Raw genomic sequence first — 144179 nt, 5'->3', positions numbered from 1 at the left:
TATGAGAAAGAACCCGAATCATTCTTCAGGAATCCGAAAATAAGCTCTATTTTATGAGTTATGCACGAATTCGGATTCTCCTATAAAACGAATTCCTTAACTCAAACCAAGTTAAGACTGCTTTGTCCTTCATATTTATTCATGTCTAATCAAGTTTCAACGATAAACAACGTTGTACTTTGTAGAATGAGAAAGAACTTCTTCAGCAATAAGCATCTCTCGACATATGACGAAGTACAGATTTTGCTATAAAATTAATACCTTCTATCAGCCTGACTTAAAACTGTTTGTCCTCCTTATTTATCCACTTCAAATCAAGTTTCAACAAATAAAAAAATGTTGTAGTTTGAGAAAGTACAACTTAATCTTCAGCAATCAGTATAAAAAGAGGTGCAAATGCCAACCATACATACCTAAAAGGTGGAGCGGAAGTATTCAGCTGCAAGTAGGTGTGAATGTTCGACTATAATTTGTAAAAAGCGGGTAAGAAAAGGTTCGAATGCCCAACTATATATTAACAAAAGCGGGAGGAGAGGTCTTCGGATGAGAGTGGGTGAGAATTTCCAACCATAATCTATAAAATACGGTGAAAAAAAATATGTGAATGCCTCATAGAACACTAAAAGCGGAAGTGTTCGGCTGCAAGAAGGTGTGAATGTCCGACTATATTTGGTGAAAAGCAGGTGAAGCAAGGTCTGAATGCCCAACCTTACATCATCAAAAGCGAGATCAGAGGTGTTTGGCTGCAAGAAGGCCATAGTTTTCCAAAAGCGGGTAAGGTGCGAATGTCCGACTAAATATCAACAAAATTTGGGGCGGAGGTCTTCGGATGCAAGAAGGTGTGAATGTCCACCCATAATTCATGAAAAATGGGTAAAAAAAGGTGCGAATGCCTAACAATACATTATCAAAAGAAGGTGTGAATGTCAGATCATAATTTGTAAAAAGCTGATGAGAAAGGGTGAGAATGCCCGACTATACACCATCAAATGCGGGAGCGGAGGTGTTCGGCTCTGAGTAGGTGTGAATGTCCGACCATAATTGCTGAAGAATGTGTTAGAAAAGGTAAGAATGCTGGACCATACATCATCAAAAGCGGGAGAGGTGGTGTTCGGCTGAAAAAAGGTGTGACTGTTCGACTAAAGTTTGTAAAAAGTGGGTAAGACAAGGTGCGAATGCCTGACAATGTATGATCAAAAGCGGGAGCGGAGGTGTTCAGCTGCAAGAAGGTCTACATGTCCATCAATAATTGCTAGAAAACATGAAAGAAACTTTTCGAAAATCAAACCGCACATGATCATTAGTGGGATAGGAGGTGTTCAGCTGCAAGGTGTGAATGTCCACCCATAATTCCTGAAAAATGGGCAAAAAAAAGGTGTGAATGCCCAACGATACATCATCAAAATCAGGAGTGGAAGTGTTCGGCTACAAGAAGGTGTGAACGTCCAACCAAAATATGTAAAAAGAAGTTAAGAAAAGGTTCGAATATCCAACCAAACATAATCAAAAGCGGGAGCAGAGCTGTTCGACTGCAAGTAGGTGTGAATGTCAGATCATAATTTGCAAAAAGCTGATGAAAAAGGGTGAGAATGCCCGACTATACACCATCAAATGCGGGAGCGGAGTTGTTCGGCTGTGAGTAGGTGTGAATCTCCGACCATAATTGCTGAAAAATGTGTTAGAAAAGGTAAGAATGCCGGTCCATACATCATCAAAATCGAGAGAGGTTGTGTTCGGCTGCAAGTAGGTGTGAATGTCCAGCCATAATTACTCACAAACGGGTAAGAAAAGGTAGTATTGCCAGACCATATATGATCAAAACAGGGAGCGGAGGTGGTTCAGCTGCAAGAAGGTTTGAATGTCCGACTAAAGTTCAAATATATTAACAAAAGCGGGAGGAGAGGTCTTCCGATGAGAGTGGTTGAAAATTTCCGACCATAATGTATAAAATGCGGTGAAAAAAAGGTGTGATAGAATACTAAAAGGTGGAGCGGAAGTGTTCGGCTGCAAGAAGGTGTGAATGTCCGACTATATTTGGTGAAAAGCAGGTGAAGCAAGGTCTGAATGCCCAACCTTACATCATCAAAAGCGAGATCAGAGGTGTTTGGCTGCAAGAAGGCCATAGTTTGCCAAAAGCGTGTAAGAAAAGGTTTGAATGCCCGAACATACACCATCAAAAGAGGGAGCGGAGGTGTTCCGCTGTACGAAGGTGTGAATGTCCGACCATACTTGGTAAAAAGCGGGTAAGAAAAGGTTAAAATACCCGACTGTACACAATCAATAGCGGGAGCGGATGTGTTCGGCTACAAGAAGATGTGAAAGTCCGACCATGGTTTGTAAAAAGCGGGTAAGAAAAGGTGCGAATGTCCGACAATGTATGATCAAAAGAGAGAGCGGAGGTTTTCGGATACAAGAAGGTTTGAATGTCCCACCATAGTTTGTAAAAAGCGGGTAAGAAAAGGTTCGAATGCCCAACTATACACCATAAAAAGCGGGAGCAGAGGTGTTCCGCTGTAAGACGGTGTGAATGTCCAACCATAGTTGGTAAAAAGCGGGTAAGAAAAGGTTAAAATACCCGACTGTACACAATCAATAGCGGGAGCGGAGTTATTCGGCTACAAGAAGGTGTGAAAGTCCGACCATGGTTTGTAAAAACCGGGAAGAAAAGGCTCGAGAGCCCGACTATACACCATCAAAAAGATGGTTTGAATGTCCATCAATAATTGCTTTAAAACAAGAAAGTAAATTTTCGAATATCAAACCGCACATGATCATAAGCGGGAGAGGAGGTGTTCGGCTGCAAGAAGGTGTGAATGTCCACCCATAATTCATGAAAAATGGGTAAAAAAAAAGGTGCGAATGCCTAACAATACATTATCAAAAGCAGGTGTGAATGTCAGATCATAATTTGTAAAAAGCTGATGAGAAAGGGTGAGAATGCCCGACTATACACCATCAAATGCGGGAGCGGAGGTGTTCGGCTCTGAGTAGGTGTGAATGTCCGACCATAATTGCTGAAGAATGTGTTAGAAAAGGTAAGAATGCTGGACCATACATCATCAAAAGCGGGAGAGGTGGTGTTCGGCTGCAAAAAGGTGTGACTGTTCGACTAAAGTTTGTAAAAAGTGGGTAAGACAACGTGCGAATGCCTGACAATGTATGATCAAAAGCGGGAGCGGAGGTGTTCAGCTGCAAGAAGGTCTACATGTCCATCAATAATTGCTAGAAAACATGAAAGAAACTTTTCGAAAATCAAACCGCACATGATCATAAGTGGGATAGGAGGTGTTCAGCTGCAAGGTGTGAATGTCCACCCATAATTCCTGAAAAATGGGCAAAAAAAAGGTGTGAATGCCCAACCATACATCATCAAAAGCAGGAGTGGAAGTGTTCGGCTACAAGAAGGTGTGAACGTCCAACCAAAATATGTAAAAAGAAGTTAAGAAAAGGTTTGAATATCCAACCAAACATAATCAAAAGCGGGAGCAGAGCTGTTCGACTGCAAGTAGGTGTGAATGTCAGATCATAATTTGCAAAAAGCTGATGAGAAAGGGTGAGAATGCCCGACTATACATCATCAAATGCGGGAGCGGAGTTGTTCGGCTGTGAGTAGGTGTGAATCTCCGACCATAATTGCTGAAAAATGTGTTAGAAAAGGTAAAAATGCCGGTCCATACATCATCAAAAGCGAGAGAGGTTGTGTTCGACTGCAAGTAGGTGTGAATGTCCAGCCATAATTACTCACAAACGGGTAAGAAAAGGTAGTAGCCAGACCATATATGATCAAAACAGGGAGCGGAGGTGGTTCAGCTGCAAGAAGGTTTGAATGTCAAACTAAAGTTCAAATATATTAACAAAAGCGGGAGGAGAGGTCTTCGGATGAGAGTGGTTGAAAATTTCCAACCATAATGTATAAAATGCGGTGAAAAAAAAGGTGTGATAGAACACTAAAAGGTGGAGCGGAAGTGTTCGGCTGCAAGAAGGTGTGAATGTCCGACTATATTTGGTGAAAAGCAGGTGAAGCAAGGTCTGAATGCCCAACCTTACATCATCAAAAGCAAGATCAGAGTTGTTTGGCTGCAAGAAGGCCATAGTTTGCCAAAAGCGGGTAAGGTGCGAATGTCCGACTAAATATCAACAAAATTTGGGGCGGAGGTCTTCGGATGCAAGTGGGTGTGAATATCCCACCATACAAGTATGGTGGAGAGGAAGCTGTGAATAGCCGACTATAGTTTGGAAAAAGCGGGTAAGAAAAGGTTTGAATGCCCGAACATACACCATCAAAAGAGGGAGCGGAGGTGTTCCGCTGTACGAAGGTGTGAATGTCCGACCATACATGGTAAAAAGCGGGTAAGAAAAGGTTAAAATACCCGACTGTACACAATCAATAGCGGGAGCGGATGTGTTCGGCTACAAGAAGATGTAAAAGTCCGACCATGGTTTGTAAAAAGCGGGTAAGAAAAGGTGCGAATGTCCGACAATGTATGATCAAAAGAGAGAGCAGAGGTTTTCGGATATACGAAAGTTTGAATATCCTACCATAGTTTGTAAATAGCGGGTAAGAAATGGTTCGAATGCCCAACTATACACCATAAAAAGCGGGAGCGGAGGTGTTCCGCTGTAAGACGGTGTGAATGTCCGACCATAGTTGGTAAAAAGCGGGTAAGAAAAGGTTAAAATACCCGACTGTACACAATCAATAGCGGGAGCGGAGTTGTTCGGCTACAAGAAGGTGTGAAAGTCCGACCATGGTTTGTAAAAAGCAGTTAAGAAAAGGTTCGAATGCCCAACCAAACATAATCAAAAGCGGGAGCAGAGCTGTTCGACTGCAAGTAGGTGTGAATGTCCAGCCATAATTACTCACAAACGGGGGAAGAAAAGGTAGTATTGCCAGACCATACATGATCAAAACAGGGAGCGGAGGTTCAGCTGCAAGGTGTGAATGTCTGACTATAGTTTGTAAAAAGCGGGTAAGAAAAGGTGCCAATGCCCGACAATGTATGATCAAAAGAGAGAGCGGAAGTGTTCGGCTGCAAGGTCTGAATGTCCAACCATAATTTGTAAAAATCGGGTAAGAAAAGGCTCGAAAGCCCGACTATACATCATCAAAAGCGGGAGCGGAGGTGTTCAGCTGCAAGAAGGTGTGAATGTTCGACTAAAGTTTGTAAAAAGCTGGTAAGACAAGGAGCGATGTCCCGGACATTGTATGATCAAAAGCGGGAGCGGAGGTGTCCAGCTGTGAGTAGGTGTGAATGTCCGACCATAATTGCTGAAAAATGTGTTAGAAAAGGTAAGAATACTGGACCATACATCATCAAAAGCGGGAGAGGTGGTGTGTGGCTGCAAGAAGGTGTGAAAGTCCGACAATGGTTTGTAAAAAGCGGGTAATAAAAGGTTCGAATGCCCGAATATACATCATCAAAAGCGGAAGCGGAGGTGTTCGGATGCAAGAAGGTGTGAACGTCCGACCAAAGTTTGTAAAAAGCAGTGAAAAGCGAGAAAAAGCTTTTCGTGAGTTCTGCATGATTTGGGATTTTGCTTATAAAATGCATTACTTCACTCAAACTATGTTAAAACTGATTTGTCCTTCATATTTACCATGTCTAGAAAGATTTAAACAAAAAAACAACGTTGTACTTTGCAGTAAAAGAAAGAGCAAATCTAAAGTTTCAGGAATCCGAGTATAAGCTTTCACGAGTTCTGCACGATTTCGGATTTTGCTATAAAATTAATTGCTTTGCTCAAACCAAGTTAAAACTGCTTTGTCCTTCCATATTCATCAATGTCTAGATCGACTTCAACAAAGAAAAACATTGGACTTTGCAGTAGAAGAAGTTGAAATCCATCTACACATTGATAAATATGAAGGACAAAGCAGTTCCCACTTGCCCATAAGAAAATAAGCTTATTCTCGGATTCCTGATCCTTCAGTTTTGCTCTTTCTTCTACTGCAAAATACAATGTTGTTCTTTGTTGAAGTTGATCTAGACATTGATAAATATGAATGAAAAAGCAGTTTTAACTTGGTTTGAGTGAATGAATTCATTTTATACATAAAATCCGAAATCGTGCAGAACTCATGAAAATAAGCTTATTCTCGGATTCCTAAAACTTTTGATTGGCTCTTTCTTTTACTGCAAAGTACAACGTTGTTTTTTTTGTTTAAATCTATCGAGACATTGATAAATATGAAGGTAAAAGCCGTTTTAACATAGTTTGAGTGAAGGAATTGATTTTATAGATAAAATCCCAAATCATGCAGAACTCCTCAAAAGGGGCGTGTGGCTCTTTCTCATTCAGGGTAGTATGAGGAAGTTTATGCTTGAAATATATGTAGAAATGGGTACATATGAAGGACAAAGCAGTGTTAACTTGGTTTGCGTGAAGGAATTCATTTTATACATAAAATCCGAAATAGTGCAGAACTCATGAAAATAAGCTTATTCTCGGATTCCTAAAACTTTTGATTTGCACTTTCTTTTACTGCAAAGTACAACGTTGTTTTTTGTTGAAATCTATCTAGACATTGATAAATACCAGCCGAAACTCTGCTGCCGCTTTTGATAATTTATGGTTGGGCATTCTTACCTTTTCTTACCCGCTTTTTACAAATTATGATCTTACATTCACACCTACTTGCAGTCGAACACCTTCTCATCCACTTATGATCATGTGCGGTTGGGCTTTCGCACCTTTTCTTACCCGTTTGTGAGTAATTATGGCTGGACATTCACACCTACTTGCAGCCAAACACAACCTCTCCCGCTTTTGATGATATATGGTCCGGCATTCTTACCTTTTCTAACACATTTTTCAGCAATTATGGTCGGACATTCACACCTACTCACAGACGAACACCTCCACATTTGATAGTGTATAGTCGGGCATTCTCACCCTTTCTCAACAGCTTTTTGCAAATTATGATCTGATATTCACACCTACTTGCAGTCGAACAGCTCTGCTCCCGCTTTTGATTATGTTTGGTTGGATATTCGAACATTTTCTTAACTGCTTTTTACAAACTTTGGTCGGACGTTCACACCGTCTTGCAGCCGAACACCTCCGCTTCCGCTTTTGATGGTATATAGTCGGGCATTCGAGCCTTTTCTTACCCGTCTATTACTTACTATGGTTGGACATTCAAACCTTCTTGTAGCCGAACACACCCGCTCCTGCTTTTGATGATGTATGATTTGGCATTCGCACCTTTTCTTACCCATTTTTCAGTAATTTTTGGTCGGACATTCAGACCTTCTTGCACCTGAACACCTCTGCTCCCGCTTTTGATGGTGTATAGTCGAGCTTTCGAGCCTTTTCTTCCCCGATTTTTACAAATTGTCGTTGGACATTCAGACCTTGCAGCCGAAAACCTCCGCTCCCTCTTTTGATCTTACATTGTCGGGCATTCGCCCCTTGTCTTACACGGTTTTTACAAACTTTAGTCAGACATTCACACCTTGCAGCTGAACCACCTCCATTCCCTGTTTTGATCATGTGTGGTCTGGAAATACTATCTTTTCTTCCCCCGTTTGTGAGTAATTATGGCTGGACATTCACACCTACTTGCAGCCGAAAAACCACCTCTCCCGCTTTTGATGATGTATGGACCGGCATTTTTACCTTTTCTAACACATTTTTCAACAATTATGGTTGGAGATTCACACCTACTCACAGCCGAACACCTCCGCTCCCGCATTTGATGGTGTATATTCGGGCATACGAAACCTTTTCTTACCCGCTTTTTACAAACCATGGTCGGACTTTCACACCTTCTTGTAGCTGAACAACTCCGCTCCCTCTTTTGATTGTGTACAGTCGGTTATACAAACCTGTTCTTACCCGCTTTTTACAAACTATGGTCGGACATTCAAACCTTCTTGTAGCCAAACACATCCACTCCTGCTTTTGATGATGTATGGTTGGGCATTCGCACCTTTTCTTACCCATTTTTCAGTAATTATGGGTGGATATTCACACCTTCTTGCAGCCAAACACCTCCGCTCCCTGTTTTGATCATGTATGTTTTGACATTCGCACCTTTTCTCACCTGCTTTTTACTATTGTCGGCCAATCACAGCTTCCTCTCCACCATACTTGTATGGTAGGAAATTCTCATCCGAAGACCTCTCCTCCCGCTTTTGTTAATATTTAGTCGGGCATTCGAACCTTTTCTTACCCACTTTTTACAAATTATGGTCGAACATTCACACCTACTTGCAGCTGAATACTTCCGCTCCACCTTTTAGTGATGTATTGTTGGCATTTGCACCTTTTGTTACCCTCTTTTTATACTGATTGCTGAAGATTAAGTTGTTCTTTCTCAAACTACAATTTTTTTTTAATTGTTGAAACTTGATTTGAAGTGGATAAATAAGGAGGACAAACAGTTTTAAGTCACGCTGATAGAAGAAATTAATTTTATAGCAAAATCTGTATTTCGTCATATGTCGAGAGATGCTTATTGCTGAAGAAGTTCTTTCTCATTCTACAAAGTACAACGTTGTTTATCGTTGAAACTTGATTAGACATGAATAAATATGAAGGACAAAGCAGTCTTAACTTGGTTTGAGTTAATTTATTCGTTTTATAGGAGAATCCGAATTCGTGCTTATTTTCGGATTCCTGAAGAATGAGTCTGGTTCTTTCTCATAATACAAAGTTTGTTGTTTATTGTTGAAACTTCATCAGAAGTGAAGAAATAAATGAATGCCTATCAACAAATGTGGGATCTAAACTCTACTGTTTCCTCTAAAATAATTTCTTTTCTCAATTCAGAAATGTGTGTGTGTAAGTCACAACACCCGTGACACCAAAACGGCTTTCTTTTCTCTCTTTTCTCTACACTCTGCACTATGAGCACACACACCAAATCAGAAAGGCTTTTTTCTCTCTTTTCTACATTATGGACTGTGGGGACACAAAACCGCTCTCTCTTTTTTTTTTTGATTGTGTGCCAGGGCGTTGTCTCACGTATTAGATTATGCTTAAGATACGAATGGGTTTATCAGTCACATCAGAATCCATACATACTGATCCTCCCGTAATAAAATGGTCGGATCTTATCAAACACACTTTGTTTCTTGTGACAATCAAGTCAGCGAAACAGCGTATACATGTCAAGACACTGAATCAAGTTTGCCACAAGAACTCATAAGTTTGGCAGTATTGCTCTGCCGTCAGCAATCATACAACTATTTTATTTTCGTGAGACGTGCAGGCACCTGTTCATCTACTGTTCTATCACTATGAATTAGTTTATCTATTATCAATAAGGATACTTCTACAACTACTATCAAAGTATGTCCAGACTTCTTATGTTGTCAGTTGCTATATATGAATAAGTGGGTAGCTACTGACAAGCATTAAGCATGTCACACAGCCCAAACATATAACATTTCAGGACACACCACACAGTTAACAACCACAGTGAAGTGTCAAAGCCCAAACATTCAACAGGACACTTACACATCACATTCAAATCAAACAGTCAGACAACATACAAGAACATATACCCCAGCCGGCATTGCTCCCTGCCTATTTTCGTACAGCTCACTATGTGTGCGCACACCTTTATTCACAAACTCTTCAACTTATACTCTTTTACCGAAGCTGCTACAGCTCGATTGGCCGAATACCCTTAGATCCTATTTCGGTGAATTTGACATCTGCCTTACATGTAACAGATTAGCGGTTTAGCAGTTTTAATTTAGTTTGAGTGAAGGAATTCATTTTATAGCAAAATCCGAAATCGTGAAGCACTCATGAAAGTAAGCTTATTCTCGGATTCCTGAAACTTTAGATTTGCTCTTTCTTTTACTGCAAAGTACAAAGTTGTTTTTTTTGTTTAAATCTTTCTAGACATGGTAAATATGAACGACAAAGCAGTTTTCACATAGTTTGAGTGAAGGAATTAATTTTATAGATAAAATCCCAAGAGTCTGCAGAGAAAAGAGAGTGAATGCGAAGTAGACTTTAACACGGCTATGGGAGCGAGCCGAGTGTCGGCTAACCGGGAGAATTGCTTGAAAGAAACGCGACACCGAATGAGAGGTCAGAACAAAGCCTCAATACGGGATTCTCGTGAAGTTTTTGTTGCTGCCTTGTCTTTTGCATAGAGTAAAAGACAAGGCAGCCATCGAATAGGGCCCGATTGTTCCTACTTGGTCAGCCGAGGAGCAAGGGGGGGGGGGGGCAAGCGTCTCAACCAAGCAAAGCTCACCATGGGGAAGGTGGCTATACCAACTAGCCTGATGCCCTGCTCCCGCAGTGACGGATAATCGTACTCTGGTTTCTCTTCATAACATACAAGTCTTTCGCCTTTTACTAAAGACTTCCGTGGAGAGCAGAACTAATGAGTTGTTTCTATTATTGGCAGGCTTTACCTTTGCGGGTGAAGCCCTTTCTGTCTGTGCAAAAGAAATCTTGCTACTTTGCAGAGTGACTTCTCTGAGTAGAGTCGCCTTACTTGTTGCGACTGTGCCGATGTTCGAAGCTGGAGTGCAAAGTTGTTGCTTGAATGGTGCTTGCTGGAGCATGCGGGAGTGCAAAGTTATACCATTTAAAAGGGCTGAAGAGTGCTCAGTGCAGCGGGTGGGCGGAGGTGCAACGTGACACTCTGGCCACCTATGGCCATAAAAAGAACACTGCTACAAGTGCGCATTGTGCCAGCAAGGGCCCTCGGACCTGAAACAGTGGACAGTTATCGCTTCTCGGCCTTTTGGCTAAGATCAAGTGTAGTATCCGTTCTTATCAGTTTAATATGTCCTCTATACGAGGACAACATATTAAATGGATTTTTAAGAATAGGAGTTGAAAAAGAAGCTTGCTCCGTTCACTCCAAGCCTCGACCCGGTACTGCAGTGCCGCTGGGAACGGTGCGCTCTCCTCTGCTCTTGTGAAAAAGCAAACAGCGGTGCAGGATGGAAGTTTCAGGGAGCCCAAGATGAAACTTTCTTTTAATCTGCTGAGAAAAGAGAGTGAATGCGAAGTGGACTTTAACACGGCTCTGGGAGCGAGCCGAGTGCGGGCTAACCGGGAGAATTGCTTGAAAGAAACGCGACACCGAATGAGTGGTCAGAACAAAGCCTCAATACGGTGTTCCCGTGGTGTTTGTGGCTGCCTTGTCTTTTGCACAGAGTAAAAGACAAGGCAGCCATCGAATAGATTGTTTCTACTTGGCAAAGCTCACCAAGTAGGAACAATCGGGCCCTTTTCGATGGCTGCAACACCTGAAAGAGATATTGATGCGAGACCCGATCAAATGCTTTTTCAAAGTCTAAATTTAAGATGACAAGCCGGGTGTTTCTGTCTCTAGCGTAATCAATGATGTCTCGAATCAGTACGAGGCTGTCGGTGAGTTGTCTCCCTGAGATGGCACAAGCTTGGTCTGGGTGAATTACCTCCTCTAAAACAGAGGACATCCGTGTCGCTAAAACCTTGCTAAAAAGTTTACAGTCAAAGTTTAAAAGTGTGATGGGCCTCCAATTCTTTAGGTCAGTCTTATCATTTTTTTTATAAAGTAGAGTCACTATTCCCACTCTAAAACTGTCAGGCAGTCGGTCGAGTTTTTCAAAATCTTTAAAAACATCTAAAATGTCTGATGATAAAAGGTCCCAATAGGTCAGATAGAATTCTGCAGGAAGCCCGTCTAAACCCGGAGCTCGACTTCTCTTAAAACCTGTTAGGCATTTTTTTTAACTCTAAAGCAGTAAAATTCTGTGTCAAGTGTGCATTCTCTTTTACGGTTTTGTCAACGAATTTTAAGATTTCTGCCGATGTTTCCAAGTGCACTGGTTTCTCTTTGTACATGTTACTATAAAAGGTATGTACAGTTTCAATCATCTCTTGTGTGGATTTTGTTAAAAACCCATCTTCTCTTTTTAGATTTTGAATACACTCCTTTTTATTTATAACTTTCTTTCTTTTTCACCTTCCTCAATTTCCTGCTCCCTGCTTCTTACAAAAATTCCTTTACTCTTTATTTCTGCTAAAACTGACATTTCCTTTTTGACATCTTTGATTTCTTCTTTAAAGTCTATGCCACACTGATTTAGTTTAAAGTAGCGCTGTAAGCGTTTATGTAGTCCCATCATACATCTATTCTCTTTCCTTTTTTTACGTTTACCTTGCTGTTTAAAAAAAGTCTGGGTCGTTTCCTTCACCATTTCCCACCATTGTGCATGTGTTTCGTAGAGGTCTTGAAGGGTCTGCCACTCTTTATAACATTCCCTGTACTGACTGACTATGATTTCATCCTCCAACAGGGAACAGTTGAGTTTCCACAGACCACTTCCTACCGTCACACCAGAAGGGGGTGAAAGGGTGCAGGAGAGCATAAGGTGGTCTGAAAAGAAAACAGGGGTTAATCTAACATCAGTGGGTGGGCAATCTCTAGTAAAGAAATAATCAATGCGAGAGGCTCTGGTGCCATCATGACTAAACCAGGTGAAGCCCTCCTCTCTGGGATGCATGGTTTTAAAACAGTCAGTAAGCTTAAAATCCCTGCATATGCCCTGAAGTAAAATCGAAGTCTTATCCCCTTTAAAATCTACCCCTGCTCTTTTTCTATCTTTCCTGCTCAAGATACAGTTAAAATCCCCTCCTACAACTAAAGGTACTTGCCCTAGCATGTAAAGCTGTATATCTTCTAAAAGGTCATACCTTTCATTTTTTCCATTGAAACCATAAATATTTAAGAGGTTAAAGTCTTGCCCCATAAAATTCAAGTGTGCTAAAAGTGCCCGTCCGTCTCTCACCACTGTGCTACCTTTCACCAGAACATGCGGATTTTTAATTAGAATGGCCACACCATCATTTTTATTTTGATTTGAGCCACTCCATATCGATAAATGGGGCCACATTTCCTCCCATTGTCTATGGTTTTTTAAAAAAGGTAGTCCACATTCTTGTATTAAAAACACATCTGATTTAATGGAGTCTAAGAAGGATAAAATACTCTGGGCTCTTGTCTTTGATTTCACACTTCTCACATTTAGTGTTGAGAAGGTGAGAACCATTAAAAGCATAAAGGAAAGTAGGTATGTCATTTTCGTTTTTCTAAGTTATCAAAACAAATTACACACAGGTTATTTCTTGGGAAACTAGCTCTTCCTTCATTTCTTTAGGTGAAAAGTGAGTAGGGTGATCTATATTTCCTTTTCGGACTCTCGGTGTTGGCCTCTGACGCAATGTTGCATTTAACTTTGAGTCCCTGGGGGTTGATTGCAGAGCTGAAGTTAAAAAGGAGACCTCATTTGGTGAGTCGGAGGGGAAGACTCTAGGTTCTTCCACTGAAGAACTGTCTGAAAGGGACCTAACCCTTCCCCTCTTCTCTGATACCACTGGGGAATCAGAGGCTCAGATGCCGTCCTCTTCGGCTGTTGACCTTCGGGGAGGTGAGTATCTTCACTAGACTCACCTGTCTGCTCTTCCTCCTCATTTAGCGTAGCTCCACCCTCTGCCTGTGAATTCTCACAGACTTCAACACTGAGTGGTGAGGCCTCTACAGGCCCCTCCCCTTTTTGCTCCTCACTTCCAATCCAAGCTTTTGGCGGGAAGTTTGAATTTATTGGGTCAACCTCTTCACTTTGTTCACCAACTGCCACCTTTGGTCCTTCTCTTTGTTGGCTTGACTGTGGCTTTACCGTCTTTAATTTGTTGGCAAAAGATTTAGGGCAATCTCTGAAGAGGTGATTTAATTCTCCACAGAGATTACATTTCCTGCCATTTGGACACTCTCCAAAAGTTTGCCCAATTTCTCTGCTCTTCCCACATAACACCTTGGTACAAGCCTCAACCAGGTGCCCATGCTCACCACACTTGCGGCAGAACTTGGGCTGCCCCTGGTAGTGGATGTAACCTCGGTTTTCAAGGTGGCCAGAGTGTCGCCCACCCGCTGCACTGAGCACTCTTCAGCCCTTTTAAATGGTATAACTTTGCACTCCCGCACGCTCCAGCAAGCACCATTCAAGCAACAACTTTGCACTCCAGCTTCGAACATCGGCACAGTCGCAACAAGTAAGGCGACTCTACTCAGAGAAGTCACTCTGCACAGTAAGAAGATTTCTTTTGCACAGACAGAAAGGGCTTCACCCGCAAAGGTAAAGCCTGCCAAAAATAGAAACAACTCATTAGTGCTGCTCTCCACAGAAATCTTTAGTAAAAGGCGAAAGACTTGTACGTTATGAAGAGAAACCAGAGTACGATTATCCGTCACTGCGGGAGCAGGGCATCAGGCTTGTTGGCATAGCCACCTTCCCCATGGTGAGCTTTGCTTGGTTGAGACGCTTGCCCCCCCCCCCCTTGCTCCTCGGCTGACCAACTAGGAACAATCGGGCCCTATTCGATGGCTGCCTTGTCTTTTACTCTGTGCAAAAGACAAGGCAGCAACAAAAACACCACGAGAATCCCGTATTGAGGCTTTGTTCTGATCGCTCATTCGGTGTCGCGTTTCTTTCAAGCAATTCTCCCGGTTAGCCCACACTCGGCTCGCTCCCATAGCCGTGTTAAAGTCTACTTCGCATTCACTCTCTTTTCTCAGCAGACTCTTGGGATTTTATCCATAAAATTAATTCCTTCACTCAAACTATGTGAAAACTGCTTTGTCCTTAATATTTACCATGTCTAGAAAGATTTAAACAAAAAAAACAACGTTGTACTTTGCAGTAAAAGAAAGAGCAAATCTAAAGTTTCAGGAATCCGAGAATAAGCTTACTTTCATGAGTTCTTCACGATTTCGGATTTTGCTATAAAATGAATTCCTTCACTCATACTAAATTAAAACTGCTAAACCGCTAATCTGTTATATGTAAGGCAGATGTCAAATTCACCGAAATAGGATCAAAGGGTATTCGGCCAATCGAGCTGTAGCAGCTTCGGTAAAAGAGTATAAGTTGAAGAGTTTGTGAATAAAGGTGTGCGCACACATAGTGTGCTGTACGAAAATAGGCAGGGAGCAATGCCGGCTGGGGTATATGTTCTTGTATGTTGTCTGACTGTTTGATTTGAATGTGTTGTGTAAGTGTCCTGTTGAATGTTACATGTTTGGGCTTTGACACGCTTCACTGTGGTTGTTAACTGTGTGGTGTGTCCTGAAATGTTATATGTTTGGGCTGTGTGACATGCTTAATGCTTGTCAGTAGCTACCCACTTATTCATATATAGCAACTGACAACATAAGAAGTCCGGACATACTTTGATAGTAGTTGTAGAAGTATCCTTATTGATAATAGATCACTAATTCATATTGATAGAACAGTAGATGAACAGGTGCTTGCACATGTCTCACGAAAATAAAATGGGTGTATGATTGCTGACGGCAGAGCAATACTGCCAAACTTATGAGTTCTTGTGGCAAACTTGATTCAGTGTCTTGACGTGTATACGCTGTTTCGCTGACTTGATTGTCACAAGAAACAAAGTGTGTTTGATAAGATCCGACCATTTTATTACGGGAGGATCGGTATGTATGGATTCTGATGTGACTGATAAACCCAGTCGTATCTTAAGCATAATCTAATACGTGAGACAACGCCCTGGCACACGATAAAAAAAAAAAAAGAGAGAGAGCGGTTTTGTGTCCCCACAGTCCATAATGTAGAAAAGAGAGAAAAAAGCCTTTCTGATTTGGTGTGTGTGCTCATAGTGCAGATTGTAGAGAAAAGAAAGCCGTTTTGGTGTCACGGGTGTTGTGACTTACACACACACATTTCTAAATTGAGAAAGGAAATTATTTTAGAGGAAGCACTAGAGTTTAGATCCCACATTTGTTGATAGGCATTCATTTATTTCTTCACTTCTGATGAAGTTTCAACAATAAACAACAAACTTTGTATTATGAGAAAGAACCAGACTCATTCTTCAGGAATCCGAAAATAAGCTCTATTTTATGAGTTATGCACGAATTCGGATTCTCCTATAAAACGAATTCATTAACTCAAACCAAGTTAAGACTGCTTTGTCCTTCATATTTATTCATGTCTAATCAAGTTTCAACGATAAACAACGTTGTACTTTGTAGAATGAGAAAGAACTTCTTCAGCAATAAGCATCTCTCGACATATGACAAAATACAGATTTTGCTATAAAATTAATTCCTTCTATCAGCCTGACTTAAAACTGTTTGTCCTCCTTATTTATCCACTTCAAATCAAGTTTCAACAATTAAAAAAAATTTGTAGTTTGAGAAAGAACAACTTAATCTTCAGCAATCAGTATAAAAAGAGGTGCAAATGCCAACCAAACATACCTAAAAGGTGGAGCGGAAGTATTCAGCTGCAAGTAGGTGTGAATGTTCGACCATAATTTGTAAAAAGCAGGTAAGAAAAAGTTCGAATGCCCGACTATATATTAACAAAAGCGGGAGGAGAGGTCTTCGGATGAGAGTGGGTGAGAATTTCCAACCATAATCTATAAAATACGGTGAAAAAAAATATGTGAATGCCTCATAGAACACTAAAAGCGGAAGTGTTCGGCTGCAAGAAGGTGTGAATGTCCGACTATATTTGGTGAAAAGCAGGTGAAGCAAGGTCTGAATGCCCAACCTTACATCATCAAAAGCGAGATCAGAGGTGTTTGGCTGCAAGAAGGCCATAGTTTGCCAAAAGCGGGTAAGGTGCGAATGACCGACTAAATATCAACAAAAGTGGGGGCGGAGGTCTTCGGATGCAAGTGGGTGTGAATATCCCACCATACAAGTATGGTGGAGAGAAAGCTGTGAATGGCCGACCATAGTAAAAGGCGGGTGAGAGAAGGTGCGAATGTCAAACCATACATAATCAAAACAGGGAGCGGAGGTGTTCTGCTGTAAGTAGGTGTGAATGTCCAACAATAGTTGGTAAAAAGCGGGTAAGAAAAGGTTAAAATACCCGACTGTACACAATCAATAGCGGGAGCGGAGTTGTTCGGCTACAAGAAGGTGTGAAAGTCCGACCATGGTTTGTAAAAAGCGGGTAAGAAAAGGTGCGAATGCCCGACAATGTATGATCAAAAGAGGGAGTGGAGGTTTTCGGCTGCAAGAAGGTCTGAATGTCCAACCATAATTTGTAAAAACCGGGGAAGAAAAGGCTCGAAAGCCCGACTATACACCATCAAAAGTGGGAGCGGAGGTGTTCAGCTTCAAGACGGTCTGAATGTCCATCAATAATTGCTAGAAAACATGAAAGAAAATTTTCGAATATCAAACTGCACATGATCATAAGCAGGAGAGGAGGTGTTCAGCTGCAAGAAGGTGTGAATGTCTACCCATAATTACTGAAAAATGGGTATGAAAAGGTGCGAATGCCTAACCATACATGATCAAAAGAGGGAGCGGAGGTGTTCCGCTGTAAGACGGTGTGAATGTCCGACCATAGATGGTAAAAAGAGGGTAAGAAAAGGTTAAATTACCCGACTGTACACAATCAAAAGAGGGAGCGGAGTTGTTCAGCTAAGAGAAGGTGTGAAAGTCCGACCTTGGTTTGTAAAAAGCGGGTAAGAAAAGGTTCGTATGCCCGAATATACACCATCAAAAGCGGAAGCGGAGGTGTTCGGCTGCAAGATATTGTGAACGTCCGACCAAAGTTTGTAAAAAGCAGTTAAGAAAAGGTTCGAATATCTAACCAAACATAAGAATGAGTCTTTTCCGCTGTAGAATGCCCGACTATAGACCATCAAATGCGGGAGTGGAGGTGTTCGGCTCTGAGTAGGTGTGAATGTCCGACCATAATTGCTGAAGAATGTGTTAGAAAAGGTAAGAATGCTGGACCATACATCATCAAAAGCGGTAGAGGTGGTGTTCGGCTGCAAAAAGGTGTGACTGTTCGACTAAAGTTTGTAAAAAGTGGGTAAGACAAGGTGCGAATGCCTGACAATGTATGATCAAAAGCGGGAGCGGAGGTGTTCAGTTGCAAGAAGGTCTACATGTCCATCAATAATTGCTAGAAAACATGAAAGAAACTTTTCGAAAATCAAACCGCACATGATCATAAGTGGGATAGGAGGTGTTCAGCTGCAAGGTGTGAATGTCCACCCATAATTCCTGAAAAATGGGCAAAAAAAAGGTGTGAATGCCCAACCATACATCATCAAAAGCAGGAGTGGAAGTGTTCGGCTACAAGAAGGTGTGAACGTCCAACCAAAATATGTAAAAAGAAGTTAAGAAAAGGTTCGAATATCCAACCAAACATAATCAAAAGCGGGAGCAGAGCTGTTCGACTGCAAGTAGGTGTGAATGTCAGATCATAATTTGCAAAAAGCTGATGAGAAAAGGTTCGAATGCCCGACTATACACCATCAAAAGCGGGAGCAGAGGTGTTCCGCTGTAAGACGGTGTGAATGTCCGACCATAGTTGGTAAAAAGCGGGTAAGAAAAGGTTAAAATAGCCGACTGTACACAATCAATAGCGGGAGCGAAGTTGTTCGGCTACAAGAAGGTGTGAACGTCCGACCATAATTTGTAAAAACCGGGTAAGAAAAGGCTCGAAAGCCCGACTATACATCATCAAAAGCGGGAGCGGAGGTGTTCAGCTGCAAGAAGGTGTGAATGTTCGACTAAAGTTTGTAAAAAGCTGGTAAGACAAGGAGCGATGTCCCGACATTGTATGATCAAAAGCGGGAGCGGAGGTGTCCAGCTGTGAGTAGGTGTGAATGTCCGACCATAATTGCTGAAAAATGTGTTAGAAAAGGTAAGAATACTGGACCATACATCATCAAAAGCGGGAGAGGTGGTGTTCGGCTGCAAGAAGGTGTGAAAGTCCGACAATGGTTTGTAAAAAGCGGGTAAAAAAAGGTTCGAATGCCCGAATATACATCATCAAAAGCGGAAGCGGAGGTGTTCGGATGCAAGAAGGTGTGAACGTCCAACCAAAGTTTGTAAAAAGCAGTGAAAAGAGAGAAAAAGCATTTCGTGAGTTCTGCATGATTTGGGATTTTGCTTATAAAATGCATTACTTCACTCAAACTATGTTAAAACTGATTTGTCCTTCATATTTACCATGTCTAGAAATATTTAAACAAAAAAACAACGTTGTACTTTGCCGTAAAAGAAAGAGCAAATCTAAAGTTTCAGGAATCCGAGTATAAGCCTGCTTTCCTGAGTTCTGCACGATTTCGGATTTTGCTATAAAATGAATTGCTTTGCTCAAACCAAGTTAAAACTGCTTTGTCCTTCCATATTCATCAATGTCTAGATCGACTTCAACAAAGACTTTGCAGTAGAAGAAGTTGAAATCCATCTACACATTGATAAATATGAAGGACAAAGCAGTTCCCACTTGCCCATAAGAAAATAAGCTTATTCTCGGATTCCTGATCCTTCAGTGTTGCTCTTTCTTCTACTGCAAAATACAATGTTGTTCTTTGTTGAAGTCGATCTAGACATTGATAAATATGAAGGAAAAAGCAGTTTTAACTTGGTTTGAGTGAATGAATTAATTTTATACATAAAATCCGAAATCGTGCAGAACTCATGAAAATAAGCTTATTCTCGGATTCCTAAAACTTTTGATTTGCTCTTTCTTTTATTGCAAAGTACAACGTTGTTTTTTTGTTTAAATCTATCGAGACATTGATAAATATGAAGGTAAAAGCCGTTTTAACATAGTTTGAGTGAAGGAATTAATTTTATAGATAAAATCCCAAATCATGCAGAACTCCTCAAAAGGGAGGTATGGCTTAATCACAAGTGTGGCTCTTTCTCATTCAGGGTAATATGAGGAAGTTTATGCTTGAAATATATGTAGAAATGGGTACATATGAAGGACAAAGCAGTGTTAACTTAGTTTGCGTGAAGAAATTCATTTTATACATAAAATCCGAAATCGTGCAGAACTCATGAAAATAAGCTTATTCTCGGATTCCTAAAACTTTTGATTTGCACTTTCTTTTACTGCAAAGTACAACGTTGTTTTTTGTTGAAATCTATCTAGACATTGATAAATACCAGCCGAAACTCTGCTGCCGCTTTTGATAATTTATGGTTGGGCATTCTTACCTTTTCTTACCCGCTTTTTACAAATTATGATCTTACATTCACACCTACTTGCAGTCGAACACCTTCTCATCCACTTATGATCATGTGCGGTTGGGCTTTCGCACCTTTTCTTACCCATTTTTCAGTAATTATGGGTGGACATTCAGACCTTCTTGCAGCCGAAAACCTCCGCTCCTCTTTTGATCATACATTGTCGGGCATTCACACCTTGTCTTACCCGCTTTTTACAAACTTTAGTCGGACATTCAAACCTTCTTGCAGCTGAACCACCTCCGCTCCCTGTTTTGATCATATATGGTCTGGCAATAGTACCTTTTCTTACCCGTTTGTGAGTAATTATGGCTGGACATTCACACCTTCTTGCAGCCGAACACAACCTCTCCCGCTTTTGATGATATATGGTCCGGCATTCTTACCTTTTCTAACACATTTTTCAGCAATTATGGTCGGACATTCACACCTACTCACAGACGAACACCTCCGCTCCCACATTTGATGGTGTATAGTCGGGATTTCTCACCCTTTCTCATCAGCTTTTTGCAAATTATGATCTGATATTCACACCTACTTGCAGTCGAACAGCTCTGCTCCCGCTTTTGATTATGTTTGGTTGGATATTCGAACATTTTCTTAAAGCTTTTTACAAACTTTGGTCGGACGTTCACACCGTCTTGCAGCCGAACACCTCCGCTTCCGCTTTTGATGGTGTATAGTCGGGCATTCGAGCCTTTTCTTACCCACCTATTACTTACTATGGTTGGACATTCAAACCTTCTTGTAGCCGAACACATCCGCTCCTGCTTTTGATGATGTATGATTTGGCATTCGCACCTTTTCTTACCCATTTTTCAGTAATTTTTGGTCGGACATTCACACCTTCTTGCACCTGAACACCTCTGCTCCCGCTTTTGATGGTGTATAGTCGGGCTTTCGAGCCTTTTCTTCCCCGATTTTTACAAATTATGGTTGGACATTCAGACCTTGCAGCCGAAAACCTCCGCTCCCTCTTTTGATCATACATTGTCGGGCATTCGCCCCTTGTCTTACACGGTTTTTACAAACTTTAGTCAGACATTCACACCTTGCAGCTGAACCACCTCCATTCCCTGTTTTGATCATGTGTGGTCTGGAAATGCTACCTTTTCTTCCCCCGTTTGTGAGTAATTATGGCTGGACATTCACACCTACTTGCAGCCGAAAAACCACCTCTCCCGCTTTTGATGATGTATTGTCCGGCATTCTAGTCTTTTCTATCACATTTTTCAACAATTATGATCTGACGTTCACACCTTCTTGCAGCCGAACACCCCCGCTTCCGCTTTTGATGGTATATATTCGGGTATTCGAACCTTCTCTTACCCGCTTTTTACAAACCATGGTTGGACTTTCATACCTTCTTGTTGCTGAACAACTCCACTCCTGCTTTTGATGATTTATGGTTGGACATTCGCATCTTTTCCTACCCATTTTTCAGTAATTATGGGTGGATATTCACATCTTCTTGCAGCTGAACACCTCCTCTCCCGCTAATGATCATGTAAGGTTTGATATTCGAAAATTTTCTTTCATGTTTTAAAGCAATTATTAATGGACATTCACACCTACTTGCAGCCGAACACCACCTCTCCCGCTTTTGATGATGTATGGACCGGCATTCTTACCTTTTCTAACACATTTTTCAGCAATTATGGTTGGAGAATCACACCTACTCACAGCCGAACAACTCCGCTACCGCATTTGATGGTGTATAGTCGGGATTTCTCACCCTTTCTCATCAGCTTTTTGCAAATTATTCTCTGACATTCACACCTACTTGCAGTCGAACAGCTCTGCTCCCGCTTTTGATTATGTTTGGTTAGATATTCGAACCTTTTCTTAACTGCTTTTTACAAACTTTGGTTGGACGTTCACACCTTCTTGTAGCCGAACACATGCACTCCTGCTTTTGATGATGTATGGTTGGGCATTCGCACCTTTTTTTTTACCCATTTTTCAGGTATTATGGGTGGACATTCACACCTTCTTGCAGCTGAACACCTCCTCTCCCACTTATGATCATTTGTGGTTTGATTTTCGAAAATTTTCTTTCATGTTTTCTAGCAATTATTGATGGACATTTAGACCTTCTTGCAGCTGAACACCACCTCTCCCGATTTTGATGATGTATGGACCGGCATTTTTACCTTTTCTAACACATTTTTCAGCAATTATGGTTGGAGATTCACACCTACTCACAGCCGAATAACTCCGCTACCGGATTTGATGGTGTATAGTCGGCATTCTCACCCTTTCTCATCAGCTTTTTGCAAATTATGATCTGACATTCACACCTACTTCCAGTCGAACAGCTCTGCTCCCGCTTTTGATTATGTTTGGTTAGATATTCGAACCTTTTCTTAACTGCTTTTTACAAACTTTGGTCGGACGTTCACAATATCTTGCAGCCGAACACCTCCGCTTCCGCTTTTGATGGTGTATATTCGGGCATACGAACCTTTTCTTACCCGCTTTTTACAAACCAAGGTCGGACTTTCACACCTTCTCTTAGCTGAACAACTCCGCTCCCTCTTTTGATTGTGTACAGTCGGGTAATTTAACCTTTTCTTACCCGCTTTTTACCATCTATGGTCGGACACTCACACCGTCTTACAGCGGAACACCTCCGCTCCCTCTTATGATCATGTGCAGTTTGATATTCGAAAATTTTCTTTCATGTTTTCTAGCAATTATTGATGGACATTCAGACCGTCTTGCAGCTGAACACCTCCGCTCCCACTTTTGATGGTGTATAGTCGGGCATTCGAGCCTTTTCTTCCCCGGTTTTTACAAATTATGGTTGGACATTCAGACCTTCTTGCAGCCGAAAACCTCCACTCCCTCTTTTGATCATACATTGTCGGGCATTCGCACCTTTTCTTACCCGCTTTTTACAAACCATGGTCAGACTTTCACACCTTTTAGTAGCCGAACAACTCCGCTCCCGCTATTGATTGTGTACAGTCGGGTATTTTAACCTTTTCTTACCCGCTTTTTACCAACTATGGTTGGACATTCACACCTTCTTACAGCAGAAACACCTCCGCTCCCTGTTTTGATTATGTATGGTTTGACATTCGCACCTTCTCTCACCCGCCTTTTACTATGGTCGGCCATTCACAGCTTCCTCTCCACCATACTTGTATGGTGGGATATTCACACCCACCTGCATCCGAAGACCTCCGCCCCCACTTTTGTTGATATTTAGTCGGTCATTCGCACCTTACCCGCTTTTGGCAAACTATGGCCTTCTTGCAGCCAAACACCTCTGATCTCGCTTTTGATGATGTAAGGTTGGGCATTCAGACCTTGCTTCACCTGCTTTTCAAAAAATATAGTCGGACATTCACACCCACTTGCATCCGAAGACCTCCGCCCCAAATTTTGTTGATATTTAGTCGGACATTCGCACCTTACCCGCTTTTGGCAAACTATGGCCTTCTTGCAGCCAAACACCTCTGATCTCGCTTTTGATGATGTAAGGTTGGGCATTCAGACCTTGCTTCACCTACTTTTCACCAAATATAGTCGGACATTCACACCTTCTTGCAGCCGAACACTTCCGCTCCACCTTTTAGTGTTCTATCACACCTTTTTTTCACCGCATTTTATACATTATGGTTGGAAATTTTCAACCACTCTCATCCGAAGACCTCTCCTCCCGCTTTTGTTAATATATCTGAACTTTATTCGGACATTCGCACCTTCTTGCAGCTGAACACCTCCTCTCCCACATATGATCATGTGTGGTTTGATTTTCGAAAATTTTCTTTCATGTTTTCTAGCAATTATTGATGGACATTTAGAGCTTCTTGCAGCTGAACACCACCTCTCCCGATTTTGATGATGTATGGACCGGCATTTTTACCTTTTCTAACACATTTTTCAGCAATTATGGTTGGAGATTCATACCTACTCACAGCCGAACAACTCCGCTATCGCATTTGATGGTGTATAGTCGGGCATTCTCACCCTTTCTCAACAGCTTTTTGCAAATTATGATCTGATATTCACACCTACTTGCAGTCGAACAGCTCTGCTCCCGCTTTTGATTATGTTTGGTTGGATATTCGAACATTTTCTTAACTGCTTTTTACAAACTTTGGTCGGACGTTCACACCGTCTTGCAGCCGAACACCTCCGCTTCCGCTTTTGATGGTATATAGTCGGGCATTCGAGCCTTTTCTTACCCGCCTATTACTTACTATGGTTGGACATTCAAACCTTCTTGTAGCCGAACACATCCGCTCCTGCTTTTGATGATGTATGATTTGGCATTCGCACCTTTTCTTACCCATTTTTCAGTAATTTTTGGTCGGACATTCAGACCTTCTTGCACCTGAACACCTCTGCTCCCGCTTTTGATGGTGTATAGTCGGGCTTTCGAGCCTTTTCTTCCCCGATTTTTACAAATTGTGGTTGGACATTCAGACCTTGCAGCCGAAAACCTCCGCTCCCTCTTTTGATCATACATTGTCGGGCATTCGCCCCTTGTCTTACACGGTTTTTACAAACTTTAGTCAGACATTCACACCTTGCAGCTGAACCACCTCCATTCCCTGTTTTGATCATGTGTTGTCTGGAAATGCTACCTTTTCTTCCCCCGTTTGTGAGTAATAATGGCTGGACATTCACACCTACTTGCAGCCGAAAAACCACCTCTCCCGCTTTTGATGATGTATTGTCCGGCATTCTAGTCTTTTCTATCACATTTTTCAGCAATTATGATCTGACATTCACACCTACTTGCAGTCGAACAGCTCTGCTCCCGCTTTTGATTATGTTCGGTTGGATATTCAAACCTTTTCTTAACTGCTTTTTACAAACTTTGGTCGGACGTTCACACCTTCTTGCAGCCAAACACCTCCGCTTCCGCTTTTGATGGTATATATTCGGGTATTCGAACCTTCTCTTACCCGCTTTTTACAAACCATGGTTGGACTTTCATACCTTCTTGTAGCTGAACAACTCCACTCCTGCTTTTGATGATTTATGGTTGGACATTCGCATCTTTTCCTACCCATTTTTCAGTAATTATGGGTGGATATTCACACCTTCTTGCAGCTGAACACCTCCTCTCCCGCTAATGATCATGTAAGGTTTGATATTCGAAAATTTTCTTTCATATTTTAAAGCAATTATTAATGGACATTCACACCTACTTGCAGCCGAACACCACCTCTCCCGCTTTTGATGATGTATGGACCGGCATTCTTACCTTTTCTAACACATTTTTCAGCAATTATGGTTGGAGAATCACACCTACTCACAGCCGAACAACTCCGCTACCGCATTTGATGGTGTATAGTCGGGATTTCTCACCCTTTCTCATCAGCTTTTTGCTAATTATTCTCTGACATTCACACCTACTTGCAGTCGAACAGCTCTGCTCCCGCTTTTGATTATGTGTGGTTAGATATTCGAACCTTTTCTTAACTGCTTTTTCACAAACTTTGGTCGGACGTTCACACCTTCTTGCAGCCGAACACCTACGCTTCCGGTTTTGATAGTGTATATTCGGGCATACGAACCTTTTCTTACCCGCTTTTTACAAACCATGGTCGGACTTTCACACCTTCTCTTAGCTGAACAACTCCGCTCCCTCTTTTGATTGTGTACAGTCGGGTATTTTAACCTTTTCTTACCCGCTTTTTACAGACTATGGTCGGACATTCACACCGTCTTACAGCGGAACACCTCTGCTCCCGCTTTTGATGGTGTATAGTCGGGCATTCGAACCTTTTCTTACCCGCTTTTTACAAACTATGGTGGGACATTCAAACCTTCTTGTATCCGAAAACCTCCACTCTCTCTTTTGATCATACATTGTCGGACATTCGCACCTTTTCTTACCCGCTTTTTACAAACCATGGTCGGACTTTCACACCTTTTAGTAGCGGAACAACTCTAATCCCGCTATTGATTGTGTACAATCGGGTATTTTAACCTTTTCTTACCTGCTTTTTGCCAACTATGGTCGGACATTCACACCTTCGTACAGCGGAACACCTCCGCTCCCTCTTTTGATGGTGTATGTTCGGGCATTCGAACCTTTTCTTACCCGCTTTTTAAAACCAGGGTCGGACTTTCACACCTTTTAGTAGCCGAACAACTCCGCTCCCGCTATTGATTGTGTACAGTCGGGTATTTTAACCTTTTCTTACCCGCTTTTTACCAACTATGGTCGGACATTCACACCTTCTTACAGCGGAACACCTCCGCTCCCTCTTTTGATGGTGTATGTTTGGGCATTCGAACCTTTTCTTACCCGCTTTTTACAAACTATGGTCGGACATTCAAACCTTCTTGTAGCCGAACACATCCACTCGTGCATTTGATTATGTATGGTTGGGAATTCGCACCTTTTCTTACCCATTTTTCAGTAATTATGGGTGGACATTCACACCTTCTTGCAGCTGAACACCTCCTCTCCCGCTTATTATCATGTGCGGTTTGATATTCGAAAATTCTCTTTCATATTTTCTAGCAATTATTGATGGACATTCATACCTTCTTGAAGCCGAACACATCCACTCCAGCTTTTGATGCTGTATAGTCGGGCTTTCGAGCCTTTTCTTCCCCGGTTTTTACAAATTATGGTTGGACATTCAGACCTTCTTTCAGCCGAAAACCTCCGCTCCCTCTTTTGATCATACATTGTCGGGCATTCGCACCTTTTCTTACCCGCTTTTTACTAACTTTAGTCGGACATTAACACCTTCTTGCAGCTTAACCACCTCCGCTCCCTGTTTTGATCATGTATGGTCTGGCAATACTACCTTTTCTTACCCATTTGTGAGTAATTATGGCTGGACATTCACACCTACTTGCAGCCGAACACCACCTCTCCCACTTTTGATGATGTATGGACCGGCATTCTTACCTTTTCTAACACATTATTCAGCAATTATGGTTGGAGATTCACACCTACTCACAGCCGAACACCTCCGCTCCCGCATTTGATGGTGTATATTCGGGCATATGAACCTGTTCTTACCCGCTTTTTACAAACCATGGTCGGACTTTCACACCTTCTTGTAGCTGAACACATCCACTCCTGCTTTTGATGATGTATGGTTGGGCATTCGCACCTTTTCTTACCCATTTTTCAGTAATTATGGGTGGATATTCACACCTTCTTGCAGCGGAACACCTCCTCTCCCGCTTATGATTATGTGCGGTTTGATATTCGAAAATTTTCTTTCATGTTTTATAGCAATTATTGATGGACATTCATACCTTCTTGAAGCCGAACACATCCACTCCTGCTTTTGATGATGTATGGTTGGGCATTCGAACCTACTTGTTGCCCGTTTTTCATTAATTATGGGTGGACATTCACACCTTGTCGCAGCCAAACACCTCCGCTCCCTGTTTTGATCATACATTGTCGGGCATTCGCACCTTTTCTTACCCGCTTTTTATTAACTTTAGCCGGACATTAACACCTTCTTGCAGCTTAACCACCTCCGCTCCCTGTTTTGATCATGTATGGTCTGGCAATACTACCTTTTCTTACCCATTTGTGAGTAATTATGGCTGGACATTCACACCTACTTGCAGCCGAACACCACCTCTCCCGTTTTTGATGATGTATGGACCGGCATTCTTACCTTTTCTAACACATTTTTCAGCAATTATGGTTGGAGATTCACACCTACTCACAGCCGAACACCTCCGCTCCCGCATTTGATGGTGTATATTCGGGCATACGAACCTGTTCTTACCCGCTTTTTACAAACCATGGTCGGACTTTCACACCTTCTTGTAGCTGAACAACTCCGCTCCCTCTTTTGATTGTGTACAGTCGGGCATACAAATCTGTTCTTACCCGCTTTTTACAAACTATGGTCGGACATTCAAACCTTCTTGTAGCCGAACACATCCACTCCTGCTTTTGATGATGTATGGTTGGGCATTCGCACCTTTTCTTACCCATTTTTCAGTAATTATGGGTGGATATTCACACCTTCTTGCAGCGGAACACCTCCTCTCCCGCTTATGATTATGTGCGGTTTGATATTCGAAAATTTTCTTTCATGTTTTATAGCAATTATTGATGGACATTCATACCTTCTTGAAGCCGAACACATCCACTCCTGCTTTTGATGATGTATGGTTGGGCATTCGAACCTACTTGTTGCCCGTTTTTCATTAATTATGGGTGGACATTCACACCTTGTCGCAGCCAAACACCTCCGCTCCCTGTTTTGATCATGTATGTTTTGACATTCGCACCTTTTCTCACCTGCTTTTTACTATTGTCGGCCAATCACAGCTTCCTCTCCACCATACTTGTATGGTAGGAAATTCTCACCCACTCTCATCCGAAGACCTCTCCTCCCGCTTTTGTTAATATTTAGTCGGGCATTCGAACCTTTTCTTACCCACTTTTTACAAATTATGGTCGAACATTCCCACCTACTTGCAGCTGAATACTTCCGCTCCACCTTTTAGTGATGTATGGTTGGCATTTGCACCTTTTGTTACCCTCTTTTTATACTGATTGCTGAAGATTAAGTTGTTCTTTCTCAAACTACAATTTTTTTTTAATTGTTGAAACTTGATTTGAAGTGGATAAATAAGGAGGACAAACAGTTTTAAGTCACGCTGATAGAAGAAATTAATTTTATAGCAAAATCTGTATTTCGTCATATGTCGAGAGATGCTTATTGCTGAAGAAGTTCTTTCTCATTCTACAAAGTACAACGTTGTTTATCGTTGAAACTTGATTAGACATGAATAAATATGAAGGACAAAGCAGTCTTAACTTGGTTTGAGTTAATTAATTCGTTTTATAGGAGAATCCGAATTCGTGCTTATTTTCGGATTCCTGAAGAATGAGTCTGGTTCTTTCTCATAATACAAAGTTTGTTGTTTATTGTTGAAACTTCATCAGAAGTGAAGAAATAAATGAATGCCTATCAACAAATGTGGGATCTAAACTCTACTGCTTCCTCTAAAATAATTTATTTTCTCAATTCAGAAATGTGTGTGTGTAAGTCACAACACCCGTGACACCAAAACGGCTTTCTTTTTTCTCTTTTCTCTACACTCTGCACTATGAGCACACACACCAAATCAGAAAGGCTTTTTTCTCTCTTTTCTACATTATGGACTGTGGGGACACAAAACCGCTCTCTCTTTTTTTTTTGATTGTATGCCAGGGCGTTGTCTCACGTATTAGATTATGCTTAAGATACGAATGGGTTTATCAATCACATCAGAATCCATACATACTGGTCCTCCCGTAATAAAATGGTCGGATCTTATCAAACACACTTTGTTTCTTGTGACAATCAAGTCAGCGAAACAGCGTATACACGTCAAGACACTGAATCAAGTTTGCCACAAGAACTCATAAGTTTGGCAGTATTGCTCTGCCGTCAGCAATCATACACCCATTTTATTTTCGTGAGACATGTGCAAGCACCTGTTCATCTACTGTTCTATCACTATGAATTAGTGATCTATTATCAATAAGGATACTTCTACAACTACTATCAAAGTATGTCCGGACTTCTTATGTTGTCAGTTGCTATATATGAATAAGTGGGTAGCTACTGACAAGCATTAAGCATGTCACACAGCCCAAACATATAACATTTCAGGACACACCACACAGTTAACAACCACAGTGAAGTGTCAAAGCCCAAACATTCAACAGGACACTTACACAACACATTCAAATCAAACAGTCAGACAACATACAAGAACATATACCCCAGCCGGCATTGCTCCCTGCCTATTTTCCTACAGCTCACTATGTGTGCGCACACCTTTATTCACAAACTCTTCAACTTATACTCTTTTACCGAAGCTGCTACAGCTCGATTGGCCGAATACCCTTAGATCCTATTTCGGTGAATTTGACATCTGCCTTACATGTAACAGATTAGCGGTTTAGCAGTTTTAATTTAGTTTGAGTGAAGGAATTCATTTTATAGCAAAATCCGAAATCGTGAAGCACTCATGAAAGTAAGCTTATTCTCGGATTCCTGAAACTTTAGATTTGCTCTTTCTTTTACTGCAAAGTACAACGTTGTTTTTTTTGTTTAAATCTTTCTAGACATGGTAAATATGAACGACAAAGCAGTTTTAACATAGTTTGAGTGAAGGAATTCATTTTATAGATAAAATCCCAAGAGTCTGCAGAGAAAAGAGAGTGAATGCGAAGTAGACTTTAACACGGCTATGGGAGCGAGCCGAGTGTCGGCTAACCGGGAGAATTGCTTGAAAGAAACGCGACACAGAATGAGCGGTCAGAACAAAGCCTCAATACGGGATTCTCGTGGTGTTTTTGTTGCTGCCTTGTCTTTTGCATAGAGTAAAAGACAAGGCAGCCATCGAATAGGGCCCGATTGTTCCTACTTGGTCAGCCGAGGAGCAAGGGGGGGGGGGGGGCAAGCGTCTCAACCAAGCAAAGCTCACCATGGGGAAGGTGGCTATACCAACTAGCCTGATGCCCTGCTCCCGCAGTGACGGATAATCGTACTCTGGTTTCTCTTCATAACATACAAGTCTTTCGCCTTTTACTAAAGACTTCCGTGGAGAGCAGCACTAATGAGTTGTTTCTATTATTGTCAGGCTTTACCTTTGCGGGTGAAGCCCTTTCTGTCTGTGCAAAAGAAATCTTGCTACTTTGCAGAGTGACTTCTCTGAGTAGAGTCGCCTTACTTGTTGCGACTGTGCCGATGTTCGAAGCTGGAGTGCAAAGTTGTTGCTTGAATGGTGCTTGCTGGAGCATGCGGGAGTGCAAAGTTATACCATTTAAAAGGGCTGAAGAGTGAGTGCTCAGTGCAGCGGGTGGGCGGAGGTGCAACGTGACACTCTGGCCACCTATGGCCATAAAAAGAACACTGCTACAAGTGCGCATTGTGCCAGCAAGGGCCCTCGGACCTGAAACAGTGGACAGTTATCGCTTCTCGGCCTTTTGGCTAAGATCAAGTGTAGTATCTGTTCTTATCAGTTTAATATGTCCTCTATACGAGGACAACATATAAAATGGATTTTTAAGAATAGGAGTTGAAAAAGAAGCTTGCTCCGTTCACTCCAAGCCTCGACCCGGTACTGCAGTGCCGCTGGGAACGGTGCGCTCTCCTCTGCTCTTGTGAAAAAGCAAACAGCGGTGCAGGATGGAAGTTTCAGGGAGCCCAAGATGAAACTTTCTTTTAATCTGCTGAGAAAAGAGAGTGAATGCGAAGTGGACTTTAACACGGCTCTGGGAGCGAGCCGAGTGCGGGCTAACCGGGAGAATTGCTTGAAAGAAACGCGACACCGAATGAGTGGTCAGAACAAAGCCTCAAGACGGTGTTCCCGTGGTGTTTGTGGCTGCCTTGTCTTTTGCACAGAGTAAAAGACAAGGCAGCCATCGAATAGATTGTTTCTACTTGGTCAGCCGAGGAGCAGGGGGGGGGGGGCAAGCGTCTCAACCAAGCAAAGCTCACCAAGTAGGAACAATCGGGCCCTTTTCGATGGCTGCAACACCTGAAAGAGATATTGATGCGAGACCCGATCAAATGCTTTTTCAAAGTCTAAATTTAAGATGACAAGCCGGGTGTTTCTGTCTCTAGCGTAATCAATGATGTCTCGAATCAGTACGAGGCTGTCGGTGAGTTGTCTCCCTGAGATGGCACAAGCTTGGTCTGGGTGAATTACCTCCTCTAAAACAGAGGACATCCGTGTCGCTAAAACCTTGCTAAAAAGTTTACAGTCAAAGTTTAAAAGTGTGATGGGCCTCCAATTCTTTAGGTCAGTCTTATCATTTTTTTTATAAAGTAGAGTCACTATTCCCACTCTAAAACTGTCAGGCAGTCGGTCGAGTTTTTCAAAATCTTTAAAAACATCTAAAATGTCTGATGATAAAAGGTCCCAATAGGTCAGATAGAATTCTGCAGGAAGCCCGTCTAAACCCGGAGCTCGACTTCTCTTAAAACCTGTTAGGCATTTTTTTAACTCTAAAGCAGTAAAATTCTGTGTCAAGTGTGCATTCTCTTTTACGGTTTTGTCAACGAATTTTAAGATTTCTGCCGATGTTTCCAAGTGCACTGGTTTCTCTTTGTACATGTTACTATAAAAGGTATGTACAGTTTCAATCATCTCTTGTGTGGATTTTGTTAAAAACCCATCTTCTCTTTTTAGATTTTGAATACACTCCTTTTTATTTATAACTTTCTTTCTTTTTCCTGCTCCCTGCTTCTTACAAAAATTCCTTTACTCTTTATTTCTGCTAAAACTGACATTTCCTTTTTGACATCTTTGATTTCTTCTTTAAAGTCTATGCCACACTGATTTAGTTTAAAGTAGCTCTGTAAGCGTTTATGTAGTCCCATCATACATCTATTCTCTTTCCTTTTTTTACGTTTACCTTGCTGTTTAAAAAAAGTCTGGGTCGTTTCCTTCACCATTTCCCACCATTGTGCATGTGTTTCGTAGAGGTCTTGAAGGGTCTGCCACTCTTTATAACATTCCCTGTACTGACTGACTATGATTTCATCCTCCAACAGGGAACAGTTGAGTTTCCACAGACCACTTCCTACCGTCACACCAGAAGGGGGTGAAAGGGTGCAGGAGAGCATAAGGTGGTCTGAAATGAAAACAGGGGTTATTCTAACATCAGTGGGTGGGCAATCTCTAGTAAAGAAATAATCAATGCGAGAGGCTCTGGTGCCATCATGACTAAACTAGGTGAAGCCCTCCTCTCTGGGATGCATGGTTTTAAAACAGTCAGTAAGCTTAAAATCCCTGCATATGCCCTGAAGTAAAATCGAAGTCTTATCCACTTTAAAATCTACCCCTGCTCTTTTTCTATCTTTCCTGCTCAAGATACAGTTAAAATCCCCTCCTACAACTAAAGGTACTTGCCCTAGCATGTAAAGCTGTATATCTTCTAAAAGGTCATACCTTTCATTTTTTCCATTGAAACCATAAATATTTAAGAGGTCTTGCCCCAGAGGTCTTGCCCCATAAAATTCAAGTGTGCTAAAAGTGCCCGTCCGTCTCTCACCACTGTGCTACCTTTCACCAGAACATGCAGATTTTTAATTAGAATGACCACACCATCATTTTTATTTTGATTTGAGCCACTCCATATCGATAAATGGGGCTACGTTTCCTCCCATTGTCTATGGTTTTTTAAAAAAGGTAGTCCACATTCTTGTATTAAAAACACATCTGATTTTATGGAGTCTAAGAAGGATAAAATACTCTGGGCTCTTGTCTTTGATTTCACACTTCTCACATTTAGTGTTGAGAAGGTGAGAACCATTAAAAGCATAAAGGAAAGTAGGTATGTCATTTTCGTTTTTCTAAGTTATCAAAACAAATTACACACAGGTTATTTCTTGGGAAACTAGCTCTTCCTTCATTTCTTTAGGTGAAAAGTGAGTAGGGTGATCTATATTTCCTTTTCGGACTCTCGGTGTTGGCCTCTGACGCAATGTTGCATTTAACTTTGAGTCCCTGGGGGTTGATTGCAGAGCTGAAGTTAAAAAGGAGACCTCATTTCGTGAGTCGGAGGGGAAGACTCTAGGTTCTTCCACTGAAGAACTGTCTGAAAGGGACCTAACCCTTCCCCTCTTCTCTGATACCACTGGGGAATCAGAGGCTCAGATGCCGTCCTCTTCGGCTGTTGACCTTCGGGGAGGTGAGTATCTTTACTAGACTCACCTGTCTGCTCTTCCTCCTCATTTAGCGTAGCTCCACCCTCTGCCTGTGAATTCTCACAGACTTCAACACTGAGTGGTGAGGCCTCTACAGGCCCCTCCCCTTTTTGCTCCTCACTTCCAATCCAAGCTTTTGGCGGGAAGTTTGAATTTATTGGGTCAACCTCTTCACTTTGTTCACCAACTGCCACCTTTGGTCCTTCTCTTTGTTGGCTTGACTGTGGCTTTACCGTCTTTAATTTGTTGGCAAAAGATTTAGGGCAATCTCTGAAGAGGTGATTTAATTCTCCACAGAGATTACATTTCTTGCCATTTGGACACTCTCCAAAAGTTTGCCCAATTTCTCTGCTCTTCCCACATAACACCTTGGTACAAGCCTCAACCAGGTGCCCATGCTCACCACACTTGCGGCAGAACTTGGGCTGCCCCTGGTAGTGGATGTAACCTCGGTTTTCAAGGTGGCCAGAGTGTCGCCCACCCGCTGCACTGAGCACTCTTCAGCCCTTTTAAATGGTATAACTTTGCACTCCCGCACGCTCCAGCAAGCACCATTCAAGCAACAACTTTGCACTCCAGCTTCGAACATCGGCACAGTCGCAACAAGTAAGGCGACTCTACTCAGAGAAGTCACTCTGCACAGTAAGAAGATTTCTTTTGCACAGACAGAAAGGGCTTCACCTGCAAAGGTAAAGCCTGCCAAAAATAGAAACAACTCATTAGTGCTGCTCTCCACAGAAATCTTTAGTAAAAGGCGAAAGACTTGTACGTTATGAAGAGAAACCAGAGTACGATTATCCGTCACTGCGGGAGCAGGGCATCAGGCTAGTTGGCATAGCCACCTTCCCCATGGGGAGCTTTGCTTGGTTGAGACGCTTGCCCCCCCCCCCCTGCTCCTCGGCTGACCAACTAGGAACAATCGGGCCCTATTCGATGGCTGCCTTGTCTTTTACTCTGTGCAAAAGACAAGGCAGCAACAAAAACACCACGAGAATCCCGTATTGAGGCTTTGTTCTGATCGCTCATTCGGTGTCGCGTTTCTTTCAAGCAATTCTCCCGGTTAGCCCACACTCGGCTCGCTCCCATAGCCGTGTTAAAGTCTACTTCGCATTCACTCTCTTTTCTCAGCAGACTCTTGGGATTTTATCTATAAAATGAATTCCTTCACTCAAACTATGTGAAAACTGCTTTGTCCTTAATATTTACCATGTCTAGAAAGATTTAAACAAAAAAAACAACGTTGTACTTTGCAGTAAAAGAAAGAGCAAATCTAAAGTTTCAGGAATCCGAGAATAAGCTTACTTTCATGAGTGCTTCACGATTTCGGATTTTGCTATAAAATGAATTCCTTCACTCAAACTAAATTAAAACTGCTAAACCGCTAATCTGTTATATGTAAGGCAGATGTCAAATTCACCGAAATAGGATCAAAGGGTATTCGGCCAATCGAGCTGTAGCAGCTTCGGTAAAAGAGTATAAGTTGAAGAGTTTGTGAATAAAGGTGTGCGCACACATAGTGTGCTGTACGAAAATAGGCAGGGAGCAATGCCGGCTGGGGTATATGTTCTTGTATGTTGTCTGACTGTTTGATTTGAATGTGTTGTGTAAGTGTCCTGTTGAATGTTACATGTTTGGGCTTTGACACGCTTCACTGTGGTTGTTAACTGTGTGGTGTGTCCTGAAATGTTATATGTTTGGGCTGTGTGACATGCTTAATGCTTGTCAGTAGCTACCCACTTATTCATATATAGCAACTGACAACATAAGAAGTCCGGACATACTTTGATAGTAGTTGTAGAAGTATCCTTATTGATAATAGATCACTAATTCATAGTGATAGAACAGTAGATGAACAGGTGCTTGCACATGTCTCACGAAAATAAAATGGGTGTATGATTGCTGACGGCAGAGCAATACTGCCAAACTTATGAGTTCTTGTGGCAAACTTGATTCAGTGTCTTGACGTGTATACGCTGTTTCGCTGACTTGATTGTCACAAGAAACAAAGTGTGTTTGATAAGATCCGACCATTTTATTACGGGAGGATCAGTATGTATGGATTCTGATGTGACTGATAAACCCATTCGTATCTTAAGCATAATCTAATACGTGAGACAACGCCCTGGCACACGATAAAAAAAAAAAAAGAGAGAGAGCGGTTTTGTGTCCCCACAGTCCATAATGTAGAAAAGAGAGAAAAAAGCCTTTCTGATTTGGTGTGTGTGCTCATAGTGCAGAGTGTAGAGAAAAGAAAGCCGTTTTGGTGTCACGGGTGTTGTGACTTACACACACACATTTCTAAATTGAGAAAGGAAATTATTTTAGAGGAAGCACTAGAGTTTAGATCCCACATTTGTTGATAGGCATTCATTTATTTCTTCACTTCTGATGAAGTTTCAACAATAAACAACAAACTTTGTATTATGAGAAAGAACCAGACTCATTCTTCAGGGATCCGAAAATAAGGTCTATTTTATGAGTTATGCACGAATTCGGATTCTCCTATAAAACGAATTCATTAACTCAAACCAAGTTAAGACTGCTTTGTCCTTCATATTTATTCATGTCTAATCAAGTTTCAACGATAAACAACGTTGTACTTTGTAGAATGAGAAAGAACTTCTTCAGCAATAAGCATCTCTCGACATATGACGAAATACAGATTTTGCTATAAAATGAATTCCTTCTATCAGCCTGACTTAAAACTGTTTGTCCTCCTTATTTATCCACTTCAATTAACAACAATTAAAAAAAATTTGTAGTTTGAGAAAGAACAACTTAATCTTCAGCAATCAGTATAAAAAGAGGTGCAAATGCCAACCATACATACCTAAAAGGTGGAGCGGAAGTATTCAGCTGCAAGTAGGTGTGAATGTTCGACCATAATTTGTAAAAAGCGGGTAAGAAAAGGTTCGAATGCCCGACTATATATTAACAAAAGCGGGAGGAGAGGTCTTCGGATGAGAGTGGGTGAGAATTTCCAACCATAATCTATAAAATACGGTGAAAAAAAATATGTGAATGCCTCATAGAACACTAAAAGCGGAAGTGTTCGGCTGCAAGAAGGTGTGAATGTCCGACTATATTTGGTGAAAAGCAGGTGAAGCAAGGTCTGAATGCCCAACCTTACATCATCAAAAGCGAGATCAGAGGTGTTTGGCTGCAAGAAGGCCATAGTTTGCCAAAAGCGGGTAAGGTGCGAATGACCGACTAAATATCAACAAAAGTGGGGGCGGAGGTCTTCGGATGCAAGTGGGTGTGAATATCCAACCATACAAGTATGGTGGAGAGGAAGCTGTGAATGGCCGACCATAGTAAAAGGCGGGTGAGAGAAGGTGCAAATGTCAAACCATACATAATCAAAACAGGGAGCGGAGGTGTTCTGCTGTAAGAAGGTGTGAATGTCCAACCATAGTTGGTAAAAAGCGGGTAAGAAAAGGTTAAAATACCCGACTGTACACAATCAATAGCGGGAGCGGAGTTGTTCGGCTACTAAAAGGTGTGAAAGTCCGACCATGGTTTGTAAAAAGCGGGTAAGAAAAGTTGCGAATGCCCGACAATGTATGATCAAAAGAGGGAGTGGAGGTTTTCGGCTGCAAGAAGGTCTGAATGTCCAACCATAATTGGTAAAAACCGGGGAAGAAAAGGCTCGAATGCCCGACTATACACCATCAAAAGTGGGAGCGGAGGTGTTCAGCTGCAAGACGGTCTGAATGTCCATCAAAAATTGCTAGAAAACATGAAAGAAAATTTTCGAATATCAAACTGCACATGATCATAAGCGGGAGAGGAGGTGTTCAGCTGCAAGAAGGTGTGAATGTCTACCCATAATTACTGAAAAATGGGTAAGAAAAGGTGCGAATGCCTAACCATACATCATCAAAAGAGGGAGCGGAGGTGTTCCGCTGTAAGACGGTGTGAATGTCCGACCATAGATGGTAAAAAGCGGGTAAGAAAAGGTTAAATTACCCGACTGTACACAATCAAAAGAGGGAGCGGAGTTGTTCAGCTAAGAGAAGGTGTGAAAGTCCGACCTTGGTTTGTAAAAAGCGGGTAAGAAAAGGTTCGTATGCCCGAATATACACCATCAAAAGCGGAAGCGGAGGTGTTCGGCTGCAAGATATTGTGAACGTCCGACCAAAGTTTGTAAAAAGCAGTTAAGAAAAGGTTCGAATATCTAACCAAACATAATCAAAAGCGGGAGCAGAGCTGTTCGACTGGAAGTAGGTGTGAATGTCAGATCATAATTTGCAAAAAGCTGATGAGAAAGGGTGAGAATGCCCGACTATACACCATCAGATGCGGTAGCGGAGTTGTTCGGCTGTGAGTAGGTGTGAATCTCCAACCATACTTGCTGAAAAATGTGTTAGAAAAGGTAAAAATGCCGGTCCATACATCATCAAAATCGGGAGAGGTGGTGTTCAGCTGCAAGAAGGTCTAAATGTCCATCAATAATTGCTAGAAAACATGAAAGAAAATTTTCGAAAATCAAACCACACATGATCATAAGTGGGAGAGGAGGTGTTCAGCTGCAAGAAGGTGTGAATGTCCACCCATAATACCTGAAAAATGGGTAAAAAAAAGGTGCGAATGCCCAACCATACATCATCAAAAGCAGGAGTGCATGTGTTCGGCTACAAGAAGGTGTGAACGTCCAACCAAAGTTTGTAAAAAGCAGTTAAGAAAAGGTTCGAATATCCAACCATACATAATCAAAAGCGGGAGCAGAGCTGTTCGACTGCAAGTAGGTGTGAATGTCAGATCATAATTTGCAAAAAGCTGATGAGAAAGGGTGAGAATGCCCGACTATACACCATCAAATGCGGTAGCGGAGTTGTTCGGCTGTGAGTAGGTGTGAATCTCCAACCATAATTGCTGAAAAATGTGTTAGAAAAGGTAAAAATGCCGGTCCATACATAATCAAAATCGGGAGAGGTGGTGTTCAACTGCAAGAAGGTCTAAATGTCCATCAATAATTGCTAGAAAACATGAAAGAAAATTTCTGAAAATCAAACCACACATGATCATAAGTGGGAGAGGAGGTGTTCAGCTGCAAGAAGGTGTGAATGTCCACCCATAATACCAGAAAAATGGGTAAAAAAAAGGTGCGAATGCCCAACCATACATCATCAAAAGCAGGAGTGCATGTGTTCGGCTACAAGAAGGTGTGAACGTCCAACCAAAGTTTGTAAAAAGCAGTTAAGAAAAGGTTCGAATATCCAACCATACATAATCAAAAGCGGGAGCAGAGCTGTTCGACTGCAAGTAGGTGTGAATGTCAGATCATAATTTGCAAAAAGCTGATGAGAAAGGGTGAGAATGCCCGACAATACACCATCAAATGCGGGAGCGGAGTTGTTCGGCTGTGACTAGGTGTGAATCTCCGACCATAATTGCTGAAAAATGTGTTAGAAAAGGTAAGAATGCCGGTCCATACATCATCAAAAGCGAGAGAGGTTGTGTTTGGCTGCAAGTAGGTGTGAATGTCCAGCCATAATTACTCACAAACGGGTAAGAAAAGGTAGTATTGCCAGACCATATATGATCAAAACAGAGAGCGGAGGTGTTCAGCTGCAAGAAGGTTTGAATGTCCGACTAAAGTTCAAATATATTAACAAAAGCGGGAGGAGAGGTCTTCGGATGAGAGTGGTTGAAAATTTCCAACCATAATGTATATGTATATTGTACATACATATGGCCTTCTTGCAGCCAAACACCTCTGATCTCGCTTTTGATGATGTAAGGTTGGGCATTCAGACCTTGCTTCACCTGCTTTTCACCAAATATAGTCGGACATTCACACCTTCTTGCAGCCGAACACTTCCGCTTTTAGTGTTCTATGAGGCATTCACATATTTTTTTTCACCGTATTTTATAGATTATGGTTGGAAATTCTCACCCACTCTCATCCGAAGACCTCTCCTCCCGCTTTTGTTAATATATAGTCGGGCATTCGAACCTTTTCTTACCCGCTTTTTACAAATTATAGTCGAACATTCACACCTACTTGCAGCTGAATACTTCCGCTCCACCTTTTAGGTATGTATGGTTGGCATTTGCACCTCTTTTTATACTGATTGCTGAAGATTAAGTTGTACTTTCTCAAACTACAACATTTTTTTATTTGTTGAAACTTGATTTGAAGTGGATAAATAAGGAGGACAAACAGTTTTAAGTTAGGCTGATAGAAGGAATTAATTTTATAGCAAAATCTGTACTTCGTCATATGTCGAGAGATGCTTATTGCTGAAGAAGTTCTTTCTCATTCTACAAAGTACAACGTTGTTTATCGTTGAAACTTGATTAGACATGAATAAATATGAAGGACAAAGCAGTCTTAACTTGGTTTGAGTTAAGGAATTCGTTTTATAGGAGAATCCGAATTCGTGCATAACTCATAAAATAGAGCTTATTTTCGGATTCCTGAAGAATGATTCTGGTTCTATCTCATAATACAAAGTTTGTTGTTTATTGTTGAAACTTCATCAGAAGTGAAGAAATAAATGAATGCCTATCAACAAATGTGGGATCTAAACTCTAGTGCTTCCTCTAAAATAATTTCCTTTCTCAATTTAGAAATGTGTGTGTGTAAGTCACAACACCCGTGACACCAAAACGGCTTTCTTTTCTCTACACTCTGCACTATGAGCACACACACCAAATCAGAAAGGCTTTTTTCTCTCTTTTCTACATTATGGACTGTGGGGACACAAAACCGCTCTCTCTCTTTTTTTTTTTTATCGTGTGCCAGGGCGTTGTCTCATGTATTAGATTATGCTTAAGATACGAATGGGTTTATCAGTCACATCAGAATCCATACATACTGATCCTCCCGTAATAAAATGGTCGGATCTTATCAAACACACTTTGTTTCTTGTGACAATCAAGTCAGCGAAACAGCGTATACACGTCAAGACACTGAATCAAGTTTGCCACAAGAACTCATAAGTTTGGCAGTATTGCTCTGCCATCAGCAATGATACACCCATTTTATTTTCGTGAGACATGTGCAAGCACCTGTTCATCTACTGTTCTATCACTATGAATTAGTGATCTATTATCAATAAGGATACTTCTACAACTACTATCAAAGTATGTCCGGACTTCTTATGTTGTCAGTTGCTATATATGAATAAGTGGGTAGCTACTGACAAGCATTAAGCATGTCACACAGCCCAAACATATAACATTTCAGGACACACCACACAGTTAACAACCACAGTGAAGCGTGTCAAAGCCCAAACATGTAACATTCAACAGGACACTTACACAACACATTCAAATCAAACAGTCAGACAACATACAAGAACATATACCCCAGCCGGCATTGCTCCCTGCCTATTTTCGTACAGCACACTATGTGTGCGCACACCTTTATTCACAAACTCTTCAACTTATACTCTTTTACCGAAGCTGCTACAGCTCGATTACCACCTTTTAGGTATGTATGGTTGGCATTTGCACCTCTTTTTATACTGATTGCTGAAGATTAAGTTGTACTTTCTCAAACTACAACATTTTTTTATTTGTTGAAACTTGATTTGAAGTGGATAAATAAGGAGGACAAACAGTTTTAAGTCAGGCTGATAGAAGGAATTCATTTTATAGCAAAATCTGTACTTCGTCATATGTCGAGAGATGCTTATTGCTGAAGAAGTTCTTTCTCATTCTACAAAGTACAACGTTGTTTATCGTTGAAACTTGATTAGACATGAATAAATATGAAGGACAAAGCAGTCTTAACTTGGTTTGAGTTAAGGAATTCGTTTTATAGGAGAATCCGAATTCGTGCATAACTCATAAAATAGAGCTTATTTTCGGATTCCTGAAGAATGATTCTGGTTCTAGCCTTTTGGCTAAGATCAAGTGTAGTATCTGTACTTATCAGTTTAATATGTGATATGTCTATGCAAGGACTACATATTAAATGGATTTTTATCAATAGGAGTTGAAAAAGGAGCTTGCTCCGTTCACTCCAAGCATCGACCCAGTACTGCAGTGCCGCTGGGAACGGTGCGCTCTTCTCTGCTCTTGTGAAAAAGCAAACAGCGGTGCAGGATGGAAGTTTCAGGGAGCCCAAGATGAAACTTTCTTTTAATCTGCTGAGAAAAGAGAGTGAATGCGAAGTAGACTTTAACACAGCTCTGGGAGCGAGCCGAGTGTGGGCTAACCGGAAGAATTGCTTGAAAGAAACGCGACACCGAATGAGTGGTCAGATCAAAGCCTCAATACGGTGTTCCCGTGGTGTTTGTGGCTGCCTTGTCTTTTGCACAGAGTAAAAGACAAGGCAGCCATCGAATAGGGCCCGATTGTTCCTACTTGGTCAGCCGAGGAGCAAGGGGGGGGAGCAAGCGTCTCAACCAAGCAAATCTCACCAAGTAGGAACAATCGGGCCCTATTCGATGGCTGCAACACCTGAAAGAGATATTGATGCGAGACCCGATCAAAAGCTTTTTCAAAGTCTAAATTTAAGATGACAAGCCGGGTGTTTCTGTCTCTAGCGTAATCAATGATGTCTCGAATCAGTACGAGGCTGTCGGTGAGTTGTCTCTCTGAGATGGCACAAGCCTGGTCTGGGTGAATTACCTCCTCTAAAACAGAGGACATCCGTGTCTTAAAAACCTTGCTAAAAAGTTTACAGTCAAAGTTTAAAAGTGTGATGGGCCTCCAATTCTTTAGGTCAGTCTTATCATTTTTATCAGAAGTGAAGAAATAAATGAATGCCTATCAACAAATGTGGGATCTAAACTCTAGTGCTTCCTCTAAAATAATTTCCTTTCACAATTTAGAAATGTGTGTGTGTAAGTCACAACACCCGTGACACCAAAACGGCTTTCTTTTCTCTACACTCTGCACTATGAGCACACATACCAAATCAGAAAGGCTTTTTTCTCTCTTTTCTACATTATGGACTGTGGGGACACAAAACCGCTCTCTCTTTTTTTTTTATCGTGTGTCAGGGCGTTGTCTCACGTATTAGATTGTGCTTAAGATACGAATGGGTTTATCAGTCACATCAGAATTCATACATACTGATCCTCCCGTAATAAAATGGTCGGATCTTATCAAACACACTTTGTTTCTTGTGACAATCAAGTCAGCGAAACAGCGTATACACGTCAAGACACTGAATCAAGTTTGCCACAAGAACTCATAAGTTTGGCAGTATTGCTCTGCCATCAGCAATGATACACCCATTTTATTTTCGTGAGACATGTGCAGGCACCTGTTCATCTACTGTTCTATCACTATGAATTAGTTTATCTATTATCAATAAGGATACTTCTACAACTACTCTATCAAAGTATGTCCGGACTTCTTACGTTGTCAGTTGCTATATATGAATAAGTGGGTAGCTACTGACAAGCATTAAGCATGTCACACAGCCCAAACATATAACATTTCAGGACACACCACACAGTTAACAACCACAATGAAGCGTGTCAAAGCCCAAACATGTAACATTCAACAGGACACTTACACAACACATTCAAATCAAACAGTCAGACAACATACAAGAACATATACCCCAGCCGGCATTGCTCCCTGCCTATTTTCCTACAGCTCACTATGTGTGCGCACACCTTTATTCACAAACTCTTCAACTTATACTCTTTTACCGAAGCTGCTACAGCTCGATTGGCCGAATACCGAATAATCCTAATTCGGTGAATTTGACATCTGCCTTACATGTAACAGATTAGCGGTTTAGCAGTTTTAATTTAGTTGAGTGAAGGAATTCATTTTATAGCAAAATCCGAAATCGTGAAGAACTCATGAAAGTAAGCTTATTCTCGGATTCCTGAAACTTTAGATTTGCTATTTCTTTTACTGCAAAGTACAACGTTGGTTTTTTTGTTTAAATCTTTCAAGACATGGTAAATATGAAGGACAAAGCAGTTTTAACATAGTTTGAGTGAAGGAATTCATTTTATTGATAAAATCCCAAGAGTCTGCTGAGAAAAGAGAGTGAATGCGAAGTAGACTTTAACACGGCTCTGGGAGCGAGCCGAGTGCGGGCTAACCGGGAGAATTGCTTGAAAGAAACGCGACACCCGAATGAGCGGTCAGAACAAAGCCTCAATACGTTTTCCCGTGGTGTTTTTGTTGCTGCCGCTGTTTGCTTTTTAACAAGAGCGCACCTGTTGAGGGGGGGCCTGGGGGGGCCTGGGTGATGTGGGTCTCAGGCCCGGGCTGCTGCGACTGGTGTGACCGGGTGGTTTGTTTGTTTGTTTTTTGTTGTTGTTTGTTTGTTTTTTGTAGAGGTCCTCCGGAGTGGGTTGGGTTGAGTGGGGTGGGGCGGGATGGGTACCTTCTGGGGGTACAGTAGCTCCCAGAATATGGTCGCTGCAGGCCCCGAGCCTGGTGGACATCAGGCCCTCCTGTCCTGTGTTGGCTCCCTTTTAAAAAGTACAGAACTTAGAACAGGTCTAGTCCCTGGCTTTCGGCAGAACTGTCTTCTTTACTTTTTTTTTTTTTCCCCTTATCGTGTTCAGTCATTATGGCAGCAGAATTGTAGTCTGAATACCTTTGATGCCAAACAGATTTGCTTTGCCAAGGGAAGTTTTATAAATGTAAAGCTCCCCTTGATGCCCATTTATTTATTTCTGTTTACAATATATGACATGTAATAGAACTGAACCGGACCGGGGGACAAGGAAAGAAGAAGAGGAAAGAAGAGAAAAAACAGAACATACATCGCATACAACACAGCTGGGGATATAGATGACCTGAGACGACATGATAATACATCAACTGCTTAGCGACCATGCTACTGGACTAATGAATGTGGTTGTGTGTGTGTGAGAACATGCAACACCCATGGCACAGGACCTACATGATAACCGTGCTTAGTTATGAGTGTATAAGCGTACAGGGCCACAATCCACAGCCCCCCCAAGCAATCAGAAGCAGGCAGAGAGGGCCACAATACCCAGGCCACCAGCAGCCCCCACAGAGCACAGAACCCAGGAAGCCCACCGCAGGGGGCAACCACGCATCCACCCAGAAGACTGCAGAGGAAGCCCCCGGAAAGAGCCCCCATAAGCATAGGGCAGAGGCCCTCCGGGAGCCAGGGGCAACAGCCCACCGACGTCGCCAGGCCCCAGCCGCCCAGACATGGGCCGTGCACTGGATCCGGGCCCCAGGAGCCCGAGCGCCCCCAAACCCCCCGGCAGAGGCCCCACCCAATACCCAGGAGGGCCAAGCGCCCCAGACAGCCACACAGTGGGTCAGCGCCTGCCCCAGCACCCCTGGCCAAGTGCCCTGGGAGTCAAGACGTGCCCACAGGTGGGTGAAGTCGCGAGCAGCGGAGAGAGGCCACGCCGCCCCCCCCCATCAGGAGAAGCACAGGCAGGCCAGGCGACAGCAAGTCCAAGATCCAGGCCCAATCATTACCACACACACTTTCATGTCCCATACATCCACACGTCCTCCCTCCCTCGACTCCGCTGGGGTGTAGTGCAGCGGGCACACCAGGGGTCCAGCAGCCCCCCAGCCACCACAGACCCCAAACCAGCAGAACAATTAATTAATCCTCCTGGCCCCTCCCGCCCCGAGCAGCAACCAGGAAGCAGGGGTGTGCGAAGAAGACCCCTCCCCTCACCCTTCTGGCTCTTCAATATTTTCTAATAGTGAGCAATTAAAATTGAGGGGCAGCCAAACTTGTAGAACTGGGAGCGTGGCCCTCTGGGCAGCCTACATACCCAAAGAGCCCCGCCCACCAGATGCCACTCAGTGTAACCACCCCCCAAGACCTAATGTGTGTGTGTGAGTGTGTTTGATAAGTAGTAATGTCTAAGGTGTAATTAAAACAGGGGTGGAACTGCAGAGTGCAACTACTGCAGAGTCCACTACACCCCACCGAACACACACGCCCCCAAAAACCTTCATGTGTGAGTGTGTGCTGTGTACAGGAGCCAGAAGGGAGAGGGGTATGGGGATATACACTGGGGGCAGCCAGGGACTGGCTGCAATAGGCATCCCCGCTACCAGGGAGCCAACACAGGACAGGAGGGCCTGATGTCCACCAGGCTCGGGGCCTGCAGCGACCATATTCTGGGAGCTACTGTACCCCCAGAAGGTACCCATCCCGCCCCACCCCACTCAACCCAACCCCACTCCGGAGGACCTCTACAAAAAACAAACAAACAACAACAAAAAACAAGCAAACAAACCACCCCGGTCACACCAGTCGCAGCAGCCCGGGCCTGAGACCCACCATCACCCAGGCCCCCCCAGGCCCCCCCTCAACAGGTGCGCTCTTGTGAAAAAGCAAACAGTGGCAGCAACAAAAACACAACGGGAACACCGTATTGAGGCTTTGTTCTGACCGCTCATTTGGTATGCCGTTTCTTTCAAGCAATTCTCCCGGTTAGCCCGCACTCGGCTCGCTCCCAGAGCCGTGTTAAAGTCTACTTCGCATTCACTCTCTTTTCTCAGCAGACTAAAAGAAAGTTTCATCTTGGGCTCCCTGAAACTTGCATCCTGCACCGCTGTTTGCTTTTTCACAAGAGTAGAGAAGAGCGCACCGTTCCCAGCGGCACTGCAGTACGGGGTCAATGCTTGGAGTGAACGGAGCAAGCTACTTTTTCAACTCCTATTGCTAAAAATCCATTTAATATGTAGTCCTCGTATAGAGGACATATCAGATATTAAACTGATAAGAACAGATACTACACTTGATCTTAGCCAAAAGGCCGAGAAGCGACAACTGTCCACTGGTTCACGTCCGAGGGCCCTTCCTGGCACAATGCGCACTTGTCCGCTAACACCCCTGTTCTTTTTATGGCCATAGGTGGCCAGAGTGTCACTTTGCACCTCCGCCCACCTGCTGCACTGAGCACTCTTCAGCCCTTTTAAATGGTATAACTTTGCACTCCCGCACGCTCCAGCAAGCACCATTCAAGCAACAACTTTGCACTCCAGCTTCGAACATCGGCACAGTCGCAACAAGTAAGGCGACTCTACTCAGAGAAGTCACTCTGCACAGTAACAAGATTTCTTTTGCACAGACAGAAAGGGCTTCACCCGCAAAGGTAAAGCCTGCCAAAAATAGAAACAACTCATTAGTGCTGCTCTCCACAGAAGTCTTTAGTAAAAGGCGAAAGACTTGTACGTTATGAAGAGAAACCAGAGTACGAGTATCCGTCACTGCGGGAGCAGGGCATCAGGCTAGTTGGCATAGCCACCTTCCCCATGGTGAGCTTTGCTTGGTTGAGACGCTTGCTCCCCCCCCCCCCCCCCCCCCCCCTTGCTCCTCGGCTGACCAAGTAGGAACAATCGGGCCCTATTCGATGGCTGCCTTGTCTTTTACTCTGTGCAAAAGACAAGGCAGCAACAAAAACACCACGGGAAAACCGTATTGAGGCTTTGTTCTGACCGCTCATTCGGTGTTAAGTTTCTTTCAAGCAATTCTCCCGGTTAGCCCGCACTCGGCTCGCTCCCAGAGCCGTGTTTGATAAGATCCGACCATTTTATTACGGGAGGATCAGTATGTATGGATTCTGATGTGACTGATAAACCCATTCGTATCTTAAGCATAATCTAATACATGAGACAACGCCCTGGCACACGATAAATAAAAAAAAGAGAGAGAGCGGTTTTGTGTCCCCACAGTCCATAATGTAGAAAAGAGAGAAAAAAGCCTTTCTGATTTGGTGTGTGTGCTCATAGTGCAGAGTGTAGAGAAAAGAAAGCCGTTTTGGTGTCACGGGTGTTGTGACTTACACACAAACATTTCTAAATTGAGAAAGGAAATTATTTTAGAGGAAGCACTAGAGTTTAGATCCCACATTTGTTGATAGGCATTCATTTATTTCTTCACTTCTGATAAAAATGATAAGACTGACCTAAAGAATTGGAGGCCCATCACACTTTTAAACTTTGACTGTAAACTTTTTAGCAAGGTTTTAACGACACGGATGTCCTCTGTTTTAGAGGAGGCAATTCACCCAGACCAGGCTTGTGCCATCTCAGAGAGACAACTCACCGACAGCCTCGTACTGATTCGAGACATCATTGATTACGCTAGAGACAGAAACACCCGGCTTGTCATCTTAAATTTAGACTTTGAAAAAGCTTTTGATCGGGTCTCGCATCAATATCTCTTTCAGGTGTTGCAGCCATCGAATAGGGCCCGATTGTTCCTACTTGGTGAGATTTGCTTGGTTGAGACGCTTGCTCCCCCCCCTTGCTCCTCGGCTGACCAAGTAGGAACAATCGGGCCCTATTCGATGGCTGCCTTGTCTTTTACTCTGTGCAAAAGACAAGGCAGCCACAAACACCACGGGAACACCGTATTGAGGCTTTGTTCTGACCACTCATTCGGTGTCGCGTTTCTTTCAAGCAATTCTTCCGGTTAGCCCACACTCGGCTCGCTCCCAGAGCAGAGTGTAGAGAAAAGAGAGAAAAGAAAGCCGTTTTGGTGTCACGGGTGTTGTGACTTACACACACACATTTCTGAATTGAGAAAGGAAATTATTTTAGAGGAAGCACTAGAGTTTAGATCCCACATTTGTTGATAGGCATTCATTTATTTCTTCACTTCTGATGAAGTTTCAACAATAAACAACAAACTTTGTATTATGAGAAAGAACCAGACTCATTCTTCAGGAATCCGAAAATAAGCTCTATTTTACGAGTTATGCACGAATTCGGATTCTCCTATAAAACGAATTCCTTAACTCTAACCAAGTTAAGACTGCTTTGTCCTTCATATTTATTCATGTCTAATCAAGTTTCAACGATAAACAACGTTGTACTTTGTACTTCTTCAGCAATAAGCATCTCTCGACATATGACGAAATACAGATTTTGCTATAAAATTAATTCCTTCTATCAGCCTGACTTAAAACTGTTTGTCCTCCTTATTTATCCACTTCAAATCAAGTTTCAACAAATAAAAAAATGTTGTAGTTTGAGAAAAAAACAACTTAATCTTAAGCAATCAGTAGGGTAAGAAAGGGTAAGAAAAGGTGCAAATGCCAACCATACATCACTAAAGGTGGAGCGGAAGTATTCGGCTGCAAGTAGGTGCGAATGCCTGACAATGTATGATCAAAAGAGGGAGCGGAGGTTTTCGGCTGCAAGGTCTGAATGTCCAACCATAATTTGTAAAAACCGGGGAAGAAAAGGTTTGAATGCCCGACTATACACCATCAAAAGCGGGAGCGGAGGTGTTCGGCTGCAAGTAGGTGTGAATGTTCGACCATAATTTGTAAAAAGCGGGTAAGAAAAGGTTCGAATGCCCGACTATATATTAACCAAAGCAGGAGGAGAGGTCTTCGGATAAGAGTGGGTGAGAATTTACAACCATAATCTATAAAATGCGGTGAAAAAAAAGGTGTGAATACCCCATAGAACACTAAAAGGTAGAGCGGAAGTGTTCGGCTGCAAGAAGGTGTGAATGTCTGACCATAGTTTGTAAAAAGCGGGTAAGAAAAGGTTCGAATGCCCGAACATACACCATCAAAGGAGGGAGCGGAGGTGTTCCGCTGTAAGAAGGTGTGAATGTCCGACCATAGTCTGCAAAAAGCAGGTAAGAAAAGGTTAAAATACCCGATTGTACACAATCAATAGCGGGAGCAGAGTTGTTCCGCTACTAAAAGGTGTGAAAGTCCGACCATGGTTTGTAAAAAGCGGGTAAGAAAAGGTGCGAATGCCCGACAATGTATGATCAAAAGAGGGAGCGGAGGTTTTCGGCTGCAAGAAGGTCTGAATGTCCAACAATAATTTTGTAAAAACCGGGGAAGAAAAGGCTCGAAAGCCCGACTATACATCATCAAAAGCGGGAGCGGAGGTGTTCAGCTGCAAGAAGGTCTGAATGTCCATCAATAATTGCTAGAAAACATGAAAGAAAATTTTCGAATATCAAACCACACATCATCATAAGCGGGTGAGGAGGTGTTCAGCTGCAAGAAGGTGTGAATGTCCAACCATAGTTTGTAAAAAATGGGTAAGAAAAGGTGCGAATGCTCAACCATACATCATCAACAGCAGGAGTGGATGTGTTCGGCTAAAAGAAGGTTTGAATGTCCGACCATAGTTCGTAAAATGCGGGTAAGAAAAGGTTCAAATGCCCGAACATACACCATCAAAAGAGGGAGCGGAGGTGTTCTGCTGTAAGACGGTGTGAATGTCCAACAATAGTTGGTAAAAAGCGGGTAAGAAAAGGTTAAAATACCCGACTGTACACAATCAATAGCGGGAGCGGAGTTGTTCGGCTACAAGAAGGTGTGAAAGTCCGACCATGGTTTGTAAAAAGCGGGTAACAAAAGGTTCGAATGCCCGAATATATACCATCAAAAGCGGAAGCGGAGGTGTTCGGCTGCAAGATGGTGTGAACGTCCGACCAAAGTTTGTAAAAAGCAGTGAAGAAAAGTTTCGAATATCCAACCAAACATAATCAAAAGCGGGAGCAGAGCTGTTCGACTGCAAGTAGGTGTGAATGTCCAGCCATAATTACTCACAAACGGGGGAAGAAAAGGTAGTATTGCCAGACCATACATGATCAAAACAGGGAGCGGAGGTTCAGCTGCAAGGTGTGAATGTCTGACTATAGTTTGTAAAAAGCGGGTAAGACAAGGTGCGAATGCCCAACAATGTATGATCAAAAGAGAGAGCGGAGGTGTTCGGCTGCAAGGTCTGAATGTGCAACCATAATTTGTAAAAACCGGGTAAGAAAAGGCTCGAAAGCCCGACTATACATCATCAAAAGCGGGAGCGGAGGTGTCCAGCTGTGAGTAGGTGTGAATGTCCGACCATAATTGCTGAAAAATTTGTTAGAAAAGGTAAGAATACTGGACCATACATCATCAAAAGCGGGAGAGATGGTGTTCGGCTGCAAGAATGTGTGAAAGTCCGACAATGGTTTGTAAAAAGCGGGTAAAAAAAGGTTCGAATGCCCGAATATACATCATCAAAAGCGGAAGCGGAGGTGTTCGGATGCAAGAAGGTGTGAACGTCCGACCAAAGTTTGTAAAAAGCAGTGAAAAGCGAGAAAAAGCATTTCGTGAGTTCTTCATGATTTGGGATTTTGCTTATAAAATGCATTACTTCACTCAAACTATGTTAAAACTGATTTGTCCTTCATATTTACCATGTCTAGAAATATTTAAACAAGAAAATAACGTTGTACTTTGCAGTAAAATAAAGAGCAAATCTAAAGTTTCAGGAATCCGAGTATAAGCCTGCTTTCATGAGTTCTGCACGATTTCGGATTTTGCTATAAAATGAATTGCTTTGCTCAAACCAAGTTAAAACTGCTTTGTCCTTCCATATTCATCAATGTCTAGATCGACTTCAACAAAGAAAAACATTGGACTTTGCAGTAGAAGAAGTTGAAATCCATCTACACATTGATAAATATGAAGGACAAAGCAGTTCCCACTTGCCCATAAGAAAATAAGCTTATTCTCGAATTCCTGATCCTTCAGTGTTGCTCTTTCTTCTACTGCAAAATACAATGTTGTTCTTTGTTGAAGTCGATCTAGACATTGATAAATATGAAGGAAAAAGCAGTTTTAACTTGGTTTGAGTGAATGAATTCATTTTATACATAAAATCCGAAATCGTGCAGAACTCATGAAAATAAGCTTATTCTCGGATTCCTAAAACTTTTGATTGGCTCTTTCTTTTACTGCAAAGTACAACGTTGTTTTTTTGTTTAAATCTATCGAGACATTGATAAATATGAAGGTAAAAGCCGTTTTAACATAGTTTGAGTGGAGGAATTGATTTTATAGATAAAATCCCAAATCATGCAGAACTCCTCAAAAGGGGCGTATGGCTTAATCACAAGTGTGGTTCTTTCTCATTCAGGGTAGTATGAGGAAGTTTATGCTTGAGATATATGTAGAAATGGGTACATATGAAGGACAAAGCAGTGTTAACTTAGTTTGAGTGAAGGAATTCATTTTATACATAAAATCCCAAATCATGCAGAACGTATGAAAATAAGCTTATTCTCGGATTCCTGATCCTTCAGTTTTGCTCTTTCTTCTACTGCAAAATACAATGTTGTTCTTTGTTGAAGTCGATCTAGACATTGATAAATATGAAGGAAAAAGCAGTTTTAACTTGGTTTGAGTGAATGAATTCATTGTATACATAAAATCCGAAATCGTGCAGAACTCATGAAAATAAGCTTATTCTCGGATTCCTAAAACTTTTGATTTGCTCTTTCTTTTATTGCAAAGTACAACGTTGTTTTTTTGTTTAAATCTATCGAGACATTGATAAATATGAAGGTAAAAGCCGTTTTAACATAGTTTGAGTGAAGGAATTAATTTTATAGATAAAATCCCAAATCATGCAGAACTCCTCAAAAGGGAGGTATGGCTTAATCACAAGTGTGGCTCTTTCTCATTCAGGGTAATATGAGGAAGTTTATGCTTGAAATATATGTAGAAATGGGTACATATGAAGGACAAAGCAGTGTTAACTTGGTTTGCGTAAAGAAATTCATTTTATACATAAAACCCGAAATCGTGCAGAACTCATGAAAATAAGCTTATTCTCGGATTCCTAAAACTTTTGATTTGCACTTTCTTTTACTGCAAAGTACAACGTTGTTTTTTGTTGAAATCTATCTAGACATTGATAAATACCAGCCGAAACTCTGCTGCCGCTTTTGATAATTTATGGTTGGGCATTCTTACCTTTTCTTACCCGCTTTTTACAAATTATGATCTTACATTCACACCTACTTGCAGTCGAACACCTTCTCATCCACTTATGATCATGTGCGGTTGGGCTTTCGCACCTTTTCTTACCCATTTTTCAGTAATTATGGGTGGACATTCAGACCTTCTTGCAGCCGAAAACCTCCACTCCTCTTTTGATCATACATTGTCGGGCATTCACACCTTGTCTTACGCGCTTTTTACAAACTTTAGTCGGACATTCAAACCTTCTTGCAGCTGAACCACCTCCGCTCCCTGTTTTGATCATATATGGTCTGGCAATAGTACCTTTTCTTACCCGTTTGTGAGTAATTATGGCTGGACATTCACACCTTCTTGCAGCCGAACACAACCTCTCCCGCTTTTGATGATATATGGTCCGGCATTCTTACCTTTTCTAACACATTTTTCAGCAATTATGGTCGGAGATTCACACCTACTCACAGACGAACACCTCCGCTCCCACATTTGATAGTGTATAGTCGGGCATTCTCACCCTTTCTCATCAGCTTTTTGCAAATTATGATCTGACATTCACACCTACTTGCAGTCGAACAGCTCTGCTCCCGCTTTTGATTATGTTTGGTTGGATATTCGAACATTTTCTTAATGCTTTTTACAAACTTTGGTCGGACGTTCACACCATCTTGCAGCCGAACACCTCCGCTTCCGCTTTTGATGGTGTATAGTTGGGCATTCGCACCTTTTTTTTTACCCATTTTTCAGGTATTATGGGTGGACATTCACACCTTCTTGCAGCTGAACACCTCCTCTCCCACTTATGATCATGTGTGGTTTGATTTTCGAAAATTTTCTTTCATGTTTTCTAGCAATTATTGATGGACATTTAGACCTTCTTGCAGCTGAACACCACCTCTCCCGATTTTGATGATGTATGGACCGGCATTTTTACCTTTTCTAACACATTTTTCAGCAATTATGGTTGGAGATTCACACCTACTCACAGCCGAATAACTCCGCTACCGCATTTGATGGTGTATAGTTGGGCATTCTCACCCTTTCTCATCAGCTTTTTGCAAATTATGATCTGACATTCACACCTACTTCCAGTTGAACAGCTCTGCTCCCGCTTTTGATTATGTTTGGTTAGATATTCGAACCTTATCTTAACTGCTTTTTACAAACTTTGGTCGGACGTTCACAATATCTTGCAGCCGAACACCTCCGCTTCCGCTTTTGATGGTGTATATTCGGGCATACGAACCTTTTCTTACCCGCTTTTTACAAACCAAGGTCGGACTTTCACACCTTCTCTTAGCTGAACAACTCCGCTCCCTCTTTTGATTGTGTACAGTCGGGTAATTTAACCTTTTCTTACCCGCTTTTTACCATCTATGGTCGGACATTCACACCGTCTTACAGCGGAACACCTCCACTCCCTCTTTTGATGATGTATGGTTAGGCATTCGCACCTTTTCTTACCCATTTTTCAGTAATTATGTGTAGACATTCACACCTTCTTGCAGCTGAACACCTCCTCTCCCGCTTATGATCATGTGCAGTTTGATATTCGAAAATTTTCTTTCATGTTTTCTAGCAATTATTGATGGACATTCAGACCGTCTTGCAGCTGAACACCTCCGCTCCCACTTTTGATCATACATTGTCGGGCATTCGCACCTTTTCTTACCCGCTTTTTACAAACCATGGTCGGACTTTCACAACTTTTAGTAGCCGAACAACTCCGCTCCCGCTATTGATTGTGTACAGTCGGGTATTTTAACCTTTTATTACCCGCTTTTTACCAACTATGGTTGGACATTCACACCTTCTTACAGCAGAACACCTCCGCTCCCTGTTTTGATTATGTATGGTTTGACATTCGCATCTTCTCTCACCCGCCTTTTACTATGGTCGGCCATTCACAGCTTCCTCTCCACCATACTTGTATGGTGGGATATTCACACCCACCTGCATCCGAAGACCTCCGCCCCCACTTTTGTTGATATTTAGTCGGTCATTCGCACCTTACCCGCTTTTGGCAAACTATGGCCTTCTTGCAGCCCAACACCTCTTATCTCGCTTTTGATGATGTAAGGTTAGGCATTCAGACCTTGCTTCACCTGCTTTTCACCAAATATAGTCGGACATTCACACCCACTTGCATCCGAAGACCTCCGCCCCAAATTTTGTTGATATTTAGTCGGACATTCGCACCTTACCCGCTTTTGTCAAACTATGGCCTTCTTGCAGCCAAACACCTCTGATCTCGCTTTTGATGATGTAAGGTTGGGCATTCAGACCTTGCTTCACCTGCTTTTCACCAAATATAGTCGGACATTCACACCTTCTTGCAGCCGAACACTTCCGCTCCACCTTTTAGTGTTCTATCACACCTTTTTTTCACCGCATTTTATACATTATGGTTGGAAATTTTCAACCACTCTCATCCGAAGACCTCTCCTCCCGCTTTTGTTAATATATTTGAACTTTAGTCGGACATTCAAACCTTCTTGCAGCTGAACCACCTCCGCTCCCTGTTTTGATCATATATGGTCAGGCAATACTACCTTTTCTTACCCGTTTGTGAGTAATTATGGCTGGACATTCACACCTACTTGCAGCCGAACACAACCTCTCTCGCTTTTGATGATGTATGGACCGGCATTCTTACCTTTTCTAACACATTTTTCAGCAATTATGGTCGGAGATTCACACCTACTCACAGCTGAACAACTCCGCTCCCGCATTTGATGGTGTATAGTCGGGCATTCTCACCCTTTCTCATCAGCTTTTTGCAAATTATGATCTGACATTCACACCTACTTGCAGTTGAACAGCTCTGCTCCCGCTTTTGATTATGTATGGTTGGATATTCGAACCTTTTCTTAACTGCTTTTTACAAACTTTGGTTGGACGTTCACACCTTCTTGTAGCCGAACACATGCACTCCTGCTTTTCATGATGTATGGTTGGGCATTCGCACCTTTTTTTTTACCCATTTTTCAGGTATTATGGGTGGACATTCACACCTTCTTGCAGCTGAACACCTCCTCTCATACTTATGATCATGTGTGGTTTGATTTTCGAAAATTTTCTTTCATGTTTTCTAGCAATTATTGATGGACATGTAGACCTTCTTGCAGCTGAACACCACCTCTCCCGATTTTGATTATGTATGGACCGGCATTTTTACCTTTTCTAACACATTTTTCAGCAATTATGGTTGGAGATTCACACCTACTCACAGCCGAACAACTCCGCTACCGCATTTGATGGTGTATAGTCGGGCATTCTCACCCTTTCTCATCAGCTTTTTGCAAATTATGATCTGACATTCACACCTACTTGCAGTCGAACAGCTCTGCTCCCGCTCTTGATTATGTTTGGTTGGATATTCGAACCTTTTCTTAACTGCTTTTTACAAACTTTGGTCGGACGTTCACAATATCTTGCAGCCGAACACCTCCGCTTCCGCTTTTGATGGTGTATATTCGGGCATACGAACCTTTTCTTACCCGCTTTTTACAAACCAAGGTCGGACTTTCACACCTTCTCTTAGCTGAACAACTCCGCTCCCTCTTTTGATTGTGTACAGTCGGGTAATTTAACCTTTTCTTACCCACTTTTTACCATCTACGGTCGGACATTCACACCGTCTTACAACGGAACACCTCCGCTCCCTCTTTTGATGATGTATGGTTAGGCATTCGCACCTTTTCTTACCCATTTTTCAGTAATTATGGGTAGACATTCACACCTTCTTGCAGGTGAACACCTCCTCTCCCGCTTATGATCATGTGCAGTTTGATATTCGAAAATTTTCTTTCATGTTTTCTAGCAATTATTGATGGACATTCAGACCGTCTTGCAGCTGAACACCTCCGCTCCCACTTTTGATGGTGTATAGTCGGGCTTTCGAGCCTTTTCTTCCCCGGTTTTTACAAATTATGGTTGGACATTCAGACCTTCTTGCAGCCGAAAACCTCCACTCCCTCTTTTGATCATACATTGTCGGGCATTTGCACCTTTTCTTACCCGCTTTTTACAAACCATGGTCGGACTTTCACACCTTTTAGTAGCCGAACAACTCCGCTCCCGCTATTGATTGTGTACAGTCGGGTATTTTAACCTTTTCTTACCCGCTTTTTACCAACTATGGTTGGACATTCACACCTTCTTACAGCAGAACACCTCCGCTCCCTGTTTTGATTATGTATGGTTTGACATTCGCACCTTCTCTCACCCGCCTTTTACTATGGTCGGCCATTCACAGCTTCCTCTCCACCATACTTGTATGGTGGGATATTCACACCCACCTGCATCCGAAGACCTCCGCCCCCACTTCTGTTGATATTTAGTTGGTCATTCGCACCTTACCCGCTTTTGGCAAACTATGGCCTTCTTGCAGCCCAACACCTCTGATCTCGCTTTTGATGATTTAAGGTTGGGCATTCAGACCTTGCTTCACCTGCTTTTCACCAAATATAGTCGGACATTCACACCCACTTGCATCCGAAAACCTCCGCCCCCACTTTTGTTGATATTTAGTCGGACATTCGCACCTTACCCGCTTTTGGCAAACTATGGCCTTCTTGCAGCCAAACAACTCTGATCTCGCTTTTGATGATGTAAGGTTGGGCATTCAGACCTTGCTTCACCTGCTTTTCACCGAATATAGTCGGACATTCACACCTTCTTGCAGCCGAACACTTCTGCTCCACCTTTTAGTGTTCTATCACACCTTTTTTTTCACCGCATTTTATACATTATGGTTGGAAATTTTCAACCACTTTCATCCGAAGACCTCTCCTCCCGCTTTTGTTAATATATTTGAACTTTAGTTTGACATTCAAACCTTCTTGCAGCTGAACCACCTCCGCTCCCTGTTTTGATCATATATGGTCTGGCAATACTACCTTTTCTTACCCGTTTGTGAGTAATTATGGCTGGACATTCACACCTACTTGCAGCCGAACACAACCTCTCTCGCTTTTGATGATGTATGGACCGGCATTTTTACCTTTTCTAACACATTTTTCAGCAATTATGGTCGGAGATTCACACCTACTCACAGCCGAACAACTCCGCTCCCGCATTTGATGATGTATAGTCGGGCATTCTCACCCTTTCTCATCAGCTTTTTGCAAATTATGATCTGACATTCACACCTTCTTGCAGCCGAACACTTCCGCTCCACCTTTTAGTGTTCTATCACACCTTTTTTTTCACCGCATTTTATACATTATGGTTGGAAATTTTCAACCACTTTCATCCGAAGACCTCTCCTCCCGCTTTTGTTAATATATTTGAACTTTAGTTTGACATTCAAACCTTCTTGCAGCTGAACCACCTCCGCTCCCTGTTTTGATCATATATGGTCTGGCAATACTACCTTTTCTTACCCGTTTGTGAGTAATTATGGCTGGACATTCAAACCTACTTACAGCCGAACACAACCTCTCTCGCTTTTGATGATGTATGGACCGGCATTTTTACCTTTTCTAACACATTTTTCAGCAATTATGGTCGGAGATTCACACCTACTCACAGCCGAACAACTCCGCTCCCGCATTTGATGATGTATAGTCGGGCATTCTCACCCTTTCTCATCAGCTTTTTGCAAATTATGATCTGACATTCACACCTACTTGCAGTCGAACAGCTCTGCTCCCGCTCTTGATTATGTTTGGTTGGATATTCGAACCTTTTCTTAACTGCTTTTTACAAACTTTGGTTGGACGTTCACACCTTCTTGTAGCCGAACACATGCACTCCTGCTTTTGATGATGTATGGTTGGGCATTCGCACCTTTTTTTTTACCCATTTTTCAGGTATTTTGGTTGGACGTTCACACCTTCTTGTAGCCGAACACTTCCACTCCTGCTTTTGATGATGTATGGTTGGGCATTCACACCTTTTTTTTGCCCATTTTTCAGGAATTATGGGTGGACATTCACACCTTGCAGCTGAACACCTCCTATCCCACTTATGATCATGTGCGGTTTGATTTTCGAAAAGTTTCTTTCATGTTTTCTAGCAATTATTGATGGACATGTAGACCTTCTTGCAGCTGAACACCTCCGCTCCCGCTTTTGATCATACATTGTCAGGCATTCGCACCTTGTCTTACCCACTTTTTACAAACTTTAGTCGAACAGTCACACCTTTTTGCAGCCGAACACCACCTCTACCGCTTTTGATGATGTATGGTCCAGCATTCTTACCTTTTCTAACACATTCAACAGCAATTATGGTCGGACATTCACACCTACTCAGAGCCGAACACCTCCGCTCCCGCATTTGATGGTCTATAGTCGGGCATTCTACAGCGGAAAAGACTCATTCTTATGTTTGGTTAGATATTCGAACCTTTTCTTAACTGCTTTTTACAAACTTTGGTCGGACGTTCACAATATCTTGCAGCCGAACACCTCCGCTTCCGCTTTTGATGGTGTATATTCGGGCATACGAACCTTTTCTCACCCGCTTTTTACAAACCAAGGTCGGACTTTCACACCTTCTCTTAGCTGAACAACTCCGCTCCCTCTTTTGATTGTGTACAGTCGGGTAATTTAACCTTTTCTTACCCGCTTTTTACCATCTATGGTCGGACATTCACACCGTCTTACAGCGGAACACCTCCACTCCCTCTTTTGATGATGTATGGTTAGGCATTCGCACCTTTTCTTACCCATTTTTCAGTAATTATGGGTAGACATTCACACCTTCTTGCAGGTGAACACCTCCTCTCCCGCTTATGATGATGTGTGGTTTGATATTCGAAAATTTTCTTTCATGTTTTCTAGCAATTATTGATGGACATTCAGACCTTCTTGCAGCTGAACACCTCCGCTCCAGCTGTTGATGGTGTATAGTCGGGCTTTCGAGCCTTTTCTTCCCAGATTTTTACAAAATATGGATGGACATTCAGACCTTGTTTCAGCCGAAAACCTCCGCTCCCTCTTTTGATCATACATTGTCGGGCATTCGCACCTTTTCTTACCCGCTTTTTACAAACCATGGTCGGACTTTCACACCTTTTAGTAGCGGAACAACTCTGCTCCCGCTATTGATTGTGTACAATCGGGTATTTTAACCTTTTCTTACCTGCTTTTTGCCAACTATGGTCGGACATTCACACCTTCTTACAGCGGAACACCTCCGCTCCCTCCTTTGATGGTGTATGTTCGGGCATTCGAACCTTTTCTTACCCGCTTTTTACAAACTATGGTCAGACATTCACACCTTCTTGCAGCCGAACACTTCCGCTCTACCTTTTAGTATTCTATGGGGTATTCACACCTTTTTTTTCACCGCATTTTATAGATTATCCGAAGACCTCTCCTCCTGCTTTGGTTAATATATAGTCGAGCATTCGAACCTTTTCTTACCCGCTTTTTACAAATTATGGTCGAACATTCACACCTACTTGCAGCCGAACACCTCCGCTCCCGCTTTTGATGGTGTATAGTCGGGCTTTCGAGCCTTTTCTTCCCCGGTTTTTACAAATTATGGTTGGACATTCAGACCTTGCAGCCGAAGACCTCCGCTCCCTCTTTTGATCATACATTGTCAGGCATTCGCACCTACTTGCAGCCGAATACTTCCGCTCCACCTTTTAGTGATGTATGGTTGGCATTTGCACCTTTTCTTACCCTTTCTTACCCTACTGATTGCTTAAGATTAATTTGTTTTTTTTCAAACTACAACATTTTTTTAATTGTTGAAACTTGATTTGAAGTGGATAAATAAGGAGGACAAACAGTTTTAAGTCAGGCTGATAGAAGGAATTAATTTTATAGCAAAATCTGTATTTCGTCATATGTCGAGAGATGCTTATTGCTGAAGAAGTACAAAGTACAACGTTGTTTATCGTTGAAACTTGATTAGACATGAATAAATATGAAGGACAAAGCAGTCTTAACTTGGTTAGAGTTAAGGAATTCGTTTTATAGGAGAATCCGAATTCGTGCATAACTCGTAAAATAGAGCTTATTTTCGGATTCCTGAAGAATGAGTCTGGTTCTTTCTCATAATACAAAGTTTGTTGTTTATTGTTGAAACTTCATCAGAAGTGAAGAAATAAATGAATGCCTATCAACAAATGTGGGATCTAAACTCTACTGTTTCCTCTAAAATAATTTCCTTTCTCAATTCAGAAATGTGTGTGTGTAAGTCACAACACCCGTGACACCAAAACGGCTTTCTTTTCTCTCTTTTCTCTACACTCTGCACTGTGAGCACACACACCAAATCAGAAAGGCTTTATTCTCTCTTTTCTACATTATGGACTGTGGGGACACAAAACCGCTCTCTCTTTTTTTTTTTTATTGTGTGCCAGGGCGTTGTCTCATGTATTAGATTATGCTTAAGATACGAATGGGTTTATCAGTCACATCAGAATCCATACATACTGATCCTCCCGTAATAAAATGGTCGGATCTTATCAACCACGGCTCTGGGAGCGAGCCGAGTGCGGGCTAACCGGGAGAATTGCTTGAAAGAAACGGCATACCAAATGAGCGGTCAGAACAAAGCCTCAATACGGTGTTCCCGTTGTGTTTTTGTTACTGCCACTGTTTGCTTTTTCACAAGAGCGCACCTGTTGAGGGGGGGCCTGGGGGGGCCTGGAGCGGAGGTTTTCGGCTGCAAGGTCTGAATGTCCAACCATAATTTGTAAAAACCGGGGAAGAAAAGGCTCGAAAGCCCGACTATACACCATCAAAAGCGGGAGCGGAGGTGTTCGGCTGCAAGTAGGTGTGAATGTTCGACCATAATTTGTAAAAAGCGGGTAAAAAAAGGTTCGAATGCCCGACTATATATTAACCAAAGCAGGAGGAGAGGTCTTCGGATAAGAGTGGGTGAGAATTTACAACCATAATCTATAAAATGCGGTGAAAAAAAAGGTGTGAATACCCCATAGAACACTAAAAGGTAGAGCGGAAGTGTTCGGCTGCAAGAAGGTGTGAATGTCTGACCATAGTTTGTAAAAAGCGGGTAAGAAAGGGTTTGAATGCCCGAACATACACCATCAAAGGAGGGAGCGGAGGTGTTCCGCTGTAAGAAGGTGTGAATGTCCGACCATAGTCTGCAAAAAGCAGGTAAGAAAAGGTTAAAATACCCGATTGTACACAATCAATAGCGGGAGCGGAGTTGTTCCGCTACTAAAAGGTGTGAAAGTCCGACCATGGTTTGTAAAAAGCGGGTAAGAAAAGGTGCGAATGCCCGACAATGTATGATCAAAAGAGGGAGCGGAGGTTTTCGGCTGAAACAAGGTCTGAATGTCCATCCATATTTTGTAAAAATCTGGGAAGAAAAGGCTCGAAAGCTCCAGCTGTTGATGGTGTATAGTCGGACACCATCAACAGCTGGAGCGGAGGTGTTCAGCTGCAAGAAGGTCTGAATGTCCATCAATAATTGCTAGAAAACATGGAAGAGAATTTTGGAATATCAAACCGCACATGATCATAAGCGGGAGAGGAGGTGTTCAAATGCAAGAAGGTGTGAATGTCCATCCATAATTACTGCAAAATGGGTAAGAAAAGGTACGAATGCCCAACCATACATGATCCTAACAGGGAGCGGAGGTGTTTGGCTGCGACAAGGTGTGTATGTCCACCCATAATTAATGAAAAGCGGGCAACAAGTAGGTTTGAATACCCATCATCAAAAGCAGGAGTGGATGTGTTCGGCTAAAAGAAGGTTTGAATGTCTGACCATAGTTTGTAAAAAGCGGGTAAGAAAAGGTTCGAGTGCCCGAACATACACCATCAAAGGAGGGAGCGGAGGTGTTCAGCTGCAAGAAGGTCTGAATGTCCATCAATAATTGCTAGAAAACATGGAAGAGAATTTTCGAATATCAAACCGCACATGATCATAAGTGGGAGAGGAGGTGTTAAAATGCAAAAAGGTGTGAATGTCCACCCATAATTACTGCAAAATGGGTAAGAAAAGGTACGAATGCCAAACCATACATCATCAAAAGCAGGAGTGGATGTGTTCGGCTACAAGAAGGTTTTAATGTCCGACCATAGTTTGTAAAAAGCGGGTAAGAAAAGGTTCGAATGCCCGAACATACACCATCAAAAGAGGGAGCGGAGGTGTTCCACTGTAAGAAGGTGTGAATGTCTGACCATAGTTGGTAAAAAGCGGGTAAGAAAAGGTGAAAATACCCGACTGTACACAATCAATAGCGGGAGCGGAGTTGTTCGGCTACTAAAAGGTGTGAAAGTCCGACCCTGGTTTGTATTAAGCGGGTAAGAAAAGGTGCGAATGCCCGACAATGTATGATCAAAAGAGGGAGCGGAGGTTTTCGGCTGCAAGAAGGTCTGAATGTCCAACAATAATTTTGTAAAAACCGGGGAAGAAAAGGCTCGAAAGCCCGACTATACATCATCAAAAGCGGGAGCGGAGGTGTTCAGCTGCAAGAAGGTCTGAATGTCCATCAATAATTGCTAGAAAACATGAAAGAAAATTTTCAAATATCAAACCACACATCATCATAAGCGGGAGAGGAGGTGTTCAGCTGCAAGAAGGTGTAAATGTCCGACCATAGTTTGTAAAAAATGGGTAAGAAAAGGTGCGAATGCTCAACCATACATCATCAAAAGCAGGAGTGGATGTGTTCGGCTAAAAGAAGGTTTGAATGTCCGACCATAGTTCGTAAAATGCGGGTAAGAAAAGGTTCGAATGCCCGAACATACACCATCAAAAGAGGGAGCGGAGTTGTTCCGCTGTAAGACGGTGTGAATGTCCAACAATAGTTGGTAAAAAGCGGGTAAGAAAAGGTTAAAATACCCGACTGTACACAATCAATAGCGGGAGCGGAGTTGTTCGGCTACAAGAAGGTGTGAAAGTCCGACCATGGTTTGTAAAAAGCGGGTAAGAAAAGGTTCGAATGCCCGAATATATATCATCAAAAGCGGAAGCGGAGGTGTTCGGCTGCAAGAAGGTGTGAACGTCCGACCAAAGTTTGTAAAAAGCAGTGAAGAAAAGTTTCGAATATCCAACCAAACATAATCAAAAGCGGGAGCAGAGCTGTTCGACTGCAAGTAGGTGTGAATGTCAGATCATAATTTGCAAAAAGCTGATGAGAAAGGGTGAGAATGCCCGACTATACACCATCAAATGCGGGAGCGGAAGTGTTCGGCTGTGAGTAGGTGTGAATGTCAAACCATAATTGCTGAAAAATGTGTTAGAAAAGACTAGAATGCCGGACCATACATCATCAAAAGCGGGAAAAGTGGTGTTCGGCTGCAAGTAGGTGTGAATGTGCAGCCATAATTACTCACAAACCCGTAAGAAAAGGTAGTATTGCCAGACCATACATTATCAAAACAGGGAGCGGAGGTGGTTCAGCTGCAAGGTGTGAATGTCTGACTAAAGTTTATAAAAAGCGGGTAAGACAAGGTGTGAATGCCTGACAATGTATGATCAAATGAGGGAGCGGAGGTTTTCAGCTGCAAGGTCTGAATCTACAACCATAATTTGTAAAAACCGGGGAAGAAAAGGCTCGAAAGCCCGACTATACACCATCAAAAGCGGGAGCGGAGGTGTTCGGCTGCAAGTAGGTGTGAATGTTCGACCATAATTTGTAAAAAGCGGGTAAGAAAAGGTTTGAATGCCCGACTATATATTAACAAAAGCAGGAGGAGAGGTCTTCGGATAAGAGTGGGTGAGAATTTCCAACCATAATCAATAAAATGCGGTGAAAAAAAAGGTGTGAATACCCCATAGAACACTAAAAGGTGGAGCAGAAGTGTTCGGCTGCAAGAAGGTGTGACTGTTCGACTATATTTGGTGAATAGCAGGTGAAGCAAGGTCTGAATGCCCAACCTTACATCATCAAAAACGAGATCAGAGGTGTTTGGCTGCAAGAAGGCCATAGTTTGCCAAAAGCGGGTAAGGTGCGAATGACCGACTAAATATCAACAAAAGTGGGGGCGGAGGTCTTCGGATGCAAGTGGGTGTGAATATCCCACCATACAAGTATGGTGGAGAGGAAGCTGTGAATGGCCGACCATAGTAAAAAGCGGGTGAGAAAAGGTGCGAATGTCCAATCATACATGATCAAAACAGGGAGCGGAGGTGTTTGGCTGCGACAAGGTGTGTATGTCCACCCATAATTAATGAAAAGCGGGCAACAAGTAGGTTTGAATACCCATCATCAAAAGCAGGAGTGGATGTGTTCGGCTACAAGAAGGTTTGAATGTCTGACCATAGTTTGTAAAAAGCGGGTAAGAAAAGGTTCGAGTGCCCGAACATACACCATCAAAAGAGGGAGCGGAGGTGTTCCGCTGTAAGACGGTGTGAATGTCCAACAATAGTTGGTAAAAAGCGGGTAAGAAAAGGTGCGAATGCCCGACAATGTATGATCAAAAGAGGGAGTGGAGGTTTTCGGCTGCAAGAAGGTCTGAATGTCCAACCATAATTTGTAAAAACCGGGGAAGAAAAGGCTCGAAAGCCCGACTATACACCATCAAAAGTGGGAGCGGAGGTGTTCAGCTTCAAGACGGTCTGAATGTCCATCAATGATTGCTAGAAAACATGAAAGAAAATTTTCGAATATCAAACTGCACATGATCATAAGCAGGAGAGGAGGTGTTCAGCTGCAAGAAGGTGTGAATGTCTACCCATAATTACTGAAAAATGGGTAAGAAAAGGTGTGAATGCCTAACCATACATCATCAAAAGAGGGAGCGGAGGTGTTCCGCTGTAAGACGGTGTGAATGTCCGACCATAGATGGTAAAAAGCGGGTAAGAAAAGGTTAAATTACCCGACTGTACACAATCAAAAGAGGGAGCGGAGTTGTTCAGCTAAGAGAAGGTGTGAAAGTCCGACCTTGGTTTGTAAAAAGCGGGTAAGAAAAAGTTCGTATGCCCGAATATACACCATCAAAAGCGGAAGCGGAGGTGTTCGGCTGCAAGATATTGTGAACGTCCGACCAAAGTTTGTAAAAAGCAGTTAAGAAAAGGTTCGAATATCTAACCAAACATAAGAATCAGTCTTTTCCGCTGTAGAATGCCCGACTATAGACCATCAAATGCGGGAGCGGAGGTGTTCGGCTCTGAGTAGGTGTGAATGCCCGACCATAATTGCTGTTGAATGTGTTAGAAAAGGTAAGAATACTGGACCATACATCATCAAAAGCGGGAGAGGTGGTGTTCGGCTGCAAGAAGGTGTGAAAGTCTGACAATGGTTTTTAAAAAGCGGGTAAAAAAAGGTTCGAATGCCCGAATATACATCATCAAAAGCGGAAGCGGAGGTGTTCGGATGCAAGAAGGTGTGAACGTCCGACCAAAGTTTGTAAAAAGCAGTGAAAAGCGAGAAAAAGCATTTCGTGAGTTCTGCATGACTTGGGATTTTGCTTATAAAATGCATTACTTCACTCAAACTATGTTAAAACTGATTTGTCCTTCATATTTACCATGTCTAGAAATATTTAAACAAAAAAACAACGTTGTACTTTGCAGTAAAAGAAAGAGCAAATCTAAAGTTTCAGGAATCCGAGTATAAGCCTGCTTTCATGAGTTCTGCACGATTTCGGATTTTGCTATAAAATGAATTGCTTTGCTCAAACCAAGTTAAAACTGCTTTGTCCTTCCATATTCATCAATGTCTAGATCGACTTCAACAAAGAAAAACATTGGACTTTGCAGTAGAAGAAGTTGAAATCCATCTACACATTGATAAATATGAAGGACAAAGCAGTTCCCACTTGCCCATAAGAAAATAAGCTTATTCTCGGATTCCTGATCCTTCAGTGTTGCTCTTTCTTCTACTGCAAAATACAATGTTGTTCTTTGTTGAAGTCGATCTAGACATTGATAAATATGAAGGAAAAAGCAGTTTTAACTTGGTTTGAGTGAATGAATTCATTTTATACATAAAATCCGAAATCGTGCAGAACTCATGAAAATAAGCTTATTCTCGGATTCCTAAAACTTTTGATTGGCTCTTTCTTTTACTGCAAAGTACAACGTTGTTTTTTTGTTTAAATCTATCGAGACATTGATAAATATGAAGGTAAAAGCCGTTTTAACATAGTTTGAGTGAAGGAATTGATTTTATAGATAAAATCCCAAATCATGCAGAACTCCTCAAAAGGGGCGTATGGCTTAATCACAAGTGTGGTTCTTTCTCATTCAGGGTAGTATGAGGAAGTTTATGCTTGAAATATATGTAGAAATGGGTACATATGAAGGACAAAGCAGTGTTAACTTAGTTTGCGTGAAGAAATTCATTTTGTACATAAAATCCGAAATCGTGCAGAACTCATGAAAATAAGCTTATTCTCGGATTCCTAAAACTTTTGATTTGCACTTTCTTTTACTGCAAAGTACAACGTTGTTTTTTGTTGAAATCTATCTAGACATTGATAAATACCAGCCGAAACTCTGCTGCCGCTTTTGATAATTTATGGTTGGGCATTCTTACCTTTTCTTACCCGCTTTTTACAAATTATGATCTTACATTCACACCTACTTGCAGTCGAACACCTTCTCATCCACTTATGATCATGTGCGGTTGGGCTTTCGCACCTTTTCTTACCCATTTTTCAGTAATTATGGGTGGACATTCAGACCTTCTTGCAGCCGAAAACCTCCGCTCCTCTTTTGATCATACATTGTCGGGCATTCACACCTTGTCTTACCCGCTTTTTACAAACTTTAGTCGGACATTCAAACCTTCTTGCAGCTGAACCACCTCCGCTCCCTGTTTTGATCATATATGATCTGGCAATAGTACCTTTTCTTACCCGTTTGTGAGTAATTATGGCTGGACATTCACACCTTCTTGCAGCCAAACACAACCTTTCCCGCTTTTGATGATGTATGGACCGGCATTCTTACCTTTTCTAACACATTTTTCAGCAATTATGGTCGGACATTCACACCTACTCACAGACGAACACCTCCGCTCCCACATTTGATAGTGTATAGTCGGGCATTCTCACCCTTTCTCATCAGCTTTTTGCAAATTATGATCTGATATTCACACCTACTTGCAGTCGAACAGCTCTGCTCCCGCTTTTGATTATGTTTGGTTGGATATTCGAACATTTTCTTAATGCTTTTTACAAACTTTGGTCGGACGTTCACACCGTCTTGCAGCCGAACACCTCCGCTTCCGCTTTTGATGGTGTATAGTTGGGCATTCGCACCTTTTTTTTACCCATTTTTCAGGTATTATGGGTGGACATTCACACCTTCTTGCAGCTGAACACCTCCTCTCCCACTTATGATCATGTGTGGTTTGATTTTCGAAAATTTTCTTTCATGTTTTCTAGCAATTATTGATGGACATTTAGACCTTCTTGCAGCTGAACACCACCTCTCCCGATTTTGATGATGTATGGACCGGCATTTTTACCTTTTCTAACACATTTTTCAGCAATTATGGTTGGAGATTCACACCTACTCACAGCCGAATAACTCCGCTACCGCTTTTGATGGTGTATAGTCGGGCATTCTCACCCTTTCTCATCAGCTTTTTGCAAATTATGATCTGACATTCACACCTACTTCCAGTTGAACAGCTCTGCTCCCGCTTTTGATTATGTTTGGTTAGATATTCGAACCTTTTCTTAACTGCTTTTTACAAACTTTGGTCGGACGTTCACAATATCTTGCAGCCGAACACCTCCGCTTCCGCTTTTGATGGTGTATATTCGGGCATACGAACCTTTTCTTACCCGCTTTTTACAAACCAAGGTCGGACTTTCACACCTTCTCTTAGCTGAACAACTCCGCTCCCTCTTTTGATTGTGTACAGTCGGGTAATTTAACCTTTTCTTACCCGCTTTTTACCATCTATGGTCGGACATTCACACCGTCTTACAGCGGAACACCTCCGCTCCCTCTTTTGATGATGTATGGTTAGGCATTCGCACCTTTTCTTACCCATTTTCAGTAATTATGGGTAGACATTCACACATTCTTGCAGCTGAACACCTCCTCTCCCGCTTATGATCATGTGCAGTTTGATATTGGAAAATTTTCTTTCATGTTTTCTAGCAATTATTGATGGACATTCAGACCGTCTTGCAGCTGAACACCTCCGCTCCCACTTTTGATGGTGTATAGTCGGGCTTTCGAGCCTTTTCTTCCCCGGTTTTTACAAATTATGGTTGGACATTCAGACCTTCTTGCAGCCGAAAACCTCCACTCCCTCTTTTGATCATACATTGTCGGGCATTCGCAACTTTTCTTACCCGCTTTTTACAAACCATGGTCGGACTTTCACACCTTTTAGTAGCCGAACAACTCCGCTCCCGTTATTGATTGTGTACAGTCGGGTATTTTAACCTTTTCTTACCCGCTTTTTACCAACTATGGTTGGACATTCACACCTTCTTACAGCAGAACACCTCTGCTCCCTGTTTTGATTATGTATGGTTTGACATTCGCACCTTCTCTCACCCGCCTTTTACTATGGTCGGCCATTCACAGCTTCCTCTCCACCATACTTGTATGGTGGGATATTCACACCCACCTGCATCCGAAGACCTCCGCCCCCACTTTTGTTGATATTTAGTCGGTCATTCGCACCTTACCCGCTTTTGGCAAACTATGGCCTTCTTGCAGCCCAACACCTCTGATCTCGCTTTTGATGATGTAAGGTTGGGCATTCAGACCTTGCTTCACCTGCTTTTCACCAAATATAGTCGGACATTCACACCCACTTGCATCCGAAGACCTCTCCTCCCGCTTTTGTTAATATATTTGAACTTTAGTCGGACATTCAAACCTTCTTGCAGCTGAACCACCTCCGCTCCCTGTTTTGATCATATATGGTCTGGCAATACTACCTTTTCTTACCCGTTTGTGAGTAATTATGGCTGGACATTCACACCTACTTGCAGCCGAACACAACCTCTCTCGCTTTTGATGATGTATGGACCGGCATTCTTACCTTTTCTAACACATTTTTCAGCAATTATGGTCGGAGATTCACACCTACTCACAGCCGAACAACTCCGATCCCGCATTTGATGGTGTATAGTCGGGCATTCTCACCCTTTCTCATCAGCTTTTTGCAAATTATGATCTGACATTCACACCTACTTGCAGTTGAACAGCTCTGCTCCCGCTTTTGATTATGTATGGTTGGATATTCGAACCTTTTCTTTACTGCTTTTTACAAACTTTGGTTGGACGTTCACACCTTCTTGTAGCCGAACACATGCACTCCTGCTTTTGATGATGTATGGTATGGGCATTCGCACCTTTTTTTTACCCATTTTTCAGGTATTATGGGTGGACATTCACACCTTCTTGCAGCTGAACACCTCCTCTCCCACTTATGATCATGTGTGGTTTGATTTTCGAAAATTTTCTTTCATGTTTTCTAGCAATTATTGATGGACATTTAGACCTTCTTGCAGCTGAACACCACCTCTCCCGATTTTGATGATGTATGGACCAGCAGTTTTACCTTTTCTAACACATTTTTCAGCAATTATGGTTGGAGATTCACACCTACTCACAGCCGAACAACTCCGCTACCGCATTTGATGGTGTATAGTCGGGCATTCTCACCCTTTCTCATCAGCTTTTTGCAAATTATGATCTGACATTCACACCTACTTGCAGTCGAACAGCTCTGCTCCCGCTTTTGATTATGTATGGTTGGATATTCGAACCTTTTCTTAACTGCTTTTTACAAACTTTGAGTGGACGTTCACACCTTCTTGTAGCCGAACACATGCACTCCTGCTTTTGATGATGTATGGTTGGGCATTCGCACCTTTTTTTTACCCATTTTTCAGGTATTATGGGTGGACATTCACACCTTCTTGCAGCTGAACACCTCCTCTCCCACTTATGATCATGTGTGGTTTGATTTTCGAAAATTTTCTTTCATGTTTTCTAGCAATTATTGATGGACATGTAGACCTTCTTGCAGCTGAACACCACCTCTCCCGATTTTGATTATGTATGGACCGGCATTTTTACCTTTTCTAACACATTTTTCAGCAATTATGGTTGGAGATTCACACCTACTCACAGCCGAACAACTCCGCTACCGCATTTGATGGTGTATAGTCGGGCATTCTCACCCTTTCTCATCAGCTTTTTGCAAATTATGATCTGACATTCACACCTACTTCCAGTCGAACAGCTCTGCTCCCGCTTTTGATTATGTTTGGTTAGATATTCGAACCTTTTCTTAACTGCTTTTTACAAACTTTGGTCGGACGTTCACAATATCTTGCATCCGAACACCTCCGCTTCCGCTTTTGATGGTGTATATTCGGGCATACGAACCTTTTCTTACCCGTTTTTTACAAACCAAGGTCGGACCTTCACACCTTCTCTTAGCTGAACAACTCCGCTCCCTCTTTTGATTGTGTACAGTCGGGTAATTTAACCTTTTCTTACCCGCTTTTTACCATCTATGGTCGGACATTCACACCGTCTTACAGCGGAACACCTCCGCTCCCTCTTTTGATGATGTATGGTTAGGCATTCGCACCTTTTCTTACCCATTTTTCAGTAATTATGGGTAGACATTCACACCTTCTTGCAGCTGAACACCTCCTCTCCCGCTCAGGATCATGTGCAGTTTGATATTCGAAAATTTTCTTTCATGTTTTCTAGCAATTATTGATGGACATTCAGACCGTCTTGCAGCTGAACACCTCCGCTCCCACTTTTGATGGTGTATAGTCGGGCTTTCGAGCCTTTTCTTCCCCGGTTTTTACAAATTATGGTTGGACATTCAGACCTTCTTGCAGCCGAAAACCTCCACTCCCTCTTTTGATCATACATTGTCGGGCATTCGCACCTTTTCTTACCCGCTTTTTACAAACCATGGTCGGACTTTCACACATTTTAGTAGCCGAACAACTCCGCTCCCGTTATTGATTGTGTACAGTCGGGTATTTTAACCTTTTCTTACCCGCTTTTTACCAACTATGGTTGGACATTCACACCTTCTTACAGCAGAACACCTCCGCTCCCTGTTTTGATTATGTATGGTTTGACATTCGCACCTTCTCTCACCCGCCTTTTACTATGGTCGGCCATTCACAGCTTCCTCTCCACCATACTTGTATGGTGGGATATTCACACCCACCTGCATCCGAAGACCTCCGCCCCAAATTTAGTTGATATTTAGTCGGACATTCGCACCTTACCCGCTTTTGGCAAACTATGGCCTTCTTGCAGCCAAACACCTCTGATCTCGCTTTTGATGATGTAAGGTTGGGCATTCAGACCTTGCTTCACCTGCTTTTCACCAAATATAGTCGGACATTCACACCTTCTTGCAGCCGAACACTTCCGCTCCACCTTTTAGTGTTCTATCACACCTTTTTTTCACCGCATTTTATACATTATGGTTGGAAATTTTCAACCACTCTCATCCGAAGACCTCTCCTCCCGCTTTTGTTAATATATTTGAACTTTAGTCGGACATTCAAACCTTCTTGCAGCTGAACCACCTCCGCTCCCTGTTTTGATCATATATGGTCTGGCAATACTACCTTTTCTTACCCGTTTGTGAGTAATTATGGCTGGACATTCACACCTACTTGCAGCCGAACACAACCTCTCTCGCTTTTGATGATGTATGGACCGGCATTCTTACCTTTTCTAACACATTTTTCAGCAATTATGGTCGGAGATTCACACCTACTCACAGCCGAACAACTCCGCTCCCGCATTTGATGGTGTATAGTCAGGCATTCTCACCCTTTCTCATCAGCTTTTTGCAAATTATGATCTGACATTCACACCTACTTGCAGTCGAACAGCTCTGCTCCCGCTTTTGATTATGTATGGTTGGATATTCGAACCTCTTCTTAACTGCTTTTTACAAACTTTGGTTGGACGTTCACACCTTCTTGTAGCCGAACACATGCACTCCTGCTTTTGATGATGTATGGTTGGGCATTCGCACCTTTTTTTTTACCCATTTTTCAGGTATTATGGGTGGACATTCACACCTTCTTGCAGCTGAACACCTCCTCTCCCACTTATGATCATGTGTGGTTTGATTTTCGAAAATTTTCTTTCATGTTTTCTAGCAATTATTGATGGACATTTAGACCTTCTTGCAGCTGAACACCACCTCTCCCGATTTTGATGATGTATGGACCGGCATTCTTACCTTTTCTAACACATTTTTCAGCAATTATGGTTGGAGATTCACACCTACTCACAGCCGAACAACTCCGCTACCGCATTTGATGGTGTATAGTCGGGCATTCTCACCCTTTCTCATCAGCTTTTTGCAAATTATGATCTGACATTCACACCTACTTGCAGTCGAACAGCTCTGCTCCCGCTTTTGATTATGTATGGTTGGATATTCGAACCTTTTCTTAACTGCTTTTTACAAACTTTGGTTGAACGTTCACACCTTCTTGTAGCCGAACACATGCACTCCTGCTTTTGATGATGTATGGTTGGGCATTCGCACCTTTTTTTTACCCATTTTTCAGGTATTATGGGTGGACATTCACACCTTCTTGCAGCTGAACACCTCCTCTCCCACTTATGATCATGTGTGGTTTGATTTTCGAAAAATTTCTTTCATGTTTTCTAGCAATTATTGATGGACATTTAGACCTTCTTGCAGCTGAACACCACCTCTCCCGATTTTGATGATGTATGGACCGGCATTTTTACCTTTTCTAACACATTTTTCAGCAATTATGGTTGGAGATTCACACCTACTCACAGACGAACAACTCCGCTACCGCATTTGATGGTGTATAGTCGGGCATTCTCACCCTTTCTCATCAGCTCTTTGCAAATTATGATCTGACATTCACACCTACTTCCAGTCGAACAGCTCTGCTCCCGCTTTTGATTATGTTTGGTTAGATATTCGAACCTTTTCTTAACTGCTTTTTACAAACTTTGGTCGGACGTTCACAATATCTTGCAGCCGAACACCTCCGCTTCCGCTTTTGATGGTGTATATTCGGGCATACGAACCTTTTCTTACCCGCTTTTTACAAACCAAGGTCGGACTTTCACACCTTCTCTTAGCTGAACAACTCCGCTCCCTCTTTTGATTGTGTACAGTCGGGTAATTTAACCTTTTCTTACCCGCTTTTTACCATCTATGGTCGGACATTCACACCGTCTTACAGCGGAACACCTCCGCTCCCTCTTTTGATGATGTATGGTTAGGCATTCGCACCTTTTCTTACCCATTTTTCAGTAATTATGGGTAGACATTCACACCTTCTTGCAGCTGAACACCTCCTCTCCCGCTTATGATCATGTGCAGTTTGATATTCGAAAATTTTCTTTCATGTTTTCTAGCAATTATTGATGGACATTCAGACCGTCTTGCAGCTGAACACCTCCGCTCCCACTTTTGATGGTGTATAGTCGGGCTTTCGAGCCTTTTCTTCCCCGGTTTTTACAAATTATGGTTGGACATTCAGACCTTCTTGCAGCCGAAAACCTCCACTCCCTCTTTTGATCATACATTGTCGGGCATTCGCACCTTTTCTTACCCGCTTTTTACAAACCATGGTCGGACTTTCACACCTTTTAGTAGCCGAACAACTCCGCTCCCGCTATTGATTGTGTACAGTCGGATATTTTAACCTTTTCTTACCCGCTTTTTACCAACTATGGTTGGACATTCACACCTTCTTACAGCAGAACACCTCCGCTCCCTGTTTTGATTATGTATGGTTTGACATTCGCACCTTCTCTCACCCGCCTTTTACTATGGTCGGCCATTCACAGCTTCCTCTCCACCATACTTGTATGGTGGGATATTCACACCCACTTGCATCCGAAGACCTCCGCCCCCACTTTTGTTGATATTTAGTCGGTCATTCGCACCTTACCCGCTTTTGGCAAACTATGGCCTTCTTGCAGCCAAACACCTCTGATCTCGCTTTTGATGATGTAAGGTTGGGCATTCAGACCTTGCTTCACCTGCTTTTCACCAAATATAGTCGGACATTCACACCTTCTTGCAGCCGAACACTTCCGCTTTTAGTGTTCTATGAGGCATTCACATATTTTTTTTCACCGTATTTTATAGATTATGGTTGGAAATTCTCACCCACTCTCATCCGAAGACCTCTCCTCCCGCTTTTGTTAATATATAGTCGGGCATTCGAACCTTTTCTTACCCGCTTTTTACAAATTATGGTCGAACATTCACACCTACTTGCAGCTGAATACTTCCGCTCCACCTTTTAGTTATGTATGGTTGGCATTTGCACCTCTTTTTATACTGATTGCTGAAGATTAAGTTGTTCTTTCTCAAACTACAAATTTTTTTTAATTGTTGAAACTTGATTTGAAGTGGATAAATAAGGAGGACAAAAAGTTTTAAGTCAGGCTGATAGAAGGAATTAATTTTATAGCAAAATCTGTATTTCGTCATATGTCGAGAGATGCTTATTGCTGAAGAAGTTCTTTCTCATTCTACAAAGTACAACGTTGTTTATCGTTGAAACTTGATTAGACATGAATAAATATGAAGGACAAAGCAGTCTTAACTTGGTTTGAGTTAATGAATTTGTTTTATAGGAGAATCCGAATTCGTGCATAACCCATAAAATAGAGCTTATTTTCGGATTCCTGAAGAATGAGTCTGGTTCTTTCTCATAATACAAAGTTTGTTGTTTATTGTTGAAACTTCATCAGAAGTGAAGAAATAAATGAATGCCTATCAACAAATGTGGGATCTAAACTCTAGTGCTTCCTCTAAAATAATTTCCTTTCTCAATTTAGAAATGTGTGTGTGTAAGTCACAACACCCGTGACACCAAAACGGCTTTCTTTTCTCTACACTCTGCACTATGAGCACACACACCAAATCAGAAAGGCTTTTTTCTCTCTTTTCTACATTATGGACTGTGGGGACACAAAACCGCTCTCTCTCTTTTTTTTTTTTTATCGTGTGCCAGGGCGTTGTCTCACGTATTAGATTATGCTTAAGATATGAATGGGTTTATCAGTCACATCAGAATCCATACATACTGATCCTCCCGTAATAAAATGGTCGGATCTTATCAAACACACTTTGTTTCTTGTGACAATCAAGTCAGCGAAACAGCGTATACACGTCAAGACACTGAATCAAGTTTGCCACAAGAACTCATAAGTTTGGCAGTATTGCTCTGCCGTCAGCAATCATACACCCATTTTATTTTCGTGAGACATGTGCAAGCACCTGTTCATCTACTGTTCTATCACTATGAATTAGTGATCTATTATCAATAAGGATACTTCTACAACTACTATCAAAGTATGTCCGGACTTCTTATGTTGTCAGTTGCTATATATGAATAAGTGGGTAGCTACTGACAAGCATTAAGCATGTCACACAGCCCAAACATATAACATTTCAGGACACACCACACAGTTAACAACCACAGTGAAGCGTGTCAAAGCCCAAACATGTAACATTCAACAGGACACTTACACAACACATTCAAATCAAACAGTCAGACAACATACAAGAACATATACCCCAGCCGGCATTGCTCCCTGCCTATTTTCGTACAGCACACTATGTGTGCGCACACCTTTATTCACAAACTCTTCAACTTATACTCTTTTACCGAAGCTGCTACAGCTCGATTGGCCGAATACCCTTTGATCCTATTTCGGTGAATTTGACATCTGCCTTACATATAACAGATTAGCGGTTTAGCAGTTTTAATTTAGTTTGAGTTGTTTTTTTTGTTTAAATCTCAAGCATCTCAACCAAGCAAAGCTCACCATGGGGAAGGTGGCTATGCCAGCTAGCCTGATGCCCTGCTCCCGCAGTGACGGATAATCGTACTCTGGTTTCTCTTCATAACGTACAAGTCTTTCGCCTTTTACTAAAGACTTCTGTGGAGAGCAGCACTAATGAGTTGTTTCTATTTTTGGCAGGCTTTACCTTTGCGGGTGAAGCCCTTTCTGTCTGTGCAAAAGAAATATTCTTACTGTGCAGAGTGACTTCTCTGAGTAGAATCGCCTTACTTGTTGCGACTGTGCCGATGTTCGAAGCTGGAGTGCAAAGTTGTTGCTTGAATGGTGCTTGCTGGAGTGTGCGGGAGTGCAAAGTTATACCATTTAAAAGGGCTGAAGAGTGCTCAGTGCAGCGGGTGGGCGACACTCTGGCCACCTTGAAAACCGAGGTTACATCCACTACCAGGGGCAGCCCAAGTACTGCCGCAAGTGTGGTGAGCATGGGCACCTGGTTGAGGCTTGTACCAAGGTGTTATGTGGGAAGAGCAGAGAAATTGGGCAAACTTTTGGAGAGTGTCCAAATGGCAGGAAATGTAATCTCTGTGGAGAATTAAATCACCTCTTCAGAGATTGCCCTAAATCTTTTGCCAACAAATTAAAGACGGTAAAGCCACAGTCAAGCCAACAAAGAGAAGGACCAAAGGTGGCAGTTGGTGAACAAAGTGAAGAGGTTGACCCAATAAATTCAAACTTCCCGCCAAAAGCTTGGATTGGAAGTGAGGAGCAAAAAGGGGAGGGGCCTGTAGAGGCCTCACCACTCAGTGTTGAAGTCTGTGAGAATTCACAGGCAGAGGGTGGAGCTACGCTAAATGAGGAGGAAGAGCAGACAGGTGAGTCTAGTGAAGATACTCACCTCCCCGAAGGTCAACAGCCGAAGAGGACGGCATCTGAGCCTCTGATTCCCCAGTGGTATCAGAGAAGAGGGGAAGGGTTAGGTCCCTTTCAGACAGTTCTTCAGTGGAAGAACCTAGAGTCTTCCCCTCCGACTCACCAAATGAGGTCTCCTTTTTAACTTCAGCTCTGCAATCAACCCCCAGGGACTCAAAGTTAAATGCAACATTGCGTCAGAGGCCAACACCGAGAGTCCGAAAAGGAAATATAGATCACCCTACTCACCTTTCACCTAAAGAAATGAAGGAAGAGCTAGTTTCCCAAGAAATAACCTGTGTGTAATTTGTTTTGATAACTTAGAAAAACGAAAATGACATACCTACTTTCCTTTATGCTTTTAATGGTTCTCACCTTCTCAACACTAAATGTGAGAAGTGTGAAATCAAAGACAAGAGCCCAGAGTATTTTATCCTTCTTAGACTCCATAAAATCAGATGTGTTTTTAATACAAGAATGTGGACTACCTTTTTTAAAAAACCATAGACAATGGGAGGAAATGTGGCCCCATTTATCGATATGGAGTGGCTCAAATCAAAATAAAAATGATGGTGTGGCCATTCTAATTAAAAATCCGCATGTTCTGGTGAAAGGTAGCACAGTGGTGAGAGACGGACGGGCACTTTTAGCACACTTGAATTTTATGGGGCAAGACTTTAACCTCTTAAATATTTATGGTTTCAATGGAAAAAATGAAAGGTATGACCTTTTAGAAGATATACAGCTTTACATGCTAGGGCAAGTACCTTTAGTTGTAGGAGGGGATTTTAACTGTATCTTGAGCAGGAAAGATAGAAAAAGAGCAGGGGTAGATTTTAAAGTGGATAAGACTTCGATTTTACTTCAGGGCATATGCAGGGATTTTAAGCTTACTGACTGTTTTAAAACCATGCATCCCAGAGAGGAGGGCTTCACCTGGTTTAGTCATGATGGCACCAGAGCCTCTCGCATTGATTATTTCTTTACTAGAGATTGCCCACCCACTGATGTTAGATTAACCCCTGTTTTCTTTTCAGACCACCTTATGCTCTCCTGCACCCTTTCACCCCCTTCTGGTGTGACGGTAGGAAGTGGTCTGTGGAAACTCAACTGTTCCCTGTTGGAGGATGAAATCATAGTCAGTCAGTACAGGGAATGTTATAAAGAGTGGCAGACCCTTCAAGACCTCTACGAAACACATGCACAATGGTGGGAAATGGTGAAGGAAACGACCCAGACTTTTTTTAAACAGCAAGGTAAACGTAAAAAAAGGAAAGAGAATAGATGTATGATGGGACTACATAAACGCTTACAGCGCTACTTTAAACTAAATCAGTGTGGCATAGACTTTAAAGAAGAAATCAAAGATGTCAAAAAGGAAATGTCAGTTTTAGCAGAAATAAAGAGTAAAGGAATTTTTGTAAGAAGCAGGGAGCAGGAAATTGAGGAAGGTGAAAAAGAAAGAAAGTTATAAATAAAAAGGAGTGTAATCAAAATCTAAAAAGAGAAGATGGGTTTTTAACAAAATCCACACAAGAGATGATTGAAACTGTACATACCTTTTATAGTAACATGTACAAAGAGAAACCAGTGCACTTGGAAACATCGGCAGAAATCTTAAAATTCGTTGACAAAACCGTAAAAGAGAATGCACACTTGACACAGAATTTTACTGCTTTAGAGTTAAAAAAATGCCTAACAGGTTTTAAGAGAAGTCGAGCTCCGGGTTTAGACGGGCTTCCTGCAGAATTCTATCTGACCTATTGGGACCTTTTATCATCAGACATTTTAGATGTTTTTAAAGATTTTGAAAAACTCGACCGACTGCCTGACAGTTTTAGAGTGGGAATAGTGACTCTACTTTATAAAAAAAATGATAAGACTGACCTAAAGAATTGGAGGCCAATCACACTTTTAAACTTTGACTGTAAACTTTTTAGCAAGGTTTTAGCGACACGGATGTCCTCTGTTTTAGAGGAGGTAATTCACCCAGACCAAGCTTGTGCCATCTCAGGGAGACAACTCACCGACAGCCTCGTACTGATTCGAGACATCATTGATTACGCTAGAGACAGAAACACCCGGCTTGTCATCTTAAATTTAGACTTTGAAAAAGCATTTGATCGGGTCTCGCATCAATATCTCTTTCAGGTGTTGCAGCCATCGAAAAGGGCCCGATTGTTCCTACTTGGTGAGCTTTGCTTGGTTGAGACGCTTGCCCCCCCCCCCTGCTCCTCGGCTGACCAAGTAGAAACAATCTATTCGATGGCTGCCTTGTCTTTTACTCTGTGCAAAAGACAAGGCAGCCACAAACACCACGGGAACACCGTATTGAGGCTTTGTTCTGACCACTCATTCGGTGTCGCGTTTCTTTCAAGCAATTCTCCCGGTTAGCCCGCACTTGGCTCGCTCCCAGAGCCGTGTTAAAGTCCACTTCGCATTCACTCTCTTTTCTCAGCAGATTAAAAGAAAGTTTCATCTTGGGCTCCCTGAAACTTCCATCCTGCACCGCTGTTTGCTTTTTCACAAGAGCAGAGGAGAGCGCACCGTTCCCAGCGGCACTGCAGTACCGGGTCGAGGCTTGGAGTGAACGGAGCAAGCTTCTTTTTCAACTCCTATTCTTAAAAATCCATTTAATATGTTGTCCTCGTATAGAGGACATATTAAACTGATAAGAACAGATACTACACTTGATATTAGCCAAAAGGCCGAGAAGCGATAACTGTCCACTGTTTCAGGTCCGAGGGCCCTTGCTGGCACAATGCGCACTTGTAGCAGTGTTCTTTTTATGGCCATAGGTGGCCAGAGTGTCACGTTGCACCTCCGCCCACCCGCTGCACTGAGCACTCTTCAGCCCTTTTAAATGGTATAACTTTGCACTCCCGCATGCTCCAGCAAGCACCATTCAAGCAACAACTTTGCACTCCAGCTTCGAACATCGGCACAGTCGCAACAAGTAAGGCGACTCTACTCAGAGAAGTCACTCTGCAAAGTAGCAAGATTTCTTTTGCACAGACAGAAAGGGCTTCACCCGCAAAGGTAAAGCCTGCCAATAATAGAAACAACTCATTAGTGCTGCTCTCCACGGAAGTCTTTAATAAAAGGCGAAAGACTTGTATGTTATGAAGAGAAACCAGAGTACGATTATCCGTCACTGCGGGAGCAGGGCATCAGGCTAGTTGCCATAGCCACCTTCCCCATGGTGAGCTTTGCTTGGTTGAGACGCTTGCTCCCCCCCTTGCTCCTCGGCTGACCAAGTAGGAACAATCGGGCCCTATTCGATGGCTGCCTTGTCTTTTACTCTGTGCAAAAGACAAGGCAGCAACAAAAACACCACGAGAATCCCGTATTGAGGCTTTGTTCTGACCGCTCATTCGGTGTCGCGTTTCTTTCAAGCAATTCTCCCGGTTAGCCCGCACTCGGCTCGCTCCCAGAGCCGTGTTAAAGTCTACTTCGCATTCACTCTCTTTTCTCAGCAGACTCTTGGGATTTTATCAATAAAATGAATAAATTCACTCAAACTATGTTAAAACTGCTTTGTCCTTCATATTTACCATGTCTTGAAAGATTTAAACAAAAAAACCAACGTTGTACTTTGCAGTAAAAGAAATAGCAAATCTAAAGTTTCAGGAATCCGAGAATAAGCTTACTTTCATGAGTTCTTCACGATTTCGGATTTTGCTATAAAATGAATTCCTTCACTCAAACTAAATTAAAACTGCTAAACCGCTAATCTGTTACATGTAAGGCAGATGTCAAATTCACCGAATTAGGATTATTCGGTATTCGGCCAATCGAGCTGTAGCAGCTTCGGTAAAAGAGTATAAGTTGAAGAGTTTGTGAATAAAGGTGTGCGCACACATAGTGAGCTGTAGGAAAATAGGCAGGGAGCAATGCCGGCTGGCGTATATGTTCTTGTATGTTGTCTGACTGTTTGATTTGAATGTGTTGTGTAAGTGTCCTGTTGAATGTTACATGTTTGGGCTTTGACACGCTTCACTGTGGTTGTTAACTGTGTGGTGTGTCCTGAAATGTTATATGTTTGGGCTGTGTGACATGCTTAATGCTTGTCAGTAGCTACCCACTTATTCATATATAGCAACTGACAACGTAAGAAGTCCGGACATACTTTGATAGAGTAGTTGTAGAAGTATCCTTATTGATAATAGATAAACTAATTCATAGTGATAGAACAGTAGATGAACAGGTGCCTGCACATGTCTCACGAAAATAAAATGGGTGTATCATTGCTGATGGCAGAGCAATACTGCCAAACTTATGAGTTCTTGTGGCAAACTTGATTCAGTGTCTTGACGTGTATACGCTGTTTCGCTGACTTGATTGTCACAAGAAACAAAGTGTGTTTGATAAGATCCGACCATTTTATTACGGGAGGATCAGTATGTATGGATTCTGATGTGACTGATAAACCCATTCGTATCTTAAGCACAATCTAATACGTGAGACAACGCCCTGGCACACGATAAAAAAAAAAAGAGAGAGCGGTTTTGTGTCCCCACAGTCCATAATGTAGAAAAGAGAGAAAAAAGCCTTTCTGATTTGGTGTGTGTGCTCATAGTGCAGAGTGTAGAGAAAAGAAAGCCGTTTTGGTGTCACAGGTGTTGTGACTTACACACACACATTTCTAAATTGTGAAAGGAAATTATTTTAGAGGAAGCACTAGAGTTTAGATCCCACATTTGTTGATAGGCATTCATTTATTTCTTCACTTCTGATAAAAATGATAAGACTGACCTAAAGAATTGGAGGCCCATCACACTTTTAAACTTTGACTGTAAACTTTTTAGCAAGGTTTTAACGACACGGATGTCCTCTGTTTTAGAGGAGGTAATTCACCCAGACCAGGCTTGTGCCATCTCAGAGAGACAACTCACCGACAGCCTCGTACTGATTCGAGACATCATTGATTACGCTAGAGACAGAAACACCCGGCTTGTCATCTTAAATTTAGACTTTGAAAAAGCTTTTGATCGGGTCTCGCATCAATATCTCTTTCAGGTGTTGCAGCCATCGAATAGGGCCCGATTGTTCCTATTTGGTGAGATTTGCTTGGTTGAGACGCTTGCTCCCCCCCCTTGCTCCTCGGCTGACCAAGTAGGAACAATCGGGCCCTATTCGATGGCTGCCTTGTCTTTTACTCTGTGCAAAAGACAAGGCAGCCACAAACACCACGGGAACACCGTATTGAGGCTTTGTTCTGACCACTCATTCGGTGTCGCGTTTCTTTCAAGCAATTCTCCCGGTTAGCCCACACTCGGCTCGCTCCCAGAGCTGTGTTAAAGTCTACTTCGCATTCACTCTCTTTTCTCAGCAGATTAAAAGAAAGTTTCATCTTGGGCTCCCTGAAACTTCCATCCTGCACCGCTGTTTGCTTTTTCACAAGAGCAGAGAAGAGCGCACCGTTCCCAGCGGCACTGCAGTACCGGGTCGATGCTTGGAGTGAACGGAGCAAGCTTCTTTTTCAACTCCTATTCTTAAAAATCCATTTAATATGTAGTCCTCGTATAGAGGACATATTAAACTGATAAGAACAGATACTACACTTGATCTTAGCCAAAAGGCCGAGAAGCGATAACTGTCCACTGTTTCAGGTCCGAGGGCCCTTGCTGGCACAATGCGCACTTGTAGCAGTGTTCTTTTTATGGCCATAGGTGGCCAGAGTGTCACGTTGCACCTCCGCCCACCCGCTGCACTGAGCACTCTTCAGCCCTTTTAAATGGTATAACTTTGCACTCCCGCATGCTCCAGCAAGCACCATTCAAGCAACAACTTTGCACTCCAGCTTCGAACATCGGCACAATCGCAACAAGTAAGGCGACTCTACTCAGAGAAGTCACTCTGCACAGTAACAAGATTTCTTTTGCACAGACAGAAAGGGCTTCACCCGCAAAGGTAAAGCCTGCCAAAAATAGAAACAACTCATTAGTGCTGCTCTCCACGAAAGTCTTTAGTAAAAGGCGAAAGACTTGTATGTTATGAAGAGAAACCAGAGTACGATTATCCGTCACTGCGGGAGCAGGGCATCAGGCTAGTTGCCATAGCCACCTTCCCCATGGTGAGCGTTGCTTGGTTGAAACGCTTGCCCCTGTGCAATCGACAAGGCAGCAACAAAAACACCACGGGAACACCGTATTGAGGCTTTGTTCTGACCGCTCATTCGGTGTCGCGTTTCTTTCAAGCAATTCTCCTGGTTAGCCCACACTCGGCTCGCTCCCAGAGCCGTGTTAAAGTCTACTTCGCATTCACTCTCTTTTCTCAGCAGACTCTTGGGATTTTATCTATAAAATGAATTCCTTCACTCAAACTATGTTAAAACTGCTTTGTCCTTCATATTTACCATGTCTAGAAAGATTTAAACAAAAAAAAAACAACGTTGTACTTTGCAGTAAAAGAAAGAGCAAATCTAAAGTTTCAGGAATCCGAGAATAAGCTTACTTTCATGAGTTCTTCACGATTTCGGATTTTGCTATAAAATGAATTCCTTCACTCAAACTAAATTTAAACTGCTAAACCGCTAATCTGTTACATGTAAGGCAGATGTCAAATTCACCGAAATAGGATCTAAGGGTATTCGGCCAATCGAGCTGTAGCAGCTTTGGTAAAAGAGTATAAGTTGAAGAGTTTGTGAATAAAGGTGTGCGCACACATAGTGAGCTGTAGGAAAATAGGCAGGGAGCAATGCCGGCTGGGGTATATGTTCTTGTATGTTGTCTGACTGTTTGATTTGAATGTGTTGTGTAAGTGTCCTGTTGAATGTTACATGTTTGGGCTTTGACACTTCACTGTGGTTGTTAACTGTGTGGTGTGTCCTGAAATGTTATATGTTTGGGCTGTGTGACATGCTTAATGCTTGTCAGTAGCTACCCACTTATTCATATATAGCAACTGACAACATAAGAAGTCTGGACATACTTTGATAGTAGTTGTAGAAGTATCCTTATTAATAATAGATAAACTAATTCATAGTGATAGAACAGTAGATGAACAGGTGCCTGCACATGTCTCACGAAAATAAAATGGGTGTATGATTGCTGACGGCAGAGCAATACTGCCAAACTTATGAGTTCTTGTGGCAAACTTGATTCAGTGTCTTGACGTGTATACGCTGTTTCGCTGACTTGATTGTCACAAGAAACAAAGTGTGTTTGATAAGATCCGACCATTTTATTACGGGAGGATCAGTATGTATGGATTCTGAAGTGACTGATAAACCCATTCGTATCGTAAGCATAATCTAATACGTGAGACAACGCCCTGGCACACAATCAAAAAAAAAAAGAGAGAGCGGTTTTGTGTCCCCACAGTCCATAATGTAGAAAAGAGAGAAAAAAGCCTTTCTGATTTGGTGTGTGTGCTCATAGTGCAGAGTGTAGAGAAAAGAAAGCCGTTTTGGTGTCACGGGTGTTGTCACATTTCTAAATTGTGAAAGGAAATTATTTTAGAGGAAGCACTAGAGTTTAGATCCCACATTTGTTGATAGGCATTCATTTATTTCTTCACTTCTGATAAAAATGATAAGACTGACCTAAAGAATTGGAGGCCCATCACACTTTTAAACTTTGACTGTAAACTTTTTAGCAAGGTTTTAACGACACGGATGTCCTCTGTTTTAGAGGAGGTAATTCACCCAGACCAGGCTTGTGCCATCTCAGAGAGACAACTCACCGACAGCCTCGTACTGATTCGAGACATCATTGATTACGCTAGAGACAGAAACACCCGGCTTGTCATCTTAAATTTAGACTTTGAAAAAGCTTTTGATCGGGTCTCGCATCAATATCTCTTTCAGGTGTTGCAGCCATCGAATAGGGCCCGATTGTTCCTACTTGGTGAGATTTGCTTGGTTGAGACGCTTGCTCCCCCCCCTTGCTCCTCGGCTGACCAAGTAGGAACAATCGGGCCCTATTCGATGGCTGCCTTGTCTTTTACTCTGTGCAAAAGACAAGGCAGCCACAAACACCACGGGAACACCGTATTGAGGCTTTGTTCTGACCACTCATTCGGTGTCGCGTTTCTTTCAAGCAATTCTCCCGGTTAGCCCACACTCGGCTCGCTCCCAGAGCTGTGTTAAAGTCTACTTCGCATTCACTCTCTTTTCTCAGCAGATTAAAAGAAAGTTTCATCTTGGGCTCCCTGAAACTTCCATCCTGCACCGCTGTTTGCTTTTTCACAAGAGCAGAGAAGAGCGCACCGTTCCCAGCGGCACTGCAGTACCGGGTCGATGCTTGGAGTGAACGGAGCAAGCTTCTTTTTCAACTCCTATTCTTAAAAATCCATTTAATATGTAGTCCTCGTATAGAGGACATATTAAACTGATAAGAACAGATACTACACTTGATCTTAGCCAAAAGGCCGAGAAGCGATAACTGTCCACTGTTTCAGGTCCGAGGGCCCTTGCTGGCACAATGCGCACTTGTAGCAGTGTTCTTTTTATGGCCATAGGTGGCCAGAGTGTCACGTTGCACCTCCGCCCACCCGCTGCACTGAGCACTCTTCAGCCCTTTTAAATGGTATAACTTTGCACTCCCGCATGCTCCAGCAAGCACCATTCAAGCAACAACTTTGCACTCCAGCTTCGAACATCGGCACAATCGCAACAAGTAAGGCGACTCTACTCAGAGAAGTCACTCTGCACAGTAACAAGATTTCTTTTGCACAGACAGAAAGGGCTTCACCCGCAAAGGTAAAGCCTGCCAAAAATAGAAACAACTCATTAGTGCTGCTCTCCACGAAAGTCTTTAGTAAAAGGCGAAAGACTTGTATGTTATGAAGAGAAACCAGAGTACGATTATCCGTCACTGCGGGAGCAGGGCATCAGGCTAGTTGCCATAGCCACCTTCCCCATGGTGAGCGTTGCTTGGTTGAAACGCTTGCCCCTGTGCAATCGACAAGGCAGCAACAAAAACACCACGGGAACACCGTATTGAGGCTTTGTTCTGACCGCTCATTCGGTGTCGCGTTTCTTTCAAGCAATTCTCCTGGTTAGCCCACACTCGGCTCGCTCCCAGAGCCGTGTTAAAGTCTACTTCGCATTCACTCTCTTTTCTCAGCAGACTCTTGGGATTTTATCTATAAAATGAATTCCTTCACTCAAACTATGTTAAAACTGCTTTGTCCTTCATATTTACCATGTCTAGAAAGATTTAAACAAAAAAAAAACAACGTTGTACTTTGCAGTAAAAGAAAGAGCAAATCTAAAGTTTCAGGAATCCGAGAATAAGCTTACTTTCATGAGTTCTTCACGATTTCGGATTTTGCTATAAAATGAATTCCTTCACTCAAACTAAATTAAAACTGCTAAACCGCTAATCTGTTACATGTAAGGCAGATGTCAAATTCACCGAAATAGGATCTAAGGGTATTCGGCCAATCGAGCTGTAGCAGCTTTGGTAAAAGAGTATAAGTTGAAGAGTTTGTGAATAAAGGTGTGCGCACACATAGTGAGCTGTAGGAAAATAGGCAGGGAGCAATGCCGGCTGGGGTATATGTTCTTGTATGTTGTCTGACTGTTTGATTTGAATGTGTTGTGTAAGTGTCCTGTTGAATGTTACATGTTTGGGCTTTGACACTTCACTGTGGTTGTTAACTGTGTGGTGTGTCCTGAAATGTTATATGTTTGGGCTGTGTGACATGCTTAATGCTTGTCAGTAGCTACCCACTTATTCATATATAGCAACTGACAACATAAGAAGTCTGGACATACTTTGATAGTAGTTGTAGAAGTATCCTTATTAATAATAGATAAACTAATTCATAGTGATAGAACAGTAGATGAACAGGTGCCTGCACATGTCTCACGAAAATAAAATGGGTGTATGATTGCTGACGGCAGAGCAATACTGCCAAACTTATGAGTTCTTGTGGCAAACTTGATTCAGTGTCTTGACGTGTATACGCTGTTTCGCTGACTTGATTGTCACAAGAAACAAAGTGTGTTTGATAAGATCCGACCATTTTATTACGGGAGGATCAGTATGTATGGATTCTGAAGTGACTGATAAACCCATTCGTATCGTAAGCATAATCTAATACGTGAGACAACGCCCTGGCACACAATCAAAAAAAAAAAGAGAGAGCGGTTTTGTGTCCCCACAGTCCATAATGTAGAAAAGAGAGAAAAAAGCCTTTCTGATTTGGTGTGTGTGCTCATAGTGCAGAGTGTAGAGAAAAGAAAGCCGTTTTGGTGTCACGGGTGTTGTCACATTTCTAAATTGTGAAAGGAAATTATTTTAGAGGAAGCACTAGAGTTTAGATCCCACATTTGTTGATAGGCATTCATTTATTTCTTCACTTCTGATAAAAATGATAAGACTGACCTAAAGAATTGGAGGCCCATCACACTTTTAAACTTTGACTGTAAACTTTTTAGCAAGGTTTTAACGACACGGATGTCCTCTGTTTTAGAGGAGGTAATTCACCCAGACCAGGCTTGTGCCATCTCAGAGAGACAACTCACCGACAGCCTCGTACTGATTCGAGACATCATTGATTACGCTAGAGACAGAAACACCCGGCTTGTCATCTTAAATTTAGACTTTGAAAAAGCTTTTGATCGGGTCTCGCATCAATATCTCTTTCAGGTGTTGCAGCCATCGAATAGGGCCCGATTGTTCCTACTTGGTGAGATTTGCTTGGTTGAGACGCTTGCTCCCCCCCCTTGCTCCTCGGCTGACCAAGTAGGAACAATCGGGCCCTATTCGATGGCTGCCTTGTCTTTTACTCTGTGCAAAAGACAAGGCAGCCACAAACACCACGGGAACACCGTATTGAGGCTTTGTTCTGACCACTCATTCGGTGTCGCGTTTCTTTCAAGCAATTCTCCCGGTTAGCCCACACTCGGCTCGCTCCCAGAGCTGTGTTAAAGTCTACTTCGCATTCACTCTCTTTTCTCAGCAGATTAAAAGAAAGTTTCATCTTGGGCTCCCTGAAACTTCCATCCTGCACCGCTGTTTGCTTTTTCACAAGAGCAGAGAAGAGCGCACCGTTCCCAGCGGCACTGCAGTACCGGGTCGATGCTTGGAGTGAACGGAGCAAGCTTCTTTTTCAACTCCTATTCTTAAAAATCCATTTAATATGTAGTCCTCGTATAGAGGACATATTAAACTGATAAGAACAGATACTACACTTGATCTTAGCCAAAAGGCCGAGAAGCGATAACTGTCCACTGTTTCAGGTCCGAGGGCCCTTGCTGGCACAATGCGCACTTGTAGCAGTGTTCTTTTTATGGCCATAGGTGGCCAGAGTGTCACGTTGCACCTCCGCCCACCCGCTGCACTGAGCACTCTTCAGCCCTTTTAAATGGTATAACTTTGCACTCCCGCATGCTCCAGCAAGCACCATTCAAGCAACAACTTTGCACTCCAGCTTCGAACATCGGCACAATCGCAACAAGTAAGGCGACTCTACTCAGAGAAGTCACTCTGCACAGTAACAAGATTTCTTTTGCACAGACAGAAAGGGCTTCACCCGCAAAGGTAAAGCCTGCCAAAAATAGAAACAACTCATTAGTGCTGCTCTCCACGAAAGTCTTTAGTAAAAGGCGAAAGACTTGTATGTTATGAAGAGAAACCAGAGTACGATTATCCGTCACTGCGGGAGCAGGGCATCAGGCTAGTTGCCATAGCCACCTTCCCCATGGTGAGCGTTGCTTGGTTGAAACGCTTGCCCCTGTGCAATCGACAAGGCAGCAACAAAAACACCACGGGAACACCGTATTGAGGCTTTGTTCTGACAGTGCAGAGTGTAGAGAAAAGAGAGAAAAGAAAGCCGTTTTGGTGTCACGGGTGTTGTGACTTACACACACACATTTCTGAATTGAGAAAGGAAATTATTTTAGAGGAAGCACTAGAGTTTAGATCCCACATTTGTTGATAGGCATTCATTTATTTCTTCACTTCTGATGAAGTTTCAACAATAAACAACAAACTTTGTATTATGAGAAAGAACCAGACTCATTCTTCAGGAATCCGAAAATAAGCTCTATTTTACGAGTTATGCACGAATTCGGATTCTTCTATAAAACGAATTCCTTAACTCTAACCAAGTTAAGACTGCTTTGTCCTTCATATTTATTCATGTCTAATCAAGTTTCAACGATAAACAACGTTGTACTTTGTACTTCTTCAGCAATAAGCATCTCTCGACATATGACGAAATACAGATTTTGCTATAAAATGAATTCCTTCTATCAGCCTGACTTAAAACTGTTTGTCCTCCTTATTTATCCACTTCAAATCAAGTTTCAACAATTAAAAAAATGTTGTAGTTTGAGAAAAAACAACTTAATCTTAAGCAATCAGTAGGGTAAGAAAGGGTAAGAAAAGGTGCAAATGCCAACCATACATCACTAAAAGGTGGAGCGGAAGTATTCGGCTGCAAGTAGGTGCGAATGCCTGACAATGTATGATCAAAAGAGGGAGCGGAGGTTTTCGACTGCAAGGTCTGAATGTCCAACCATAATTTGTAAAAACCGGGGAAGAAAAGGCTCGAAAGCCCGACTATACACCATCAAAAGCGGGAGCGGAGGTTTTCGGCTGCAAGTAGGTGTGAATGTTCGACCATAATTTGTAAAAAGCGGGTAAGAAAAGGTTCGAATGCCCGACTATATATTAACCAAAGCAGGAGGAGAGGTCTTCGGATAAGAGTGGGTGAGAATTTACAACCATAATCTATAAAATGCGGTGAAAAAAAAGGTGTGAATACCCCATAGAACACTAAAAGGTAGAGCGGAAGTGTTCGGCTGCAAGAAGGTGTGAATGTCTGACCATAGTTTGTAAAAAGCGGGTAAGAAAAGGTTCGAATGCCCGAACATACACCATCAAAGGAGGGAGCGGAGGTGTTCCGCTGTAAGAAGGTGTGAATGTCCGACCATAGTTGGCAAAAAGCAGGTAAGAAAAGGTTAAAATACCCGATTGTACACAATCAATAGCGGGAGCAGAGTTGTTCCGCTACTAAAAGGTGTGAAAGTCCGACCATGGTTTGTAAAAAGCGGGTAAGAAAAGGTGCGAATGCCCGACAATTTATGATCAAAAGAGGGAGTGGAGGTTTTCGGCTGAAACAAGGTCTGAATGTCCATCCATATTTTGTAAAAATCTGGGAAGAAAAGGCTCGAAAGCCCGACTATACACCATCAACAGCTGGAGCGGAGGTGTTCAGCTGCAAGAAGGTCTGAATGTCCATCAATAATTGCTAGAAAACATGGAAGAGAATTTTCGAATATCAAACCGCACATGATCATAAGCGGGAGAGGAGGTGTTCAAATGCAAGAAGGTGTGAATGTCCACCCATAATTACTGCAAAATGGGTAAGAAAAGGTACGAATGCCCAACCATACATGATCCTAACAGGGAGCGGAGGTGTTTGGCTGCGACAAGGTGTGTATGTCCACCCATAATTAATGAAAAGCGGGCAACAAGTAGGTTTGAATACCCATCATCAAAAGCAGGAGTGGATGTGTTCGGCTACAAGAAGGTTTGAATGTCTGACCATAGTTTGTAAAAAGCGGGTAAGAAAAGGTTTGAATGCCCGAACATACACCATCAAAGGAGGGAGCGGAGGTGTTCCGCTGTAAGAAGGTGTGAATGTCCAACCATAATTGGCAAAAAGCAGGTAAGAAAAGGTTAAAATACCCTATTGTACACAATCAATAGCGGGAGCAGAGTTGTTCCGCTACTAAAAGGTGTGAAAGTCCGACCATGAATTGTAAAAAGCGGGTAAGACAAGGTGCGAATGCCCGACAATGTATGATCAAAAGAGGGAGTGGAGGTTTTCGGCTGAAAGAAGGTCTGAATGTCCATCCATAAATTGTAAAAATCGGGGAAGAAAAGGCTCGAAAGCCCGACTATACACCATCAACAGCTGGAGCGGAGGTGTTCAGCTGCAAGAAGGTCTGAATGTCCATCAATAATTGCTAGAAAACATGGAAGAGAATTTTCGAATATCAAACCGCACATGATCATAAGCGGGAGAGGAGGTGTTAAAATGCAAAAAGGTGTGACTGTCCACCCATAATTACTGCAAAATGGGTAAGAAAAGGTACGAATGCCCAACCATACATCATCAAAAGCAGGAGTGGATGTGTTCGGCTACAAGAAGGTTTTAATGTCCGACCATAGTTTGTAAAAAGCGGGTAAGAAAAGGTTCGAATGCCCGAACATACACCATCAAAAGAGGGAGCGGAGGTGTTCCACTGTAAGAAGGTGTGAATGTCTGACCATAGTTGGTAAAAAGCGGGTAAGAAAAGGTGAAAATACCCGACTGTACACAATAAATAGCGGGAGCGGAGTTGTTCGGCTACTAAAAGGTGTGAAAGTCCGACCCTGGTTTGTAAAAAGCGGGTAAGAGAAGGTGCGAATGCCCGACAATGTATGATCAAAAGAGGGAGCGGAGGTTTTCGGCTGCAAGAAGGTCTGAATGTCCAACAATAATTGCTAGAAAACATGAAAGAAAATTTTCGAATATCAAACCACACATCATCATAAGCGGGAGAGGAGGTGTTCAGCTGCAAGAAGGTGTGAATGTCCGACCATAGTTTGTAAAAAATGGGTAAGAAAAGGTGCGAATGCTCAACCATACATCATCAAAAGCAGGAGTGGATGTGTTCGGCTAAAAGAAGGTTTGAATGTCCGACCATAGTTCGTAAAATGCCGGTAAGAAAAGGTTCGAATGCCCGAACATACACCATCAAAAGAGGGAGCGGAGGTGTTCCGCTGTAAGACGGTGTGAATGTCCAACAATAGTTGGTAAAAAGCGGGTAAGAAAAGGTTAAAATACCCGACTGTACACAATCAATAGCGGGAGCGGAGTTGTTCGGCTACAAGAAGGTGTGAAAGTCCGACCATGGTTTGTAAAAAGCGGGTAAGAAAAGGTTCGAATGCCCGAATATATACCATCAAAAGCGGAAGCGGAGGTGTTCGGCTGAGAGAAGGTGTGAACGTCCGACCAAAGTTTGTAAAAAGCAGTGAAGAAAAGTTTCGAATATCCAACCAAACATAATCAAAAGCGGGAGCAGAGCTGTTCGACTGCAAGTAGGTGTGAATGTCAGATCATAATTTGCAAAAAGCTGATGAGAAAGGGTGAGAATGCCCGACTATACACCATCAAATGCGGGAGCGGAAGTGTTCGGCTGTGAGTAGGTGTGAATGTCAAACCATAATTGCTGAAAAATGTGTTAGAAAAGACAAGAATGCCGGACCATACATCATCAAAAGCGGGAAAAGTGGTGTTCGGCTGCAAGTAGGTGTGAATGTCCAGCCATAATTACTCACAAACCGGTAAGAAAAGGTAGTATTGCCAGACCATACATTATCAAAACAGGGAGCGGAGGTGGTTCAGCTGCAAGGTGTGAATGTCTGACTAAAGTTTATAAAAAGCGGGTAAGACAAGGTGCGAATGCCTGACAATGTATGATCAAATGAGGGAGCGGAGGTTTTCGGCTGCAAGGTCTGAATGTACAACCATAATTTGTAAAAACCGGGGAAGAAAAGGCTCGAAAGCCCGACTATACACCATCAAAAGCGGGAGCGGAGGTGTTCGGCTGCAAGTAGGTGTGAATTTTCGACCATAATTTGTAAAAAGCGGGTAAGAAAAGGTTTGAATGCTCGACTATATATTAACAAAAGCAGGAGGAGAGGTCTTCGGATAAGAGTGGGTGAGAATTTCCAACCATAATCAATAAAATGCGGTGAAAAAAAAGGTGTGAATACCCAATAGAACACTAAAAGGTGGAGCAGAAGTGTTCGGCTGCAAGAAGGTGTGACTGTTCGACTATATTTGGTGAAAAGCAGGTGAAGCAAGGTCTGAATGCCCAACCTTACATCATCAAAAACGAGATCAGAGGTGTTTGGCTGCAAGAAGGCCATAGTTTGCCAAAAGCGGGTAAGCTGCGAATGACCGACTAAATATCAACAAAAGTGGGGGCGGATGTCTTCGGATGCAAGTGGGTGTGAATATCCCACCATACAAGTATGGTGGAGAGGAAGCTGTGAATGGCCGACCATAGTAAAAAGCGGGTGAGAAAAGGTGCGAATGTCCAATCATACATGATCAAAACAGGGAGCGGAGGTGTTTGGCTGCGACAAGGTGTGTATGTCCACCCATAATTAATGAAAAGCGGGCAACAAGTAGGTTTGAATACCCATCATCAAAAGCAGGAGTGGATGTGTTCGGCTACAAGAAGGTTTGAATGTCTGACCATAGTTTGTAAAAAGCGGGTAAGAAAAGGTTCGAATGCCCGAACATACACCATCAAAGGAGGGAGCGGAGGTGTTCCGCTGTAAGGTGTGAATGTCCGACCATAGTTGGCAAAAAGCAGGTAAGAAAAGGTTAAAATACCCGATTGTACACAATCAATAGCGGGAGCAGAGTTGTTCCGCTACTAAAAGGTGTGAAAGTCCGACCATGGTTTGTAAAAAGCGGGTAAGAAAAGGTGCGAATGCCCGACAATGTATGATCAAAAGAGGGAGCGGAGGTTTTCGGCTGAAACAAGGTCTGAATGTCCATCCATATTTTGTAAAAATCTGGGAAGAAAAGGCTCGAAAGCCCGACTATACACCATCAACAGCTGGAGCGGAGGTGTTCAGCTGCAAGAAGGTCTGAATGTCCATCAATAATTGCTAGAAAACATGGAAGAGAATTTTCGAATATCAAACCGCACATGATCATAAGCGGGAGAGGAGGTGTTCAAATGCAAGAAGGTGTGAATGTCCACCCATAATTACTGCAAAATGGGTAAGAAAAGGTACGAATGCCCAACCATACATGATCCTAACAGGGAGCGGAGGTGTTTGGCTGCGACAAGGTGTGTATGTCCACCCATAATTAATGAAAAGCGGGCAACAAGTAGGTTTGAATACCCATCATCAAAAGCAGGAGTGGATGTGTTCGGCTACAAGAAGGTTTGAATGTCTGACCATAGTTTGTAAAAAGCGGGTAAGAAAAGGTTTGAATGCCCGAACATACACCATCAAAGGAGGGAGCGGAGGTGTTCCGCTGTAAGAAGGTGTGGATGTCCAACCATAATTGGCAAAAAGCAGGTAAGAAAAGGTTAAAATACCCTATTGTACACAATCAATAGCGGGAGCAGAGTTGTTCCGCTACTAAAAGGTGTGAAAGTCCGACCATGAATTGTAAAAAGCGGGTAAGAAAAGGTGCGAATGCCCGACAATGTATGATCAAAAGAGGGAGTGGAGGTTTTCGGCTGAAAGAAGGTCTGAATGTCCATCCATAATTTGTAAAAATCGGGGAAGAAAAGGCTCGAAAGCCCGACTATACACCATCAACAGCTAGAGCGGAGGTGTTCAGCTGCAAGAAGGTCTGAATGTCCATCAATAATCGCTAGAAAACATGGAAGAGAATTTTCGTATATCAAACCGCACATGATCATAAGCGGGAGAGGAGGTGTTAAAATGCAAAAAGGTGTGAATGTCCACCCATAATTACTGCAAAATGGGTAAGAAAAGGTACGAATGCCCAACCATACATCATCAAAAGCAGGAGTGGATGTGTTCGGCTACAAGAAGGTTTTAATGTCCGACCATAGTTTGTAAAAATCGGGTAAGAAAAGGTTCGAATGCCCGAACATACACCATCAAAAGAGGGAGCGGAGGTGTTCCACTGTAAGAAGGTGTGAATGTCTGACCATAGTTGGTAAAAAGCGGGTAAGAAAAGGTGAAAATACCCGACTGTACACAATAAATAGCGGGAGCGGAGTTGTTCGGCTACTAAAAGGTGTGAAAGTCCGACCCTGGTTTGTAAAAAGCGGGTAAGAGAAGGTGCGAATGCCCGACAATGTATGATCAAAAGAGGGAGCGGAGGTTTTCGGCTGCAAGAAGGTCTGAATGTCCAACAATAATTTTGTAAAAACCGGGGAAGAAAAAGCTCGAAAGCCCGACTATACATCATCAAAAGCGGGAGCGGAGGTGTTCAGCTGCAAGAAGGTCTGAATGTCCATCAATAATTGCTAGAAAACATGAAAGAAAATTTTCGAATATCAAACCACACATCATCATAAGCGGGAGAGGAGGTGTTCAGCTGCAAGAAGGTGTGAATGTCCGACCATAGTTTGTAAAAAATGGGTAAGAAAAGGTGCGAATGCTCAACCATACATCATCAAAAGCAGGAGTGGATGTGTTCGGCTAAAAGAAGGTTTGAATGTCCGACCATAGTTCGTAAAATGCCGGTAAGAAAAGGTTCGAATGCCCGAACATACACCATCAAAAGAGGGAGCGGAGGTGTTTCGCTGTAAGACGGTGTGAATGTCCAACAATAGTTGGTAAAAAGCGGGTAAGAAAAGGTTAAAATACCCGACTGTACACAATCAATAGCGGGAGCGGAGTTGTTCGGCTACAAGAAGGTGTGAAAGTCCGACCATGGTTTGTAAAAAGCGGGTAAGAAAAGGTTCGAATGCCCGAATATATACCATCAAAAGCGGAAGCGGAGGTGTTCGGCTGAGAGAAGGTGTGAACGTCCGACCAAAGTTTGTAAAAAGCAGTGAAGAAAAGTTTCGAATATCCAACCAAACATAATCAAAAGCGGGAGCAGAGCTGTTCGACTGCAAGTAGGTGTGAATGTCAGATCATAATTTGCAAAAAGCTGATGAGAAAGGGTGAGAATGCCCGACTATACACCATCAAATGCGGGAGCGGAAGTGTTCGGCTGTGAGTAGGTGTGAATGTCAAACCATAATTGCTGAAAAATGTGTTAGAAAAGACAAGAATGCCGGACCATACATCATCAAAAGCGGGAAAAGTGGTGTTCGGCTGCAAGTAGGTGTGAATGTCCAGCCATAACTACTCACAAACCGGTAAGAAAAGGTAGTATTGCCAGACCATACATTATCAAAACAGGGAGCGGAGGTGGTTCAGCTGCAAGGTGTGAATGTCTGACTAAAGTTTATAAAAAGCGGGTAAGACAAGGTGCGAATGCCTGACAATGTATGATCAAATGAGGGAGCGGAGGTTTTCGGCTGCAAGGTCTGAATGTACAACCATAATTTGTAAAAACCGGGGAAGAAAAGGCTCGAAAGCCCGACTATACACCATCAAAAGCGGGAGCGGAGGTGTTCGGCTGCAAGTAGGTGTGAATTTTCGACCATAATTTGTAAAAAGCGGGTAAGAAAAGGTTTGAATGCTCGACTATATATTAACAAAAGCAGGAGGAGAGGTCTTCGGATAAGAGTGGGTGAGAATTTCCAACCATAATCAATAAAATGCGGTGAAAAAAAAGGTGTGAATACCCAATAGAACACTAAAAGGTGGAGCAGAAGTGTTCGGCTGCAAGAAGGTGTGACTGTTCGACTATATTTGGTGAAAAGCAGGTGAAGCAAGGTCTGAATGCCCAACCTTACATCATCAAAAACGAGATCAGAGGTGTTTGGCTGCAAGAAGGCCATAGTTTGCCAAAAGCGGGTAAGCTGCGAATGACCGACTAAATATCAACAAAAGTGGGGGCGGATGTCTTCGGATGCAAGTGGGTGTGAATATCCCACCATACAAGTATGGTGGAGAGGAAGCTGTGAATGGCCGACCATAGTAAAAAGCGGGTGAGAAAAGGTGCGAATGTCCAATCATACATGATCAAAACAGGGAGCGGAGGTGTTTGGCTGCGACAAGGTGTGTATGTCCACCCATAATTAATGAAAAGCGGGCAACAAGTAGGTTTGAATACCCATCATCAAAAGCAGGAGTGGATGTGTTCGGCTACAAGAAGGTTTGAATGTCTGACCATAGTTTGTAAAAAGCGGGTAAGAAAAGGTTCGAATGCCCGAACATACACCATCAAAGGAGGGAGCGGAGGTGTTCCGCTGTAAGGTGTGAATGTCCGACCATAGTTGGCAAAAAGCAGGTAAGAAAAGGTTAAAATACCCGATTGTACACAATCAATAGCGGGAGCAGAGTTGTTCCGCTACTAAAAGGTGTGAAAGTCCGACCATGGTTTGTAAAAAGCGGGTAAGAAAAGGTGCGAATGCCCGACAATGTATGATCAAAAGAGGGAGCGGAGGTTTTCGGCTGAAACAAGGTCTGAATGTCCATCCATATTTTGTAAAAATCTGGGAAGAAAAGGCTCGAAAGCCCGACTATACACCATCAACAGCTGGAGCGGAGGTGTTCAGCTGCAAGAAGGTCTGAATGTCCATCAATAATTGCTAGAAAACATGGAAGAGAATTTTCGAATATCAAACCGCACATGATCATAAGCGGGAGAGGAGGTGTTCAAATGCAAGAAGGTGTGAATGTCCACCCATAATTACTGCAAAATGGGTAAGAAAAGGTACGAATGCCCAACCATACATGATCCTAACAGGGAGCGGAGGTGTTTGGCTGCGACAAGGTGTGTATGTCCACCCATAATTAATGAAAAGCGGGCAACAAGTAGGTTTGAATACCCATCATCAAAAGCAGGAGTGGATGTGTTCGGCTACAAGAAGGTTTGAATGTCTGACCATAGTTTGTAAAAAGCGGGTAAGAAAAGGTTTGAATGCCCGAACATACACCATCAAAGGAGGGAGCGGAGGTGTTCCGCTGTAAGAAGGTGTGAATGTCCAACCATAATTGGCAAAAAGCAGGTAAGAAAAGGTTAAAATACCCTATTGTACACAATCAATAGCGGGAGCAGAGTTGTTCCGCTACTAAAAGGTGTGAAAGTCCGACCATGAATTGTAAAAAGCGGGTAAGAAAAGGTGCGAATGCCCGACAATGTATGATCAAAAGAGGGAGTGGAGGTTTTCGGCTGAAAGAAGGTCTGAATGTCCATCCATAATTTGTAAAAATCGGGGAAGAAAAGGCTCGAAAGCCCGACTATACACCATCAACAGCTAGAGCGGAGGTGTTCAGCTGCAAGAAGGTCTGAATGTCCATCAATAATCGCTAGAAAACATGGAAGAGAATTTTCGTATATCAAACCGCACATGATCATAAGCGGGAGAGGAGGTGTTAAAATGCAAAAAGGTGTGAATGTCCACCCATAATTACTGCAAAATGGGTAAGAAAAGGTACGAATGCCCAACCATACATCATCAAAAGCAGGAGTGGATGTGTTCGGCTACAAGAAGGTTTTAATGTCCGACCATAGTTTGTAAAAATCGGGTAAGAAAAGGTTCGAATGCCCGAACATACACCATCAAAAGAGGGAGCGGAGGTGTTCCACTGTAAGAAGGTGTGAATGTCTGACCATAGTTGGTAAAAAGCGGGTAAGAAAAGGTGAAAATACCCGACTGTACACAATAAATAGCGGGAGCGGAGTTGTTCGGCTACTAAAAGGTGTGAAAGTCCGACCCTGGTTTGTAAAAAGCGGGTAAGAGAAGGTGCGAATGCCCGACAATGTATGATCAAAAGAGGGAGCGGAGGTTTTCGGCTGCAAGAAGGTCTGAATGTCCAACAATAATTTTGTAAAAACCGGGGAAGAAAAAGCTCGAAAGCCCGACTATACATCATCAAAAGCGGGAGCGGAGGTGTTCAGCTGCAAGAAGGTCTGAATGTCCATCAATAATTGCTAGAAAACATGAAAGAAAATTTTCGAATATCAAACCACACATCATCATAAGCGGGAGAGGAGGTGTTCAGCTGCAAGAAGGTGTGAATGTCCGACCATAGTTTGTAAAAAATGGGTAAGAAAAGGTGCGAATGCTCAACCATACATCATCAAAAGCAGGAGTGGATGTGTTCGGCTAAAAGAAGGTTTGAATGTCCGACCATAGTTCGTAAAATGCCGGTAAGAAAAGGTTCGAATGCCCGAACATACACCATCAAAAGAGGGAGCGGAGGTGTTTCGCTGTAAGACGGTGTGAATGTCCAACAATAGTTGGTAAAAAGCGGGTAAGAAAAGGTTAAAATACCCGACTGTACACAATCAATAGCGGGAGCGGAGTTGTTCGGCTACAAGAAGGTGTGAAAGTCCGACCATGGTTTGTAAAAAGCGGGTAAGAAAAGGTTCGAATGCCCGAATATATACCATCAAAAGCGGAAGCGGAGGTGTTCGGCTGAGAGAAGGTGTGAACGTCCGACCAAAGTTTGTAAAAAGCAGTGAAGAAAAGTTTCGAATATCCAACCAAACATAATCAAAAGCGGGAGCAGAGCTGTTCGACTGCAAGTAGGTGTGAATGTCAGATCATAATTTGCAAAAAGCTGATGAGAAAGGGTGAGAATGCCCGACTATACACCATCAAATGCGGGAGCGGAAGTGTTCGGCTGTGAGTAGGTGTGAATGTCAAACCATAATTGCTGAAAAATGTGTTAGAAAAGACAAGAATGCCGGACCATACATCATCAAAAGCGGGAAAAGTGGTGTTCGGCTGCAAGTAGGTGTGAATGTCCAGCCATAACTACTCACAAACCGGTAAGAAAAGGTAGTATTGCCAGACCATACATTATCAAAACAGGGAGCGGAGGTGGTTCAGCTGCAAGGTGTGAATGTCTGACTAAAGTTTATAAAAAGCGGGTAAGACAAGGTGCGAATGCCTGACAATGTATGATCAAATGAGGGAGCGGAGGTTTTCGGCTGCAAGGTCTGAATGTACAACCATAATTTGTAAAAACCGGGGAAGAAAAGGCTCGAAAGCCCGACTATACACCATCAAAAGCGGGAGCGGAGGTGTTCGGCTGCAAGTAGGTGTGAATTTTCGACCATAATTTGTAAAAAGCGGGTAAGAAAAGGTTTGAATGCTCGACTATATATTAACAAAAGCAGGAGGAGAGGTCTTCGGATAAGAGTGGGTGAGAATTTCCAACCATAATCAATAAAATGCGGTGAAAAAAAAGGTGTGAATACCCAATAGAACACTAAAAGGTGGAGCAGAAGTGTTCGGCTGCAAGAAGGTGTGACTGTTCGACTATATTTGGTGAAAAGCAGGTGAAGCAAGGTCTGAATGCCCAACCTTACATCATCAAAAACGAGATCAGAGGTGTTTGGCTGCAAGAAGGCCATAGTTTGCCAAAAGCGGGTAAGCTGCGAATGACCGACTAAATATCAACAAAAGTGGGGGCGGATGTCTTCGGATGCAAGTGGGTGTGAATATCCCACCATACAAGTATGGTGGAGAGGAAGCTGTGAATGGCCGACCATAGTAAAAAGCGGGTGAGAAAAGGTGCGAATGTCCAATCATACATGATCAAAACAGGGAGCGGAGGTGTTTGGCTGCGACAAGGTGTGTATGTCCACCCATAATTAATGAAAAGCGGGCAACAAGTAGGTTTGAATACCCATCATCAAAAGCAGGAGTGGATGTGTTCGGCTACAAGAAGGTTTGAATGTCTGACCATAGTTTGTAAAAAGCGGGTAAGAAAAGGTTTGAGTGCCCGAACATACACCATCAAAAGAGGGAGCGGAGGTGTTCCGCTGTAAGACGGTGTGAATGTCCAACAATAGTTGGTAAAAAGCGGGTAAGAAAAGGTTAAAATACCCGACTGTACACAATCAATAGCGGGAGCGGAGTTGTTCGGCTACAAGAAGGTGTGAAAGTCCGACCATGGTTTGTAAAAAGCGGGTAAGAAAAGGTGCGAATGCCCGACAATGTATGATCAAAAGAGGGAGTGGAGGTTTTCGGCTGCAAGAAGGTCTGAATGTCCAACCATAATTTGCAAAAACCGGGGAAGAAAAGGCTCGAAAGCCCGACTATACACCATCAAAAGTGGGAGCGGAGGTGTTCAGCTTCAAGACGGTCTGAATGTCCATCAATAATTGCTAGAAAACATGAAAGAAAATTTTCAAATATCAAACTGCACATGATCATAAGCAGGAGAGGAGGATTTCAGCTGCAAGAAGGTGTGAATATCTACCCATAATTACTGAAAAATGGGTAAGAAAAGGTGCGAATGCCTAACCATACATCATCAAAAGAGGGAGCGGAGTTGTTCCGCTGTAAGACGGTGTGAATGTCCGACCATAGATGGTAAAAAGCGGGTAAGAAAAGGTTAAATTACCCGACTGTACACAATCAAAAGAGGGAGCGGAGTTGTTCAGCTAAGAGAAGGTGTGAAAGTCCGACCTTCGTTTGTAAAAAGCGGGTAAGAAAAGGTTCGTATGCCCGAATATACACCATCAAAAGCGGAAGCGGAGGTGTTCGGCTGCAAGATACTGTGAACGTCCGACCAAAGTTTGTAAAAAGCAGTTAAGAAAAGGTTTGAATATCTAACCAAACATAAGAATGAGTCTTTTCCGCTGTAGAATGCCCGACTATAGACCATCAAATGCGGGAGCGGAGGTGTTCGGCTCTGAGTAGGTGTGAATATCCGACCATAATTGCTGAAGAATGTGTTAGAAAAGGTAAGAATGCTGGACCATACATCATCAAAAGCGGTAGAGGTGGTGTTCGGCTGCAAAAAGGTGTGACTGTTCGACTAAAGTTTGTAAAAAGTGGGTAAGACAAGGTGCGAATGCCTGACAATGTATGATCAAAAGCGGGAGCGGAGGTGTTCAGCTGCAAGAAGGTCTACATGTCCATTAATAATTGCTAGAAAACATGAAAGAAACTTTTCGAAAATCAAACCGCACATGATCATAAGTGGGATAGGAGGTGTTCAGCTGCAAGGTGTGAATGTCCACCCATAATTCCTGAAAAATGGGCAAAAAAAAGGTGTGAATGCCCAACCATACATCATCAAAAGCAGGAGTGGAAGTGTTTGGCTACAAGAAGGTGTGAACGTCCAACCAAAATATGTAAAAAGAAGTTAAGAAAAGGTTCGAATATCCAACCAAACATAATCAAAAGCGGGAGCAGAGCTGTTCGACTGCAAGTAGGTGTGAATGTCAGATCATAATTTGCAAAAAGCTGATGAGAAAGGGTGAGAATGCCCGACTATACATCATCAAATGCGGGAGCGGAGTTGTTCGGCTGTGAGTAGGTGTGAATCTCCGACCATAATTGCTGAAAAATGTGTTAGAAAAGGTAAAAATGCCGGTCCATACATCATCAAAAGCGAGAGAGGTTGTGTTCGGCTGCAAGTAGGTGTGAATGTCCAGCCATAATTACTCACAAACGGGTAAGAAAAGGTAGTATTGCCAGACCATATATGATCAAAACAGGGAGCGGAGGTGGTTCAGCTGCAAGAAGGTTTGAATGTCAAACTAAAGTTCAAATATATTAACAAAAGCGGGAGGAGAGGTCTTCGGATGAAAGTGGTTGAAAATTTCCAACCATAATGTATAAAATGCGGTGAAAAAAAAGGTGTGATAGAACACTAAAAGGTGGAGCGGAAGTGTTCGGCTGCAAGAAGGTGTGAATGTCCGACTATATTTGGTGAAAAGCAGGTGAAGCAAGGTCTGAATGCCCAACCTTACATCATCAAAAGCAAGATCAGAGTTGTTAGGCTGCAAGAAGGCCATAGTTTGCCAAAAGCGGGTAAGGTGCGAATGTCCGACTAAATATCAACAAAATTTGGGGCAGAGGTCTTCGGATGCAAGTGGGTGTGAATATCCAACCATACAAGTATGGTGGAGAGGAAGCTGTGAATAGCCGACCATAGTTTGGAAAAAGCGGGTAAGAAAAGGTTTGAATACTCGAACATACACCTTCAAAAGAGGGAGCGGAGGTGTTCCGCTGTACGAAGGTGTGAATGTCCGACCATAGTTTGTAAAAAGCGGGTAAGAAAAGGTTAAAATACCCGACTGTACACAATCAATAGCGGGAGCGGATGTGTTCGGCTACAAGAAGGTTTGAAAGTCCGACCTTGGTTTGTAAAAAGCGGGTAAGAAAAGGTTCGTATGCCCGAATATACACCATCAAAAGCGGAAGCGGAGGTGTTCGGCTGCAAGATATTGTGAACGTCCGACCAAAGTTTGTAAAAAGCAGTTAAGAAAAGGTTCGAATATCTAACCAAACATAATCAAAAGCGGGAGCAGAGCTGTTCGACTGGAAGTAGGTGTGAATGTCAGATCATAATTTGCAAAAAGCTGATGAGAAAGGGTGAGAATGCCCGACTATACACCATCAAATGCGGTAGCGGAGTTATTCGGCTGTGAGTAGGTGTGAATCTCCAACCATAATTGCTGAAAAATGTGTTAGAAAAGGTAAAAATGCCGGTCCATACATCATCAAAATCGGGAGAGGTGGTGTTCAGCTGCAAGAAGGTCTAAATGTCCATCAATAATTGCTAGAAAACATGAAAGAAAATTTTCGAAAATCAAACCACACATGATCATAAGTGGGAGAGGAGGTGTTCAGCTGCAAGAAGGTGTGAATGTCCACCCATAATACCTGAAAAATGGGTAAAAAAAAGGTGCGAATGCCCAACCATACATCATCAAAAGGAGGAGTGCATGTGTTCGGCTACAAGAAGGTGTGAACGTCCAACCAAAGTTTGTAAAAAGCAGTTAAGAAAAGGTTCGAATATCCAACCAAACATAATCAAAAGCGGGAGCAGAGCTGTTCGACTGCAAGTAGGTGTGAATGTCAGATCATAATTTGCAAAAAGCTGATGAGAAAGGGTGAGAATGCCCGACTATACACCATCAAATGCGGGAGCGGAGTTGTTCGGCTGTGAGTAGGTGTGAATCTCCGACCATAATTGCTGAAAAATGTGTTAGAAAAGGTAAGAATGCCGGTCCATACATCATCAAAAGCGAGAGAGGTTGTGTTCGGCTGCAAGTAGGTGTGACTGTTCGACTAAAGTTTGTAAAAAGTGGGTAAGACAAGGTGCGAATGCCTGACAATGTATGATAAAAAGCGGGAGCGGAGGTGTTCAGCTGCAAGAAGGTCTACATGTCCATCAATAATTGCTAGAAAACATGAAAGAAACTTTTCGAAAATCAAACCGCACATGATCATAAGTGGGATAGGAGGTGTTCAGCTGCAAGGTGTGAATGTCCACCCATAATTCCTGAAAAATGGGCAAAAAAAAGGTGTGAATGCCCAACCATACATCATCAAAAGCAGGAGTGGAAGTGTTCGGCTACAAGAAGGTGTGAACGTCCAACCAAAATATGTAAAAAGCAGTTAAGAAAAGGTTCGAATATCCAACCAAACATAATCAAAAGCGGGAGCAGAGCTTTTCGACTGCAAGTAGGTGTGAATGTCAGATCATAATTTGCAAAAAGCTGATGAGAAAGGGTGAGAATGCCCGACTATACATCATCAAATGCGGGAGCGGAGTTGTTCGGCTGTGAGTAGCTGTGAATCTCGGACCATAATTGCTGAAAAATGTGTTAGAAAAGGTAAAAATGCCGGTCCATACATCATCAAAAGCGAGAGAGGTTGTGTTTGGCTGCAAGTAGGTGTGAATGTCCAGCCATAATTACTCACAAACGGGTAAGAAAAGTTAGTATTGCCAGACCATATATGATCAAAACAGGGAGCGGAGGTGGTTCAGCTGCAAGAAGGTTTGAATGTCCGACTAAAGTTCAAATATATTGAAGAAAGCGGGAGGAGAGGTCTTCGGATGAGAGTGGTTGAAAATTTCCGACCATAATGTATAAAATGCGGTGAAAAAAAGGTGTGATAGAACACTAAAAGGTGGAGCGGAAGTGTTCGGCTGCAAGAAGGTGTGAATGTCCGACTATATTTGGTGAAAAGCAGGTGAAGCAAGGTCTGAATTCCCAACCTTACATCATCAAAAGCGAGATCAGAGGTGTTTGGCTGCAAGAAGGCCATAGTTTTCCAAAAGCGGGTAAGGTGCGAATGTCCGACTAAATATCAACAAAATTTGGGGCGGAGGTCTTCGGATGCAAGTGGGTGTGAATATTCCACCATACAAGTATGGTGGAGAGGAAGCTGTGAATAGCCGACCATAGTTTGGAAAAACCGGGTAAGAAAAGGTTTGAATGCCCGAACATACACCATCAAAAGAGGGAGCGGAGGTGTTCCGCTGTACGAAGGTGTGAATGTCCGACCATAGTTGGTAAAAAGCGGGTAAGAAAAGGTTAAAATACCCGACTGTACACAATCAATAGCGGGAGCGGAGTTGTTCGGCTACAAGAAGGTGTGAAAGTCCGACCATGGTTTGTAAAAAGCGGGTAAGAAAAGGTGCGAATGTCCGACAATGTATGATCAAAAGAGAGAGCGGAGGTTTTCGGATACAAGAAGGTTTGAATGTCCCACCATAGTTTGTAAAAAGCGGGTAAGAAAAGGTTCGAATGCCCGACTATACACCATCAAAAGCGGGAGCAGAGGTGTTCCGCTGTAAGACGGTGTGAATGTCCGACCATAGTTGGTAAAAAGCGGGTAAGAAAAGGTTAAAATACCCGACTGTACACAATCAATAGCGGGAGCGGAGTTGTTCGGCTACAAGAAGGTGTGAAAGTCCGACCATGGTTTGTAAAAACCGGGAAGAAAAGGCTCGAAAGCCCGACTATACACCATCAAAAAGAAGGTTTGAATGTCCATCAATAATTGCTTTAAAACAAGAAAGTAAATTTTCGAATATCAAACCGCACATGATCATAAGCGGGAGAGGAGGTGTTCGGCTGCAAGAAGGTGTGAATGTCTACCCATAATTCATGAAAAATGGGTAAAAAAAAGGTGCGAATGCCTAACAATACATTATCAAAAGCAGGTGTGAATGTCAGATCATAATTTGTAAAAAGCTGATGAGAAAGGGTGAGAATGCCCGACTATACACCATCAAATGCGGGAGCGGAGGTGTTCGGCTCTGAGTAGGTGTGAATGTCCGACCATAATTGCTGAAGAATGTGTTAGAAAAGGTAAGAATGCTGGACCATACATCATCAAAAGCGGGAGAGGTGGTGTTCGGCTGCAAAAAGGTGTGACTGTTCGACTAATGTTTGTAAAAAGTGGGTAAGACAAGGTGCGAATGCCTGACAATGTATGATCAAAAGCGGGAGCGGAGGTGTTCAGCTGCAAGAAGGTCTACATGTCCATCAATAATTGCTAGAAAACATGAAAGAAACTTTTCGAAAATCAAACCGCACATGATCATAAGTGGGATAGGAGGTGTTCAGCTGCAAGGTGTGAATGTCCACCCATAATTCCTGAAAAATGGGCAAAAAAAAGGTGTGAATGCCCAACCATACATCATCAAAAGCAGGAGTGGAAGTGTTCGGCTACAAGAAGGTGTGAACGTCCAACCAAAATATGTAAAAAGATGTTAAGAAAAGGTTCGAATATCCAACCAAACATAATCAAAAGCGGGAGCAGAGCTGTTCGACTGCAAGTAGGTGTGAATGTCAGATCATAATTTGCAAAAAGCTGATGAGAAAGGGTGAGAATGCCCGACTATACACCATCAAATGCGGGAGCGGAGTTGTTCGGCTGTGAGTAGGTGTGAATCTCCGACCATAATTGCTGAAAAATGTGTTAGAAAAGGTAAGAATGCCGGTCCATACATCATCAAAAGCGAGAGAGGTTGTGTTCGGCAACGTGGATTCATGCCAGTCACTGTAAGAAGGTACCAGAACCAGTAGATGACTTCCACCCTGACATACATCAGCCTAACCAACACGCCCGGAAGGACAAAGATAAGAGTCAGCAGTAAAAGCTGTACTCCACCGGTGTGTTAAGTGCTAGTAACCTCTGACACCGAAGATTGAAACATCCTTACTGAGACCTGCGATGAAGATGATCATACACATGCTGTGAACCATGGAAGAAACTGTTTGTTGTTTGTATTTTCTTATTTGTAACCAGCATGTGCACATTGTATCTTGATTTCACAGGAAGCAATAATACAGGGCTGCTGTATTTTTCCCTGTGTGAAAGGCCTCATTGTATGTATCTCACCAAATGATTCAAATGACTCAAAGAACTTTTTTGCTTTCAAAATTTTTCCTCTAGTGACGCTGACTTAGAGAGGCATGAAGATAATCATATTTAATTGTTCATGTTTTGATTGTTTATCATTGGACCCTTTATCACTATGATGCCTGCATTTTAAACTCACGTTGTGTGCAAATGCAGGCTGATGTTTTACAGATAAAGTTATTATTTTCCTTGTTTCTTTTGGGTTGATTAATATAATGGTATTATTATAATCAAAAGGGAGGAATGTAATGGAAAATAATTCTTATATGCATTGTATTGAGTGTTACTGTGTATAACCTGCAAATGACTGAGCTGCAAGGTACCACCCTGCCCTGTTTTCTTAAATTCCTCTTTACAATGGTGGGCTTGTTATTATGAGATAGCTGCACTTTAGGGGGGACAGGGTTAGGCTGGTATTTACGAGTGTGTCTGGGTAACCTCAACTAATGGTTGGGGAGGAAAGTTAGAAGAACAATCAACTATACCCAAAAACAGATGACGTGATGAGTGGGCAATATAACTGTGTGTTTTTGCTTCAGTGGTCAGAGCAACTCTGTATTCTGTACTGTGTTGTTCTCTCTTGCAAGATATTATTATTAAAGCCTCTTATCTCCTCAAAAGAAAATAACTGACTCCCCAAGTGCAAGTGTCAGGACAAATGATCAAACTTCTCCAAGCTTCAGTCTGCAGAGAGGTACAAGACAGGGTTGCCCACTTTCGCCCTCACTTTTTGCTATTTTCATCGAACCTTTAGCAGCTGCTATCAGACAAGATAGAAATATTAAAGGCATCCAACCCCAAAATATTGAGCATAAAATAAGTCTTTATGCTGATGATGTATTACTTTTCCTTCAGAACTCACAGACGTCTCTCACTCACACGATCACACTCATAAATAAATTCTCAGCACTTTCTGACTACTCTATCAATTGGTCTAAGACCACAGTTCTGCCCATTAACTATAGGGACCAGAATATACCTGCGATCACTTTACAGTCAGGAAATATTAGATATTTAGGCATAAACATTTCCTCCAGGCTCTCAGAGCTAACAAAGCTAAATTATGTGCAATTATTAAAGACAGTAGAGGACGATCTCTCTCGTTTGAAGTCCTTACCTATATCACTTATGGGGAGAGTTACAACCATTAAAATGATGATACTACCAAAAGGTAACTATTTGTTCTCAATGATCCCCATAAAACCATCTGCTACTTGGCTTAAGTCACTAGGTTCATGCATCTCCAAATTTCTGTGGAAAAACAAACCACCACGTATTAGTTTAAAAACCCTACAGAAGACCAAGGACAGTGGTGGATTAGATTTACCTAATTTTCAGCACTATTCATAAAGTTAGTGTTAGTGTATCTGGTCTCCCTCTCGGATAGTTTCTGGCTGATGTAAAGCACTGGGCGGTCAACGCCCCGCACCTGCTGGGAAAGAACAGCCCCCGACCCCCTTCCCGATGCATCAGTCTGCAGGACAAATGGGAGAGAGGAGTTAGGTGTGTGGAGAAGAGGCTCCCCACAGAGGGTCTGCTTTACCCTCTCAAGTGACACCTGGCACTGCTTCGTCCACCGGACCGGATCAGAGGCACCTTTTCGCGAAGTTGGGAATAAATCGCCGGTAATATCCGGCCAGCCCCAAAAACCGCCTCACCTCTTTCTTGATCTTAGGTTTTGGGCAGGCTGCAATCGCTGCTGTCTTGTCTACCTGTGGACGCACCTGTCCGCCGCCCAAGTGGTACCCCAGATACCGTACCTCCCTCCATCCAACTGCACACTTCTTTGGGTTGGCCGTGAGCCCCGCCTGCCGCAGTGACTCCAGCACTGCCGCCCAGCTGTTGCTATGGATGATGACGTCATCCAGGTAAGCGGCAGCATACGCAGGAACTTACATCATGAAAAGCGAGATCAGAGGTGTTTGGCTGAGAGAAGGCCACAGTTTGCGATGCAATAATTAAAGGCCTCATGCCAGATGTCGCCACTGAAGTAAAGAACATTTACGTGGGATGGTGTGAGGGTCCTCGTTTGGCTGACGTTTGCCGATATGCTCGCCATGCTCATAACCAAGTTGAGACGCGTAAGACAACCAAAAGGGACAAGTGTGAAAAGGAGCTGCATTTGGCAGCCATGACCATGTATTCCGCAGTGTGTGTAAACAGAGGACGAGGCCGAAGTCGAAGACGTGGACGTGTGGGAGTGGAGGTCGAAATGGGCCACGCCAGAGCTATGATCCGAATATTTGTTTTTACTGTGGCCAGACTGGACAGCTGAAAAGTGATGAAATTGGGCAAAAGGCTGACTGAGGGTGGGAGGCAGGTTCTGGACGTCACGCGGCAGCGGAGCCTCCACTAATGGGTGATAGCACAAACACACTCACACATTTTTCCTGCTCTGTGTAGTGAAGAAACGCTTGCCGACTGTGATTCACGTAGTAAAGTTTTGCATGCTATTTCCGTCCTAGAGCAAAGATATTTCTCTCAGAATATAGGAAATTATGTTCATCAGTAGTGACGTCAGGGGAGTTTTATTGTCCTCCAAAGTTAAGTGGAAACCACGTTTACTGTATGTCTGCATCAGGCCAGGTTGTGAAGGAGAAAATGACAATGCCCATTGCGTGTTGTCACTCCCGATGAGCTCTCCTTCAAACACTCATTTTTGTTATCAGAGTTGTGTCCCATTAACCTGATGGGCTGTGATCTCATGTGTAAATTAGGCATTATTTTAACTTCTACACCAGAGGGTGTTAAGGTTATGTTACAGCCTGACAAAGTTTTCACAGCAGTGCAGTTTGATTCATCGGCACTTACATATGCTTATGAGTGGAAACTTCCCAGCTCTCCTTTTTCACAACAACTAGTGGAAGAAGCAAAAGCGTTAGTTTCACCCCTTTCTGATTTCATGCAACCTACTGATTTGCACTGCACATCACACATTTCTTTGGGGCTATGAGAAGAAGTGAAAAAATATGTGCGCCTACTTTATTGGCTGTGTCGCTCACTCCAGAGCACTTCGATTTTTTAATGTTTGTGGTACTCGCCCTCACATTTCCTTGGCCAAACGTACACACTGGCAGTGACAAGGTGTGGGAGAGTTTGTTGCTACATGTCAGAAAGAAATGGAGTGGACCGTTTCACCTGCTGATCCAAATTTGATGTTTTCTGAACGATTGTCAGCATACAAAAAAACATTTTTGAGTACAATGCATTGTCAAAGAACTGTGGACTTAATTCCTACCACAGAATCACATTTTGAAGCATGTTTTTTATCTGAAACAGATTTGTCTTCGATACCCATGTTGGCTGAAGTGCCCAATGATCTTTGGGCTAAGAGCAAATATGATGTGGGGTTGATAAAAGGCTGTGAACCAGTAATTGTCACCCCTAAATCAGACATTTGTCCATGTAAAAAACAATACCCTTTTAAGCCTGAAGCAATTAAAGGGATTAAACCTGTTTTTCAATCTTTTCATAAAACAGGCGTTATTGTTCCTTTTGAAAATTCACCTGTACTTACTCCATTGTTTCCTGTTAAAAAGATTAAAGATGCTGGCCAGCCAGATGAATGGCGTTTTGTACAGGACCTCCAAGCGGTGAATGCTGCAGTTCAGCCACATGCTCCTACTGTGCCCAACCCACACACTATTTTGTCTCAAATTACATCAGATGCACAGTTTTTCTCAGTGGTTGACTTGTCGCCAGTGCACCCTGATAGCCCATTTTGGTTTGCTTTTTAGTTTGAAGGGAGATCTTGGACTTTTACCCGGTTATGCCAGGGGTACTGTGAAAGTCCCACTATTTACAATGCTGCCCTCAAAGCTAGTCTGGATTAACTTCAATCAACCACAGGCTCTGCTCTTTTGCAGTATGTGGATGACATCCTTTTATGTAGTCCATCTAAACAACAGTGTGAAAAAGACAGTGAATCTGTTGAAACATCTTCCTTCTTATGGCCATAAAGCCAGCCTTTCTAAGTTACAGTTTGTACAGGACGAATGTGTACAATGTGCACATGCTGGTTACAAATAAGAAAATACAAACAACAAACAGTTTCTGCCATGGTTCACAGCATGTGTATGATCACCTTCATCGCAGGTCTCAGCAAGGATGTTTCAATCTTCGGTGTCAGAGGTTACTAGCACTTAACACACCGGTGGAGTACAGCTTTTACTGCTGACTCTTATCTTTGTCCTTCCGGGCGTGTTGGTTAGGCTGATGTATGTCAGGGTGGAAGTCAACTACTGGTTCTGGTACCTTCTTACAGTGACTGGCATGAATCCAGGTTGCTCTCTCTGCAACTTTAACAGCTGTATGAGTGACCAGTAGCACCTGGAACGGGCCTTGCCAACGTTTGGACTTCCAATGTTTCCTGCGAAGTTCCTTCACCACCTGTCATCTGGTTGGAGTGGTGTGTTTTCTGTGGCTGGAAGGGCTGCTTTTACTGTCTGTGAAACTTGAGATAGAACAGTGGAAAGGTTTCGACAGTAAGACAACATAGCATCATCACAAACAGTTGTGGAAGGGAGGGGTCTGGTTACAGGTCCCAATCCCAGGTTAGGAGGTCTGCCAAATAAAATTTCAAATGGGCTGAGATTCACTTGAGCTCTGATTCTCATTCTCATGTAGGTAAGCACAATAGGTAATACTTTTGTCCATGGCAGACCTGTTTCTTCACAACATTTGGCTAACTTGGACTTTAATGTACCATTTTCTCTTTCCACAGCACCTCCACTCTGTGGATGATAAGCACAATGTGTGCGCAAGGTTATTCCCAAGAATTTACCAACCTCAGTCAATGCAGTGTTTACAAAATGTGTGCCATTATCACTGCTGATCTTCTCTGGAATGCCCCATCTAGGAATGATTTCTGTTTAGCAGTGCTTTAGTCACTGCATTACTGTTTGCATGTTTTGCAGGGAAAACTTCAACCCATTTACTAAACACGTCCACTATTACTAGTGCATATTTCTTTCTTTCAGCTGGTGTAAGTTCAACAAAATCCATCATCAAATGTTCAAAAGGTTTCTCTGGTGGAGGGTGTGCAACTTGCGATGTGTGTAATGCCTTTCCTACATTATGTGTGGCACAAACCATACATGACTGACAGTATTTTTGCGCATATGAACTGAACCCTTTTGTGAACCACTGAGCAGTGAGTGCATTCAGCATCCCCCCTTTTGACACATGGTCCAACCCATGTGTCAATTTTGAAAAATGAGGAAAAAAATGTTTAGGTAGACAGGGTTTACCATCAGGTCCCATCCAAACACCATCCATATGAGTTGCACCCACAGAGGACCAAATGCGTCCAGAGGACCAAATTTCATCTGCAGAGGCAAAAGTTTGCAAAGCATGGAGATCTGTGAGGGAGTCTTCTGCCTGCAAAGAGAGGGAAGCGAAAACAGGAAAAGATTTAGCTGCTTGCTTAGCTGCAGCATCAGCTCTGGCATTGCCACAAGCAACAGGATCGTCTGAGTTAGTGTGAGCCGCACACTTACAGACCGAGATTGCTGTAGGCAAAAGGATCACATCAAGAAGATCAGAAACCTGCTTGGAGTTCAGAATAGTTTTACCATCTGATTTAAGGAAATGCCTGTGTTTCCACAGCGCACCAAAGTCATGAACAACACCAAAAGCATATCTGGAATCTGTGTAAATAGTGACAGACTTACCAGCTGCCAACTTACAAGCTTCAGTAAGTGCAATAAGCTCAGTAGTTTGAGCAGAGAAATGTTTAGGAAGAGAACCAGACAACAAAGTGTCATGTGAAGAACATACTGCAAACCAAACACAGTTAGTACCTGTGGCTGGATCACGCAAAGCTGATCCATCTACAAAAAGAATCATGTCAGAGTTTGGAAGAGGAGTCTCTAAAAGATCAGGTCGGGGTGTACAAACTTGTTCCAAAACAGCTTCACAGTCATGAGGCTCCCCATCCTCAGGAGTCGGAAGCAAAGTAGCAGGATTCAGAACAGTACAACGTTTAACAGTGACATTTGGCATATCACAGAGGTGTATCTGAGCCAACGAGCAGTTGAAAGATGTGAAGTTTTCTGCTCGAGAAGAATAATGGCAACAGCATGAGGAACCAAAAAAGTCAAATTAGCGTAGCCCACAATATCTTGGGAGGCCAGGACAGCTTTCTCTGCAGCTGCAACAACACGAAGACAACCAGGCAGGCCTGCAGCCACAGAGTCCAGTTTTGCTGAGAAATGAGCCACTGGCCTTTGCCTGCCCCATGTTCCTGCATAAGAACAGATGTCATGCTTCTCATCAACTGCCTGTATGAAAGGTTTATGAGGATCTGGAATGCCAAGTGTTGGTGCTGTTTGAAGAGCCAGCTTAAGCTGACTAAAGGCTGATTCAGCCTCAGGAGTCCATGGAACACGGTCAGCTGACTGGAGGCCTTTACCATGGATAAGAGCACCTAAGAGAGCTTCGAGAAAAGAGTAGTTAGGAATAAAGTTCCTGCAGTAAGATGTTATACCTAAGAATGACATAAGCTGTTTTTTAGTAACCGGTTTAGGAATGATCTGAACTGCAGCAACACGTTTAGGAGAAAGTGAGCGCCCATCCTTAGAAATCACATGACCCAAAAAGGTGACTTCGTCCTGTACAAACTGTAAATTAGAAAGGCTGGCTTTATGGCTATAAGAATGAAGATGTTTCAACAGATTCACTGTCTTTTTCACACTGTTGTTTAGATGGACTACATAAAAGGATGTCATCCACATACTGCAAAAGAGCAGAGCCTGTGGTTGATTGAAGTTAATCCAGACTAGCTTTGAGGGCAGCATTGTAAATAGTGGGACTTTCACAGTACCCCTGGCATAACCGGGTAAAAGTCCAAGATCTCCCTTCAAACTAAAAAGCAAACCAAAATGGGCTATCAGGGTGCACTGGCGACAAGTCAACCACTGAGAAAAACTGTGCATCTGATGTAATTTGAGACAAAATAGTGTGTGGGTTGGGCACAGTAGGAGCATGTGGCTGAACTGCAGCATTCACCGCTTGGAGGTCCTGTACAAAACGCCATTCATCTGGCTGGCCAGCATCTTTAATCTTTTTAACAGGAATCAATGGAGTAAGCACAGGTGAATTTTCAAAAGGAACAATAACGCCTGTTTTCTGAAAAGATTGAAAAACAGGTTTAATCCCTTTAATTGCTTCAGGCTTAAAAGGGTATTGTTTTTTACATGGACAAAAGTCTGATTTAGGGGTGACAATTACTGGTTCACAGCCTTTTATCAACCCCATATCATATTTGCTCTTAGCCCAAAGATCATTGGGCACATCGTTCAGAAAACATCAAATTTGGATCAGCAGGTGAAACGGTCCACTCCATTTCTTTCTGACATGTAGCAACAAACTCTCCCACACCTTGTCACTGCCTGTGTGTACGTTTGGCCAAGGAAATGTGAGGACGAGTACCACAAACATTAAAAAAATCGAAGTGCTCTGGAGTGAGCGACACAGCCAATAAAGTAGGCGCACATATTTTTTCACTTCTTCTCATAGTCATTGTCAGGCCCCAAAGAAATGTGTGATGTGCAGTGCAAATCAGTAGGTTGCATGAAATCAGAAAGGGGTGAAACTAACGCTTTTGCTTCTTCCACTAGTTGTTGTGAAAAAGGAGAGCTGGGAAGTTTCCACTCATAAGCATATGTAAGTGCCGATGAATCAAACTGCACTGCTGTGAAAACTTTGTCAGGCTGTAACATAACCTTAACACCCTCTGGTGTAGAAGTTAAAATAATGCCTAATTTACACATGAGATCACAGCCCATCAGGTTAATGGGACACAACTCTGATAACAAAAATGAGTGTTTGAAGGAGAGCTCATCAGGAGTGACAACACGCAATGGGCATTGTCATTTTCTCCTTCACAACCTGGCCTGATGCAGACATACAGTAAACGTGGTTTCCACTTAACTTTGGAGGACAATCAAACTCCCCTGACGTCACTACTGATGAACATAAGTTCCTATATTCTGAGAGAAATATCTTTGCTCTAGGACGGAAATAGCATGCAAAACTTTACTACGTGATATGATGTATTTTAAATTATGATCTGACATTCACACCTGCTTTTGATAATGTATTGTTAGGCATTCGCACCTTTTTTTTACCCATTTTTCATGAATTATGGGTAGACATTCACACCTTCTTGCAGCCGAACACTTCCTTTCCCGCTTATGATCATGTGCGGTTTGATATTCGAAAATTTACTTTCTTGTTTTAAAGCAATTATTGATGGACATTCAAACCTTCTTTTTGATGGTGTATAGTCGGGCTTTCGAGCCTTTTCTTCCCGGTTTTTACAAACCATGGTCGGACTTTCACACCTTCTTGTAGCCGAACAACTCCGCTCCCGCTATTGATTGTGTACAGTCGGGTATTTTAACCTTTTCTTACCCGCTTTTTACCAACTATGGTCGGACATTCACACCGTCTTACAGCGGAACACCTCTGCTCCCGCTTTTGATGGTGTATAGTCGGGCATTCGAACCTTTTCTTACCCGCTTTTTACAAACTATGGTGGGACATTCAAACCTTCTTGTATCCGAAAACCTCCGCTCTCTCTTTTGATCATACATTGTCGGACATTCGCACCTTTTCTTACCCGCTTTTTACAAACCATGGTCGGACTTTCACACCTTCTTGTAGCCGAACAACTCCGCTCCCGCTATTGATTGTGTACAGTCGGGTATTTTAACCTTTTCTTACCCGCTTTTTACCAACTATGGTCGGACATTCACACCTTCGTACAGCGGAACACCTCCGCTCCCTCTTTTGATGGTGTATGTTCGGGCATTCAAACCTTTTCTTACCCGCTTTTTCCAAACTATGGTCGGCTATTCACAGCTTCCTCTCCACCATACTTGTATGGTGGAATATTCACACCCACTTGCATCCGAAGACCTCCGCCCCAAATTTTGTTGATATTTAGTCGGACATTCGCACCTTACCCGCTTTTGGAAAACTATGGCCTTCTTGCAGCCAAACACCTCTGATCTCGCTTTTGATGATGTAAGGTTGGGAATTCAGACCTTGCTTCACCTGCTTTTCACCAAATATAGTCGGACATTCACACCTTCTTGCAGCCGAACACTTCCGCTTTTAGTGTTCTATGAGGCATTCACATATTTTTTTTCACCGTATTTTATAGATTATGGTTGGAAATTCTCACCCACTCTCATCCGAAGACCTCTCCTCCCGCTTTTGTTAATATATAGTCGGGCATTCGAACCTTTTCTTACCCGCTTTTTACAAATTATAGTCGAACATTCACACCTACTTGCAGCTGAATACTTCCGCTCCACCTTTTAGGTATGTATGGTTGGCATTTGCACCTCTTTTTATACTGATTGCTGAAGATTAAGTTGTACTTTCTCAAACTACAACATTTTTTTATTTGTTGAAACTTGATTTGAAGTGGATAAATAAGGAGGACAAACAGTTTTAAGTCAGGCTGATAGAAGGAATTCATTTTATAGCAAAATCTGTACTTCGTCATATGTCGAGAGATGCTTATTGCTGAAGAAGTTCTTTCTCATTCTACAAAGTACAACGTTGTTTATCGTTGAAACTTGATTAGACATGAATAAATATGAAGGACAAAGCAGTCTTAACTTGGTTTGAGTTAAGGAATTCGTTTTATAGGAGAATCCGAATTCGTGCATAACTCATAAAATAGAGCTTATTTTCGGATTCCTGAAGAATGATTCTGGTTCTTTCTCATAATACAAAGTTTGTTGTTTATTGTTGAAACTTCATCAGAAGTGAAGAAATAAATGAATGCCTATCAACAAATGTGGGATCTAAACTCTAGTGCTTCCTCTAAAATAATTTCCTTTCTCAATTTAGAAATGTGTGTGTGTAAGTCACAACACCCGTGACACCAAAACGGCTTTCTTTTCTCTACACTCTGCACTATGAGCACACACACCAAATCAGAAAGGCTTTTTTCTCTCTTTTCTACATTATGGACTGTGGGGACACAAAACCGCTCTCTCTCTTTTTTTTTTTTATCGTGTGCCAGGGCGTTGTCTCATGTATTAGATTATGCTTAAGATACGAATGGGTTTATCAGTCACATCAGAATCCATACATACTGATCCTCCCGTAATAAAATGGTCGGATCTTATCAAACACACTTTGTTTCTTGTGACAATCAAGTCAGCGAAACAGCGTATACACGTCAAGACACTGAATCAAGTTTGCCACAAGAACTCATAAGTTTGGCAGTATTGCTCTGCCATCAGCAATGATACACCCATTTTATTTTCGTGAGACATGTGCAAGCACCTGTTCATCTACTGTTCTATCACTATGAATTAGTGATCTATTATCAATAAGGATACTTCTACAACTACTATCAAAGTATGTCCGGACTTCTTATGTTGTCAGTTGCTATATATGAATAAGTGGGTAGCTACTGACAAGCATTAAGCATGTCACACAGCCCAAACATATAACATTTCAGGACACACCACACAGTTAACAACCACAGTGAAGCGTGTCAAAGCCCAAACATGTAACATTCAACAGGACACTTACACAACACATTCAAATCAAACAGTCAGACAACATACAAGAACATATACCCCAGCCGGCATTGCTCCCTGCCTATTTTCGTACAGCACACTATGTGTGCGCACACCTTTATTCACAAACTCTTCAACTTATACTCTTTTACCGAAGCTGCTACAGCTCGATTACCACCTTTTAGGTATGTATGGTTGGCATTTGCACCTCTTTTTAAACTGATTGCTGAAGATTAAGTTGTACTTTCTCAAACTACAACATTTTTTTATTTGTTGAAACTTGATTTGAAGTGGATAAATAAGGAGGACAAACAGTTTTAAGTCAGGCTGATAGAAGGAATTCATTTTATAGCAAAATCTGTACTTCGTCATATGTCGAGAGATGCTTATTGCTGAAGAAGTTCTTTCTCATTCTACAAAGTACAACGTTGTTTATCGTTGAAACTTGATTAGACATGAATAAATATGAAGGACAAAGCAGTCTTAACTTGGTTTGAGTTAAGGAATTCGTTTTATAGGAGAATCCGAATTCGTGCATAACTCATAAAATAGAGCTTATTTTCGGATTCCTGAAGAATGATTCTGGTTCTAGCCTTTTGGCTAAGATCAAGTGTAGTATCTGTACTTATCAGTTTAATATGTGATATGTCTATGCAAGGACTACATATTAAATGGATTTTTATCAATAGGAGTTGAAAAAGGAGCTTGCTCCATTCACTCCAAGCATCGACCCGGTACTGCAGTGCCGCTGGGAACGGTGCGCTCTCCTCTGCTCTTGTGAAAAAGCAAACAGCGGTGCAGGATGGAAGTTTCTTTTAATCTGCTGAGAAAAGAGAGTGAATGCGAAGCAGACTTTAACACGGCTCTGGGAGCGAGCCGAGTGCGGGCTAACCAGGAGAATTGCTTGAAAGAAACGCGACACCGAATGAGCGGTCAGAACAAAGCCTCAATACGGTGTTCCTGTGGTGTTTTTATAAAATGCGGTGTAAAAAAAGGTGTGAATGCCCCATAGAAAACTAAAAGGTGGAGCGGAAGTGTTCGGCTGCAAGAAGGTGTGAATGTCCGACTATATTTGGTGAAAAGCAGGTGAAGCAAGGTCTGAATGCCCAACCTTACATCATCAAAAGCGAGATCAGAGGTTTTTGGCTGCAAGAAGGTCATAGTTTGCCAAAAGCGGTTAAGGTGCGAATGATCGGCTAAATATCAACAAAAGTGGGGGCGGAGGTCTTCGGATGCAAGTGGGTGTGAATATCCCACCATACAAGTATGGTGGAGAGGAAGCTGTGAATGGCCGACCATAGTTTGCAAAAAGCGGGTGAGAAAAGGTGCGAATGTCCAACCATACATGATCAAAACAGGGAGCGGAGTGTGTTTGGCTGCGACAAGGTGTGAATGTCCACCCATAATTAATGAAAAGCGGGCAACAAGTAGGTTCGAATGCCCAACCATACATCATCAAAAGCAGGAGTGGATGTGTTCGGCTACAAGAAGGTTTGAATGTCCGAGCATAGTTTGTAAAAAGCGGGTAAGAAAAGGTTCGAATGCCCGAACATACACCATCAAAAGAGGGAGCGGAGGTGTTCCGCTGTAAGACGGTGTGAATGTCCGACCATAGTTGGTAAAAAGCGGGTAAGAAAAGGTTAAAAAACCCGACTGTACACAATCAATAGCGGAAGCGGAGTTGTTCGGCTACAAGAAGGTGTGAAAGTCCACCAATAATTACTGAAAAATGGGTAAGAAAAGGTGTGAATGCCCAACTATACATCATGAAAAGCAGAAGTGGATGTGTTCGGCCACAAGAACGTTTGAATGTCCGACCATAGTTTGTAAAAGGCGGGTAAGAAAAGGTTCGAATGCCCGTACATACACAATCAAAAGAGGGAGCGGAGGTGTTTCGCTGTAAGAAGGTGTGAATGTCCGAGCATAGTTTGTAAAAAGTGGGTAAGAAAAGGTTCGAATGCCAGAACATACACCATCAAAAGAGGGAGCGGAGGTGTTCCGCTGTAAGAAGGTGTGAATGTCCGACCATAGTTGGTAAAAAGTGGGTAAGAAAAGGTTCGAATGCCAAAATATACACCATCAAAAGCGGAAGCCGAGTTGTTCGGCTGCAAGTAGGTGTGAATGTCAGATCATAATTTGCAAAAAGCTGATGAGAAAGGTGTGAATGACCGACAATAATTGCTGAAAAATGTGTTAGAAAAGGTAAGAATGCCGGACCATTCATCATCAAAAGCGGGAGAAGAGGTGTTCGGCTGCAAGAAGCTGTGAATGTCCAGCCATAATTAGTCAAAAACGGGTACGAAAAGGTAGTATTGCCAGACCATAAATGATCAAAAAAGGGAGCGGAGGTTTTTCGCTGTAAGAAGGTGTGAATATCCGACCATAATTGGTAAAAAGCGGGTAAGAAAAGGTGCGAATGCCCGACAATGTATGATCAAAAGAGGGAACGGAGGTTTTCGGCTGCAAGAAGGTCTAAATGTCCAACCATAATTTGTAAAAACCGGGGAAGAAAAGGCTCGGAAGCCCAACTATACACCATCAAAAGCGGGAGCGGAGGTGTTCAGCTGCAAGAAGGTGTGAATGTCCACCCATAATTCCTCAAAAATGGGTAAAAAAAAAGGTGCGAATGCCCAACCATACATCATCAAAAGCAGGACTGGATGTGTTAGGCTACAAGAAGGTTTGAATGTCCGAGCATAGTTTGTAAAAAGCGGGTAAGAAAAGTTTCGAATGCCCGAACATACACCATCAAAAGAGGGAGCGGAGGTGTTCCGCCATAAGAAGGTGTGAATGTCCGACCGTAGTTGGTTAAAATACCCGACTGTACACAATCAATAGCGGGAGCGAATGTGTTCGGCTACAAGAAGGTGTGAATGGCCGACCATTTTTTGTAAATAGCGGGTAAGAAAAGGTGCGAATGCCCGACAATGTATGATCAAAAGAGGGAGCGGAGGTTTTCGGCTAAAAGAAGGTCTGAATGTCCAACCATAATTTGTAAAAACCGGGGAAGAAAAGGCTCGAAAGCCCGACTATACACCATCAAAAGCGGGAGCAGAGGGGTTCAGCTGCAACAAGGTCTGAATGTCCATCAATAATTGCTAGAAAACATGAAAGAAAATTTTCGAATATCCAACCGCACATGATCATAAGTGGGAGAGGAGGTGTTCAGCTGCAAGAAGGTGTGAATGTCCACCCATAATTCCTCAAAAATGGGTAAAAAAAAAGGTGCGAATGCCCAACCATACATCATCAAAAGCAGGACTGGATGTGTTAGGCTACAAGAAGGTTTGAATGTCCGAGCATAGTTTGTAAAAAGCGGGTAAGAAAAGGTTCGAATGCCCGAACATACACCATCAAAAGAGGGAGCGGAGGTGTTCCGCCATAAGAAGGTGTGAATGTCCGACCGTAGTTGGTTAAAATACCCGATTGTACACAATCAATAGCGGGAGCGAATGTGTTCGGCTACAAGAAGGTGTGAATGGCCGACCATTTTTTGTAAATAGCGGGTAAGAAAAGGTGCGAATGCCCGACAATGTATGATCAAAAGAGGGAGCAGAGGTTTTCGGCTAAAAGAAGGTCTGAATGTCCAACCATAATTTGTAAAAACCGGGGAAGAAAAGGCTCGAAAGCCCGACTATACACCATCAAAAGCGGGAGCAGAGGGGTTCAGCTGCAAGAAGGTCTGAATGTCAATCAATAATTGCTAGAAAACATGAAAGAAAATTTTCGAATATCAAACCGCACATGATCATATGCGGGAGAGGAGGTGTTCAGCTGCAAGAAGGTGTGAATGTCTACCCATAATTCCTGAAAAATGGGTAAAAAAAGGTGCGAATGCCCAACCATACATCATCAAAAGCATGTGTGAATGTCAGATCATAATTTGCAAAAACCTGATTGTGTGCAGCTGAACACCTCTGCTCCCGCTTTTGATGGTGTATAGTCGGGCTTTCGAGGCTTTTCTTCAACGGTGTTTACAAATTACGGTTGGAAATTCAGACCTTGCAGCCGAACACCTCCGCTCCCTCTTTTGATCATACATTGTCGGGCATTCGCACCTTGTCTTACCCGCGTTTTACAAACCATGGTCGGACTTTCACACCTTCTTGTAGCTGAACAACTCCGCTCCCGCTATTGATTGTGTACAGTCGGGTATTTTAACCTTTTCTTACCCGCTTTTTACCAATTATGGTCGGACATTCACACCGTCTTACAGCGGAACACCTCCGCTCCCTCTTTTGATGGTGTATGTTCGGGCATTCGAACTTTTTCTTACCCACTTTTTACAAACTATGGTCGGACATTCAAACCTTCTTGTAGCAGAACACATCCACTTCTTCTTTTGATGATGTATGGTTGGGCATTCGCACCTTTTCTTACCCATTTTTCAGGAATTATGGCTGGACATTCACACCTACTTGCAGTCGAACAGCTCTGCTCCCACTTTTTATTATGTTTGATTGGATATTCGAACCTTTTCTTAACTGCTTTTTACAAACTTTGGTCGGACGCTCACAACTTCTTACAGCCGAACACCTCCGCTTCCGCTTTTGATGGTATATATTCGGGCATTCGAACCTTTTCTTACCCGCTTTTTACCAACTATGGTCGGACATTCACACCGTCTTTCAGCGGAACACCTCCGCTCCCTCTTTTGATGGTGTATGTTCGGGCATTCGCACCTTTTCTTACCCGCTTTTTACAAACTATGGTCGTACATTCAAACCTTCTTGTAGCCGAAAACCTCCACTCCCTCTTTTGATCATACTTTGTCGGGCATTCGAACCTTTTCTTACCCGCTTTTTACAAACTATGCTCGGACATTCAAACCTTCTTCTAGCCAAACACATCCACTCCTGCTTTTGTTGATGTATGGTTGGGCATTCAAACTTACTTGTTGCCCGCTTTTCATTAATTATGGGTGGACATTCACACCTTGTCGCAGCCAAACACCTCCGCTCCCTGTTTTGATCATGTATGGTTGGACATTCGCACCTTTTCTCACCCACTTTTTGCAAACTATGGTCGGCTATTCACAGCTTCCTCTCCACCATACTTGTATGGTGGGATATTCACACCTACTTGCATCCGAAGACCTCCGCCCCCACTTTTGTTGATATTTAGTCGGTCATTCACACCTTACCCGTTTTCTTGCCGCCAAACACCTCTGATCTCGCTTTTGATGATGTAAGATTGGGCATTCAGACCTTGCTTCACCTGCTTTTCACCAAATATAGTCGGACATTCACACCTTCTTGCAGCCGAACACTTCCGCTCCACCTTTTAGTTTTCTATGGGGCATTCACACCTTTTTTTACACCGCATTTTATAAAAACACCACAGGAACACCGTATTGAGGCTTTGTTCTGACCGCTCATTCGGTGTCGCGTTTCTTTCAAGCAATTCTCCTGGTTAGCCCGCACTCGGCTCGCTCCCAGAGCCGTGTTAAAGTCTTCTTCGCATTCACTCTCTTTTATCAGCAGATTAAAAGAAAGTTTCATCTTAGGCTCCCTGAAACTTCCATCCTGCACCGCTGTTTGCTTTTTCACAAGAGCAGAGGAGAGCGCACCGTTCCCAGCGGCACTGCAGTACCGGGTCGATGCTTGGAGTGAACGGAGCAAGCTCCTTTTTCAACTCCTATTGATAAAAATCCATTTAATATGTAGTCTCGCATAGAGGACATATCAGACATTAAACTGATAAGAACAGATACTACACTTGATCTTAGCCAAAAGGCAGAGAAGCGATAACTGTCCACTGGTTCACGTCCGAGGGCCCTTCCTGGCACAATGCGCACTTGTAGCGGTGTTCTTTTTATGGCCAGAGTGTCACTTTGCACCTCCGCCCACCCGCTGCACTGAGCACTCTTCAGCCCTTTTAAATGGTATAACTTTACACTACCACACGCTCCAGCGAGCACCATTCAAGCAACAACTTTGCACTCCAGCTTCGAACATCGGCACAGTCGCAACAAGTAAGGCGACTCTACTCAGAGAAGTCACTCTGCACAGTAACAAGATTTCTTTTGCACAGACAGAAAGGGCTTCATCCGCAAAGGTAAAGCCTGCCAAAAATAGAAACAACTCATTAGTGCTGCTCAACGTTGTACTTTGCAGTAAAAGAAAGAGCAAATCTAAAGTTTCAGGAATCCGAGAATAAGCTTACTTTCATGAGTTCTTCACGATTTCGGATTTTGCTATAAAATGAATTCCTTCACTCAAACTAAATTAAAACTGCTAAACTGCTAATCTGTTACATACAAGGCAGATGTCAAATTCACCGAAATAGGATCTAAGGGTATTTGGCCAATCGAGCTGTAGCAGCTTCGGTAAAAGAGTATAAGTTGAAGAGTTTGTGAATAAAGGTGTGCGCACACATAGTGAGTTGTAGGAAAATAGGCAGGGAGCAATGCTGGCTGGGGTATTTGTTCTTGTATGTTGTCTGACTGTTTGATTTGAATGTGTTGTGTAAGTGTCCTGTTGAATGTTACATGTTTGGGCTTTGACACGCTTCACTGTGGTTGTTAACTGTGCGGTGTGTCCTGAAATGTTATATGTTTGGGCTGTGTGACATGCTTAATGCTTTTCAGTAGCAACCCACTTATTCATATATAGCAACTGACAACATAAGAAGTCCGGACATACTTTGATAGTAGTTGTAGAAGTATCCTTATTGATAATAGATAAACTAATTCATAGTGATAGAACAGTAGATGAACAGGTGCCTGCACATGTCTCATGAAAATAAAATGGGTGTATGATTGCTGACGGCAGAGCAATACTGCCAAACTTATGAGTTCTTGTGGCAAACTTGATTCAGTGTCTTGACGTGTATACGCTGTTTCGCTGACTTGTCACAAGAAACAAAGTGTGTTTGATAAGATCCGACCATTTTATTACGGATCTTATCAGTATGGATTCTGATGTGACTGATAAACCCATTCGTATCTTAAGCATAATCTAATACGTGAGACAACGCCCTGGCACACAATCAAAAAAAAAAAAGAGAGAGAGCGGTTTTGTGTCCCCACAGTCCATAATGTAGAAAAGAGAGAAAAAAGCCTTTCTGATTTGGTGTGTGTGCTCACAGTGCAGAGTGTAGAGAAAAGAGAGAAAAGAAAGCCATTTTGGTGTCACGGGTGTTGTGACTTACACACACACATTTCTGAATTGAGAAAGGAAATTATTTTAGAGAAAGCACTGGAGTTTAGATCCCATATTTGTTGATAGGCATTCATTTAATTTTTCTTTTAATCAGTTTTAAAGTGAATACTAACTGAGAAATGAAAAAGGTGAAGAGTTTAGAAGCTTGGTTCAAGAGCAAAACTTGGTTTATGATCAGCTGAGTCTCTAAACAGAACAGCAAAGGGCTTCATCGAACATTTAAAAAAGATTCAGATTGTTAGAATATCCAGAATTTATAGGAATGGTGGTGATTACTCTTATTTTCTAGAATGGAAATAACTGCACCATGTCTGTTTTATGAATTTAAGGGGCTAAAAAGTTTTGTTCTCGTTTTTCTATGATTAACCGAATGTATGTGAGAGTCCAAACAGACAGAAGGGTTACGGCCGAGCGCTGGACCTTCCAAAAAAGATGAGACAGGCTGGACCTGTGCCATACTACTTAAGACCGGCATGTGGATAACAGGTTTTAAACTCTCACACACACAAACTCACACACGTTCGCACACATACACCCATACACACACACATTCTTGAACTTGCTGCAAGATTAAACATTTGCATTAACTAACTCCAGCAACTCTGAGTCTCATTGAGAGACTTTTCTCAACAATTGGGTCCTCAAACCAGATCTCAACGTTTTTTCCGCTTTCCAGGGTCGGAGCTGAAACCGTGCACGGGGGAGTCCAGTACTCCTAATGAAAGACCCCCTGCTGAATTGCGGTAATTAGGGGCCAGTGTCCACTGAAAGGGGGAAACAGGGACGAGATCGTACTTTTGAATCAATGGCCAGAAGCCATTGGCAGTGCAGGCATCAACAATAATGGTGTTATTTCACCCATTAACACTTAAGGTACCTCATGCAGTGGCTGTGATATGGTTACTTAACAAAATATCTTTACCAGACATCTCTCCTACATAACAGTTCTTCTTTCACAGCCACACCTTGTTGTCGAGAGATGTGCTACACTTAATCCATCCACACTGCTACCTACCCCACAGATGGAAAGCCTCATGATTGCATGTCAGAAATAACCATCAGTGTTTTACCCAGGCCAGACTTAACTGATATACGTTATGAAAATGCAGAAATAACTATATTTATTCAACAGGTCAAGCAAAAAACCCTGATGGCACAAATGCTACAGGATTTGCAGTAGTAACAGAAACTGAAGTTTTCTTAAAACAACCACTACCAAAAAATTACTCTGTTCAAGCAGTCGAATTGGTAGCTTTAACTGAAGCTTGTAAATTAAATAACAAAAAGGTTGTTAACGTTTACACTGACAGTCAGTATGCCTTCTCAACTGTACATGTGTTAACACAGCATTGGAAAAACAGGTATGTTGACATCCACAGCTAAATGTATAAACTACAAATATTTTAGCATTATTAGATGTTATTCAATTGCCATCTACAATAGACTCGTATGAATGACCGGAAGGAAAACCATACTGCCAAAGAATTTGTTTAAATATGCTGCAGTATTGAGCCACGGACCATGTCATGTCTCAACAGGAGGGATGGAAGCAATAATGAACAAGGTTTTTACAGCATATGGTTTTACTTATTATTGAATTTTTTTTTTTAGAATAAATAAATGAATAAAGTTTTGTCTAGCAGGTCAAATATGTGCAAAATACATTCCACAGGGCAATCTAAGACCAAAACGAAGATAATTCCCTAAGCCAGTGTATCTTTTTCAACATATTTGTTTGGATTTCATTATTTCATTATTGTGTAGATTTCATTGAACTAAATTAATGTTAAGGGAAACGATTCTGCTCAGTGACAACAGATGTTTTTACCAAATGGTCTGAAATATTTCCATGTGCACAAGCAGATGCACTCTCAGTAGCAAAATCACGCGTAAAATAACTCATTTCTAGATTTGAAATTCCTGAAAAGATCTTCAGTGATAATTTGACACACTTTGTAAGCTATGTCATCTCACTGATGGCAAAGAACTTAAAATAGATCTTAGAAACCACTGTGATATAGAAGGTTTCGCTAACACATTGGAATTGTTTTACTATTTACATATGCATGTGCAGTGAAGAATTGCTTGCTGCTGATAAATGCAAAGAAGAACAGCTTACACATAGATGCTCACATATAGGCTGCTGAATGCAATGAAGACCTGCTTATCCAGTAAAGTTCAATGTCAATGTGTAATATTCAATTAGGATTTGCAAAACAGTGAAGTTAAACAATGAATGGGTCCATAGTCGGTATGAGAAGACTACAGGAATATTTACCTGGGTGTACGTTCAAACAGAGATGAGAAAATTGCGATAAATTATTGTTTGTTTGTTTGTTAGTATGTATATGAATGTTATGTGTATAAACTGGGTTGAGTTGTAGTTACTCAGTAGTGTCTCAGTGAAACAACCGACGGGGGAAGCCTTGCGGTGACAACAAAAGCAGTGTTTTACTGATCAGTCAAGTTGCTCCAGTGTACTCCATACAAACTGGTTGGCTACTGAAGGGATAGAAAATGGGGAATACTTGTTTTAAAGCAAACAAGACAAATACATGTTTTAACGGGACCCAGACAATATTATATAGATGTCGCCACTGAAGTAAAGAACATTTACGTGGGATGGTGTGAGGGTCCTCGTTTGGCTGACGTTCGCCGATATGCTCGCCATGCTCAGAACCAAGTTGAGACGCGTAAGACAACCAAAAGGGACAAGTGTGAAAAGGAGCTGCATTTGGCAGCCATGACCATGTATTACGCAGTTGGTGTAAACAGAGGACGAGGCCGAAGTCGAAGACGTGGACGTGTGGGAGAGGAGGTCGAAATGGGCCACGCCAGAGCTATGATCCGAATATTTGTTTTTATTGTGGCCAGACTGGACACTGGAAGAAGGACTGTCCACAGCTAAAAAGTGATGAAATTGGGCAAAAGGCTGACTGAGGGTGGGAGGCAGGTTCTGGACGTCACGCGGCAGCGGAGCCTCCACTAATGGGTGATAGCACAAACACACTCACACATTTTTCCTGCTCTGTGTAGTGAAGCAACGCTTGCCGACTGTGATTCACGTAGTAAAGTTTTGCATGCTATTTCCGTCCTAGAGCAAAGATATTTCTCTCAGAATATAGGAACTTATGTTCATCAGTAGTGACGTCAGGGGAGTTTGATTGTCCTCCAAAGTTAAGTGGAAACCACGTTTACTGTATGTCTGCATCAGGCCAGGTTGTGAAGGAGAAAATGACAATGCCCATTGCGTGTTGTCACTCCCGATGAGCTCTCCTTCAAACACTCATTTTTGTTATCAGAGTTGTGTCCCATTAACCTGATGGGCTGTGATCTCATGTGTAAATTAGGCATTATTTTAACTTCTACACCAGAGGGTGTTAAGGTTATGTTACAGCCTGACAAAGTTTTCACAGCAGTGCAGTTTGATTCATCGGCACTTACATATGCTTATGAGTGGAAACTTCCCAGCTCTCCTTTTTCACAACAACTAGTGGAAGAAGCAAAAGCGTTAGTTTCACCCCTTTCTGATTTCATGCAACCTACCGATTTGCACTGCACATCACACATTTCTTTGGGGCTATGAGAAGAAGTGAAAAAATATGTGCGCCTACTTTATTGGCTGTGTCGCTCACTCCAGAGCACTTCGATTTTTTAATGTTTGTGGTACTCGCCCTCACATTTCCTTGGCCAAACGTACACACTGGCAGTGACAAGGTGTGGGAGAGTTTGTTGCTACATGTCAGAAAGAAATGGAGTGGACCGTTTCACCTGCTGATCCAAATTTTATGTTTTCTGAACGATTGTCAGCATACAAATAAACATTTTTGAGTACAATGCATTGTCAAAGAACTGTGGACTTAATTCCTACCACAGAATCACATTTTGAAGCATGGTTTTTATCTGAAACAGATTTGTCTTCGATACCCATGTTGGCTGAAGTGCCCAATGATCTTTGGGCTAAGAGCAAATATGATGTGGGGTTGATAAAAGGCTGTGAACCAGTAATTGTCACCCCTAAATCAGACTTTTGTCCATGTAAAAAACAATACCCTTTTAAGCCTGAAGCAATTAAAGGGATTAAACCTGTTTTTCAATCTTTTCATAAAACAGGCGTTATTGTTCCTTTTGAAAATTCACCTGTGCTTACTCCATTGTTTCCTGTTAAAAAGATTAAAGATGCTGGCCAGCCAGATGAATGGCGTTTTGTACAGGACCTCCAAGCGGTGAATGCTGCAGTTCAGCCACATGCTCCTACTGTGCCCAACCCACACACTATTTTGTCTCAAATTACATCAGATGCACAGTTTTTCTCAGTGGTTGACTTGTCGCCAGTGCACCCTGATAGCCCATTTTGGTTTGCTTTTTAGTTTGAAGGGAGATCTTGGACTTTTACCTGGTTATGCCAGGGGTACTGTGAAAGTCCCACTATTTACAATGCTGCCCTCAAAGCTAGTCTGGATTAACTTCAATCAACCACAGGCTCTGCTCTTTTGCAGTATGTGGATGACATCCTTTTATGTAGTCCATCTAAACAACAGTGTGAAAAAGACCAAATGACTCAAATAACTTTCTTGCTTTCAAAATCTTTCCTCTAGTGACGCTGACTTAGAGAGGGATGAAGATAATCATGTTTAATTGTTCATGTTTTGATTGTTTATCATTGGACCCTTTATTACTATGATGCCTGCATTTTAAACTCACGTTGTGTGCAAATGCAGGCTGATGTTTTACAGATAAAGTTATTATTTTCCTTGTTTCTTTTGGGTTGATTAATATAATGGTATTATTATAATCAAAAGGGAGGAATGTAATGGAAAATAATTCTTATATGCATTGTATTGAGTGTTACTGTGTATAACCTGCAAATGACCGAGCTGCAAGGTACCACCCTGCCCTGTTTTCTTAAATTCCTCTTTACAATGGTGGGCTTGTTATAATGAGATAGCTGCACTTTAGGGGGGACAGGGTTAGGCTGGTATTTACGAGTGTGTCTGGGTAACCTCAACTGATGGTTGGGGAGGAAAGTTAGAAGAACAATCAATTATACCCAAAAACAGATGACGTGATGAGCGGGCAATATAACTGTGTGTTTTTGCTTCAGTGGTCAGAGCAACTCTGTATTCTGTATTGTGTTGTTCTCTCTTGCAAGATATTATTATTAAAGTCTCTTATCTCCTCACAAGAAAATAACTGACTCCCCAAATGCAAGTGTCAGGACAAATGATCAAACTTCTCCAAGCTTCAGTCTGCAGAGAAGTACAAGACAGGGTTGCTCACTTTCTCCCTCACTTTTTGCTAATTTCATCAAACCTTTAGCAGCTGCTATCAGACAAGATAGAAATATTAAAGACATCCAACCCCAAAATATTGAGCATAAAATAAGTCTTTATGCTGATGATGTATTACTTTTCCTTCAGAACTCACAGACGTCTCTCACTCACACGATCACACTCATAAATAAATTCTCAGCACTTTCTGACTACTCTATCAATTGGTCTAAGACCACAGTTCTGCCCATTAACTGTAGGGTCCAGAATATACCTGCGATCACTTTACAGTCAGGAAATATTAGATATTTAGGCATAAACATTTCCTCCAGGCTCTCAGAGCTAACAAAGCTAATTTATGTGCAATTATTAAAGACAGTAGAGGACAATCTCTCTCGTTGGAAGTCCTTACCTATATCACTTATGGGGAGAGTTACAACCATTAAAATGATGATACTACCAAAAGTTAACTATTTGTTCTCAATGATCCCCATAAAACCAACCTGCTACTTGGTTTAAGTCACTAGATTCATGCATCTCCAAATTTCTGTGGAAAAACAAACAGAAGACAGAAGACCAGAAGACCAAGGACAGTGGTGGATTAGATTTACCTAATTTTCAGCACTATTCCTTAGCCAATAGGTTACGGTATATATCAAAATGGTTTAAACCTAGCCCAATAGATGAACATGGATAAATATAGAACAAGCATTGTGTGATAATCTGGAAATCTCTGACCTGCCACTTATTAGTCAAAACGTAAAAAATCACAAATGTTTCAAAAGCATTAACATCAGCACCTCTCTGACAGCCTGGTGGGAATTTCTTAAAATAACAAAGTCTTCACTTGTCCCGTGTAAGCTTACACCCATCTGGAACAATCCTGACATCCTGCAAAACAAAAAAATGCTAAACTTTACTCTCTGGAAGATCAAAGGAATCAAACATTTGGAACATATAATCCAAAATGGACATTTTATTTCATTTGATGAGCTCATATCACAACATGAGATAGGCAGCAATAAATTCCTAGAATATCAACAACTTAAGTCTATAATAACAAAGAAATATATCCTCCACCAACCAGACTTACAACTCCCGATTAGGGTAGCAGAATTTCTAAGCATCTGCACCCCAAAACTACTATCAAAAATATATGAATTACTGTCTAAGATAGATGACACAATGTCTCTACCATCCTCAAAATGGGAGGCAGATTTATCCATCAGTTCTAGTCATAGCTTCTGGCCACAGATATGTTTGAACACCTTCAGAATGACTCAAAATCCTAATTTACAGCTCATACAATACAAAATTCTTCATAGAACACACTATACAGGACAAAGGATGTTCAGGATGGGTCTAACACACTCAAACATCTGCTCACATTGCACAGATAACACACCTGATGATTATGCACACGCTTTGTTTTTTTGTGCGCCTGTCCAGAAGTTCTGGCTTGAAGTCTGTGCGGACCTATCAACATGGCTAAAGTGTAGCATTCCTGCATGCCCCACACTGTGCATACTGGGTGACTTAGACAACATCAACGTGGAATTTAGCTTAGCACACATGATCCTCACAGTGTTATGTATAGCAAAGAAAACTATTCTCATGAACTGGAAAGCGAAGAACAATCTATGTATTAACCAGTTTAGAAATTTTCTTTTAGATTATATTAGCATGGAAACAATGTCTGCCTCCTCAAAACATCAATTGGCTGAATTTAATTCTCTCTGGTCTCCTCTGATTAGCTTGATGACATAGTGTTGGTGGTGGGTTGCTGTCCCGTCGCTCTGGGCGGTTGGGTGTGTGCTGGGGGGGGCTGTGTGGCTTCGGGCGTCTGGTGGTCTCTCGGGTCGTGGGGACCGGGTTGGTCATTGCTGGGGGGGACTGTGTGTCGGGCTTGGAGGGCAGTTTTGGGGGCTTGCGGGTGGGGCTGTCTTGCGGTGTGGGGCGGGGTCCCTTAGGGGCCTTGGGGTGGTGGCTGCTGGCTCTGTACCGGGTGACCGGGCCGCTCTGGCGTGGGTGGTGGAGCTGGGCCTGGACCTGGTGGCTTGCCGCTGCCTTGCGCCCGGGGCGGGGCCCTGCCTGTGCCTGGGGGGTCTGGGTTGCCCTGGACATGCCACAATATGCGTGGGTTGGTGCAGGTCCTGGTGCCGGCCTTGTTGCTCTGGGAACTCCAAGGTGTCCGCAGGTGGTTATTTTCTTTAGGGTGTTGGGGCGTGCGGTGAGGGGGAGGGGGTCTGTGTGGGGGTGTGCTTTTCCCCTGTTGGGGGGGGCCTGGGGGGGCCTGGGTGATGGTGGGTCTCGCTGCTGCGACTGGTGTGACCGGGTGATTTGTTTGTTTGTTTGTTTGATTTTTGTTGTTGTTTGTTTGTTTTTGTAGAGGTCCTCCGGGGTGGGGTTGGGTTGAGTGGGGTGGGGCGGGATGGGTTCCTTCTGGGGGTACAGTAGCTCCCGGAATATGGTGACTGCAGGCCCCGAGCCTGGTGGACATCAGGCCCTCCTGCCCTGTGTTGGGTCCCAGGTAGCGGGGATGCCTATTGCAGCCAGTCTCTGGCTGCCCTCTCCGGGGTGGGAGGGACCAGGAGGATGAATTAATTATTCTGCTAGTTTATATATTGTAAACATAAACAAGAAACATTTATAAAACTTCCCTTGGCAAAGCAAATCTGTTTGGCATAAATGTATTCAGACTACAATTCGGCTGACATAATGCACAATTCCAGATTTTGATATAAAATGAATTCCTTCACTCAAACCAAGTTAAAACTGCTTTTTCCTTCATATTTATCCATGTCTAAATAGCTTTAAACAAAAAAGAACGTTGTACTTTGCAGGATAGGAAAGAACAACACTAAACCTTTAGGAATCCGAGAATAAGCTTATTTTCACGAGTTCTACACAATTTCGGATTTTGATATAAAATGAATTCCTTCACTCAAACCAAGTTAAAACTGCTTTGTCCTTCATATTTATCCATGTCTAAATAGCTTTAAACAAAAACGAACGTAGTACGTTTCAGGATAGGAAACAACAACACTAAATTTTTTCAGGAATCCAAGAATAAGCTTCTTTTCACGAGTTCTACACAATTCCGGATTTTGATATAAAATGAATTCCTTCACTCAAACCAAGTTAAAACTGCTTTGTCCTTCATATTTTTGCATGTCTAAATAGGTTTTAGGCATAAAATTCTTCATATTACCCTGTATGTGAAAGAAGCATACTTGTGATGGAGCAATACACTCCTTTTTGGTAACCTAAACTGATGGTTGGGGAGGAAAGTTAGAAGAACAATCAACTATCAACCAAAGACAGATGACGTGATGAGCGGGCAATATAACTGTGTGTTTTTGCTTCAGTGGTCAGAGCAACTCTGTATTCTGTACTGTGTTGTTCTCTCTTTCAAGATATTATTATTAAAGCCTCTTATCTCCTCAGAAGAAAATAACTGACTCTGTGCGTTACTAAATTTCCACCACAATTTTGGCGTCACGAACAGGATCCCTCGACTGGTGTCTCTGGACCGGATCGCAGTGCATGGCCAGCCTGGACTGAAGTAGCTGTTCCAGCCTCATACCTCCAAGGCCTTTTCTGAGAGAGAGGACTGGCAGGTCCTTTTCTTGAATACCAGCGCTGGGATCATTTTTGAAATATGATAGTCTGAGACGATAGGACTGCTGTTTAGTTTTTATTTGAATAAAAGAGTGTTTCCCGGTTGTGTCATTAGTGAGACAGAGATTTCATGGGTAAGTGAAACTTTTGAAGCAGTCCGAAGAAGTGTGAAGTACTCCGAAGAAGTGTGAGTACAGATTAAGGTCCTCATTGGAGACGTCCTTTGAGTGAAGGAATATATTTCCCCATTCCAAGTCTGAGAATGGGAAACAGTAGGTCTCAGACTTTTGACCCTACCGGGGGACCTAAGCATGATGAAATGAAAAAGACATATGGTCCAGAGGTTTTCCACCTGAAGGTTCTTTTAGTATGTTAGAAATAAGAAAATTAGAAGAAAAGTTTTGCAAATATGAGAAAGAGATGAAGCAAAAAAAAGAAAATTGAGTTTAAATAAGAAGTAAGAAAGGTATAGAATTTTGGAAAAAATAAAGTGTATTAAGAGAAAGAAAGGAAAATGTTAAACAAATGCCATGACGGAATGATGATAATAATTTAGTATTAGCTGTGCCGGATCCAGACCTGGACTCCTGCCCTGCAACAACAACAGCCAGCCCTGCCACAAGCCTCTGGCTCTCGGGAAGAAGGGACTTCTTCCATCCTCCCTCGGGAAGAAATTCCATCATTCTCACAACATCAGTTACATAGGTCTGATGATGAGGAAAAGGAAGACGTTTGGTTCTCCAGCGTACCTGCCCAAGAACTTTTAACGCAAGTGACAAAAATCCTTTACCCACAATCTGGACTTCAGAGATCTAAACGTGAGAAAAAACAAAACCAGATTCAAACCATGCCTATGGTTAAAGTTGCAGTTCCCACTGGACCATTACTGGTTTATCGACCCTGGACTGAGACTGACATCATGGAAGCATAACAATGCTTACCAGATCCAGAGATTTCTGGACCCCATTTTGCTGACGAGTTGCGAGATTTCTGCGCACAATCTGCCCGACTGGGGTTGAATTGCGTCGCATATTGGCAAAAAAGTTCAAACCGACCGACCTCTGCAAAATAGAGGCCAGTATGCTACAACTGGATTTGCGACCTACCAACAGTGAACGAGGACATAATGATAACGCTCAATATGAAGCAGCCATCCAAAGACTGTGTCAAGCCATCACCACTATATTTCCAACCAAAAACAATATGTCCCACATTTACACCTGCAAACAGAAACCCGGTGAAGGGACTGATGATTTTGTACACCGCATCCTTGAGGAAGTCAGCAAGCACAGCGGTCATCAGAGACCAAGGGATTTGGGTAATGAATCAGGACCATGGGAGAGTATTGCATGCAATGCAATAATTAAAGGCCTCATGCCAGATGTCGCCACTGAAGTAAAGAACATTGGGATGGTGTGAGGGTCCTCGTTTGGCTGACGTTCGCAATATGTTTGCCATGCTCATAACCAAGTTGAGACGCGTAAGACAACCAAAAGGGACAAGTGTGAAAAGGAGCTGCATTTGGCAGCCATGACCATGTATTACGCAGTTGGTGTAAAAAGAGGACGAGGCCGAAGTTGAAGACGTGGACGTGTGGGAGAGGAGGTCGAAATGGGCCACGCCAGAGCTATGATCCGAATATTTGTTTTTACTGTGGCCAGACTGGACACTGGAAGAAGGACTGTCCACAGCTGAAGAGTGATGAAACGCTTGCTGACTGTGATTCACGTAGTAAAGTTTTGCATGCTATTTCCGTCCTAGAGCAAAGATATTTCTTTCAGAATATAGGAACTTATGTTCATCAGTAGTGACGCCAGGGGAGTTTGATTGTCCTCCAAAGTTAAGTGGAAACCACGTTTACTGTATGTCTGCCTCAGGCCAGGTTGTGAAGGAGAAAATGACAATGCCCATTGCGTGTTGTCACTCCCGATGAGCTCTCCTTCAAACACTCATTTTTGTTATCAGAGTTGTGTCCCATTAACCTGATGGGCTGTGATCTCATGTGTAAATTAGGCATTATTTTAACTTCTACACCAGAGGGTGTTAAGGTTATGTTACAGCCTGACAAAGTTTTCACAGCAGTGCAGTTTGATTCATCGGCACTTACATATGCTTATGAGTGGAAACTTCCCAGCTCTCCTTTTTCACAACAACTAGTGGAAGAAGCAAAAGCGTTAGTTTCACCCCTTTCTGATTTCATGCAACCTACTGATTTGCACTGCACATCACACATTTCTTCGGGGCCTGACAATGACTATGAGAAGAAGTGAAAAAATATGTGCGCCTACTTTATTGGCTGTGTCGCTCAGCCAATAAAGTAGGCTGAGCGACACAGCGTCTCAAGATACTCACCTCCCCGAAGGTCAACAGCCGAAGAGGACGGCATCTGAGCCTCTGATTCCCCAGTGGTATCAGAGAAGAGGGGAAGGGTTAGGTCCCTTTCAGACAGTTCTTCAGTGGAAGAACCTAGAGTCTTCCCCTCCGACTCACGAAATGAGGTCTCCTTTTTAACTTCAGCTCTGCGATCAACCCCCAGGGACTCAAAGTTAAATGCAACATTGCGTCAGAGGCCAACACCGAGAGTCCGAAAAGGAAATATAGATCACCCTACTCACTTTTCACCTAAAGAAATGAAGGAAGAGCTAGTTTCCCAAGAAATAACCTGTGTGTAATTTGTTTTGATAACTTAGAAAAACGAAAATGACATACCTACTTTCCTTTATGCTTTTAATGGTTCTCACCTTCTCAACACTAAATGTGAGAAGTGTGAAATCAAAGACAAGAGCCCAGAGTATTTTATCCTTCTTAGACTCCATTAAATCAGATGTGTTTTTAATACAAGAATGTGGACTACCTTTTTTAAAAAACCATAGACAATGGGAGGAAATGTGGCCCCATTTATCGATATGGAGTGGCTCAAATCAAAATAAAAATGATGGTGTGGCCATTCTAATTAAAAATCCGCATGTTCTGGTGAAAGGTAGCACAGTGGTGAGAGACGGACGGGCACTTTTAGCACACTTGAATTTTATGGGGCAAGACTTTAACCTCTTAAATATTTATGGTTTCAATGGAAAAAATGAAAGGTATGACCTTTTAGAAGATATACAGCTTTACATGCTAGGGCAAGTACCTTTAGTTGTAGGAGGGGATTTTAACTGTATCTTGAGCAGGAAAGATAGAAAAAGAGCAGGGGTAGATTTTAAAGTGGATAAGACTTCGATTTTACTTCAGGGCATATGCAGGGATTTTAAGCTTACTGACTGTTTTAAAACCATGCATCCCAGAGAGGAGGGCTTCACCTGGTTTAGTCATGATGGCACCAGAGCCTCTCGCATTGATTATTTCTTTACTAGAGATTGCCCACCCACTGATGTTAGATTAACCCCTGTTTTCTTTTCAGACCACCTTATGCTCTCCTGCACCCTTTCACCCCCTTCTGGTGTGACGGTAGGAAGTGGTCTGTGGAAACTCAACTGTTCCCTGTTGGAGGATGAAATCATAGTCAGTCAGTACAGGGAATGTTATAAAGAGTGGCAGACCCTTCAAGACCTCTACGAAACACATGCACAATGGTGGGAAATGGTGAAGGAAACGACCCAGACTTTTTTTAAACAGCAAGGTAAACGTAAAAAAAGGAAAGAGAATAGATGTATGATGGGACTACATAAACGCTTACAGCGCTACTTTAAACTAAATCAGTGTGGCATAGACTTTAAAGAAGAAATCAAAGATGTCAAAAAGGAAATGTCAGTTTTAGCAGAAATAAAGAGTAAAGGAATTTTTGTAAGAAGCAGGGAGCAGGAAATTGAGGAAGGTGAAAAAGAAAGAAAGTTATAAATAAAAAGGAATGTAATCAAAATCTAAAAAGAGAAGATGGGTTTTTAACAAAATCCACACAAGAGATGATTGAAACTGTACATACCTTTTATAGTAACATGTACAAAGAGAAACCAGTGCACTTGGAAACATCGGCAGAAATCTTAAAATTCGTTGACAAAACCGTAAAAGAGAATGCACACTTGACACAGAATTTTACTGCTTTAGAGTTAAAAAAATGCCTAACAGGTTTTAAGAGAAGTCGAGCTCCGGGTTTAGACGGGCTTCCTGCAGAATTCTATCTGACCTATTGGGACCTTTTATCATCAGACATTTTAGATGTTTTTAAAGATTTTGAAAAACTCGACCGACTGCCTGACAGTTTTAGAGTGGGAATAGTGACTCTACTTTATAAAAAAAATGATAAGACTGACCTAAAGAATTGGAGGCCAATCACACTTTTAAACTTTGACTGTAAACTTTTTAGCAAGGTTTTAGCGACACGGATGTCCTCTGTTTTAGAGGAGGTAATTCACCCAGACCAAGCTTGTGCCATCTCAGGGAGACAACTCACCGACAGCCTCGTACTGATTCGAGACATCATTGATTACGCTAGAGACAGAAACACCCGGCTTGTCATCTTAAATTTAGACTTTGAAAAAGCATTTGATCGGGTCTCGCATCAATATCTCTTTCAGGTGTTGCAGCCATCGAAAAGGGCCCGATTGTTCCTACTTGGTGAGCTTTGCTTGGTTGAGACGCTTGCCCCCCCCCCCTGCTCCTCGGCTGACCAAGTAGAAACAATCTATTCGATGGCTGCCTTGTCTTTTACTCTGTGAAAAAGACAAGGCAGCCACAAACACCACGGGAACACCGTATTGAGGCTTTGTTCTGACCACTCATTCGGTGTCGCGTTTCTTTCAAGCAATTCTCCCGGTTAGCCCGCACTCGGCTCGCTCCCAGAGCCCAGCGGCACTGCAGTACCGGGTCGATGCTTGGAGTGAACGGAGCAAGCTTCTTTTTCAACTCCTATTCTTAAAAATCCATTTAATATGTAGTCCTCGTATAGAGGACATATTAAACTGATAAGAACAGATACTACACTTGATCTTAGCCAAAAGGCCGAGAAGCGATAACTGTCCACTGTTTCAGGTCCGAGGGCCCTTGCTGGCACAATGCGCACTTGTAGCAGTGTTCTTTTTATGGCCATAGGTGGCCAGAGTGTCACGTTGCACCTCCGCCCACCCGCTGCACTGAGCACTCTTCAGCCCTTTTAAATGGTATAACTTTGCACTCCCGCATGCTCCAGCAAGCACCATTCAAGCAACAACTTTAAACTCCAGCTTCGAACATCGGCACAATCGCAACAAGTAAGGCGACTCTACTCAGAGAAGTCACTCTGCACAGTAACAAGATTTCTTTTGCACAGACAGAAAGGGCTTCACCCGCAAAGGTAAAGCCTGCCAAAAATAGAAACAACTCATTAGTGCTGCTCTCCACGAAAGTCTTTAGTAAAAGGCGAAAGACTTGTATGTTATGAAGAGAAACCAGAGTACGATTATCCGTCACTGCGGGAGCAGGGCATCAGGCTAGTTGCCATAGCCACCTTCCCCATGGTGAGCGTTGCTTGGTTGAAACGCTTGCCGCTGTGCAATCGACAAGGCAGCAACAAAAACACCACGGGAACACCGTATTGAGGCTTTGTTCTGACCGCTCATTCGGTGTCGCGTTTCTTTCAAGCAATTCTCCCGGTCAGCCCACACTCGGCTCGCTCCCAGAGCCGTGTTAAAGTCTACTTCGCATTCACTCTCTTTTCTCAGCAGACTCTTGGGATTTTATCTATAAAATGAATTCCTTCACTCAAACTATGTTAAAAATGCTTTGTCCTTCATATTTACCATGTCTAGAAAGATTTAAACAAAAAAAAAACAACGTTGTACTTTGCAGTAAAAGAAAGAGCAAATCTAAAGTTTCAGGAATCCGAGAATAAGCTTACTTTCATGAGTTCTTCACGATTTCGGATTTTGCTATAAAATGAATTCCTTCACTCAAACTAAATTAAAACTGCTAAACCGCTAATCTGTTACATGTAAGGCAGATGTCAAATTCACCGAAATAGGATCTAAGGGTATTCGGCCAATCGAGCTGTAGCAGCTTTGGTAAAAGAGTATAAGTTGAAGAGTTTGTGAATAAAGGTGTGCGCAAACATAGTGAGCTGTAGGAAAATAGGCAGGGAGCAATGCCGGCTGGGGTATATGTTCTTGTATGTTGTCTGACTGTTTGATTTGAATGTGTTGTGTAAGTGTACTGTTGAATGTTACATGTTTGGGCTTTGACACTTCACTGTGGTTGTTAACTGTGTGGTGTGTCCTGAAATGTTATATGTTTGGGCTGTGTGACATGCTTAATGCTTGTCAGTAGCTACCCACTTATTCATATATAGCAACTGACAACATAAGAAGTCTGGACATACTTTGATAGTAGTTGTAGAAGTATCCTTATTAATAATAGATAAACTAATTCATAGTGATAGAACAGTAGATGAACAGGTGCCTGCACATGTCTCACGAAAATAAAATGGGTGTATGATTGCTGACGGCAGAGCAATACTGCCAAACTTATGAGTTCTTGTGGCAAACTTGATTCAGTGTCTTGACGTGTATACGCTGTTTCGCTGACTTGATTGTCACAAGAAACAAAGTGTGTTTGATAAGATCCGACCATTTTATTACGGGAGGATCAGTATGTATGGATTCTGATGTGACTGATAAACCCATTCGTATCGTAAACATAATCTAATACGTGAGACAACGCCCTGGCACACAATCAAAAAAAAAAAGAGAGAGCGGTTTTGTGTCCCCACAGTCCATAATGTAGAAAAGAGAGAAAAAAGCCTTTCTGATTTGGTGTGTGTGCTCACAGTGCAGAGTGTAGAGAAAAGAGAGAAAAGAAAGCCGTTTTGGTGTCACGGGTGTTGTGACTTACACACACACATTTCTGAATTGAGAAAGGAAATTATTTTAGAGGAAGCACTAGAGTTTAGATCCCACATTTGTTGATAGGCATTCATTTATTTCTTCACTTCTGATGAAGTTTCAACAATAAACAACAAACTTTGTATTATGAGAAAGAACCAGACTCATTCTTCAGGAATCCGAAAATAAGCTCTATTTTACGAGTTATGCACGAATTCGGATTCTCCTATAAAACGAATTCCTTAACTCTAACCAAGTTAAGACTGCTTTGTCCTTCATATTTATTCATGTCTAATCAAGTTTCAACGATAAACAACGTTGTACTTTGTACTTCTTCAGCAATAAGCATCTCTCGACATATGACGAAATACAGATTTTGCTATAAAATGAATTCCTTCTATCAGCCTGACTTAAAACTGTTTGTCCTCCTTATTTATCCACTTCAAATCAAGTTTCAACAATTAAAAAAATGTTGTAGTTTGAGAAAAAACAACTTAATCTTAAGCAATCAGTAGGGTAAGAAAGGGTAAGAAAAGGTGCAAATGCCAACCATACATCACTAAAAGGTGGAGCGGAAGTATTCGGCTGCAAGTAGGTGCGAATGTCTGACAATGTATGATCAAAAGAGGGAGCGGAGGTTTTCGACTGCAAGGTCTGAATGTCCAACCATAATTTGTAAAAACCGGGGAAGAAAAGGCTTGAAAGCCCGACTATACACCATCAAAAGCGGGAGCGGAGGTGTTTGGCTGCAAGTAGGTGTGAATGTTCGACCATAATTTGTAAAAAGCGGGTAAGAAAAGGTTCGAATGCCCGACTATATATTAACCAAAGCAGGAGGAGAGGTCTTCGGATAAGAGTGGGTGAGAATTTACAACCATAATCTATAAAATGCGGTGAAAAAAAAGGTGTGAATACCCCATAGAACACTAAAAGGTAGAGCGGAAGTGTTCGGCTGCAAGAAGGTGTGAATGTCTGACCATAGTTTGTAAAAAGCGGGTAAGAAAAGGTTTGAATGCCCGAACATACACCATCAAAGGAGGGAGCGGAGGTGTTCCGCTGTAAGAAGGTGTGAATGTCCGACCATAGTTGGCAAAAAGCAGGTAAGAAAAGGTTAAAATACCCGATTGTACACAATCAATAGCGGGAGCAGAGTTGTTCCGCTACTAAAAGGTGTGAAAGTCCGACCATGGTTTGTAAAAAGCGGGTAAGAAAAGGTGCGAATGCCCGACAATGTATGATTGTCTGGGCATTCAAATCTGGGAAGAAAAGGCTCGAAAGCCCGACTATACACCATCAACAGCTGGAGCGGAGGTGTTCAGCTGCAAGAAGGTCTGAATGTCCATCAATAATTGCTAGAAAACATGGAAGAGAATTTTCGAATATCAAACCGCACATGATCATAAGCGGGAGAGGAGGTGTTCAAATGCAAGAAGGTGTGAATGTCCACCCATAATTACTGCAAAATGGGTAAGAAAAGGTACGAATGCCCAACCATACATGATCCTAACAGGGAGCGGAGGTGTTTGGCTGCGACAAGGTGTGTATGTCCACCCATAATTAATGAAAAGCGGGCAACAAGTAGGTTTGAATACCCATCATCAAAAGCAGGAGTGGATGTGTTCGGCTACAAGAAGGTTTGAATGTCTGACCATAGTTTGTAAAAAGCGGGTAAGAAAAGGTTTGAATGCCCGAACATACACCATCAAAGGAGGGGGCGGAGGTGTTCCGCTGTAAGAAGGTGTGAATGTCCAACCATAATTGGCAAAAAGCAGGTAAGAAAAGGTTAAAATACCCGATTGTACACAATCAATAGCGGGAGCAGAGTTGTTCCGCTACTAAAAGGTGTGAAAGTCCGACCATGAATTGTAAAAAGTGGGTAAGAAAAGGTGCGAATGCCCGACAATGTATGATCAAAAGAGGGAGTGGAGGTTTTCGGCTGAAAGAAGGTCTGAATGTCCCACCATAATTTGTAAAAATCTGGGAAGAAAAGGCTCGAAAGCCCGACTATACACCATCAACAGCTAGAGCGGAGGTGTTCAGCTGCAAGAAGGTCTGAATGTCCATCAATAATTGCTAGAAAACATGGAAGAGAATTTTCGAATATCAAACCGCACATGATCATAAGCGGGAGAGGAGGTGTTAAAATGCAAAAAGGTGTGAATGTCCACCCATAATTACTGCAAAATGGGTAAGAAAAGGTACGAATGCCCAACCATACATCATCAAAAGCAGGAGTGGATGTGTTTGGCTACAAGAAGGTTTTAATGTCCGACCATAGTTTGTAAAAAGCGGGTAAGAAAAGGTTCGAATGCCCGAACATACACCATCAAAAGAGGGAGCGGAGGTGTTCCACTGTAAGAAGGTGTGAATGTCTGACCATAGTTGGTAAAAAGCGGGTAAGAAAAGGTGAAAATACCCGACTGTACACAATAAATAGCGGGAGCGGAGTTGTTCGGCTACTAAAAGGTGTGAAAGTCCGACCGTGGTTTGTAAAAAGCGGGTAAGAGAAGGTGCGAATGCCTGACAATGTATGATCAAAAGAGGGAGCGGAGGTTTTCGGCTGCAAGAAGGTCTGAATGTCCAACAATAATTTTGTAAAAACCGGGGAAGAAAAGGCTCGAAAGCCCGACTATACATCATCAAAAGCGGGAGCGGAGGTGTTCAGCTGCAAGAAGGTCTGAATGTCCATCAATAATTGCTAGAAAACATGAAAGAAAATTTTCGAATATCAAACCACACATCATCATAAGCGGGAGAGGAGGTGTTCAGCTGCAAGAAGGTGTGAATGTCCGACCATAGTTTGTAAAAAATGGGTAAGAAAAGGTGCGAATGCTCAACCATACATCATCAAAAGCAGGAGTGGATGTGTTCGGCTAAAAGAAGGTTTGAATGTCCGACCATAGTTCGTAAAATGCCGGTAAGAAAAGGTTCAAATGCCCGAACATACACCATCAAAAGAGGGAGCGGAGGTGTTCCGCTGTAAGACGGTGTGAATGTACAACAATAGTTGGTAAAAAGCGGGTAAGAAAAGGTTAAAATACCCGACTGTACACAATCAATAGCGGAAGCGGAGGTGTTCGGCTGAGAGAAGGTGTGAACGTCCGACCAAAGTTTGTAAAAAGCAGTGAAGAAAAGTTTCGAATATCCAACCAAACATAATCAAAAGCGGGAGCAGAGCTGTTCGACTGCAAGTAGGTGTGAATGTCAGATCATAATTTGCAAAAAGCTGATGAGAAAGGGTGAGAATGCCCGACTATACACCATCAAATGCGGGAGCGGAAGTGTTCGGCTGTGAGTAGGTGTGAATGTCAAACCATAATTGCTGAAAAATGTGTTAGAAAAGACAAGAATGCCGGACCATACATCATCAAAAGCGGCAAAAGTGGTGTTCGGCTGCAAGTAGGTGTGAATGTCCAGCCATAATTACTCACAAACCGGTAAGAAAAGGTAGTATTGCCAGACCATACATTATCAAAACAGGGAGCGGAGGTGGTTCAGCTGCAAGGTGTGAATGTCTGACTAAAGTTTATAAAAAGCGGGTAAGACAAGGTGCGAATGCCTGACAATGTATGACCAAATGAGGGAGCGGAGGTTTTCGGCTGCAAGGTCTGAATGTACAACCATAATTTGTAAAAACCGGGGAAGAAAAGGCTCGAAAGCCCGACTATACACCATCAAAAGCGGGAGCGGAGGTGTTCGGCTGCAAGTAGGTGTGAATGTTCGACCATAATTTGTAAAAAGCGGGTAAGAAAAGGTTTGAATGCTCGACTATATATTAACAAAAGCAGGAGGAGAGGTCTTCGGATAAGAGTGGGTGAGAATTTCCAACCATAATCAATAAAATGCGGTGAAAAAAAAGGTGTGAATACCCCATAGAACACTAAAAGGTAGAGCAGAAGTGTTCGGCTGCAAGAAGGTGTGACTGTTCGACTATATTTGGTGAAAAGCAGGTGAAGCAAGGTCTGAATAACCAACCTTACATCATCAAAAACGAGATCAGAGGTGTTTGGCTGCAAGAAGGCCATAGTTTGCCAAAAGCGGGTAAGCTGCGAATGACCGACTAAATATCAACAAAAGTGGGGGCGGATGTCTTCGGATGCAAGTGGGTGTGAATATCCCACCATACAAGTATGGTGGAGAGGAAGCTGTGAATGGCCGACCATAGTAAAA

The 144179-nt window shown here is 42.5% G+C and overlaps 22 non-coding genes across 22 annotated transcripts; 7 read left to right on the top strand and 15 right to left on the bottom strand.

The window, feature by feature from the left end:
• The first annotated feature begins 10279 nt into the window (after positions 1-10279).
• Positions 10280-10393, top strand: LOC140275788 (U5 spliceosomal RNA). The gene has a single exon (XR_011908503.1). It is a non-coding gene; the product is annotated as a U5 spliceosomal RNA (small nuclear RNA).
• A 308-nt stretch (positions 10394-10701) lies between these two features.
• LOC140276132 (U2 spliceosomal RNA) lies at positions 10702-10885 on the top strand. Its single transcript, XR_011908815.1, has one exon. It is a non-coding gene; the product is annotated as a U2 spliceosomal RNA (small nuclear RNA).
• Positions 10886-14088: 3203 nt separating this feature from the next.
• Positions 14089-14202, bottom strand: LOC140276360 (U5 spliceosomal RNA). Its single transcript, XR_011908960.1, has one exon. It is a non-coding gene; the product is annotated as a U5 spliceosomal RNA (small nuclear RNA).
• Positions 14203-30496: 16294 nt separating this feature from the next.
• Positions 30497-30610, top strand: LOC140276422 (U5 spliceosomal RNA). Its single transcript, XR_011909017.1, has one exon. It is a non-coding gene; the product is annotated as a U5 spliceosomal RNA (small nuclear RNA).
• Positions 30611-30922: 312 nt separating this feature from the next.
• Positions 30923-31106, top strand: LOC140276092 (U2 spliceosomal RNA). The gene has a single exon (XR_011908778.1). It is a non-coding gene; the product is annotated as a U2 spliceosomal RNA (small nuclear RNA).
• A 3238-nt stretch (positions 31107-34344) lies between these two features.
• LOC140276317 (U5 spliceosomal RNA) lies at positions 34345-34458 on the bottom strand. Its single transcript, XR_011908922.1, has one exon. It is a non-coding gene; the product is annotated as a U5 spliceosomal RNA (small nuclear RNA).
• Positions 34459-41503: 7045 nt separating this feature from the next.
• On the top strand, positions 41504-41690 carry LOC140276117 (U2 spliceosomal RNA). The gene has a single exon (XR_011908801.1). It is a non-coding gene; the product is annotated as a U2 spliceosomal RNA (small nuclear RNA).
• Positions 41691-46185: 4495 nt separating this feature from the next.
• LOC140275913 (U2 spliceosomal RNA) lies at positions 46186-46376 on the bottom strand. Its single transcript, XR_011908615.1, has one exon. It is a non-coding gene; the product is annotated as a U2 spliceosomal RNA (small nuclear RNA).
• A 316-nt stretch (positions 46377-46692) lies between these two features.
• Positions 46693-46806, bottom strand: LOC140276298 (U5 spliceosomal RNA). Its single transcript, XR_011908904.1, has one exon. It is a non-coding gene; the product is annotated as a U5 spliceosomal RNA (small nuclear RNA).
• Positions 46807-76085: 29279 nt separating this feature from the next.
• Positions 76086-76199, top strand: LOC140276295 (U5 spliceosomal RNA). Its single transcript, XR_011908902.1, has one exon. It is a non-coding gene; the product is annotated as a U5 spliceosomal RNA (small nuclear RNA).
• A 3244-nt stretch (positions 76200-79443) lies between these two features.
• On the bottom strand, positions 79444-79627 carry LOC140276170 (U2 spliceosomal RNA). The gene has a single exon (XR_011908849.1). It is a non-coding gene; the product is annotated as a U2 spliceosomal RNA (small nuclear RNA).
• Positions 79628-79935: 308 nt separating this feature from the next.
• On the bottom strand, positions 79936-80049 carry LOC140275836 (U5 spliceosomal RNA). The gene has a single exon (XR_011908547.1). It is a non-coding gene; the product is annotated as a U5 spliceosomal RNA (small nuclear RNA).
• Positions 80050-82317: 2268 nt separating this feature from the next.
• Positions 82318-82501, bottom strand: LOC140276033 (U2 spliceosomal RNA). Its single transcript, XR_011908724.1, has one exon. It is a non-coding gene; the product is annotated as a U2 spliceosomal RNA (small nuclear RNA).
• Positions 82502-82809: 308 nt separating this feature from the next.
• LOC140275720 (U5 spliceosomal RNA) lies at positions 82810-82923 on the bottom strand. The gene has a single exon (XR_011908441.1). It is a non-coding gene; the product is annotated as a U5 spliceosomal RNA (small nuclear RNA).
• Positions 82924-85108: 2185 nt separating this feature from the next.
• On the bottom strand, positions 85109-85292 carry LOC140276032 (U2 spliceosomal RNA). The gene has a single exon (XR_011908723.1). It is a non-coding gene; the product is annotated as a U2 spliceosomal RNA (small nuclear RNA).
• A 308-nt stretch (positions 85293-85600) lies between these two features.
• Positions 85601-85714, bottom strand: LOC140275719 (U5 spliceosomal RNA). The gene has a single exon (XR_011908440.1). It is a non-coding gene; the product is annotated as a U5 spliceosomal RNA (small nuclear RNA).
• Positions 85715-87899: 2185 nt separating this feature from the next.
• LOC140276030 (U2 spliceosomal RNA) lies at positions 87900-88083 on the bottom strand. The gene has a single exon (XR_011908722.1). It is a non-coding gene; the product is annotated as a U2 spliceosomal RNA (small nuclear RNA).
• A 308-nt stretch (positions 88084-88391) lies between these two features.
• LOC140275718 (U5 spliceosomal RNA) lies at positions 88392-88505 on the bottom strand. Its single transcript, XR_011908439.1, has one exon. It is a non-coding gene; the product is annotated as a U5 spliceosomal RNA (small nuclear RNA).
• A 29237-nt stretch (positions 88506-117742) lies between these two features.
• LOC140276140 (U2 spliceosomal RNA) lies at positions 117743-117929 on the top strand. Its single transcript, XR_011908823.1, has one exon. It is a non-coding gene; the product is annotated as a U2 spliceosomal RNA (small nuclear RNA).
• Positions 117930-122719: 4790 nt separating this feature from the next.
• Positions 122720-122909, bottom strand: LOC140275944 (U2 spliceosomal RNA). Its single transcript, XR_011908643.1, has one exon. It is a non-coding gene; the product is annotated as a U2 spliceosomal RNA (small nuclear RNA).
• A 15075-nt stretch (positions 122910-137984) lies between these two features.
• Positions 137985-138168, bottom strand: LOC140276193 (U2 spliceosomal RNA). The gene has a single exon (XR_011908867.1). It is a non-coding gene; the product is annotated as a U2 spliceosomal RNA (small nuclear RNA).
• Positions 138169-138476: 308 nt separating this feature from the next.
• Positions 138477-138590, bottom strand: LOC140275717 (U5 spliceosomal RNA). Its single transcript, XR_011908438.1, has one exon. It is a non-coding gene; the product is annotated as a U5 spliceosomal RNA (small nuclear RNA).
• Positions 138591-144179: the final 5589 nt, after the last annotated feature.

The sequence above is a fragment of the Leuresthes tenuis genome, unplaced genomic scaffold (assembly GCF_036924035.1).
Source record: "Leuresthes tenuis unplaced genomic scaffold, fLeuTen1.0.hap1 SCAF_18, whole genome shotgun sequence".
NCBI lineage: Eukaryota > Metazoa > Chordata > Actinopteri > Atheriniformes > Atherinopsidae > Leuresthes > Leuresthes tenuis.
Note: the sequence above shows the minus strand (reverse complement) of the source record. Positions and strands in the feature narration are given on the sequence as shown.